Source organism: Taudactylus pleione, unplaced genomic scaffold (genome assembly GCF_031769625.1).
Source record: "Taudactylus pleione unplaced genomic scaffold, aTauple2 ptg000115l, whole genome shotgun sequence".
NCBI classification, from domain to species: Eukaryota; Metazoa; Chordata; class Amphibia; order Anura; family Myobatrachidae; genus Taudactylus; species Taudactylus pleione.
The window spans coordinates 1,256,992-1,401,170 of NW_028284517.1; the positions used below are offsets into that span (position 1 = coordinate 1,256,992).

The following is a 144,179-nucleotide window of genomic DNA, read 5'->3' on the forward strand; positions in this document are numbered from 1 at the left end:
CGCAAGAAAACCGCACTATAGAACCTGGTTACCACACCCCTCTGCATAGGCAAACGCAGGGGGGGGTTCCGTCTGCCTGGAAACCCCCCTCCCCAGCTCACACCATGACCACAATAGAAATAGTAATATAATGGAATTTTACCAGCACTGCATGTTCTTCTCAGTATCATAAATGAAATAAATAGCACCACCTGTGGATCTTTTAACATGTATCGGCCAGTAATAAATACACCTGTGCACCAATTAGGGGATTTGGAAAACATGCACTGTTAGGGATGCACTGCTATAGAGCCCAATATTTACATATATGTCCAGGGCAGTGCTAAGTTCTTCTGCTGCTCCCCCAGACTTTCTGCCATGCCCTGGAATGGTGCTCGCATCTAAAATAAAAACATTCAGCTCAGACAGGATGGCCCTACTGCCGAATTGAATGGCTTACTGTGATCTCTGGTTCTGTATATGCTGGAATTATGACACACAATATACGTTGTATTACGCATATTAAAGCTGGATAAGTGATAATTATGCCCTCTTCATGGACAGGCCACACTCACTCTAAAATCAAGCATTTGGAAACCCCCCTCTAGAAATCCTGTGTTTGCCACTGCTCTGAGTTCATTTAATGCCCACATACTGTAGGAGACAGCTGACATTCAGACAGACATCAATTTAAGGTTCCCTAATCTGCAGCTGGTTCCTGACCGGTCCCTGATCTGCCAGTTACTGTGTGACAGCCGCTTATCAGCACCTCCAGCTGCTCCTCACTCCTTCATACTTCTGCAGAGGGCAAGTTATCCCCAATTTACACATCACATCCTAGGATGCATTTCATCAAGATACACTACAGCCTACTCACTCTGCGCGCTCTACCTGCTATGCCCATTCCTGTCCCATTAACTCCTGCTGGACCTGATTCAGAGGTACACACTAACTGCATGCAATGGGAATGTTCACACAGTTGAATTATTATTTGCTACTGCACATGGGCACAATATTCTGAAAACCCCTACGATGAATGTGTTATCCAGAACAGTAGCGCAGAAACCTCCAGACGGACCAAATTTTTTTTCAGAGACTAAGGCAGTGATTCCCAACCTCAGTCCTCAAGGCACACTAACAGTCCTGGTGTTAGTGATATCCATGCTAAAGCACAGATGGTTTAATAAAAATAACTGAGGTACTAATTAAGTTGCCTATGCTCAAGTATGGCTATCCTTAAAACCTGGACTGAAAGTGTGCCATGAGGACCGTGGTTGGGAACCCCTGGACTAAGGGGTAAATTTACTAAAGTGACAATTTTTACAAGTGAGTTTTAGAAGAGATGTTGCCCATAGCAACCAATCAGATTCTAGCTATTATCTTCTAGAAGGTGCTAGTTAAATGTTAAGTAGAATCTGATTGGTTGCTATGGGCAACATCACTTCTAAAACTCACTTCTAAAACCTCTCACTTTATTAAATTTACCCCTAAGACAGCCTTGTCTCCATATCTGCACCAGCTGTGGGCCACCCACTATAATCGGAGATGCCAGGCCACTGCCTGTTTAGCTGTCAGCGATTACACATCAGTTGACTTTCATACCACCTGATGTGGAAGCTCTGACAGCTGAACCGGCAGGGTCCGCGCAGCGTGCCGCAATTACAGTCCTCAAAGAGGGAGCATGGAAGAGGAAGAATCACGGCTGCCTAGCAGCCTGGGACCTAGGAGAAGATGCGTAGCTAGCACCAGAGCCCACGCGTGTGTGTAAGTATGCTGTGTGTGTGCTATAGTATGTATGTTACAGTACCTGCAATGTTTAAAACACCCATCCCATCCATACAGCCCCCCCCAAAATACCTGACCTAGGACTTTAAATCCATTTTCCTTATTTGTTGTATGCAAGTGATTGTATGGTTTGTTTTTTCGTTCTTTGTCTACCACCCTACTAACATTTGAATAATTCAACTCAATTTACAGTAAATAAATAAATTTGATACATTGTAGATGCCAATTTTAGATGGTACAAGTTGTTTTTATAACTGTTTTCTTTCAAATTACAGATGGTGATTTTTCTTTCAAATTATTAAAGATGGTGTTTTTTCTTTTTTCAAATGTATTAAAGATGGAAGTTTTTCTTTCTTTTAAATTTACATCTGAAGTGACAGAATATAAAATAAGACAACTTAGCAGTCTTCCATATGTCTTTACAGCTTATCACATTTCTTTAACTCAGACAATGAGAAAATTAAAACCTTGGACATCTTTGAAATGCAATTTCAAATTAGGCTTCAGAATTGTACATTTCTCAAACTTTTTCTATAAAATGAAATGGTAGTGTATAACAGCAGATGAGAAGATGGGAGGAATGACGCATGGGAGAGTGCAAAAACATGGACAATATCATGCCAATGTGGCTCAAACTGACAAATCGTCCAATATATCGTCTATTGTGTACTCAGCTTGACTAACCTACATCCTCAAGGCATACTAACAGTCCAGGTTTAGGATAGTCATGCGTTTGAGCACAGGTGACTTAATCAGCACCTCAGTTATTGATTTAACCATCTGTGCTTATGCATGGATATCCTTAAAACATGGACTGTTAGTGTACCATGAGGATCGAGTTTGGGAAACACTGCTTTAACTACAACAATAAAAATACATTATATAGGGTGGGTGGGTGATGGATAGAAGACCATTTTGCCACCTCACAAATGTGAAAATTTGCAATGCCCCTGACTATAGCTGTAATTTTCCCAAAGATTTGTGCATGCATAGTAGAGAAATCACCAGGAATATGGCAGGGACGCCATGCTCATGGGGACCTGTCCATGCATAGTAGCCTTTAGCATAGTGCCAGAGACTACTCCACTGGCAAGAAGGGGCTGTGAGGCACACAGAGACTGCACACAGGCCCTGTCTCTTATAATCTGGGGTAAGCAGGTGTGCCAATAACCACGCCAGGCCGGGGTAAAGTGGGCATGGCCTAATCGTGGGAGGCATGACCATGCTCTCTTGGGAGGAAAGAGACAAAACATTTTTTGCAGAGCCCTAAGGGGGGCTCTGTGAGCCCCTCAGCTCACTGTATAGTCAATGGGGGGCCATACCAGTGTGATTGCTCCCCCCATAGGCATAGGAGACTGCTGTGGCTGCTACTTAGCAGCCGAGAGCAGTCTCCCAGTGCAGCCCAGCACACAGCAGCGTTGATCGGCTGATGTGATTTAAGAGTCTGGGCCCCTGCCAGGCCCTTCCAGCAAGCTTGGGCACAGGTTATTAGTACTCGCTCCCCCCCTTCTCAGCTCCCCTGGGAATAAGTCCCATTTTGTATTTACTACATGTATATGGGGTGTCTGTCATCGAAATGTACAGTATGTATTTGAATATTTTTTATTAAAGAAATATATACTATCTAATGTCAAAAGTAAGTAATTGAGGAGTGTTCTAAGTACTTTCTTGTTTTACTGATAAACTTTGGGGACACAGACCTCATTGCCAAGCTGCCAGCATTCTCCCAATTATATGACTTTTGTATATTTCATAATTAGTATATGCTAAGCTGCATATATATATATATAGTCCTCCCCCCACACACACACTTTTGCTCTTTCTCTCCCTACAGACTCTACAAATCGATACTTTGCAAGAATGAACCCTATTACATTTCCCTCAATACTGTAATATATAATGGATTAGAAAGTATAATTAATTACTTTGCCGACCAGCAGCAGCATAAGGACCGTAGCAACCTTAAAAATTTGTTTGGCTTCTTTCTGCAAAAAAAACCCCAACAACATATGTTAGTGCATGGGGCAGGGTTTTGGTTCTACGCAGATGATATTAAAGTTTTTTTTCTATAGAACAGCAGCATTTTCCTTTGTGTGTAAGTTACTGTGTATGTGTTTCACATATATATATAGTTGATGAAGTTAATAAAGGGGACCCAGATGTGCTTGGCAGAAACTACTGTTCTGCATGTTTTATAATATAGATAACCTGGAATAGGAACATTGTGATCAGAGAAATCCAGCAGTGTAGCCTATGGGGAGGTGAGGGATGTACATAGGGGGCATGTGCAAAGGCTTGTGGGGCATTATTGTGCTATTGTGTGGAGGACTAAGTGGAATGTGGGGAGATCTGAGTTACATGTAGAGGACTAAGTGGAATGTGGGGAGGTTTGAATGGCATGTGGGGGATATGTAGAGGACTAAGTGGAATGTGGGGAGGTCTGAGTGGCATGTGGGGGATATGTAGAGGACTAAGTGGAATGTGGGGAGGTCTGAGTGGTATGTGGGGGATATGTAGAGGACTAAGTGGAATGTGGGGAGGTCAGAGTGGCATGTGGGGGATATGTAGAGGACTAAGTGGAATGCGGAGAGGTCTGAGCTACATGTAGAGGACTAAGAGGAATGTGGGAAGGTCTGAGTGGCATGTGTGGGATATGTAGAGGACTAAGTGGAATGTGGGGAGGTCTGAGTGGCATGTGGGGGATATGTAGAGGACTAAGTGGAAAGTGGGGATGTCTGAATGGCATGTGGGGGATATGTAGAGGACTAAGTGGAATATGGGGAGGTCTGAGTGACATGTGGGGGATATGTAGAGGACTAAGAGGAATGTGGGGAGGTCTGAGTGGCATGTGGGGGATATGTAGAGGACTAAGTGGAATGTGGGGAGGTCTGAGTGGCATGTGGGGGATATGTAGAGGACTAAGTGGAATGTGGGGAGGTTTGAGTGGCATGTGGGGGATATGTAGAGGACTAAGTGGAATGTGGGGAGGTCTGAGTGCTAAGTCAATGGAATGTGGTAGAAGTTTGCACCACCAATCACAACCTAATGTTTGTAGCCTCCCCTCTGGCCCCAGGATTTTCTTTAATTTGAACACAGACATGAAGAACTGGTTTCCCCTCCCTTTCCCAGTTTGTACAGGAATAAGGCTACAGGGTGATATTATCTACAGGAGTGATCAATGGCTACAGGAGTGCTTGGATAATTCCACAGGGGGATAGCTTTGTCCAAAAAAACCCACCCTTAATTCATATAAGGTGGCTGCAGTCTGTTTGGGAGAAAACATGCTGCTGAAACAAAGTGAACTATGCCTGGTAAAAATCCTTGTATTTTTCTTAGTGAGCTAGGACCATTCTGTGTTTAGTTAGTGCTGGATGGCAAGGTGTTTATTTTTGTTCATTTGTTTTTGCCTTATAATAAAATTGGCCAAGGTCAGTTGTACCAGATCAATGGACTTTGTGTGATCGCTCAGCAGCTGCACATTGCCATCTACCCCATGGGATGTTACCAATTTCCCAGCCCTGTTACAATATATATATATATATTGTGTGTAAGATATACATATATGTGTATGTGTGTGTATGTAATTTTATATATATATATATTTTAGAGTTGTGCGGGTCCAGTTTTACTCTATGTTCGCATTTCAAATCCAGCTCTCACGTGTTATGGATAGCCAATAAAATAAATCCAAACTTGCTCTAATTTGGCGATAAGAACCAAATAAAACTGTACCCGCACAGTTTATACACACACACACACACACACACACACACACACACACACACACACACACACACACACACACACACACACACACACACACACACACACACACACACACACACACACACACACACACACACAGAGTCAGGTGCATAAATATTGGGACTTTGTCAGAATTTTCATATTTTGGCCTCTATTCACTACCACAATGGCTTTGAAATTAAACAAACAAGATGTGCTTTAACTGCAGATTTTCAGATTTAATTTGAGGGTAATTACATCCAAATCAGGTGAATGGTGTAGGAATTACAACGGTTTCTATATGTGCCTCCCACTTTTTAAGGGGCCAAAAGTAATGGGACAAACTAAACAATCCTAAATCTAACTTTCACTTTTTAATACTTTGTTGCAAATCCTTTGCAGGCAATTACAGCCTGAAGTCTGGAACGCATAGACATCACCAGACGCTGGGTTTCATCCCTGGTGATGCTCTGCCAGGCCTCTACTACAAATGTCTTCAGTTCCTGCTTGCTCTTGGGGCATTTTCCCTTTAGTTTTGTCTTCATCAAGTGAAATGCATGCTCAATCGGATTCAGGTCAGGGGATTGACTTGGCCATTACATAACATTCCACTTTTTAGCCTTAAAAAAACTCTATGGTTGCTTTTGCAGTATGCTTCGGGTCATTGTCCAACTGCACTATGAAGCGCTGTCCAATGAGTTCTGAAGCATTTGACTGAATATGAGCATATAATATTGCCCAAAACACTTCAGAATTCATTCTGCTGCTTTTGTCAGCAGTCACATCATCAATAGATACAAGGGAACCAGTTCCATTGGCAGCCATACATGACAACACGCCATGACACTACCACCACCATGTTTCACTGATGAGGTGGTATGTTTTGGATCATGAGCAGTTCCTTTCCTTCTCCATACTCTTCTCATCACTCTGGTACAAGTTGATCTTTGTCTCATCTGTCCATAGGATGTTGTTCCAGAACTGTAATGGCTTTTTTAGATGTTGTTTGGCAAACTCTAATCTGGTCTTCCTGTTTTTGAGGATCATCAATGATTTACATCTTGTGGTGAACCCTCTATATTCACTCTTGTGAAGTCTTCTCTTGATTGTTGACTTTGACACATATACACCTACCTCCTGGAGAGTGTTCTTGATTTGGCCAACTGTTGTGAAGGGGTTTTCTTCACCAGGGAAATCATGATTCTGTCATCCACCACAGTTGTTTTCCGTGGTCTTCCGGGTCTCTTGGTGTTGCTGAGCTCTCCGATGCGTTCTTTCTTTTTAAGAATGTTCCAAACAGTTGGTTTGGCCACACCTAATGTTTTTGCTACCTCTCTGATGGGTTTGTTATGATTTTTCAGCCTAATGATGGCTTGCTTCACTGATAGTGACTGCTCTTTGGATCTCATATTGAGAGTCGACAGCAACTGATTCCAAATGCAAATGTCACACCTAGAATCAACTCCAGACCTTTTACCTGCTTAATTGATAATGAAATAATGAGAGAATAGCCCACACCTGTCCATGAAATAGCTTTTGAGTTGATAATCCCATTACTTTTGGCCCCTTAAAAAGTGGGAGGCACATATAGAAACTGTTGTAATTCCTACACCGTTCACCTGATTTGGATGTAATTACCCTCAAATTAAATCTGAAAGTCTGCAGTTAAAGCACATCTTGTTTGTTTCATTTCAAAGCCATTGTGGTGGTGAATAGAGGCCAAAATATGAAAATTCTATCAATGTCCCAATATTTATGCACCTGACTCATATATATATATATATATATATATATATATATATATACACACACACACAGCCTTTTTGATAGAAGGTTGGATGGAAGTGTAATGATTACTATGACTAGAGTCCTATAGTACAAGATGTTATTCAATAACATAATACTTTACAATGATATACATACTTTTTCTTTTCTTCCTCTGCCATCTTCTCCTCTTCTTCTGGTATCTCCTCTTCCTCCTCTGTCACCTCTTCCTTCACCATCTCTTCCTCCACCGCCATCCCTTCCTCCTCTACCATCTCCTCCTCTTCCTCCTCCACCATCTCTTCCTCCTCTGCCATCTCTTCCACCTCTGCCATCTCTTCCACCTCTGTCATCCCTTCCTCCTCCACCATCTCCTCTTCTTCCTTCTCCACCATCTCTGCCATCCCTTCCTCCACCACCATCTCTGCCTCTTCCTCCTCCACCATCCCTTCCTCCTCCGCCATCATCTCCTCTTCCTCCTCCGCCATCTCTTCCTCCATCATCTGCTCTTCCTCTTCTGCCATCTCCTCCTCTTCCTCCTCCAGCATTTCTTCCTCCTCCGCCATTTCCTCCTGAGCCATCTCTTCCTCCTCCATCATCTCCTCCTCCTCTGCCATCTCTTCCTCCTCTGCTATCCCTTCCTCCTCCACCATCTCCACCTCTTCCTCCTCCACCAACCCTTTCTCCTCCACCATCTCTTCCTTCTCCGCCACCTCCTCCTGTTCCTCCTCCACCATCCCTTCCTCCTCCATCTCCTCCATCTCCTCTTCCTCCTCCACCATCATCTCCTCTTCCTCTTCTGCTGTCTCCTCCTCTTCATCCTCCAGCATCTCTTCCTCCTCCGCCATTTCCTCCTCAGCCATCTCTTCCTCCTCCATCATCTCCTCCTCCGCATTCCCTTCCTCCTCCACCATCTCCTCCTCTTCCTCCTCCACCATCCCTTCCTCCTCCATCTCCTCTTCCGCCATCTCCTATTCCTCCTCCGCCATCCCTTCCTCCTCCATCTCCTCTTCCGCCATCCCTTCCTCCACCATCTCCTCTTCCTCCTCCGCCATCCCTTCCTCTTCCGCCATCTCTTCCTCCTCCGCCATCACCTCCTCTTCATCTCCATTACTGTTACACACAGAGTGAAAAAAAATGTTTTTCTAAATTACATTATACCTACAATATCTCTTTGTAATACAGTTATTTTCTGTTACTTTGAGTTCAGTTTTGCTGGCAATGCATGGATTATAAAAGGTTTTAAAATGTAAGACATTCAGGTTGGTTGTAATGTATCTCAGTTGGCTAAATTATTGCTTGTTAATTTTTATTAATCTATATTTAAATAGTGCTAATATATTGCACCTTGGGCCGCCCACAAACAGCAAGCGTTGTGACTGGAATGCCTCCGTTTGGCCGGGCACGCCCCCGGCCCACCCAGCAAACGGGGCGAGCTGTCACTCAACATCGACAGCTCGCCCCATCTGTTACGAGACCCCTAATGACGGAGCGCCCGTCGTTAGCCGGGTCTCGCGCTGCGCACGACGGAGCCGGCTCCGTCGTACGCATGCGCTGTGGGGTAAGATCGAATCGGTTGTGAGCACTGAGCGCTCACAACCGACTCTGAATGAGGTCCAAAGTCTCACTAAAAGAGGCTCTGCGCTACCGAGTCATACGGTGCTCATGCGTTATGTGTAACGCGACTTATAGCACACAGAGGATAAATGAACATGGACACATCTGTACTGTATGTATAATGCTAGGAAATATATATATTCATGGTGCATAATTGAATAGAGCTACAGAATCATATGTGACCGATATGTTACAAAAGTAAAGAAGTAAACATGAATGTAGGTACTTACTAATATTGGACGGTCTGATCACTGTTAGAAACATAAAAAGTTAAACAGAAAATGTAAAGGGTTCTCCACGTTCAGTTTGCTTTAGGTAACTTACATAACTTTCTACATCTTTTACTACATACATCAGGCTTTCCCAACCACGGTCCTCAAGGCACACTAACAGTCCAGGTTTTAAGGATAGCCATAGTTGAGCACAGGTGACTTAATGAATACCTTAGTTATTTTGATTTAACCATCTGTGCTTAAGCATGGATATCACTAAAACCAGGACTGTTAGTGTGCCTTGAGGACCGAGGTTGGGAATCACTGACATACATTGTTTTATTCTTCTTCCTCTATGTTGTACTTTTGAGTCATATCTACTAAATATATAAAAGACGTTTGTTTGTTGGTGAATATCTTATACAGCTCTGAAGGGGTATGGTATGGCATGCCGATGGCTGAAATCCTGGCTGACCAAATACCGACAGATAAAGACAGAAGAGTTAAAATGCCGAACGGGGCTCATAAGTACCCTAACCTTCTCCTCTCCCCATCCTAACCCTCCCTTAGTAGTGCCTAACCCTAAGGCCCCCGGGGTGGTGTCTAACCCTAAGACCTCCGGGGTGGTGCCTAACCCTAAGATTCCCAGGGTGGCGCCTAACCCTAAGACCCCCAGGGTGGTGCCTAACCCTAAGATTCCCAGGGTGGCGCCTAACCCTAAGACCTCCGGGGTGGCGCCTAACCCTAAAACCCTCCGGGGTGGCGCCTAACCCTAAGACCCTCCGGGGTGGTGCCTAACCCTAAGACCCTCCGGGGTGGTGCCTAACCCTAAGACCCTCCGGGGTGGTGCCTAGCCCTAAGACCCTTGGGGTGGCGCCTAACCCTAAGACCCTCCGGGGTGGTGCCTAACCCTAAGACCCTCCGGGGTGGTGCCTAACCCTAAGACCCTCCGGGGTGGTGCCTAGCCCTAAGACCCTTGGGGTGGTGCCTAACCCTAAGACCCCCGGGGTGGTGCCTAACCCTAAGACCCCCGGGGTGGTGCCTAACCCTAAGACTCCCAGGGTGGCGCCTAACCCTAAGACTCCCAGGGTGGCGCCTAATCCTAAGACTCTGGGGATGGTGCCTAACCCTAAGACCCCCGGGGTGGCGCCTAATCCTAAGACTCTGGGGATGGTGCCATCCCTAAGACCCCCGGAGTGGTGCCTAAACCTAGCCCCCCTCCCTCCATGGCTAAGTGCTAGCGTTCCCCGCTAAACTGTGATCGGGATAATGGCTAGTCAGGCTTTCAGCATCTGCATTCTGTTAGGTGTCGGGATTTAGATGTTAGTATCTAGACGTCTTTTGGTCTTTAGCCGTCGGTATTATGTCCGGCGGTATGGTGACTACATCTCCTCTAAAGGTAAAGTTGCCAAATCTTACATATTTATTTAGTATCACAAAAGTAAGCTATTAGACCACATAGCGACAACGCGTCACAGCAACAGATCTTATATATAAAATGAATTGCTCTATCTGTTTGTCTGTCCGGTCATGCTTTCAGACACCCCTGCACCGATTAGGATGAAACAAATGAGAGGTGGAGTTGGATCCTGGCCTGGTTTTTAGGGGGTTAGGGTCTCGACCGGACCTCCTGTGGGTGTATGCTCATGGTGGAGTGTGCCATGCGGACCTTTGACCGACCGAGCCTCTTCTGTGCCTTCCACTGGATGGATTTGGGCGACTTCACATAAAACGTAATACTTCAACTACTAAATTAATTTCATTTAAATTGATATAGAACAAGGACTGTCAAGTTTATGTTGCGTACATAGGTGGGTATGTTCCCTCACACCCTAGTGTTGGCAGCCCCAGGACAGTCTCTTGTTAAACATATGCAAAATTAATTTCCTCTCCAATCCCCAATGGCTGTAATAGTGAGTGGATAATATTACAGTGAGCTATACAGCATTACACATATAGGATCTATAACATAATTGCACTATTTCAGCTAATTGTTATTGTTATATACTGAAATTAATCATAATACTATGAAAGATTTGCAATAAAACTATCTGTTACATGTCATATACTGTTATGTTTGTGTGTCTTTATAGGTATATTTATGTATGCTTGTTACACCATTTTATTGGTAGTCACAATGGAAGTGGGTTAGGTGTTATGAGGATAATTAGCTATGGGTATGTGTAATCCTACAAGGGGTTGTTACCCTGTGCCATTGAAAATAGTATCAGGTGACTGAAACATTGATTAAACTTATTTAATTTCTATCATGATTGGAGCATGCAGGTCTTTTTTACAAGCTACATTGACATTACCTAACTGTATCTTTATTTGGCACCCCCAAATTTGCTAAAAGAAGATGGGGAGCATCCGTCTACATATGAATATACAAATATAGGTGTGTGGAGAGCCCCCCGGGTTATGGGGTAGGGCGCATATCACCAGATGAGGGTTCATCTATACCCTTCTCGCAGTATGTACTCATGACCCATATCCACCACATTCTGGGAGCCCAAAAGGTCCTTGGCACCTGTATGTTGGTGATTATAGTGTGGGCATGGTTCTACAATGATCGCATCATTTGGCCCCACCTCCTCTGCTTAATGCATGATTCATGGCATTTTGCTGAGAAATGAACAGTGAGGACCCTAAAGACCCCACTTCAATCAGGTGCCACCCTGCATCTTTGCCCTGAGCTTCTCCTGGAGATGGGACTATAAGAGTTGGTAAGTATGAGATCAGGTCAAGCAGTGACTGGGGGTAGCCATGAACTAATCTGGACTGAGGGTCATTACTTGATCTTGGGGTATGTGGCGGGATGCTGACTCTGAAAGAATGAGGTCCTTGCAGAGGTTTCAATGGGTGTTGTGAGACCCTGTGGGACACTCACGTGCATGTCCAAAGGGGGCCCCTGGTGGGGGCTTGTCCAGCTTTCTCACAGCCCTGGCCCAGCCCCGTCTCACAGCCCCTGCCCAGCCCCTGCCCAGCCCGTCACACAGCCCCTGCCCAGCCCCGTCACACAGCCCCTGCCCAGCCCCGTCACACAGCCCCTGCCCAGCCCCGTCACACAGCCCCTGCCCAGCCCCGTCACACAGCCCCTGCCCAGCCCCCTCTCACAGCCCCTGCCCAGCCCTGTATCACAGCCGCTGCCCAGCCCCGTCTCACAGCCGTTGCCCAGCCCCGTCTCACAGCCGCGGCCCAGCCCCGTCTCACAGCCGCGGCCCAGCCCCGACTCACAGCCGCGGCCCAGCCCCGTCTCACAGTCCCTGCCCAGCCCCGTCACACAGCCCCTGCCCAGCCCCGTCACACAGCCCCTGCCCAGCCCCGTCACACAGCCCCTGCCCAGCCCCGTCACACAGCCCCTGCCCAGCCCCGTCACACAGCCCCTGCCCAGCCCCGTCACACAGCCCCTGCCCAGCCCCCTCTCACAGCTATTGCCCAGCCCCGTATCACAGCCGCTGCCCAGCCCCGTCTCACAGCCGTTGCCCAACCCATCTCACAGCCACTGCCAAGCCCCGTCTCACAGCCACTGCCCAGCCCTGTATCACATCTGTTGCCCAGCCCTGTATCACAGCTGTTGCCCAGCCCCATCTCACAGCCACTGCCAAGCCCTGTCTCACAGCCACTGCCCAGCCCTGTATCACATCTGTTGCCCAGCCCTGTATCACAGCTGTTGCCCAGCCCCGTCTCACAGCTGCTGCCCAACACTGTGACTGACACACAGCCAGGAGCAGCCCGTGTATCACTGCCAGCTAGTGGCTCCCACGCACCTGCGGCCCGCCTGACAGTGACTCCAGTGCAGGTACAGCAGTTAGTGCAGCTGCGTCTCTCCCCTCACTTCTTTGTTGCTAGCACCACCCTTAAGCCACAGCAGGGGCTGCAGGGACAGTAGTTACGTCACTGGCCTGTATCTGTATCATTCTGTAAGGAGACTTTGGGTCTGATTCAGAGATATACACAATGCTGATTTTTATGCTGACCCAGTGATAGTTTTCCTTTGTGCATGAATGTAAGCCACATTGCACACATGCATCGATTGTTTTGCAATTACACCTGCACAGAGCATCCAATTGCAAAATGAGTGACAGGTAGTTGGCATTTAGGGGAAGTAATAGGGGGGGGGTGGCTCAGCAAACGCAGGCATCTGAACGTTTAAATGCTGTTTCATGGGCGTGCATAAATTAGTCAGATTCCCTGCTTTGCAGCATGAGAGCACACAGCGTGTCAACAGAGTTACTTGGTCAGACTTGCTGCATGGCTGTCCGATCTACATCGATGTTACCGATGTTTATGCTGTTGTACATCATCAGATGGATATCAGAAGCTAGCAGTGGGCGTCCCTTTGCTCGGCTGTGCTTTGGAAAGTCATTAGCATATTTTAGCAGCAGCGATCCGTGAGATAATGCAGTTGCGATTACATTAGCGCACATCTCTGAGTCAGATTCTATATGTGTAATGCTGGGAACTATGTATATACATTGTGCATAAGTGAATAGAGCTATAGGATTATATTTGACTAATCTGTTATAAACATAAATAAGTAAAAAATAATATAGGTACTTACTCGGAACTGAAGAGTCCATTAAAGGTTTTAGTACTGTTAGAAAATGATAGTTAAACAGTAAAAGTTACAATGGTTTGCGTTAGATTACTTGCATTACATTTATGCATCTGTTACTACAAACCTCGTTTTGTTTGTTTTTTTGCATTTATACTGTAGTTTTAAGCCATATCGTTATATTATCCGGCAGTGCTGTGTATATTTGCTGCTCTGTGATACAAGGCAAAGCTATGATTTGAATACAACTGTATCCAATGCACAGTGGCCCTGATTCAGAGCCGGACGCTCTGACAGAGCGCTCGCTCTGAATCAGGCCGGTCTTTTTTTAAAAAAGAAACGGCCTCCTGCCCGCTCGCATAGCTGTGGGTGACCATCCCACAGCTATAGCGAGCGGCCAGGAAGCTGGTCGCGATGGTCAAGACCATCGCGACCATCGGGCTTGCGACGAGACCCTTGTGGTAGGATCTCGTGGCCGCAAGCCCCAGAGAGATTTCGTCTCTAACAGAGCCGAAATATTTCCCACTGACATCACTCGTGATGTCAGTGGGGCCGCCCCCAAACTGAGGCGTTCACATGGGAACGCCTCCGTTTGGCCAGCCACTCCCCTGGCCCTCCCACCAAAGGGAGCGAGCTGTCACTCAACATCGACAGCTCGCCCCCTTTGTTGCGAGACCCGGAGCTTACGGAGTGCCCGTCGCTATCCAGGTCTCGTGCATGTGTACGACGGAGCCGGCTCCGTCGTGCGCATGCGCATTGGCCCACCATCGACCTGGTTGCGAGCGCTCAGTGCTTGTGACCGGGTCTGAATCAGGCACAGAGCACAGCAGAGCAGTATTATATTCTATAGCAACAAAATAAAACAACACTGCCTGGCTATACAGTATAAACACGTCAGTACTGTAATATCCTGTGAGGCACCTGTAAGATTTTATCAATTTAGGGGGAACATACCAGGGGGTATATTTATGAAGTGGTATAATTTGTAGGCTGTAGCTTTTTGGCTGACTTACAGACCATGGGCCTGATTCAGAGCCACTTGCTAGATGCGATCGCTCGCACGATGTGTATGCAAATTGCGTAGGCAGCGCTTCCACACAGCAATGCATTAGCACGCCCAGCATTTGTTTAAGAGCGCTCACATAGTGTATGCAGACGCCCACCAGCCTGTTTTAAGACACCCATTTGTGCACGTCAAGTCCAGAAAGTGTATGCAACCATCGGTACATCGTGTAACATCGGATGCTATCGCAGTGCTTGAGGTTGACCATACCCTGCCGCAAGCACTGCGAGCACTTCAGTGTAAAAACAAGCCAGGTGACGTGTACTATGATGCTGTCCTATAATTATACACACCTCTAAGACGCTGTTGAGATGCTCAGGCACGCCTGCTTTTGCATCCCCGTTTTTAATGTTACCACCTACAAATGGCTTCCCCTGTCACTCACTCTGCTGGGCTGGCTATGCGCAGTGAGCGAATGCATTGTGAACTTTCGCTAAGGTATGCGCACTGCGATGTATACACAGGCGCACAATGCATACACACTGCACACCATCGGCAGCAGCGAAGACAAGGTCCGTGGTGACCTTGAAACGTTGACACATTCAGTGTATTATATTATTATTCTAATACATATTTGAGTATTTTCAATGGATGGCCGCCTGGTTCTTTCTCTATGGGACTTGCTATGCTCCTAAAGGAAATACCTGCTTAATATATCTAAAGGAAGGCACCCACTCTACAACGCCCCACTATCTATTTATAGAACGGGCTCTAGGCCTGACTCAATCTTCATGGATACACACACCCATTGTATAGTGATTGACATGAAGTGCCATTTGTGGGTGGTAACGGGGGTGGTCAGCTGAACGCAGGCGTGCCAGTGCGTTTCAACACTGTTGCAGGGGTGTGCATAAATTATCCCCTGCGATCCCATATACGCAGTGTGAGGTCTCATAGCGTGAGTGGCTGTTAGCAGTTCCTGAGTAAGGTCACGGCTCATACAAGTGTGCACATGGGTCCGATGGTACTCGATTGTAGCGATGGTTTCACTATTCTGCTCAGTATTACGGATGTGTGTATGGTACAGTGGGCGTCCTTATGTGGTGATGAGATTGCATTGCAATCGCAGAGGTTTGGCTTGCTATTGCAGTTGAATTGCGTGCATATGCAGAATTGCGATCCAAGCTATATCAGCCTCTGTTGTTCATTTTTTTTTCTCTCTTACAAATGCTCACATGCCCCCACATGTGGCCACGTCCGCAATCCAGTACAGGTGACGGGGGTGCCACAACATATTCTTGCTCCGGGCACCATGACTCCTAGCTACACCTCTGGTTGGAACATACAATCAGCCTGCAACTTCTATAGGGCGGCTTATTATATGTACAGTATAATGCTAGGAAGTCTCTCTCTCTCTCTATCTAGTAGTAGATAAGTAATCAGAGCTATAGGATCATATGTGACTGATCTGTTATACAAATAAATGAGTAATAAAGCATGTAGGTACTTACTGGTATCGGATGTACCTCATGTAATCATCCATTTCAAGGCTGTTAGAAAAATAAACAGTTAAACAATAAAAATTAAAGGAGTTTTCACCTTCATAATGTGTTAGATTACTTGCTTTTCTTTCTACATATATTACTATAGGTACATACAGTCAGGTGCAAAACTATTGGGACATTGTCAGAATTTTCATATTCTGGCCTCTATTCACCACCACAATGGCTTTAAAATGAAACAAACAAGATGTGCTTTAACTGCAGACTTTCATATTTAATTTGAGGGTAATTACATCCAAATCAGGTGAACGGTGTAGGAATTACAACGGTTTCTATATGTGCCTCCAACTTTTTAAGGGGCCAAAAGTAATGGGACAAACTAAACAATCCTAAATCTAACTTTCACTTTTTAATACTTTGTTGCAAATCCTTTGCAGGCAATTACAGCCTGAAGTCTGGAACGCATAGACATCACCAGACGCTGGGTTTCATCCCTGGTGATGCTCTGCCAGGCCTCTACTGCAAATGTCTTCAGTTCTTGCTTGTTCTTGGGGCATTTTCCCTTCAGTTTTGTCTTCAGCAAGTGAAATGCATGCTCAATCGGATTCAGGTCAGGGGATTGACTTGGCCATTGCATAACATTCCACTTTTTAGCCTTAAAAAACTCTTTGGTTGCTTTTGCAGTATGCTTCGGGTCACTGTCCATCTTTACTGTGAAGTGCCATCCAATGAGTTCTGAAGTACTGAATATGAGCATATAATATTGCCCGAAACACTTCAGAATTCATTCTGCTGCTTTTGTCAGCAGTCACATCATCAATAAATACAAGGGAACCAGTTCCATTGGCAGCCATACATGCCCACGCCATGACACTACCACCACCATGCTTCACTGATGAGGTGGGATGTTTTGGATCATGAGCAGTTCCTTTCCTTCTCCATACTCTTCTCTTCCCATCACTCTGGTACAAGTGATCTTTGTCTCATCTGCTATAGGATGTTGTTCCAGAACTGTAATGGCTTTTTTAGATGTTGTTTGGAAACTCTAATCTGGTCTTCCTGTTTTTGAGGCTCACCAATGGTTTACATCTTGTGGTGAACCCTCTATATTCACTCTTGTGAAGTCTTCTCTTGATTGTTGACTTTGACACATATACACCTACCTCCTGGAGAGTGTTCTTGATTTGGCCAACTGTTGTGAAGGGGTTTTTCTTCACCAGGGAAATAATTCTTCAGTCATCCACCACAGTTGTTTTCCATGGTCTTCCAGGTCTTTTGGTGTTGCTGAGCTCTCCGGTGCGTTCTTTCTTTTTAAGAATGTTCCAAACAGTTGATTTGGCCACACCAAATGTTTTTGCTATCTCTCTGATGGGTTTGTTTGGACTTTTCAGCCTAATGATGACTTGCTTCACTGATAGTGACAGCTCTTTGGATCTCATATTGAGAGTTGACAGCAACTGATTCCAAATGCAAATGTCACAACTAGAATCAACTCCAGACCTTTTACCTGCTTAATTGATAATGAAATAACGAGGGAATAGCCCACACCTGTCCATGAAATAGCTTTTGAGTTGATAGTCCCATTACTTTTGGTCCCTTAAAAAGTGGGAGGCACATATAGAAACCGTTGTAATTCCTACACCGTTCACCTGATTTGGATGTAATTACCCTCAAATTAAATCTGAAAGTCTGTAGTTAAAGCACATCTTGTTTGTTTCATTTCAAATCCATTGTGGTGGTGACTAGAGGCCAAAAACAAGAGATATGGTAAGAACTTACCTTTGTTATCTCTGTTTCTACGAAGTCCATAGGGTCCACAGGGTTGACCTTGGGGTATAGGTTGGGAACCAAATCCGGGCACCATGCAGTTAAAGCTTTTAGCTCCCAGGATGCACTTGAGTCCACTCTCCCTATAACCCCGCCCCCCAGCCAGAGGCACCTCAGTTTGTAAGTAGCCAAAGGCCGGAGGAGGAGAGAAAAAGAGAGAGAAAACTGGAACACTCTAGAACATACTCACAGAAAAGGAGACGGGAAACCGGTGATCAGTAACACAGCCCATATGAAGCCAGGTGCGTCAGGGCGGGCGCCCCGTGGACCCTATGGACTTCGTAGAAACAACAGAGATAACAAAGGTAAGTTCTTACCATATCTCTTGTTTTCTACTTCAGGGTCCATAGGGGGTCCACAGGGTTGACCTTGGGGATGTCCCAAAGCAGTTCAACCAAGGGTGGGGACGCTCCTGTGCTGAGAGGAGAATCCGTCGCCAAAAAGGAAGCATCCTGAGAGGCAAAGGAAACCAATGCCTAGAACCTTAAAAAGGTGTGGACAGAAGACCACGTGGCCACCTAGTAAGGCAAAACAGCCGAGGCGCCACAGCGAGCCGCCCACAAGGGTTACATGGCCCGAGAAAAAAACAAGCATCAACAACAGAAAGGCCTACCCCTGGGTCAGCCCCTGAGGAAGACATACGAGGCCATCCAGCCAACATTTAGTTACAGGCCGGCCATCCTTTCCTGTGAAAACTAGAAATCTCAGACCACCAATAAGGAGTCCGATTTCCGTAAGGAGCTTGAACGGATCACATAAATCCAAAGAGGCCGGACCACAGTCAATGAGGCCACACCAGCCGAGAGGACTGGGGGCTGAATGGCTGTACCATAAGTTCCAGAATAATATGGAACCTAAAAACCACATTAAGAAGAAACACAGGGCGAGAGCAACTCACACCCTGACATGATGCCCTCCAGAAGAGGGAGCCACATGAGAACGCTCACAAGTCAGACACTCTCCTGGTTAATATAAACACCCTGAGAGAAAGAGAGAGAGCCTAAGCAATAGACCATGTAATGGCTATCACAACCAGCGGTTCCATCGACTGTCCCCGGAGGGAACGAAGAACCACTACTAACTCCCAAGGAGTCCCTAGGGAGGACAAATGGAGGCATAAGCCAGAAAACACACCAAAGGATGAACTGGATACCAGAGTGGAGCAATTCCATATCTTAACCATACCGACAGTGTAGAGATCCGCACTGTCAGGAAGGTCAGGCCGAGGGTGAAACCCAAGCCAGCCGGCAGGAATGCCAGAATATCTGGAAATATTGGACACCGGAGGATCATATCGACAGGTACGATACCGTAAGAATTACGTATGCCACAGTCTGTGGCAGATCCCATCAAAGTCTGGCCTGTCTGCTCTAAACATCTCAATGAAGACAGAGCCAGGGAAGCCCTAGGACCACAGCAGGGGCGCAGTCATAGACAAACGATCCAGGTCCAGGGAAAAACAAGGACCCTGAGACAACAGGTCCAGATAGTGAAGCAGTAGGAACGGAGCATCGATGAGGAGACTCCGAAAATCCTAGTACCAGTGACGTCTGGGATGAACTGGAGCCCCCAGAAGGAAAGCCCCTCCGTCTCGAATTAAACTTCCGAAGACCTCGAGGAAGAAGGGAGACCGGAGGACACAGGTACACAAAGTGGAAGGACCACTTCACTGACAGAGTCACTGAAGGTAGCTTCAGTACTCCTAGAGCTGGACTGTAACACCGGTAGTGTGTGATAGAGTCAGAAGGCCATGAGGACCAATCACCTCAGGGAGGCCCCCTCTGCTCACCAGGAGTTGAAACCTCTCTTGGTAGTCCCTGGGATGCACATCGTGACGGCTGAGGAAGCCCGCTTCCCAATGGAGAGCTCCTGGAATGAACGCTGCAGAGTTGGCCAGGAGAAGACCCTTGGACTATGTCAGAATGTATGACATTCCTGTCATTGCCACCGAACTACCAGTGTTGCCTAGATGGAAGCCACTGTTGTGACACTGTTGGACTGAACCTATGCAGGTTTACCGTGACATAAGGGTTAGGCCAGAGTGAAGGCCCAAGACAGCCGAAAGTTCCAACAAGTGGCAGGGCGGAAGCGACAGACGTCCAGCTACCCCGAAATGAATGCGGACCAGACACTGTCTGCAGCAAAGAATACCCTGGACGAGATGGCCATAGCCACCCGGACAGAGACCGACTCGCCTCCGGAGAGAGCATCATCGTCCGAACAGCGATCCGATGGAAAAAACTCGATCCATCTGGAGAAGAGTCAATTATGACAAGGCCTGGAATGGAACTGATCACATTCCCCCCTCCCAAAAGGTAGACACTCTGGGAGACCACGCATCACCAAGAGTAATGACATATGTCGACCGCGTAGACATCCGCACACTCCAAGTTGAAGAGCGGAGAGCTTGTCTTACGCCAGAAAAATTCTCAGATTCCTGAGAATCCAGCAGTGCTCCCAGATGAAGAATACTCTGTGAGGGATGCAGGGAGGACTTTTTCTCCGGTGACTAATTATCTGTGCCGAGAAAAAGCCACGGTTATCCTGACCCGGCGGTAAAGTACCTCGGTGATCCTGCTAAAAGCAGGAGGGCGTCCAGAGAAAGGAGCATTCGGATACACTGAACAGGTGAACCGTCAGAAAATCCGTAAAGCTGGTAAACCCCGGTGGAGTTAAGGACAGTCCCAAAAGGCAGAGCCCGAAACTTGCAAGTTTTGCTGTGGCACAGCAAACCTGAATCCCTGCTGATGAGAGGGCTCTGTATGTACCCGTAGGTACGTATCCTGAATACTCAGATATACCATAAAGTCCCCAGGCTCCAAACGTCGGATGATGGAGCAAGGAGGATTCCACCTGAGTCCAGGCACCCTTGGAATCTGATTCAGGGATTTGAGACAGAGTATAGGCAAATGAAGGACCAGTCAGTCACTGCCCCAGAAAGAAAAAAGAACAACCAGTCCCTCGCTGAGATAGTGAGGCTGGCCGAAATAGCTCTGCTTACCGCAAAGGCTGTATAGCTTTCTGGGTTTGTAAGGCCCTGATCGGAAGAAGGGCCCGTGTAACAACGCCTGTGAGGAGGCCGCCTGAGCAATGAGAGGCCGTTGAGAATCAGTATCTCACTCTGGAATCCCCCAGATGTAGACCTGCCCCATCAGGCTGAAGGTTTATCCTCCGGCGTAGAAGCAGGGCCGTCCAGAAGTCCAGGACAGCTCGGTACTAGATATGGTGGCCCCCGTGGAGGCCAACAGCCTAGGAAAAAACAGGCCTTTAGGCTGACCCTGAGGACAAAAAGACTTAACAGAGTTAGTCCGAATGTAGTGGGAGTAGCTAAAGACAGCATCTCTCCATTAGTGATACTGCCAATGATGCAACAATCTTGTCAAGGCCGGACCAAACAAGATCTTCCCCATGGTAGGAGACTGCACCTATGCTTTCCCATAACGTAGCCATAGGGTATTGCAGCGGATACAGACGCAGCCGAAACCCTGAAAGTTAGAAGACCGGCATCCAATGTAGGTAATCCCACATATGACAACTGCATATTTTATGTGAGCGGCAAAAGACATTTGAATCCCAGACGTGTTGAAGGGGAAAAACGTTACAAATGCATCAGCCCAGTATGCAACAGTATTAACCAACCATGCGATGGCCATGGTAGGACAGGCAACAGGCCCTGAAAACGAGTACATTGATTTCAGGTAAAGTTACTACCTACGGATCCGTAAAATCCGTCCAGGCCGGGATGGGAGGCATATTAATGCCTGTAACCCGACGATTAACATACAAATCCACCCCAGAAGGAGATTTCTATTACTTGTGAGGACCCTCAGGGAATAGGAAACAGGAGGCCTTTGTGACCCCTCGTATCTGGCGACAGCCAGACTCCCGCCATGAGATCCACCCGCTGGGCAGAAACGAGGAATGTATGATACAGGTGCAGGATCGACATTCTCTATATCCAGAATGAACCTGGCTACCAGCCCCAAAGTAGGAATAATAATACTTGAAATCGGCTCCCCCCATGTGAGGGGGAAAGAGCCGAATACACCCTCCAGTTCACGGCAGAGCCACTGGGAAGTAACCACAGGGCGTATATCACGCCATTTAGTATTTCGTAGAAAACGACATCCACCAGGGTGGCCGTTGTGGTAATCCCTGCAAGGGGAATGACAGACCGATGCGGTACCGGAGGTAATTCATGTACTGTGAAAAACCACGGCAGGGAGCGATAGTCTTTGACACAGGGGTAAAGTGCAAGAAATTGCGAGATACCCCGAGTTGAAAAGGGCAGTATGGTAAAGTAACCACAAGCGAGTTACGACAATGGGGCCCACCCGGTGATCCTCAAAGGAGAGAATCCTGAGAAATAAACCGCCCAAAGGGGTCGTGCAAGGGGCCCGGCACCAGATGGCGCCGCATACAAAACATATCTGAGTCAAATCCTCCGCACTAATACCTGCAGCACATGGCTTGCAGGATAGCAATAATGGGTGCAGTATCGTGCGCAATCTCCTGGTCAGATATATTTGACTATCTTGACGGAAATATTAAGCAGTGCCATACCGGTCCTGACTGATGCTAAGATTAGCTGCAGGGACCCATTATCAGCGTATGCAACACACATCCATCTAAAATATGGCAACGTGCAGCACGCAACAGTATGTGACAAACCTCACAAATATTAACAAGTATATATATGTGAGGTCTCAGAACCACCCTAGGTACACCTGTATTAGGGCAGATAAAGAAAAGGGATAGATATACACTGACAGGTGAGAAAAGCAGACAGTCAGCACTAGCATAAGTCACATACAATGCAGAAAAACATATATACATACATTTGCATGACATATAATATACTGCACAATGCCGCTACATTCAACTGCCCAGATTCAGTGTCTGGAAAGGCTATAGCACTGTGTACACTCACCCAAAATGGCCAGGTACGCAGGGGGACTGGGCTCACTGTCCTCCTAGGAGTTCTGCAGCACCACCGAGAGATAATGGCCGCTGGAGACCTCAGAAGAAGCGCGGCCCGCGGAGGAAGCAGCTCAGCGACGCCAGACTGCGTGTTGAAAGGCGCGCTGAGCTGAGGGGAGGAGCCGCTAGACAGGGAAGGCTTCCTCCCCTGGCTAGCAATTAACCCCCCGGGATGCCGGCTCCCGCTGCCGCTATAATCCCTGGTGGGCTAGTGGACACGCGGGGTATGCCTCCATGGAGGGGGAGCCCGCCGCCACCGCTAGCGCCTCCGGTCTGTCCCCAGAGACCGGAGGCATAAGGCTGCATACACACGTGGATCACCGCAAGCGGTGACCTCGCGACTTACCTGTCCCCGTCGATCCGGCAGCAGCCTAGGGATTCCTCCAGAGTCCGGCTAGTACTGACTCTGGGGTCCTGCTGCGATCCCCAGATCTGTACTGGCGTCGCAGCGCCGGCAGGGTGTAGGAGTGGCAGCTTAGACGTACATTGGACAGTCTGATGCTGCCGCTCTGAAGAGTAGTAAAAAATAATAAAACTCTTTTTTAAAATTAATTTTAAGCTTAGGGGCTGCTAATCAGCTCCCCACTGCACTAACGGTGACCCGACTCCGGCCGGGCACCAACTTAAACTGAGGTGCCTCTGGCTGGGGGGCGGGGTTATAGGGAGAGTGGACCCAAGTGCATCCTGGGAGCTAAAAGCTTTAACTGCGTGGTGCCCGGATTTGGTTCCCAACCTATACCCCAAGGTCAACCCTGTGGACCCCCTATGGACCCTGAAATAGACATATGAAAATTCTGACAATGTCCCAATATTTATGCACCTGACTGTACATACATTGCTTTATTTTTCTGCATTTATTCTGTCGTTTTTAGCCATATCATTATATTATCCGGCAGAGCTGTGATTGGGATACAAATGTATCCAATGCACAGAGTATAACAGAGCAGTATTGAGCAATGAAATAAAACGCTGAGGGGGGGAATTCAATTGTTTAGCCGGCAGCTTTTTTTCTAAGACGCCCGACGGAGCAATTCAATTGTTGCTCTATTAGGGCGCTATAGCCGCCGCCGCTGGTATTTCTGCTCGCTCCCTCAGGAGGGGGCAAGCTGAAATGTGTGAGAAATCCCCTGGTTAGGGCGCGCTAACCGCAGTTAGTGCGCCCTAACCAGAACGGGTTTAGCCATTTTACATCGCTAAACCTGGGACAAAGTGGGCGATAATTAATGAGCGCCCAGAACAATTGAATTGCAACACTGGGCACTCATTACTTATCATGCCTTAAAAAAACAATTGAATTGCCCCTGAGTATACAGTATAAACCAGAGGTTCCCAACCATGGTACTTAAGGCACACTAACAGTCCAGGTTTTAAGGATAGCCATAATTGAGCACAAGTATCTTAATTAGTCCCTAAGTTATTTTGATTTAACCATTTGTGCTCAAGCATGGCTATAACTAAAACCTGGACTGTTAGGGGCATATTTACTAAAGTGAGAGGATTTAGAAGTGGCGTTGTTGCCCATAGCAACCAATCTAAAAGATAATAGCTAGAATCTGGTTTGTTGCTATGGGAAACATCTCCACTTCTAAAAACTCTCACTTTAGTAAATATACCCCTTAGTGTGCCTTGGGGATGGAGGTTGGGAAATACTGGTATAAACACATGTCGGTAAATGTAATGGGCACCTATAAGATTTTATCGATTTAGGTAGAAAACACCAGGGGGTATATTTATGAAGTGGTGGATTTTGCAAGCTGCAGCTTTTTGTCTCCTAGGCCCGTATTCAATATTGGAGGGAAAAGCCTGTGCTGGACTTTTTGCTCCACATCGGAGGTTTTGTAGGGATAATGTATCAGGCGCAAGCCCGCTTTATCCCCGGATTCAATTAGAAACAGTGGCGGGCTGGGCCGGGGGGCAGGGTGCCATGTGCCCCCCGGGCCGCAGCGTCATGCGGGCCGTCTGTGTTGCTGTGACACAGACTGCACCACGTGTGTAGCGCTGACCGGATGGAGTTCGGTCAGCGCTACACAAGTGACAAACACACAGCCGCCGGCACCGGCAGCTGTGTGTTTGTTTTGATCAGCAGCCAATGAGAGTCTGACAGACTCTCATTAGCTGCTGCTGCGCCCACTGCGGGAGCCGCTCCAATTTCCGGCTCCCGCAGTGGGCATTGGGAGAGGCGTCATGACGTCATATGATGTCTCTCCCATAATGCACAGCGGCCCGGCCCGGGAAGGACAGACGGAGGAGCGGATGGCGAAGGCGGGAGCGGGGATTCAGGTGTTTTTGGGTTTTTTTTTTACGTGTGTCTACTGGGGGGGGGGGAGGCTGGCACTACAAGGGGGAGACCACTACTGGGGGCACCACAAGGGGGCAACCACTACTGGAGGCACTGCAAAGGGGGGGGACTCCTACTAATGGGGGCAATACAAGGGGGGGGGACTACTGGGGTCACTACAAAGGAGGAACCACTACTGGGGGCACTACAAGAGTGAGGGACTAGTACTGGGGGCACTACAAGAGGGAGGGACTACTGCTGGGTGCACTACAAGAGGGAGACCACTACTGGGGGTACTACAAGGGGGCACTACAAGGGGGGACCACTACTGGGGATTATAACTGGGGGCACTTCAAGTGGGGACTACTACTACTATTGGCACTACAAGGGGAGGGGACAACTACTAGGGGCACTGCATAGGAGGAGAGGACTACTGCCAGGGGCACTACATAGGGAGGAGGGGACTACTACTGGGGGCACTGCATCGAGGGACCACTGCTGGGGGCTCTATAAAAAGGGCAATACTGGGGGTACTGCATAGGGGGGAGACTACAACTGGGGACACTATTTAAGGGGCACTGCATAAGGGTTACCACTATTGGGGGCACTGCATGGGGTGTGGACTGCTACTGGATGCACTATATAAGGAGCACTGTATAGGAGGTACCACTACTGGGGGCACTATATAATGGGCTTACTACTGGGGGTACAAGGAGCACTGCATAGGAGGGATCACTACTGGGGGCACTACTGGAGGCCTGCATAAGGGGGTCCTCTCCTGGGGCACAGGGGGGCACTGCATATGGGCACCACGACGGGGCTGTCCCTAATCTTTATTTTTACTTTATATTAATCCCATATGGACCCGCCTCCTCCCTGGAACACTTGAGGGGGGAGGGCGCCGCAGCATGCATGTTCTGCGGGCACCATGGCTACACGCTACTCCTCTGCCAGGGCCGCCTGCATGCATTTGCCCCCCAGGCTAAAAGTTGCCAGCCACCCCTGATTAGAAAGGAGCGAAAAATGGGACCCAGCAGAAAGGTAATTGTTATTTTTCGGGAAATCATCCAGGGACCGCCGTAATGATGTCCTGACATGGGGGATCACTATGGGTACCCCTGTTTTGGCCTATGGAAGGTAAGTAGAGTTTTAAATAGCCGCAGCAGGTGTTTTTTTCTGCCTGGGAAGAAGGGGTGAAGAAGAGCACTTAGGTTTTTTTTTTACAAACAAAAACTAGGTGCATCAAATTTGGGGTACGTGAAAATGGGTGCAAGCCTATTTTTAAGTCCCTAAAGTGCATCTTTAAAATTCTTCAAAAACGCACCTGCCGCTACTACCCGCATTCTTTAAAACACCTGCCGCATACATGGGGACCCCCCCTGAATTAATTTTGTTAGGTTAAAACTTTGTTCCCCATAATTTCTTTACTCCAAAATTGAACTTTTTTTGGGGTGTCACTATTTTTATTACTTTTTTTGACACAGATAATTTTTAGGGGCCATTCCCAGGGGTGCAGGCTATTTTTTTAAAGCCTGCACCCCTAAACCCCAATACTGCACTTTATTTCGCCCACCTATTCTGTGGTGAAAACTTATCCCCATTTTTTAACAAAGAATTTTCGCACCAGCGAAAAGTCTTTGTAATTGAATACGGGGATAATTAAAATAGGCGAAAATGACCTCATATTCAATTTGAGGCTATTCGCCCTTAGTCTGTATTCTCTTACACACTGCTGTAGGGTCACTAAGTAACCTACCACCATGGGGCCCATTTATTAACAATCGCTTCTGCAAAGTGATTTCGACGCATTACTAGCACCCCGTGATCGCATTGCAAGATGCGATCTTAGCGCCGGGATGTATTAAAGAGCCCCCGCAGGGACAGTGGCTCAGAAAGGGGCCGGTCCCTACAAGATGGTCAGAGTGCAGAGACCATCTCTTCACTCCTGTGCTGGGCTCAGACCATGCACGTGATGTGTAGTCCATAGGTTACAGAAGCACAGCGCCATCTTTAGTTGGCGTTAGCTGCTGGGGCCAAGCTCTGGAATACACTTGGTAAATCTGACAGCATCGCATCCCCCATAGAAACCTAGAGACCGACACAGAAGAGGGACCTTAGAGATATCTGCTGTGGTCCCTCCATAATACATTGCAGGGATACTAATTATTTGGGGATATCCCCAGAAAGCGGGTGTTTTTTAGGGAATATGCCACAAATAGTTCATGATAATTGGGCCCCTATACCTTTTCAATGTGGGGAGAAAAGAAGAGAACCTAGAGGAGTCCCAACGGAGAACAGTGAGATCATACAAACTCCACACATATTGTGTCCAGGTTGGAATCATACCCAAAGACCCAGCAATGTGACACAGCAACGCTGACTACTGTGCCACCCTCTACAAGCAGTCATAAGACTTCATATACTACAGCACAGACCTATAATCACTGACTGTAAGAATAAAGTCATTAGAATTAAATTAAATTTCCATTTGATTTAAAGCTATGAAACCAAATGAAAGTGAATAACACTTAAGGAAAGTGGAGAGTTGTATAAACAGTAACTGATGGGCATTATCTTCCCCACCATTGTCTTTACAATGACAAAATGGCTCCCTCCCTACATGACAAATTTGGACACATTAGGCAATGCCCCCAATCCGTGCAGACATCACCCTAATCTACCTATGACGCTCCCTTTTACATAAGGCCATGGCCTTGTTTGCCCACTGACATTCAGACACAGTTGGGGGATTAGTTCTTGTCTGGCCTGGGCCATGGGGAGACCAAATATACAAATCTGGCTGTGAGAGGTCCCACAGTTTATAATAAGGCCCAAAATGTGGGAACATTGTCACTGAGCTTACAGAGGTTATTCAAGTAAAATAATCACATAATAATATATCAGAAAAATCAGCTAGTATATATGTGCCTTATATTAATGTGGTTTTATCAGACATGGATTATACAAGTTTTACAATAATATAATTACCACATCTCTGGCTCAGCAAACATCGTGCAGTATTCTTGAGACATTTCTACAAGTAGAAAATATAAAATGTTATGAAATACAGATGTTCACATGACATATTACATATAACATATATGGACGCCCTGCATTTTGTGCTATGGCTAGACACGGCTACTTTGGTTTGTATGGACCGGGAGATGTGATGTCATGATTTTCTTTCGCACATGTATTGTAATGTTCAAAGAAGGCTGGGGCTGGCTGCTGACTGGACCCTGCAGCAGCCATTGGAGTCCTGGACCTGAGGAGTCTGCTAACCATGGCAGGCACCGTACCGGGAGCAAAGTAAGTTCTGAGAGTCTAAAAATAAAAATGTGGGTGTGGAGTCTGGTCGATGAGTAGGAAATTGCGTCTGCTAGGGGTTGCGTCCTCACCCAGGCACCCCCCTCGTCCTAACGCCTCAAAAAAAAAATAGGCTAGCTGAGGCAGCATCGTGCCCAATACTTAAATAACTGCGTTCCTCATGGGTCCTGGGCATTGTGTAGCAGGGGTGGGGCCATGCCCCTGCTCTGCCACCAATAGTGGAAGATGACAGCCAGAATGTTGTCAAGTATTGGTCACTTACGGCTATTGTTATTATCTACCACTCAGTTGGTTTATGTGGGGGGTGGGGACAGGTATAAAGAGGTGATACTGTAATCACAGCCATGAACTCCAGTTTTATTATTTCAAGTGAAACCTGATGCTGAGACCAGACCAATATATTATACAGTTGCTGCAGCCTATGCAGCTTGTGGCTTTTTACCTGTCATAAAAATAGATGTCCCAGAATATGATGTGATGCAAAGGAACTTCTTCTAGTTATTAACCTATGATTTGGGTCACAGCTAATGACTGGAAGATGGCATTTTATATACGGTACATATGTTGGTGTTTATATAGCTATGTATTTTTAATGATGGTATTATCATCATTCCTCATTTATTTTGAAAATGATAAAAACAGGGACCGTACAAGCGCTCTGGGAGGTGAAGGCCACATCCTCAGCTCCTCAGACTGGGAGTGTGACGCTGCGCTGTGACATCATAGCTGGGCGCAACACTTACAATGTAACACTGACCTTGTGAATTGGGTGGCCGAGGTATTGCGTGTGCCTGGGTACTTGGGGGGACATGGCTGCCAGAGGTGGTACCTCTAAGCCCCATCATGGGGTATTTCTATGGTGCATGACACTGACAGAGCGGCCAATGTTGCAGCTTTTTGGGTGGGGTAGTAATGCCACCCCTGGGCCCCTAGATATACCTGGGCCCAGGTATTTTGTACCACTGATTGTTGTCTAGCAGATAAGAGCTTAACAGGAAGCTGCCAGCTGTTTCCTCTGATCTCAGCTGCTGGCACCCAATGAGGGGGTACCATGGAGGCATTAGAAACATTGTATGAGAGAGATTATATTGCCTAGGTATCCTCATGGGGGCACTCAAAGCAACATGTGTTATGGCTGGTGAGAGCTGGCTGTAGCTGACATATGGATAGTAACACTAATGACTGACTCTGGCTTTCCAGGGACCCTGCTTATTCTGTCAGTCCCGGGCCCCACAATTTCTGATGGCAGCACTGAGTAAGAAGATTAATGTGTGATAAGACTATTCCTTTATACAATGCTCATAGTGTTACCAGGTCTGATACAGACCCAGCATGACAAATTACCCACCACAATGTAATAATCTAGATATAGAGATTCAGTAAATCCTAAATCCAGTAAATTAATTAAATCTGAATTTCCAAAATATGCTGGTGTATTACAACAACTTGCTATCAGTCTCCTTTAATATAAATGGGATATTTATAAAAAGAACATAAATATAGCATAAAATGTCACTTATCTAAACATTATTTTCCCAGCCACAAATGAGAATATCAGTCATTATTTCCAATCACTTAATCTCATAGTATTTACACATAAACCAGTGAAATGGTTATACAGTATTTATATAAAATATGAGCACAAACAGCTTTTGGCAGAGAAATGGAGATAACAGAACATTTTCCATACTTCCTCCAGCAAGCCATCATTTCAAGATTTTCCTATCTGGGATATATAATGATACAGCCAATTGCTTAATTTACCTATAGTTTTGCTGATAATATTAAGGAATTATAAAAGGGAAATGTGATAATATCTTTAGGAAGAGAAAGTAGATACAGTATAGGCCCAATTGAGGATGAAATTTGGAGTACACAGAAACAAATAATAGACATTATTAGAGCCACAAATAAAACCTACCTCAGGAAAGCAACTCGTATTGAGAAGTGAGGTTACCAAGGCAGCAGCCGTGTATATCACGTGTGTGATGTCATAATGTGTATGCTAACTGACTGTGACATCACCAACTGCCATTACCTGATGCAGAGACTCAGGAGACATTCATATAATGTTATGCTTATTTTCAGTTGGAAGGTGTAGAAAATGGAGTAGGCAAAAGTTAAAGGACATAGGGGGAGATGTATCAAAACTTGGAGAGAGATAAAAGTACCAAACAATCAGCTTCTAACTGCCATTTTATAGGCTGTGTTTGAAAATGATAGTTAGGATCTGATTGGTTAGTACTTTATCTCTCTCCAAGGTTTGATACATATGCACAATAAACATTAAAGTTCAATTTGAAGATCACTATTTATCATAATCTTTGCATTAGAGAAATTGACTTTTAAATCACCAGTTTTCCAAATCAACCAAATTGTGTTGCCAGACATCCCGAACTGATGGAAATCACCAATTTCTCTGGTGAATCTATGAAATCTGTGAAAGATTAATATAGTTTATCTTGGAAATTAGTAATACTATTGCACTGGTCTTAGACATTCACATGTAGTTAGAGTATTTAGCATGTACAAGCAGAGCAATAAATGAGCCCATCCATTAGTATGTTATTTCCTCAGATGTACTTATAACCCTGTTAGGAATCAAAGAGCGCATTAAAATGAATAAAAAAGGCGCCCAAGTAGCTTATCAGAACTAGCCAGACGGACTACTTACTGAGTAACACAACATTTGGAGTTGTTAAGTGAATACTATATGATACATTGGCCAATTTAACAAGGGGTTATGGGTTGGCAGTAGATATTGGAGATATAACCTCTTTACTATTGAAAGAGTAGTCACCATAGGGTTTTTTTTATTTTTTGAGGACTACAAAAAAGCCCATTTTATCAAGCTCACAATTGTTTAGCTTTTTGAACCTTCGTCCTGTGAGATAATGTTACTTTTAACCCATTATAGTCTATGGACTATTGGAACTGAATGAATGAATATAAAAATTCCACTGTACAGAAGAAGTAGGGAATATTTTACGTCTAGTTTTCAAAATGGCTTATTCATAGAAATCTTCAAGCTCCAGTATCACATCCGTTCATATAAAAGAGAGAGTAGGACACCATAGTGCATTATCATTTCATTTATGAGTAAAAGATAAACATCAGATTAAAAACAAATCCACCATGACAATAGTAAAATTAAAGGCATACCAGAGGGTGTGGGTGTAAACAGATTACACCTAAATCGCTTGAAAAAACACTCCCTGGGAACAGGAATCTGTTGAATCTCTGCAACCTTCAGTGTCTCTGAAGAGTCCCCACTTACTGGATCCAAGCCCTGTAGTATAACACCAACGCGTTTCAACTTAAAATTGAGTCTTTTTGAAAAATGGTGGATTTGTTTTTAATCTGCTGCTTATCTTACTCATAAATTAAATGATAATGCACTATGGTGGTCCTAGAAGTAAAATATTCCTTACTTCTGTACAGTGGAATTTTTATATTCATTCATTTTTCTGTGGAATTGGACAGAACTTTCCTAATTTTTTGTGGAATTGGACAGAATTTTATTTATTATTAACTATGGACATTTTGATACAGTTATTACTCTTTCTACTTCAGGGTCCATAGGGGTCCACAGGGTTGACCTTGGGGTATAGCTGGATCTGGATCCACGGGCACCACGCAGTTAAAGCTTTGCTGCTCCCAGGATGCACTTGGGTCCGTCCTCCTCTATACCCCGCCCCCGAGCCACAGGCACCTCAGTTTTAGCTGGTGCCCGGCCGGAGTCGGGTCACCCTGGCGCAGTGGGGCTGCATAAGCAGCCCCTAAGCTTTATTTTAATTTTTTAAAGATTTTATTATTTTATTTTTTACTATCTTCAGAGCGGCAGCATAAGACTGTCCATCTGGACGTCCATGCTGCCGCTCCAACAGCCCCGCTGACGCTGCGACGCCGGTACTGATCCGGGGATAGCAGCGGGACCCCGGAGTCAGTGCTAGCGTGGCTCCGGGACCTCCCACAGACTGCTGCCAGACACAAGGGGCTGTCAGCGCTGCATGCGGGGGAAGTGTAAATGCAGTCTTCATGCCGCCGGTCTCTGGGGACAGACCGGCGGCGCTAGTAGTGGCGGCAGGCTCCCCCTGCAAAGGAATACCCCGCGTGACCGCTGGACCACCAGGGTGTAAGGCCGGCAGGGAACGGCGTCCCTGGGGTTCCATTACTAGCAGGGGAGGCAGCCTTCCCTGCTTGAGCGGCTCCTCCCCTCAGCCCAGCGCGCCTTCTCTCAAGCGTGCTGGCGTCGCTGGGTTGTACTTTCTCGGCCACTCCTCCTCAGAGCTCTCCGGCAGCCATCTTCCCAGGCAGCAACGCAGAGCTCCCAGGCAGGCTTCCAGTGGACCGGTCCCCCTGCGTACCTCTCCCCTGATCAGGACAGTGTACGAAGCGCTATAGCCCTCCCAGACACTGAATCTGGGAGGTTGATTGTAGCTGAAGGTGCAGTGAGTATACTTCTCTGCATGGTATGTGACTATTGCTAGTGCTGCTGTCTGTGCTTTTTCTAATTACTGTCAGCTTTTTACCTATCCCTTTCCTTCTCCTACGGCCCGCAGGTGTGTGGGGGAGGGGTGTTCTTTCTGTGTACCTCACATTTATAGATCAACGTATTTGTGAGGTCCGTCACATACAGCGGTGTGCTACTCAGTACCAGATTGTGGGCTGTGTGTTGCATACTTGGGAGTGCGCAGGTGTTATACGCCTTACCTCGTTTCAGTGATACACGTTTATTGCAAAAAGTTTGTGTCATGTCTGATGAGGAGAATGAGCGCTCCGAGGCTCCTGTGTTGTTTTCCTGCCGTCGCTGTTCGGCAGGGGTCGACGGGGCGGATTTGTCTCAGGATGGTCTGTGCGGGCATTGCCAGCTGGTGCCTGGTCCCTCTAAACCCCCAGTGGCGCAGGATCCTCCGTGGGCGATGTTTACGTAGGTGCTGGTGTCGATCGCGAACCGGCTTGCGGTCCCGACTGCGGCCCCTTGTAGGGCGTTGCCCCAGCCTACCATCCCCCGTTCCCCAGGTGTGACGCCTCTGGTGCAGTCTCCGCGTTTCAGGGGTATCCTCAAACGGTGCCCCCTCCCTGGGTGGGTGTCCTCTCCAGCTCTGTTCAGAGCCTGGCGGCTTCGTCATCGGCATTTCAATGTTGCACAGTGATTTGCCCCCACGGGCGTCAAAGCGACCCGTTCCGGCTTCACTGGCGGCTCAGTTTACGGACACGGATGTGTCTTCAGATGACGGGGAGATCCATGAAGACTCTGACTCAGATGCCGGGGCCCAGGAGGTGGAGGCTAAGTCCTCCATTAATGTGCCGGCATTGGTTAGGGCGGTGCGGGCCATCCTTCATATTGAGGATGTGCAGGCTCCCAGGTCAAAGTACCCTAACTTTAAAAAGGCCAAGGTGACTGACGGTTTTTCCCCTGTCAGACCAGTTAACGGATCATATGGCAGGGGCCTGGCAGTTGCCCAGCAAGAGATTCCAACCGCAGAAACGGTTGGCTTCAAAGTATCAGTTTCCTGAGGCTCATTGCAGGAAGTGGGAAACTCCGCCGTCTATCTCCTCCCTGAAAGATCCCATGGACAGGAAAGTGGAGATTTGTTTAAAGTCCATTTACTCTCTCTCGGGGGTGGTGGCCCGTCCGTCCATGGCCATCTCTTGGGTGGCTAAGGCCATCGAGAGCTGGGCCAACGCTTTGAAGGATACCTTTCCGGAAGATGCTCCGGAGATCCAGAAAGCGTTGATAGGACAAATGAGGGATGCGGCTTCCTACATTGGGGAGGCTTCTTTAGGTGCGAGCCTGCTGACCTCTCGGGTGTCGGCTGCCGCTGTGTCGGCATGTCGGTCCTTGTGGCTGAGGTCTTGGAGAGCTGACGCGGACTCCAAAAAGGGCCTGGAGGCCTTACCTTTTAATGGGGAGTTGCTTTTTGGTCCAGACTTGGACAAAATTGTGGATACGCTGGCTAAGTCTAAGGCAGCCTTCCTCCCTTTGGCTTCTGCACCTACCAAGGCACGGAGCTCTGCCTTTCGGTCTTTTCGGGTTCAGGGCAAGGCAAAAGGTCAGTCCTTCCCGAGGCAGCCGGCGACCAAGGCCGCTTCTAAGCCCAAGAAGCAGGCCTGGAGTGCCAGGCGCCCTTCTTCCAAGCAGGAGGATAAACTCTCTGCCTGATGGGACGGGCCTCCCTCTGGGGGACCCCAGAGTGGGAGACCGACTTCTTCTGTTTGCCCAGTGCTGGCACGATCCACCACAGATGCCTGGGTTCAAGAAGTGGTCTCCCAGGGGTTCGCCCTGTCTTTTCGGCACAGACCGTCCCGCCAGTTTTTCTGCACCAGTCCTTCTCAGGATACGACCAAGACCTTACAGATTCAGGTAGCTATAGAGTCCTTGCTGAAAGCAGGGGTCATTGTTCCCGTTCCTCAATTACAACAAGGGACAGGGTACTATTCTTCTCTGTTTCTGGTGCAGAAACCCAATAGTTCTCATCGCCCTATCCTCAACTTGAAGTCTCTGAACAAATTCCTCAGAGTTCCCAGGTTCAGGATGGAAACGTTACGTTCCATCATTCTGGCGATGGAACCGGGGGATTACATGGTGTCCCTGGATATCCAGGACGCCTACCTCCATGTTCCGATAGCACCTTCGCACCAGAGGTATCTGAGGTTCACTATCCTTCAACACCACTATCAGTTCCGGGCGCTACCCTTTGGTCTCTCCACGGCACCGCGGGTGTTCACGAAGATTATGGTGGTCATGGCCGCACATCTGCGGAACCAGAATGTACGGCTGCTGCCGTATCTGGACGACCTCCTGTTGCTGGCGAGCTCCCCGGGGGTACTGCTTCAACATCTCCACCTGACGATCGCTTGCCTGCAAGAGCACGGGTGGCTGATAAATTGGAAAAAGTCCTCCCTGATTCCATCTCAGCGGATGGTTCATTTGGGGGCTCTGCTGGATTCTCGTCAGCAAAGGATCTTCCTGACTCCGGAGAAGGTCTCCTCCCTCCAGCTGCGGATACACAGTTGCCTGAGCAGTTGCTGCCTGTCGGTTCATTCGGCTATGAGAGTTCTGGGGTCCATGGTGTCGACATTCGACATGGTGGAATTTGCCCATTTCCATTCCCGGACCCTGCAGGGGCTGATTCTATCGGAATGGAACGGGTTACCACACCAGATCTGCGCTCAGTTGCTGGTGTTGTCCCCAGAGGTTCGGCAGTCTTTGGCTTGGTGGCTTCAGACGGCTCATCTGCTCGAGGGGCGCCCCTTTTGGATCCCGGACTGGGTCCTGCTCACGACGGATGCCAGTCTTCGGGGTTGGGGGGCAGTGACCGGGTCGTTGGTCTGTGGAAGAAGCTCTTCTTCCCATCAACATTCTGGAATTGCGGGCAGTATACAGGGCCCTGCAGTCGTCCGGTCCCGTTCTGTACGGAAGGGTGGTTCAGGTGCAGTCCGACAACGCCACCACGGTGGCATATATCAACCACCAAGGAGGAACTCGCAGTTGGGCAGCGATGTTGGAGCTGTCTCGCATCCTTGCTTGGGAGGAGTGTCACATTCCAGCGATCTCGGCAGTCTTCATTCCCGGAGTCCTCAATTGGGAGGCGGACTTCCTCAGCCGTCACGACGTGCATCCCGGGGAATGGTCGCTTCACCCAGAGGTGTTTCAGCTACTCGTGGACAGGTGGGGGCAACCGGAGCTGGATTTCATGGCCTCCCATCACAAGTTGCCCGTTTACGGGTCAAGGACAAGAGACGCAGGCGCCAGTCTGGTAGACGCGCTGTCGGTGACCTGGCGTATCTGTTTCCTCCGATATCCCTACTTCCTCGGGTTCTGCGGAAATTCAAGCAGGACGGCGGCACGCTCGTGCTGGTAGCTCCGGCGTGGCCCAGACGTCCTTGGTACTCCGATCTGAGGTGCCTCTCCATCGACGCTCCGTACCTTCTCCCTCAGCGTCGGGACCTGTTGTCTCAAGGGCCCTGCCTTTACCCGGATCTGGGTCGGCTGTCTTTGACGGCGTGGCTCTTGAGACAGCCGTCTTGAGGTCTAGGGGTTTCTCCAGTTCGGTCATTGGTACCATGCTTACGGCACGCAAGCCTGCTTCCGCACGGATTTACCACAGGGTGTGGCGCACTTATTGTCAGTGGTGTGAATCCAGAAACTATGACCCTCAGGTGTTCCGGTTTCCAGAATCTTGGAGTTCCTTCAATCAGGTTTGGACCTCGGCTTACGCCTGGCCTCTCTGAAGGTTCATGTGTCTGCTTTGTCCGTGTGGTTTCAGCGACGGATTGCTACACTACCGGATGTTCACACCTTTTTCCAGGGTGTTCTCAGGATCCAGCCTCCCTTCGTGTCTCCTGTGGCTCCTTGGGATTTGGCGGTGGTGCTACGGGTCTTGCAGGGTCCTCTTTTTGAGCCTCTTGAGTCGGTGGACCTCAAGTGGCTGACGTTCAAGACCGTTTTTCTCCTGGCAATTGCTTCTGCCAGGAGGGTATCCGAGTGGGGGGCGCTTTCCTGTCGCCCCCCTTTTCTGATTTTTCACCAGGACAGAGCGGTGCTCCGCACTCGTCCTGAATTTTTGCCCAAAGTGGTCTCAAAGTTCCACATTAGTCAGGAGCTTGTTGTGCCAGCTTTTCAGTCACCTGATCTTTCGGCTGGTGAAGCTTCCTTAGATGTAGTCCGGGCACTTAGAATCTACGTGGGCCAGACTGCTTCGGTTAGGAAGTCGGATTCATTGTTTGTCCTCTTCGGTTTTCACAAGAGGGGTAGGCCTGCCAACAAGCAAACGTTAGCCCGTTGGCTTCGTTCAGTTATTTGTGAGGCTTATGCACAGGAGGGTTTGCCTGTGCCAGCCTCTGTTACGGCTCATTACACTCGTTCTGTGGGTCCCTCTTGGGCTGCTAGACGTGGCGCCTCTGCTGTTCAGCTGTGTGGTTCTATGCGTTTGACACCTTCGCCTCTCAGGATGCATCCTTCGGGCACCGGGTGCTCCTTTCAGCACAGGAGCGTCCCCGCCCTTAGTTGAACTGCTTTGGGACATCCCCAAGGTCAACCCTGTGGACCCCCTATGGACCCTGAAGTAGAAAACAAGAGATATGGTAAGAACTTACCTTTGTTATCTCTGTTTCTACGAAGTCCATAGGGTCCACAGGGCGCCCGCCCTGACGCACCTGGCTTCATATGGGCTGTGTGGCTGGTCACCGGTTTTCCGTCTCCCATTCTGTGAGTATGGTTTCTTGTGTGTTCCAGTATTCCTTCTCTCTGTTTAGTCTCCTCCTCCGGCCTTGGCTGCTTACCAACTGAGGTGCCTGTGGCTTGGGGGCGGGGTATAGAGGAGGACGGACCCAAGTGCATCCTGGGAGCAGCAAAGCTTTAACTGCGTGGTGCCCATGGATCCAGATCCAGCTATACCCCAAGGTCAACCCTGTGGACCCTATGGACTTCGTAGAAACAGAGATAACAAAGGTAAGTTCTTACCATATCTCTTGTTTTTACTACTTTTTGATTATCTGTATACTGTACGCTGAGGTAACTACTTAATTTGTTATTTACATGTTCTCTTTGGGTTACATATAGGGATCACCCTCTGACACCTATAGCTGCCATCTGTGAAGCGCGGGTTGTTATTATTTTTGTTTGAATACGGCAATACTTTTCCACCTGGCGAAATGACTTCATCGGCTAAACTATTTTCGCCGATCTCAGCTTTTCGCTTCAATATGGGCCATAGTATTTGCTGGTTTGCAACTCGTCTTTTGTTAAGAAGTAAGTTAGTCATGTGTCCTTGTAACTGGGGTTCCTCCCATAGTTGGAACCACAGTGCAGATGTACATATGCTCCGATCTCCTATCCTTAGTCCCACAGCTGTAAGGACTCAACTGGAGACCAAGATTCACATGGGGATGTGCTGACTCCTCATTTCCTGGTAACGCCATCCGTGTATTCATTCTGAAAGCAAATATAACATACACATAAACATAAACATGCGGGAAGCAGTCGGGAAAACGATGGATGGAATCCCGACCGTCGGCTTCCGACTGTCTAATCCCGGCAAGGTTTAAATGGCAGTCGTCAACGTCCCGACGACTGTAATTTTCCCTACGCCGATAGCCCGACACCCGGCTTACCGATCGAAGGTAAGCCAGGCACGGGGCAAGGACAGCAGTGAGGGGGGTGGTGGATGTTAGTTTTAGGGTTCCTAGGGGGGACTTGGGGTGAGGCACCACCCGGGAGGTTAAGTTTAGGCTAGGTGAAGGGGGGGGGGGGGATTAGGGTTAGGCACCCCTAAGGGAGGATTGGGGGGTAAAATTAGGTTAGTAAATACCAACCTAGGACAATCGGGATTTTCACCCCTGCGGGCTCACGCTGTCGGGATATGAACCGTAAATCATACTGTATCTTAAACATGTACATAAAGAGTCTCATTTACAGTGTAATGCACTTTACAATCTGAACATATACTGCTATGTAAGTCCAAAAGGAAACTTGCATGTACTCTTCTTATGCTTGCCCACCCTCGCTCCACCTGCTCAGGCATATGGGGGTGACACAAATCTAGATACTGTACAGAAGCATCTGGCACAAATCCATAGTCCATAAATGCGTGTTCTAGAAATACAATTATTCCAGATCTATGTAAAATAAACAAACGTTTAATCTCAATGTTTGGTTGCTGTAAAATGTGGTTACAGACTTACAAAGAGAAAATTACATGTGTAACCTGTGTCAGTTACTGTATATCAACACAATCAGGTTTGCTGCATTTTCTGAGACTAAGGGCCATATTCAATTTGGGAGCGAAAAGTCTGTGCTGGACTTTTCGCTCCACATCGCAGGTTTTCCGGGGATAAAGTATCGGGCGTGTGCCTGCTTTATCCCAGTATTCAATTAGAAATCAACGAAAAAGGGAGCCAGAGGAAAGGTATCGCCAAAAAACTGGATTTTTGGGGAAATATTTCAGGGACCCCCTAAAGATGTCTAGACATGGGGGATCACTATGGGTACCCCCATTTTTACCTGCTGAAGGAAGTCGGGGTTTCTAATAGCCGCAGCAGGTGCATATTTGCGGCTATGAAGAATAGCACTTAGCAATAGTTATTTTTACAAAAAAAAAAAATCTATCAAATTTGGGGTACATGAAAATGGGGGTAAGCATTATTTTAAGTCCCTAAAATTATTTTCCAAAATTCTGCAAAAATGCACCTGCCACTACTCCAGCAATGAAGAAAACACCTGCCGCATACTTGGGAACCCCTCTGAATTTAATTTGGCTAGTTTAGAAGTGTGTTCCCTATATTTTTTTTTTTATCCCTATTGATACCCAATAGTCGCTATTTAGTGCTGCTAGTCGCTTAAGAAAGAATTGCATTCCCGTCCAATCGTGTGGTTCCAAAGCACAAAAGTTATTTATGTAAAGAGGGAAAGCTTTAACAATTAGAATAAAAAGCAATGAATATAGTACGGCCGATACATACGCTTTGCGCTACTGCTCCCAGTATGCAGTATATCAATCCTGAACCCTGCGGTCACCGTCACCCAAAGAAATGGAGAAATGACTGCCTACTGCACCCAGCTCACAAGCCTAGGGGTCACTTGTTGGCCAGTTGTACCCAGGACTGGTCTGTAGCTTAGACGTTTGGACTTAGGGACACATGGCATACAGTCAGGTCCATAAATATTGGGACATTGACAGAATTTTCATATTTTGGCCTCTATTCACCACCACAATGGCTTTGAAATGAAACAAACAAGATGTGCTTTAACTGCAGACTTTCAGATTTAATTTCAGGGTAATTACATCCAAATCAGGTGAACGGTGTAGGATTTACAACGGTTTCTATATGTACCTCCCACTTTTTAAAGGGGCCAAAAGTAATGGGACTATAAACTCAAAAGCTATTCATGGACAGGTGTGGGCTATTCCCTCATTATTTCATTATCAATTAAGCAGGTAAAAGGTCTGGAGTTGATTCTAGGTGTGACATTTGCATTTGGAATCAGTTGTTGTCGACTCTCAATATGAGATCCAAAGAGCTGTCACTATCAGTGAAGCCAGCCATCATTAGGCTGAAAAATCAAAACAAACCCATCAGAGAGATAGCAAAAACATTAGGTGTGGCCAAATCAACTGTTTGGAACATTCTTAAAAAGAAAGAATGCACCGGAGAGCTCAGCAACACCAAAAGACCCGGAAGACCATGGATAACAACTGTGGTGGATGACAGAAGAATTATTTCCCTGGTGAAGAAAAACCCCTTCACAACAGTTGGCCAAATCAAGAACACTCTCCAGGAGGTAGGTGTTTATGTGTCAAAGTCCACAATCAAGAGAAGACTTCACAAGAGTGAATATAGAGGGTTCACCACAAGATGTAAACGATTGGTGAGCCTCCAAAACAGGAAGACCAGATTAGAGTTTACCAAACAACATCTAAAAAAGCCATTACAGTTCTCGAACAACATCCTATGGACAGATGAGACAAAGATCAACTTGTACCAGAGTGATGGGAAGAGAAGAGTATGGAGAAGGAAAGGAACTGCTCATGATCCAAAACTACCACCGCCATTCTTCACTGATGAGGTGGTATGTGTCATGGCATGGGCATGTATGGCTGCCAATGGAACTGGTTCCCTTGTATTTATTGATGATGTGACTGCTGACAAAAGCAGCAGAATGAATTCTGAAGTGTTTCGGGCAATATTATATGCTCATATTCAGTCAAATGCTTCAGAACTCATTGGACGGCGCTTCACAGTGCAGATGGACAATGACCCGAAGCATACTGCAAAAGCAACCAAAGAGTTTTTTAAGGCTAAAAAGTGGAATGTTATGCAATGGCCAAGTCAATCCCCTGACCTGAATCCGATTGAGCATGCATTTCACTTGATGAAGACAAAACTGAAGGGAAAATGCCCCAAGAACAAGCAGGAACTGAAGACATTTGCAGTAGAGGCCTGGCAGAGCATCACCAGGAATGAAACCCAGCGTCTGGTGATGTCTATGCGTTCCAGACTTCAGGCTGTAATTGCCTGCAAAGGATTTGCAACAAAGTACTAAAAAATGAAAGTTAGATTTAGGATTGTTTAGTTTGTCCCATTACTTTTGGCCCCTTAAAAAGTGGGAGGCACATATAGAAACCGTTGTAATTCCTACACCGTTCACCTGATTTGGATGTAATTACCCTCAAATAAAATCTGAAAGTCTGCAGTTAAAGCACATCTTGGTTGTTTCATTTCAAAGCCATTGTGGTGGTGAATAGAGGCCAATATATGAAAATTCTGTCAATGTCCCAATATTTATGCACCTGACTGTATATGGTATTAGAGATGGACAGGACATCATTGCTGATAATATACACAGGCAGTGCACCATCTCTTCCATCTACTGGCTTATGGACTAAGGGCCCGATTCAGACCCGTTTGCAAGCAGCCGCTCGATCGTTCCTGGCCGATGTTATGCAATTGCGCATGCATTGCAGTGCGCTAACTAGTCCGAGCGATCGGGAAACGCTTGCTCGCCCAACAAAGACAGCCCAGTGGAATGAGTGACAGGAGAGGCCGTTTGTGGGTGGTAACAGGGGCAGGGCAGTAGTAATGGGGGAGTGGAGGTGCGAACAAGGGTGCCTGAGTGTTTCAACGCCGTTTCAGAGGCGTGCATATTTAACAGGCAGCGTCATAGTACACATCACCTGGTTGAATTATATACTGAAGTGCTTGCGGTAGGGTACAGTCAACCACAAGCGCTGCGGTCAGTTTCAATGGAACCCGATGTACCGATGGTTGTATATACTTCCTGGAGATGACGTACGGTAGGGGCAGCTAAAGACAGGCTGGTGGGCGTCTGCATACACAAAGCGATCGCACGCCAAGATATAGTGGGCGTGCTTATGCCGTGCGATCGCCTGCCTTGACGTCATTTATCTGAATTTGCATATTCTGGGAGCAAGCAGGTCTGAATCAGGCCCTAAATGTGGTGTAGGGTCCTCGGTTGACCTCCCATTGTAGGCTTGCAGGATTACACAGGACCACCTTTAGCATGCTTAGTAAATCACACACACAACATACATATTTGTAGATTTTTTTTGGGGGGGGGGAATTTTAATTTAGGGTTTGGAATTAGAAAACAAAACAGTCTCTGCCGCAGCAATATCAGTATTTTCTCATGCAGAAAATTATGCAAACACTCCAGGGTGTCAGGATATCCTATATTATATTAATAGAACATGTGACCACACTGCAGGAAGCAGGTTACTTAGTGTCCACATTATAACATGAGGCAGCACAGTTATATCCTCCATCATCAATATCTTTAGTATCAGATCACTGAGGAGAATTGGACGTAAACATCTCACACAGCAGCAAATATTCCTGGTAACCCACAAATCAGTCATACAAGCACGGAAATATTTCCACTAGGTGGCAGCTGGAGATTAGCAGCTGGTTTCCTGCCGTCCTGTGTTATCACTTTGTCCTCCCACCTCCAAAGACGGAGATGTTATTTTCTTGTCACGTGGCTCCCTGATCCCTTCTAACAGTTACTGAACAGCTATAGGACCCCCCTCTGTTCTTCATGGGAGCGGTGGTGAAATGTAAACGTAACCGCAGCATCCCAAGCCGCGTTCAGCACCTGGTCCTGTAAGCCGCGCTTATCGGCACAGTGGTTCCACTGAGAGAGATCAGACGTGCAGTCAGTGTTATCAGGGGGAGGGCGGACCTGACGCCCATTCACGCAGCGACGACATCTGAACCTAAAGGGGAAAAGAATGAAAGGGGATCAGATTCAATAAGTCACATCACCAGGCATAAGGGCCTACAATGCCGTGCTCAGACACATTACAGATAAAGGGGGAGATGTATCAACCGTCTAAAGAGGACAGGTGGGAGGTGTTTCCCACAGCAACAAATTCTACCTATCACTTATCAGATATAATCTATAAAATGATAGCTGGAATCTGATTGGTTGCTGTGGGAAACATCTCCACTTCATCATTACAAGGTTTAATACATCTCTCCTAAAATGACAGGAGCCCAATAGGGGGATAGCAGGTATAAATGCTAATGAATGGAGAAGGGGTCAGCTAGTCCCGCGGTGTCGTTAGTAAGGAAGAGGATGTGTGACATTTTGCAGCAAAATCCGTAATGAGGCAAAAATTTCATTAGGGGGTATATTTACTAAAGTGAGTTTTTAGAAGTGGAGATGTTGCCCATAGCAACCAATCAGATTCTAGCCATTATCTTCTAGAAGGTGCTAGTTAAATGTTAACTAGAATCTGATTGGTTGCTATGGGCAACATCTTCATTTCTAAAAAGTAACTTTTGTAAATTTACCCCTAGGTCTAAAAAAAGTAATTTGGTCTATTTCCCAAATGATAAGAGGACCCACTCCAGGGGGCTTTGTTAGACTTGGCACTGCCTAATACAAACTGCTCGTTATAGTCCAGAAACATGGCAACCAACCTAAATTTTGGTAGCGATTACTGTGTTAAGCAGCTGCATTGTGATATTTATAATGAGATATTTTATCGACCAAGAATGAGAGATTGCCTACTACACTGTATATAGTTAGTGTTGGAGAGCAGACTTTTCAATTAACCTGCTAGGGGGCATTTAAGGAATAGTGATCACACCAATGTAACATTCCCTTCAGTTTCAATTAAAGGTTTTGTAAAGGAGCCACACAATCTATGTGTGTTAGATGAAGACAGTTTGATCAGCTCAGAGGAGCAATGAAGCTTGTAGACTGAGAAATAGTATCTTAAGTTAAAGACAAACAGTTAAGTCAAGTCCTAATGGTGAATTGTGGAATCATGGGTGTAGATGTGGCTATAGGAACTAAAGCAATTAATCTGAGCTCTCCCCCTTCTATATCTCCCAGCTGGATCTTGTCAGTTATATTTTCTAACAAAGCTTCAATACACGAGAGATCAAGACATAACTCAAGAGGGCATAGAAGGAGAGACTACAAGGACACGTTACCCTAATGGTGCATACACTCGGTCAGATCTGTCAGATGAACGGTTTTACCAACGATTTTAGACTGTATTAAAATTAATGGAATCGTCCAAATCTGACTGCAAAACACATCAGATGTCAGATATCGTTATCCGACAAGCAGGAATGCGCATCGTTCATTGTTGCAGACTCACATGTCAGATTTTCTTTAAGATATGAACAATTTTTAAAATAGTTTTCATTCAGATCTGACAGAAAATCTGACCGTGTGTATGCACCATAACAGCAGGTAATTTAAGTCAAACAAATCACTAAACCAGAGCAAAAATTAAGGTTTTCAGTGTAACCCAAGAAAGGGATTTAATCAGAGTACAAATATCCCCTTTTCATCTCGCATCCATTGGAAGACACTGTAACCATCGGGAGTTTCCAAAGCACCATATATGGTGAGGAGCACTTTCAAGTTGCTGTGCGCAAAACTTTTCATCCAAAATGATCATCTTTGGACAAAAACACAAGATAGCCAACAGGCACAATTATCCTGCCAAGGCCACATGCCACGCACAGACCTTTGTGGAACGTGCTCTCACAATTTCACTAAACAGGTTTATCTGTCCCTATTTAATGAATCTTACAATCTTTTGTTTGGCTGCAAGGCACCAAGAGAGGACTAGGAGAACCTTTCTCTCCTAAGATCTAGCACCCTGACAACATCTAAAAGGTGCGTACACACTGGGCGATCAGGAAAGACAGTACGATTACGAAATTGTAATCGTACCGTAGTGTCTGATCCCCTGTAGTGCCTACACTGAACGATCAGTCGCTCAGTGTAGACACCCTCCCTCATCCTTGAGCATGCACAATATGTCGTAATCGAAAGATTGTCCATCACCTGAACATGCAGCACAATGTCGGACACGACCAGCGGGAGCGCGCATCGCTGGTTATTTCCATCATTATAGTGCACGATTTGTGCACGATTACTGAGTGATTGCACGATTACGATGTTGTAATCGTGCAATCGCTCAGTAATATCCCCCAGTGTGTACGCACCATTAGAGTAAAAAGGAATAATCTGTATTTGCCAATCCATCCAGAATTAGCTTAGGAATGCTCTATGTCCTGGTTAGGTCACATCTGAAACCCACGTCAGTATTTACTAATGAAAAAAAACAAAAAAAAAACGTCTAAGCCACAAACCTGGCAAGTTTAAAATAAGGGGTTAAGATTCCCTTCTGTTTACATCAAGATATAGAAAGATCCCATGTTCTATGGCAGTTCTATGCCAACAATGGCTTTCGAGTGATCTTTAGTATGGAGTATCATGGCTTTAATAGCCTTGTGGTAAAAACAATTGAGGTAAATCCTGATAAAAAAAACAGATACTTGGCTTAGTAGTTTCCCCTCTTGGTGGAAAATGCCACGATGAACGTGCCAGTATAAGAATTTCTAACTAGCCCAATATTCTTGGCAGGAATTGCCGGAACAGCTTCCCTGTTTTCCTATTGGTTAGAATTCTTGCTGGCACTGCTACAGGAGGGATTAGGATAACAAGATGGAAATTCCAAACAACAGACATTGCGTCTCCTAGAAACACATTCAGGTCTCTTGTCCTTGTGCAATAGCGGGCTATTTGTGGTAAGCGAGATGTTGTCATATTGACATCTGACTGACCTCAATTTGCTACTATTGTTTGAAAAACATCACAGCTAGGTACACACTAGACACCTTGCAAAAGATGCGATGTAGTCAAAGATTTCCCTTGAACTCCCGGGCAAACGATCTTGTGCATACACACTGTGCAATCTAACAAACGACCAAACGGTATATCTTATATTGTTAGGTGGTTAGATCGTTACCGATATAATGTAACCATATCGCCTGGTAGTGTATTCACACTGCACGAACTGGGGGAAATTGTTAACGAGATTGACAGATCTTCCTGCATGTACAAAAGATCTGAAGATGCGACGTACGAAGCCGCGGGAGCGCGCATATTGCGTACACACTTGACTATTTGAACGATTTGTCATTCCGATGCGTCGGAAACAGCCATAACATTAAAAATATTGTCTAGTGTGTAGGGGCCATACCTCTCGATGAAGGCACCATTATCCTGGATGTAGAACATTACTGTTGAGAAAGTCTGACTCAGGTATCCAATGTGAAGACCTCCACTAAGATGGGCGGAACTCTTAGTTGCAACCAGAGCATGATCTCTGAACTTTCTTCATCGCCAGTGAGTTCTATGTGCTTTCCCGGTAGTTGATGTGTGCCAACGTTGTGGCACTGTTGAATTTAATCTTTGTTGGCTTTCCGGTTAGAAAAAAGCTCCACTTTTGCAAAAGGGTTTAAATCCAGAACATTAATTGTATCTTTGACTTTGCCATAATCCCTAAAGAGAACAGACTACCTCTACTGAGGCTGTTGGTCCTCAGCCACCAAAGAAATGACAATTGCATCTTCAAGGACAACCTGATAAAATGGTCTGGATAGCCTAAAGTGTGATTTGTTTTATCTGGAACCTCGTAGAGTCATCATGAACTCATTAAACCGCCTCGAAGACTGATACCATCTGTCCTAGGACTTTTATGCTTAGACGCACAGAGGGCTCGATTCAGACCCGTTCGCTAGATGCGTTTGCACGCAGCGAAAGTATGCAAATCCGTGATCGCGCAGAAGGCATTAGCATGCCCACTAGGTCTTGGAGTACGGTCGCGCTGTGTATGCAGACGCCCACAAGCCTGTCTTAAGATGCCCACTTATGCACGTCATCTCCAGGATGTGTATGCAACCATCGGTAACATCCAGTACCATCGGAAGCGAACGCAGCACTTGTGGTTGAACATACCCTACTGCAAGCACTTCAGTGTAAAACAACCATGTGATGTGTACTATGACGCTGCGTCTTAATTATGCACGCCTCTGAAAAGGCGTTGAGACACTCAGGCACGCCTGCGTTCGCCCCACCACTCCCCCGTTTCCTTCGTCCAACCCGTCACTCATTCTGGCGAGGTGGCTATGCGCAGCAAGCGCTTTGCGATCACATGGACTAGTTCACGCACTGCATATGCATGCGCAAAATGCAAATATCGGCAGGCTGCGTGCGAACGCATCCTAGCAAGTGACTCTGAATCGGGCCCAGAGATTATCTGAAAGCCAACAAAAACCTCATTATTCTCTGTAATTAGAGAATCTTGTCTTTCAGTTAAACTAGGTACACACTATACAATTAATGGGCAGTTTTGCCAATAACTGGGTAATTGCCTGATTTACTGCATAATATATAAACAATCATTTTGGCATTTTGCAGATAAAACTTAAAAAAGCCCACAAACGCATTCTTTCGATTATCCGAACAGACAAGAAAGAAAATATCTCTGCATAAATCTTCCAACAAGTGTGTGTGCATTGACTATAATGTTCCTATATTTCCTTAGATTTCCCTCCAAGCGAGCCAACTATGAGACTGTAAAATCTGGGAAGTCAACTGTATATGGAACCCAGAGAAGAGACAGAGATAAGGGATGACTAACACCTCTGGTTAGAACCACCATCATTTTTCTTAAAGCCCCTTGACATTGCTGCTAGCCTGAAAGGAAGGACATAAAATTGATAATGCTGAGGTTGGGCAGCAAATTGGAGAAGACGCTATTGGCCTTTCCAGATTGGGACATATGAATATGCATTCCTTATATCTATGGGCACCAGAGATCTATTCACTTCCATGCTGTTTATTACTGATCTAAGAGACTATCTTAAAAAGTACTGCCTCGAAGATGAAAGTTCAGGTGTTTGATGTTAAAAATTGGCAGAAAACTTGATTGATCGGTTGAAATAGAATGTGCGTCATGGTAAGTGTTTTTCAGGAGATGTGGCTCCTATTCTTTTATCTGAACAAGCCTGTCATCCCTTTTGATGACCTCCGCAGGGAGTGGAGAAGTAATTAATAAGAGAAACTAATCTGGATTTACTGGAAGGATAAAGTCACCAAAACCTAGGACCTTTCAATTTTGGACCATTAAGTGGCCTGACTGATAATTTTGTCCAGGTCCGGGTCAAAAAGAGGACATTGTCTGTGTACAGAATGTACTTTAGAATTATCTTGGATTGCAGGGCAACCTTCCATGCATTGAGCCAGAGAGTCCATCGGGCTGCTACAATTGATGTGAAAATATTGGCCGCACTAAGGCAAGCATCCAAGGCTGAATTGCCTAAGTACCGGGATGCCTCCATTATCCGCAATGGTCGAATGTTCTGCCCTTGATCTGCCAGAGGGAAGGCGCTCAGAAAGCTATTCTGACCATTTAACAACTTTTTAACCCAGGCCGAAGACAGAATAGGTCTAAGGAGTCCCCAGCAGCCAGAAAAAGAAATTTCAAGATGGGTTCACGTTCTCAGTCTTTATTGCAGTAATCAAAACGGAAACATAAATAGACAGAGGGATCATTATGCAATCAGATGCTAGATAGTACTACTGGTATCATCATTCACATATCTTTACATCAGTTCCCTAGGTACCGGCAAAAGATATTAGCAAAACATACCGCTCCTAGCTGGGTACACATTGTACAAATCTGTCAGATCTGAGAATTGTATGATCTGATAGAGGATTGTATAATGTGTGCACAAGTACAATCTCCATTTATCTCAGATAAATCAGTCTGATCGCATCAGGGACATGGTCAGATTTCATTAGATTGCATAATCAGTCATAGAGCTACACCTGCCTGTACACACCCCTCCTGCTGATAACACTTGCCCCAAGGGGCCACAATTCTAAGAATCTAGCGAGGGATGCATTTAAATTGCATGCGAAATGTGTTTATTCCCAACTTTGAATCCGGCCCTCAGTGTGATATTATTGGGGAACTGGAGATGTGAAATGCAAAAGGAGCATAAAATCCTGGATACATTTAATAGGGAGATAAATGTCTGGGCAAACATAGTATTACTGTTGTGGAAGATACTAGTTATACCCTAAATATGGGGCACAGCTTTGGGCACAGGACTGGAAGAAGCACAAAGAATAAATGAGAAGAAGCTACAAGAATAAAGGTACTGGAAGGAATACATTATAAAAGGGGTTAGAAAACTAGAATTGCTGACTTTGGAGGGGACCTAATGATAACTTATAATTATTTCTGGTTATCAATACAAAGATCTGTATAAATGACATTTTCTGCCAGGGACCATACAGGACTGGTTATCAGCCGTGAGCAGAAGACAGACGGTGTCACCATCAGGAAGGGGGGGCGTTACTCTTCCATCCCCTGGATGAACGGTATGAGAATGTATGAAAGGCTGAATGCAATGCACTGTTCAAAAAGCTGTCTATAGCCCAATGGGCCTAGCACTCACTTGTCGTGTGTGTCACTCGTCGTGTCCTCGTTGAGCGTGAAGAGTTCCTTCAGCTCTCCCACAGAGAAATGTCTCTCCACGTCCTGCTCCTCATCCACCACACAACTGCTCAGTGCCTTTTTGTGTGTCTGGCGCTGGAAGATCTTTTCCTCAATGGTCCCAGTCTGGAAAAGGAAAACCATGGATATATAACCAAAACCTTCATGTTCACTGCAGCTCACTCACACTCAGTAGTACCTGATGTACCTCAATGTGGTTCCCCAGGTCTAGGGAGTGAGGAAGAGGCCTCACTCAGTGCAGTAATGGTAGGTGGTCCTGTCCAATAAGATGGGCTCCCCTTAGACAATGGCTGTTTATGACAATCTCTGTGACAGGTTCCATAGACAGTACAATTTACAGTCTAAGCTCCACTATACTGTATTCACATCAATCATAAACCAAATCATTTCTCAGCCCGTTTTTAGAAGCCGTAATATCTCCCTAAGAGGGAGGGAAAGCTAAAACATGCAGCTGTTTTACCCCACTGTGTCACTAGAGCTCTATAAATACGGACACTGTGCTGCCCTGGTCTAATTTGGCTGTGGACTCAGAGGGTGGCCGACTAATGAGGTCTCGCTGCTTTATTGTACATCTTACACAGCCTCCATCTATGATGAACCCTATCCATATTTACTTAGGACCACTCACCATTACTACACTCTTAAAATTAGCTTTTTCTATATATTAAGTATGAGCACTGGTGCCAAAGCTTATGCTGCCGCCATCCTTAGGAACATGGTGCCACAGCTTATGCCAATCCTACTGTAATGTGGAATCAGAGCTGGATCCAGCACATCAGATTGGGTGACAGACACCCGCAGGGTCCCATATACCACAATAATCATAGTTGTATATTCTTAGACACATCCAGCCTGATGTTGTGACACAAATAAGCTCTGACATGTGGGTCACCTGGTTATTAGTTCCCGGCTTTTACCGTTCTGCATTATTTGTGAATTCACATTTTGCTGACTTTATGGAACAGGCAAATTCATTCCCTTGTATGGTGCATTTATGGTAGGACTCGGAACACTTAAGTCAACTCGGCTGGAGAAATGTGCAAAAATCTTCAGCCCAACGTCAATTAGGCAAATTTTATTCACAAGAGTTTTATTTTAGTATCTAGTTGTCTGAAGGATCGGTGTATAAGCTGTAAATCAGATATAGGAGACAGTGATGTTACCGAGAGCAGCCGGTAGATATAACAGGTCTTTTTCTGCCCATCTCGCCACACCCGCGCCATTGCCTGCTCATCGTTAGCCGGGTTCCAGTCCGGGTCGAACATCACCAGTCTGTTGGCTCCAATCAAATTGAGACCGCAACCCCCGGCCTTACTGCTCAGCATGAAGACAAACTCCGGGCTCTGGCAAAAACAAATCACATAAAGTTATGGGATCGGAGCCGGACTCATTCTCAATTATAGTACATGTACCCTGGCAGACAGGACAAGCTGGCACAATAGATGGATTACAATAAATACCAGTGATAGCATAGGACCTATTCACCACATATTCATACTGTACTTACACTAAGTGACACAGGAGGGGAGAATACCGTACTTACGCTAAGTGACACAGGAGGGGAGAATACAGTGCTTACGCTAAGTGACACAGGAGGGGAGAATACTGCGCTTACACTAAGTGACACAGGAGGGGAGAATACCGTACTTACGCTAAGTGACACAGGAGGGGAGAATACCGTACTTACGCTAAGTGACACAGGAGGGGAGAATACCGTACTTACGCTAAGTGACACAGGAGGGGAGAATACCGTGCTTACGCTAAGTGACACAGGAGGGGAGAATACAGTGCTTACGCTAAGTGACACAGGAGGGGAGAATACCGTACTTACGCTAAGTGACACAGGAGGAGAGAACACGTACTTACGCTAAGTGACACAGGAGGGGAGAACACCGTACTTACGCTAAGTGACACAGGAGGGGAGAATACCGTACTTACGCTAAGTGACACAGGAGGGGAGATTACCGTACTTACGCTAAGTGACACAGGAGGGGAGAATACCGTACTTACACTAAGTGACACAGGAGGGGAGAATACCGTACTTACACTAAGTGACACAGGAGGGGAGAATACCGTACTTACACTAAGTGACACAGGAGGGGAGAATACCGTACTTACACTAAGTGACACAGGAGGGGAGAATACCGTACTTACACTAAGTGACACAGGAGGGGAGAATACCGTACTTACACTAAGTGACACAGGAGGGGAGAATACCGTACTTACACTAAGTGACACAGGAGGGGAGAATACCGTACTTACACTAAGTGACACAGGAGGGGAGAATACCGTGCTTACACTAAGTGACACAGGAGGGGAGAATACCGTGCTTACACTAAGTGACACAGGAGGGGAGAATACCGTGCTTACACTAAGTGACACAGGAGGGGAGAATACCGTGCTTACACTAAGTGACACAGGAGGGGAGAATACCGTACTTACACTAAGTGACACAGGAGGGGAGAACACCGTGCTTACACTAAGTGACACAGGAGGGGAGAACACCGTGCTTACACTAAGTGACACAGGAGGGGAGAATACCGTGCTTACACTAAGTGACACAGGAGGGGAGAATACCGTGCTTACACTAAGTGACACAGGAGGGGAGAATACCGTGCTTACACTAAGTGACACAGGAGGGGAGAATACCGTGCTTACACTAAGTGACACAGGAGGGGAGAATACCATACTTACACTAAGTGACACAGGAGGGGAGAATACCGTGCTTACACTAAGTGACACAGGAGGGGAGAATACCGTGCTTACACTAAGTGACACAGGAGGGGAGAATACCGTGCTTACGCTAAGTGACACAGGAGGGGAGAATACCGTGCTTACGCTAAGTGACACAGGAGGGGAGAATACCGTGCTTACGCTAAGTGACACAGGAGGGGAGAATACCGTACTTACGCTAAGTGACACAGGAGGGGAGAATACCGTACTTACGCTAAGTGACACAGGAGGGGAGAATACCGTACTTACGCTAAGTGACACAGGAGGAGAGAATACCGTACTTACACTAAGTGACACAGGAGGGGAGAATACCGTGCTTACGCTAAGTGATACAGGAGGGGAGAATACCGTACTTACACTAAGTGACACAGGAGGGGAGAATACCGTACTTACGCTAAGTGACACAGGAGGGGAGAATACCGTACTTACACTAAGTGACACAGGAGGGGAGAATACCGTACTTACACTAAGTGACACAGGAGGGGAGAATACCGTACTTACACTAAGTGACACAGGAGGGGAGAATACCGTACTTACACTAAGTGACACAGGAGGGGAGAATACCATACTTACACTAAGTGACACAGGAGGAGAGAACACCGTACTTACACTAAGTGACACAGGAGGGGAGAATACCGTACTTACACTAAGTGACACAGGAGGGGAGAATACTGTACTTACACTAAGTGACACAGGAGGGGAGAATACCGTGCTTACACTAAGTGACACAGGAGGGGAGAATACCGTGCTTACACTAAGTGACACAGGAGGGGAGAATACCGTACTTACACTAAGTGACACAGGAGGGGAGAATACCGTACTTACACTTCGTGACACAGGAGGGGAGTATACTGGATTCAGTGCACCAGATTGGGTGACAGACACCCACAGGGTCCCATATACCACAATAATCACAGTTGTATATTCTGAGACACATCCAGCCTGATATTGTGACCCAAATAAGTCATGACATGTGGGTCACCTGATTATTAGTTCTTACTAGGGAGACCGCCCCCTGTTGACCCACAAGTCACAGAATGTAGCCAGTGCCCATATATTTTACAAACATTTATGAATCAGTCATAAAGGGTTTATATCTAGCACCACATCCCAAACATCACACACAGGACATACCGAGGGGTTGTTAAATTTCTCCACTATCTTTGCTCGCTTCTTAATAGACATTGTTCCATCCAGACGTAAGTACAAATACCTGGACAGAAAAGACATCGCTTAAGGTTAGTTCACAGAAGGATAACTCCAAATATACCAAATAAAACAAGTTCAAACTATTTGGCATGTGTCCCTCAATGTGCTCACGGTTCCACAGATGCGTCACAGATCGTCTGTGCCCACGGACGTCACAGAGCGTCTGTGCCCACGGGCATCACAGAGCGTCTGTGCCCACGGGCGTCACAGAGAGTCTGTGCCCACGGGCGTCACAGAGAGTCTGTGCCCACGGGCGTCACAGAGAGTCTGTGCCCACGGGCGTCACAGAGCATCTGTGCCCACGGGCGTCACAGAGCGTCTGTACACACACACACACACGTTACAAACTACACACACAGGTATCCCAGAGCGACTGAACACACAGGCCCTCCAGACTGTACACGCACTGCACACATACACAGAGTGAGTATACATACATACATACATACACACACCAAGCACAGAGCGATTATGTGACTGTACACACACGGTACAGACAGGCTGTATACACTGTACAGAGACTGTACACACACAGCGACTCACACACATTTTGCATCTCTCCCTTGGAGCAGACAGTTCCTGGGGCAGAGAGTGTGAACTGCAGTGCGCTGGCCGCACAGAGATTAACTGTACACATACCTGGCCCAAGGCGTCTGTACACACACTCACGCACCATAGAGCAACTTTACAAAAACACACGGCACAGAGACTGTACACACATGGTACAGACAGACTGTGCACACATTTTGCATCTTTCCCTTGGAACGGACAATTGTCAGAGGTGCAGTCCACTAACGGATGCTAGCAGGGAAAAGGAGGAGAGTGGGTGGCATTTTATTACCTCCTTGTTCTGCAGAGTTTCTCAAACAAGTCCAGTGTCTGCGTGTAGTTAGAGACCAGGACAACCTTGTCGCTGCTTGTGCTCCGGGTTACAGCCAGGATATAATCCAACACCAGCATTTTACCTGGAAATAAAACTTACCTGAGTTACTGGGTCTGATAATAAGATAATTAGATTTACTCTACCTGCTTCCAGCATGAATGTAGAACCTCTGAGCGGCGCTGCTCACATGGAAGACGGCGGAAGCAAACCTTCAGCTCACCTGATAGCTGAGGCTCCACAGCCTTTGTGCTGTATCCAGGGGGGAAGAAGTTCAGAGCCCCCTGAAAGCCGTCCTCTTCCTCCACACACTTATCATAGATCAGAGCGGGGTCTGCAAAGTAAACACAACGATCATTTGTGGGACAAACCCCCATTGAATATGCTGCTGCTGCAGATGGGGGTAGACCGTTCCTGCACACAGCATCTGACACTAAGGGGCTTAAACAGAGTACTATACCATCGTAGCGTATCTTGCATGGAATCCCTCTGCACGTGCTAATGTGTATGCACCCATGACGTTCATATGCCTGACTCCGGTGGTCTGCTCCTGGATATGCGCTCTAACATAGGCCACGTACTGTAAGGGCGTGCTCACACAAATCTGAACATATGCAGCCTGGAAAAGCCGGATCATTTGCGGGGGGTCAGATGCTAATATGGGATGATGATGGTCATTGGCACTAGCACAACACTCATGATTGGCTGTTAGGAAACACTCCTCTAACACTGATTGGTGCTTTCTTCGTCACTAGAGCATGGAATATGCATATGAGGGCATTTAAGCATATTTGTTTTTTTCTAGATAGGGACTGGTTTCTGCTGTATTAGAGAGATTTCAGCAGTTTCATTGATATCTAATAGTAAGTGTATATGTTCCACATAAAAGAAAAAGGTTTATGACCTGGGCATAAGTGGAACATTTGGTTCTGTGATGTGTTCCTGGCGTAATCCAGACACAAATTCTACTTTTACCGACCTGAACTCATCCTGAACTCTGCACATTCTGGGCACACAGATGAGGAGGTAAAATGGGAGGGTACAATTCCCACGCACACAGCACCCGATACTGCGAGTATTACCTATGTGCAGTACTCACGGGAAGCAGTCGGGCCTGTCATTAGACCTACGCCGGGAGTCCGACACCCGGTTTACCGATCGAAGGTAAGCCGTACTCACATCCTGACACTGCAGATGGGGAAACAGTTCCTGCACTCAGCAGCTTACACTAAGAGGGATATAAGAGAGTCCATGCTGGACTTTTCGCTCCACAACGGAGCTTTTCCTGGGATAAAGTATCGGGGGCGCGTCCGCTTTATCCCCGTATTCAATTAAAAAGCTACGAAAACGGGAGCCGGCGAAATAAGATTGACAAAAAAAAAACAAAACTGGATTTACACGGAATTGTAGGGCCCGCCTAAAGCTGTCAAAACATGGGGGATCACTATGGGTACCCCCGTTTTAGCTTGCAATTGAAAGTCGAGGTATTAAATAGCCACGGCAGGTGTTTTTTTCCCAAAATTGAAGAAGAGATGCAGAAGAGCATGCAGAAAAGAGGTTATTTTTTTCGATTTTTTAAGTGGTCCCATCAAACTTGGGGTACATGAAAATGGCTACTAGCATATTTTTAAGTCCCTAAAAGTGTTTTTTTTTTTTAATTCTGCAAAAATGCACCTGCCGCTAATAGCCTATTCTAGAAAACACACTGCCGCATATTTGCAGAATAGCCCTGAACCTATTTCCCTATTTTTAAACACTTTTTCCCTTTTTTTTTTAACCCCAAATGTTTAAATTAATTTTTTGGGGTGTCCCTATTTTTTTATTTTTTTTTAAACTTTTTTTGACAGTTATTTTTTAAATGTCATTCCCAGGGTTGCAGGCTATTTTTTTTTTTAAGCCTGCACCCCTAAACCCCAATTCTGCACTTTTTTTCACAACCTATTCAGTGGTGAAAAGTTATCCCCGTTTTTTTTCAAAGACTTTTCGAACCTGTGAAAAGGCTTTGAAATTGAATACGGGGATAATTGAATTCAGCGAAAATGATGTTATCGGCTATAATTTATCCCCGATTCCGAAATTTTCGCCCCAAATTGAATACCCCTGTAAGAGGTATAATTACTAAAGTGAGTAGATTGAGAAATGGAGATGTTGCCCATAGTAACCATATTGTACAAAGGGGGGAAAAAAGAAAAATTTTCTGGGGGCACAAACGGTGCATACACACGGTCAGATTTAGCTGGTCGATCTAAAAGATAGCGATATCGTTTATATCGTCCATTTTTTAGCCCCTTACAACCCCCAAATGACGGACAATGCGCGGGCACGGATGGTCGATAGCGATAACGACCATCGCCCGTGCATGCAGTCCAACCTGGGCTATATCGACGCAGGTTCCTATAGTAACCTGCGATCAACCGTTTACGGGCTGGTGCTGTGCTGGATGTTCGATAACGATCAGACAACGATATCTTTATCGTTGTCTGATCTGACCGTGTGTATGCACCATTAGTTTCATCTGTTAAAAACAGTTATTATGTTGTATTATTAAAACAAAACATATATTTTCAAAATGTAAAGCACAGAGTGTATCACAAAAGGAAAATGATAAAGGTCATCAAAAATTGATCATAACAGTTCCCCAGGGCATTCATCCCTGGGATTTTGAAAATATAGGTTTTGTTTTAATAATACAACATAACAAAAACGGTTTTTAACAGATGAAACTAAGTTTGTGCCCCCAGTAAAGAGAGAGTTCTCTTTTCCCCCTTTGTGCCATATTGTTACCAAACTCTAGGGGAGCACCACCAGCTTTATATGTTGCTGGCATTTCACACATTGGACATATAGGACGACTCATTTATCGTTTTTGTGATGAAATATTATATACTCTGGCTATGATTTTATTCAATTGCCTGTTCGGAGACACTCCCTTTGCTTCTGCCGATAGTAACCAATCAGATTCTACTTAACATATAACTATCACCTTCTAGAAGAGAATAGCTAGAATCTGATTGGTTGCTATGGGCAACATCTCCACTTCTAAACTCTCACTTTAGTAAATATACCCATAAGGGGTACATTTACGAAGATGGGAGTTCTATTAAGAAGTGATGTTACCCATAGCAACCAATCAGATTCCAGGTATTATCTTCTAGAAGGTTCTAGATAAATGAGAGGTAGAATCTGAGTGGTTGTTATGGGCAACATCACTTCTTAACAGAACTCTCATTTAGTAAATATACCCCTAAGTGTGTTCTTAATGTGCGATACTCCGGATAGATGTGGCCACACTGCATGCTCAGAAATAAATGTGCGCATTCAGACTTGGCCGCATCGTTCCTATCCATCGGCCTGTGAGAGTCGCCGTCATCACCATCAGCGCAATTGCACCAGTCCTATATCTGTGGCTAGAGAGCCGTCTGATATACGCTTAGTTCTGAAAAGCCTGCAGTTCTGCCTATACACTCACAGCACTCGCTGGAAATAATTTGCCTACATGCGAATGCCCAATTGCTGTCCAGTTTCACCCACAAGTGGAGCTGCGCATGACACTGGCCTGTAGCTGCTCGGCGTTATGTATGCTCAGCTATGGAGCACGCACAGTACGTAGATCCATCACCAAAGCAGATTTATATGCAATTCCAAGCCAGCCCCTGAATGCATTCTCTAAGTGCAGTTCTTATATTCTGGCTTTGTGAATAGGGATATACAGTTCCTGCACACAGCACCTTACACTGAGTGTATCCTCTTTGTGTGGTACTAATTCTGGGGTCCAGTCTAAGTCAGACACAGCTGCGTCCGTGTCTTTTGCTGGTCGCCCGTCTGTGACTATGCAAAGCCCTCCCTAGTGTACATCAGTGTGTACGAACGTGCAAGGACCCACTATCCGCGTCTGTAGATGCTGAATACCGATTGGTGCACACAACCACTTCCGATACGCCCGCGACACTCCCATAACATGCCCATCGGACGGACCATTCCATGTGCGTCTGTATAGCCACCTCCCAGTCACTGTCCAGGAATATACAATACACTTCTGTGTGTATGCATCTGACCGCAACTGTGACTCTTTACGAGCGCAATCGGGACATATGCACGGTGCCACTTAAGACACATGCGCAGCTACGTCCGACATCACCAGTACGTGCAACTCAGAATCAGGCCCTCTGGCTGTGTAGAGTAATACAGTTCCTGCACAAAGCACTTGACATGGAGACTCACTGGATCTGCACATGGAGTATACAGTTCCTGCACGCAGCATTTAACACTGAGTATTTTCTGTGTGTGTTATTCTGGAATTGCACATGGAGTATACATTTCCTGCACACAGCACCTGACAGTGTATTCTTTATGTGCGGTACTTACGATTACAAAGCTTTTTCAGAGAGGTGATGGAGGACAGGGAGGAAACGCTCATTTTGCCTGATGTCAGCTCCTCTGCTGGTTTTGCTTGTTTTAGGAATAATTTGTATAGTTCGGATTGTAGCGGCGTCAACCTGGAACACAACACACAAAGTCGTCAACCCTGTATGTAATAAGGACTACTCTCTGCAGCGGAGGGGTCTACAGCGTACAAGAGCCTTGTCTAATGTGCAGGAACAGACCCCCACTGGGGCCTGTCCCAAGAGATAGATTTATACATGGAAATATTTACCTGCAGCAAACCACTTGTTCTATCTTGACAGGCAGGTACTTGGAGAGGATATCGGATGTTCTTCTTATGAGACACCTAGAACATGCAATAATCTATGTTCCAATCATACAGGATACAACAAATATAACGCAGACAGCAAACACCCCAGACTGTATAAAGATAGAGGCTCAGACACACTAGAGGCGGAGCCAGAAATCGGCATGTTATGTGGCACCTCCCCAGGAATGTCTGGGCATCTCTATGGCTCCATGCTTCCCTGGTCCAGCCATCAGTATCTCTGGAGGTAGTAGCGGCAGTGCCACATAGACTGGAGACCCTGGCACAAGAGACCGCAGCCTAGTCACCAAGTAAGAATTCACATAGTTAATGTTCATTTGCATAGTTACTGTATTGTTCAGCTGTTCATTGTTAAAGTAAGCCATAAACTGTAGCACTACCCCTGTAACTTGTAATCTACACACGTTCTATTTGCATTTTAAAGCTACAATGCTCTTTCATATTTCAGTGATTTGCATGTGCCCTAGGGTTTAATATAGCTTATGGTGTGTGTGTGTATATATATATATATATATATATATATATATATATATATATATATATATATATACACACACACACACACACGGCTTTAGGACGTGCATGAAGCTGTATATAAAACCACAGCTTTTCTTCACAATGCATATTACAGTAATAAAGTGAGGAAGGTAGGGTAGGGAACTAATACTGTCTGGGGGAAATCAAGTAATAGGGAAGCGAGGGTTAGATAAAGAAGGGACCTATCATTTCTGGTGGGAGCCCAGAACCCTCAGATTCCTGATCAGTGCCTTTGGGATACAACCTGGCGCCCTCAGAATATAGACTGTAACGAACCTGTTTACAACACCAATCAGCTCTTTCAGCTTCTCTTCGCCTTTTTCTCGGTCGGCATCGCTGGCGTCAGCATCTCTGCCTTTTAGGATGGGGACTTCAAAACGTTTCTTAAACTCCTGGGCTGTCCCTGTAGACAGGGTATAAATAATGGCATTAGCCAAGAGGGAGGGTGATGCCTCCTGTCCATTTCGTGCCACAGCAAAGCGCATGTGTCATTTCAGTGCCTACCGTGCTTAGTATTAGGACACAATGAAGATGTTGTAGTAAGACTGCGGAATCTCTTACCAAGGATCCCGGCATTGACGAAGTGAACTAAGCTGAAGTATTCCAGTAGGTCGTTCTGAATGGGGGTTCCGGAGATGAGGACTCGCCGAGAGGTCTTGAGGCTGTTTAGGGCTTGATAGGTTTGGTTTTCGGAGTTCTTCAGTCTATGACCCTGCAACAGTCATATTAGGTTCTTCAGCTTCACCAACAACATAGCAAAGGAAAGTTCAGATAGAACGTAACCATGGCACAGGCCTCAGTTCCTTTGTCATTTATAGAATAAATACAGCATAAATGGCAGCTTGAACAGCTGGCAGATAAATGTTTCCTGGAAATAAGCCACATCTCCATTCCTTGGCACTATGCTGAGGTGTTAGGGGATCCCCCAGTGGGTTTGGTAAGTAGAATTGAAGAGATGGAGAAGTTGTGTACAGAATGATCATGAATGCTGGGAGAGACCAGAGAGTCACTGTGAACTTGGTGACAGCCTACAGAGCATGTGACAGGCCAAAAGAGAAGTGTATCCCATGCAATCCGAATCCATCCCCGCGCTGATGGCCCCCCGAAAAATATGAGATATGGTAAGAACTTACCTTTGTTATCTCTATTTCTACGAAGTCCATAGGGTTCCACAGGATACCTTGGGGTATAGGTGTGACGTCAGTCATCGGGCACCATAGAGTTAAGCTTTCAGCCTCCATGGATGCACTAGGGTCCCCCTCCTATACCCCGCCCCCGAGCCAAGGCATCTCAGTTTTGTACCAAGCCATAGGCCGGAGGAGGAGAAGGAAGAGAGAGAAAGAAGATCTGGATACACACAAGAATCACACTCTCACCAGAGCGAGACGGAAAAACCGGTGACCAGAGCAAAGCCCATCTGCAGCACAGGTGCGACAGGGCGGGAGTCCTGTGGAACCCTATGGACTTCGTAGAAATAGAGATAACAAAGGTAAGTTCTTACCAGATCTCATATTTTCTACTTCAGGGTCCATAGGCTATCCACAGGATACCTTGGGGATGTCCCAAAGCAGTATCCTTTAAGGGTGGGGACGCTCCTGTGCTGAAAGGAGAATCCGCCGCCCGAAGGAAGCATCCTGAGAGGCGAAGGTGTCAAACCTGTAATACCTCACGAAGGTATGGACAGAGGACCAAGTAGCAGCCTTGCAGATCTGGACTGCAGAGGCACCACGTCGAGCTGCCCACGAAGGACCCACAGACCTAGTGGAATGAGCCTTCAGAGAAGGAGGAACCGGCAGACCTTCATGAAGATAAGCTTCAGAAATAGCCATACGAATCCAGGCTGCCAAAGTTTGCTTTGAAGCAGGCCAACCCTTTTTATGGAAGCCATAGAGGACAAACAAGGCGTCCGACTTCCTAAACGAAGAAGTGCGGTCAACATAAGTCCTTAAGGCCCGCACAACATCCAAAGTGGCCTCACTCACTGAAAGGCCAGGTGAGTTAAAGGCAGGAACAACTATTTCCTCGTTAACATGAAACTGGGAAACAACTTTGGGAAGAAAATCAGGCAGAGTGCGGAGCACTGCCCTGTTCCCATGAAAAATCAAGAAAGGGGGTCTACAAGAAAGCCCCTAAATCAGAAACACGTCTGGCCGAAGCTATGGCCAGAAGGAAAACAGTCTTAGCTGTTAGCCATTTAAGATCCACTGAGCCCAGTGGTTCAAACGGCGGTCCCTGGAGAGCCCTCAGGACCTCAGCCAAATCCCAAGGCGCCACAGGTGGAACAAAGGGTGGCTGAATGCGGAGAACACCTTGCATAAAGGTGCGCACATCCGGGATTGTAGCAATCCTACGGTGAAACCAGACAGACAGGGCCGAAACCTGTACCTTCAAAGAAGCAAGGCGAAGCCCATGATCTAGTCCCGCTTGTAGGAAGGCGAGTATCCGATACAGACGAAACTCCCGCGGTTCATTATCTCTCGGAAGACACCACTGGAAGAACGTATGCCACACGCGATGGTATATCCTCGCGGAAGACGGTTTCCGAGCTCGTAACATGGTACGCACTACAGAGCTGGAAAACCCCCTGGACCTCAACATGGCTGTCTCAACAGCCACGCCGTCAAAGACAGCCGAGTCAGGTCCGGGTGAAGACAAGGACCCTGCGACAGAAGTTCCGGTCGTAGCGGCAACCGCAGAGGACTGTCCACGGACAGACCCTGAAGGTCTGAGAACCAGTGCCGTCTGGGCCACGCGGGAGCTATCAACAGGAGCGTCCCTCCTTCCTGTTTGAATTTCCAGATTACCCGTGGAAGAAGGGAAACCGGAGGAAAAAGGTAAGCGAACCGGAACGTCCACCGATCGGACAGAGCATCCACCAGAGACGCCTTTTCGTCTCTTGTGCGAGACCCATACACCGGCAACTTGTTGTTGCGCCGGGATGCCATGAGGTCGATCTCTGGAAGACCCCACTTGTCCACCAGCAGTTGAAAAACGTCCGGGTGCAGGGACCATTCCACCGGATGAACGTCCTGGCGACTGAGAAAGTCCGCCTCCCAATTTAGCACTCCCGGGATGAAGACAGCTGATATGGCCGGAAGATTGCGCTCCGCCCATACCAGGATCCGAGACACCTCTACGAGAGCCGCCCGACTTCGGGTTCCTCCTTGCCGGTTTATGTAGGCCACGGTGGTAGCGTTGTCCGACTGGACCTGCACTGGGCGACCCTGGAGAACCCGATGTGCCTGCTGGAGGGCATTGAAGACCGCTCGGAGTTCCAAGATATTTATTGGAAGCTCCGCTTCTGTCGGAGTCCACCTGCCCTGGAACAAGTGTGGACCCGAAACTGCTCCCCAGCCCCGAAGACTGGCGTCCGTTGTCAACAGGACCCAATTTGGTACCCAGAACGGACGTCCCTTGTTGAGATGGGTCGTCTGCAACCACCAGGCAAGGGACAGGCGAACCTCCGGGGTGAGCACTATCGTCTGGGATTTTAGAGACTGAGGCAGCCCGTTCCACTTGGACAGGATCAGGTGCTGCAGAGGTCTGGAGTGAAACTGGGCATATTCCACAATGTCGAACACCGACACCATGGAGCCCAGTAACCTCATCGCCGAGTGTAGAGACACACGGCGGCTGTGCAGACAACTGCGCACCCTCGACTGTAAAGCAGAGATCTTTTCCCCCGTCACAAAGATCCTCTGCTGTCCCGAGTCCAATAAGGCAGAATCCGCCGAGACGGGATTAGAGTGGACTTCTGCCAGTTTATTAACCAGCCGTGCCGTTGCAGTAGCGCAATGGTCAGGTCCAAGTGGCGCAGAAGGAGCTCCGGAGATCCTGCAACTAATAAAAGGTCGTCCAAGTACGGCAACATGCGGACTCCCTGCAGCCGCAGAGAAGCCGCCATGACCGCCATCACCTTGGTGAACACACGCGGTGCTGTCGCCAGGCCAAAAGGCAACGCCCGAAACTGAAAGTGGTCGCTGCGGATTGCAAACCTGAGGAACTGTTGATGGCGCAAAAGAATAGGGACATGCAGGTAAGCGTCCTGTATGTCCAATGACACCATGTAGTCCCCAGGTTCCAGCGCCAGAATGATGGACCGTAGAGTCTCCATCCGAAACTTCGGCACCCCCAAAAACTTGTTGAGAGCTTTGAGGTTGAGAATCGGACGATACGACCCATTGGGTTTCTGCACCAAAAAGAGATTGGAATAGAAACCCTGGCCCCTCTGGGAGAATGGAACAGGCACTATAACTCCAGCCTGGAGCATAGTGTGCAAGACCTTCCGCAGCTCCGTGGCCTTGTTCCGGTCTGATGGTAGACCCGTGGTGAAAAATCGAGCCGGGGGTCTGTGCCGGAAAGAGAGGGTATACCCGTGGGAGACCACCTCGAGAACCCAAGTGTCTGTCGTGGTGACCGACCAACACCGGGCGAACTGCAGCAGGCGGCCTCCCACTTTGGGATCCCCCAAAGGGAGGCCCGGACCGTCAGGCCGCAGGCTTGTCATCTGGCTTAGGGGCCGGACGTCTAGTACTCCAGGCCTGCTTCCGGGGCTTGGCCGATTTCTTGGGACCAGCCTGTCGGGGAAAAGACTGTGGGGTTTGGGCCTGCCCTGGGCCCTATAAGACCGAAAGGACGATAGTCCTGAACCAGAAGGAACAGCGGCCGACGGGAGACATGCCGATTTGGCTGCCGCCAGTGTGGTTACAATCTTGTCCAGATCTGGACCGAAGAGAACTTCTCCGTTAAAGGGCAACGCCTCCAAACCCTTTTTGGAATCAGCATCCGCCTTCCAGGATCGCAACCACAAGGTGCGACGAGCAGCCACCGCTGCTGAAGAAATTCGAGACACCAGGGTACTAATGTCGAAGGCCGCCTCGTTGATATAAGTGGCCGAATCACGGAGATTACCAATCAACTCCGCCTGTTCAGCCGGACAGTCGGAATTGAAGGACGCCTCCATCGAATCCGCCCAGCGCTCCGGCAACCCAGCAAATGGCCATAGCCGGCCGCGCTGCCCCCCCCCCCGCAAGGGAATAAGCGGACTTCAGGCAGATCTCTACCTTGCGGTCCGTAGCATCCTTAAGGGAGGACAAGGATGGCATTGGTAATGTGGCACTACGGACAAGACGTGTCACATGAGAATCCACCTGTGGAGGGGATTCCCACTTAGCAAAATAATTATCCGCGAACGGATAAGCCACCGACAGGCGCCACTGCGGCTGGTATCGCTTGCCGGCTGTTTACACGCCTCCTCTAAATGGTCCCCCAACTGACCCGAAAGAGGAAAGACTGTGGCGTCACCCTTCACATCCTTAAAAAAGGCATACTTGGATTTAGCCGGTGGGGGAACTCTGTCCTCAATCACCAAGGCTGTGCGGACTGGCCGAATAAGTCCAGGAATATACACCTTGGACCTAGCGTCTGCGTCCTTAGTATGGAGAGGTTCCTGATCGTAAGGATCCAGAATCTCCCCATCATCAGACGTCCCTTCGTCATCCTCATAAGGAGCCGACAGAGACGCCACCGGCCGTTTATGTGGCCGCACCACAGCCTCCCCTTGCAACACATCCGACAAGTGCTGTACAGAACTCGTCAGGGAGTTAACCCACGCCGGCTCCTGAGAAACCGGGAGAGGGGAAATAGGGAGACTGCGGGGTACCACCAATTGTCTTGGGAAACCCTGCATGGGTGACGACACCACTGATTGCTGGGACAAACCCATCTGCGTAAACGCGGGCTGCGGAGCTAACTGGCCCACTAAGGTTGTAAGCGCCTGAGCGAAACAAGCCCAGGGCGGCTCCTGTACCGGTGCTGTAACCATAATAGACCGCGCCATTGACAAACACTGCCGGCAGGGGCCCTCCGCGCTACCCTCCCCCTCCGCTAAAGGTACTTTACACGTAGTACACTGTAGCCGGAGAGGAAAGTCACTTTCAGACATGATGGTAGAAAGTATGTGACCCCTCTCACCAATTGATTTAAAAAGGCGAGAGACCACCCTGCAGCACTGCACCGCAAGGGCTTTAGCAGAAAGAACAGGGACAGTAACAAGGCTGACAGTCAGAAAAGGAAAGTACAGGCAGCAGCGCTAGCACAGTCACATACAATGCAAAGAAACTCAATTCCTGCACTAATCAGCGCTGATAAATCAACTACACAGAGTCTGGTAGGACACAGCGCTGCATACACAGACCTGACCACAGCGGAGGAGAGGTAAGCGGGGGGACCCAGACCACGATGCCTCCGTCCAGACTTGCAGCAGCGTTCACCATGCGTTCTCGAAGATGGCCGCCGAGGAGCAGAGAGGAGGCTGGCCTGGGGGAGAAGCACTGCTTCGGCGTGTTGCAGAGAGGGCTGTGTGCAGCGGGGGAGGCACCGGCTGTGAGACAGGGAAGGCGCGCTCCCCTGGCATGCATTTAACCCCCAGGACGCCACAGCGCTACCGCTCTGCTGCGGTCCGCTGTCCAAGGGGGGTAGTGGAAGCGCAGGTTATAAACCTGGCTCCACGCTGCAGCCAGTCCCCAGGGAGCCCCCTGCCTGGGGACTCTGGACCATGTAACAGCGGGGACCCACCGCGGGACCCCGCTGCTTACCTTGCTGTCCACCTTGATTCCGGCCATGGTCCGGAACATCTGGGGTCACCGCTAGCTGTGACCCCAGATGCTCACCAGCATCCCCGGATCGGCACCGGCGTTCTGGTACCGGCGGGGGTGTAGGGAAGACAGCATGGACGTCAGGACTGACTGTCCATGCTGTACTTCCAAACGTGCAGCCACAGCTGCATGTAGAAAACTTCAGGGGCTCTTCTTAGCCCCCACTCCAACAGGTGCACCCGACTCCGGCCGGGCACCAAACTAAACTGAGATGCCTTGGCTCGGGGGCGGGGTATAGGAGGGGGACCCTAGTGCATCCTGGGAGGCTGAAAGCTTAACTCTATGGTGCCCGATGACTGACGTCACACCTATACCCCAAGGTATCCTGTGGATACCCTATGGACCCTGAAGTAGAAATACAGATGTGTCCTCATACACCAAGAGTCTATACGCTAAATTGTGCTTCATATTCGTATCACATATGCAGGGAAACACCTAAGTGTACTAGTGACGCTGGCTGCGACTTTATCCGCACAGGAATTAGTTTTAAAATACAAAGGGCCGTATTCAATTTGAGGTAAAAAGCCGTTTCCGCGTGTTTTTGACGAGAACTTTTCGCCGATGACGTAATTTTCACCTGTTTTGGTTTTACCCCGTATTCAATTTGGAAGACTTTCGGCCTAGGCGGAAAATCAATGCAATAGGCGAAAAAGTTTCGCCTATGAATAGCAGGCGGAAAAAAGTGCAGAATTGGGGTTTTGGGGTGCAACGTTGCGGGAAGCCCCGTGCAGCCTTCAGACAGTCCCCCAAAGGTAATCTGTGACAAAAAAAAAAAAAAAACTCAAGCACACCCCCAAAAAAATCACTGAATTTAAGGGCGAAATAAAAAATGTTGTGGTACAAAGTTAAAAACTAGTGAACTTGACTCTGGGGGGGGTCCACAAGTATGCCCCAGGTGTTTTTTCATTGCAGGGGCTTGCAGCAGGTGGATTTTTCACTAATTCTTCAACTTCACTTTAGCAACTATTAAATATGCTGACCCCCATTTTCAAGTACCAAAAATTTGCTGGGATAAGTTATTTTCAGCAAAAAATACTCCTGAATACTATTCTGCATCACTTATACAAAAACGCTATTTAGCAGCTGTTGAACCCGTTTAAAAACATCAAATACCTTCAGCAAGTAAAAATCGGGGGGTACCATAGCTAACCCCCATGTCAGAGCATCTTTTGGGGGGTGTCAGGCTCATTTCCCCAAATCTGACAGTACTTTCCGCCTGTTCAAGTTTTGCCGGGTCCCATTTTCGTCTACTTTCAAATTGAATACGGCGATACGCGAACAATACTTTTCCGCCTGCTAAACAGGCGAAAAAGTATTGCGGCTTAGCTCAAATTGAATACGGCTCAAAGTGGCAGATGAAGCAGAACAGGACTCGGCGTGAGAATAAGTTGCGGCCGCTGCATCGTAGCACTTTGTACAGAGATTCAGACTCAGCCGCACACAGACGTACAAATGTCGCACATCACACTGATCAGTACAAGCTAGCAAAGTGCTTTTGTTGCTACCAGTTGCTTCATTTGTACGAATAAAAACGCACATTTTGAGTGAGAGAGGGGGGCTATTTGCCGCGATTTGAGCGACAGTGTATGAGGATACATCTGTAGGGATATGTTCATAGTAGGGATGCGTTCATATAAACACCCTTCGGTACTCCATTACTTTGTATACTGACGGTAATGTTCAGACTTCAGTGCCTACTGTACCACTAGGGGTGTCAGGGGTACCGTCCATTACTACAGAAGAATAAATCAGCTATATGTAAAAAGGTCCACTTGAAAGTATTTGTGGGGCAACACTGTCAGTTATTTTCTGGAATTAATTTAAATCTTTATCCATTTTTGCAAGTATGTTATAGTTAGACACTTTTACAATTGCACTGTGTGACCCCTTTATCTCTTTTTAATGTTGTTTATGGACTTATTTATACTGTTAATGTGAACCTAAAGTTTTACGCCACTGGCAATATACACCTTTTCTTTCTCTCTTTTTAGAGATGTGCAATCTGATATACTTCAGGGGCCATCTCACCATAAAGAGGACTGTACTTTATAATCTCAGTAATAATTTAGAACAATATCTACAGAATCTGTAATAACTTATCAGTAGGAATGTTAAACAGGTTACTAGCAACAACCATATATTACAACTAAGCAGAGACAAGCTTAGGCCGCATGTAAAGGCTCAGTAGACCCTAAGCAGCCATAGAGCTGACAGTTGCCCGTCACGTCCTTTATCCAGAGCACAATAAGTAACCACTGCTGGTTACTTATTTATATACACATTAGGAACCTCTGTATAGAGGATTTCCATGACCCTTTTCTTTATCAAATGCACACGGGAGAATACGAAGACCTGGGACCCCAATATCTGTAACATATCAATATTTTTCCCACTGTCACTCCCGTTATCACTCATTATGGGAAAAGTGGGACTTTTAGGAGACATAAAACAGCAAAAGACTATACATGCATGTGCTCACCTCATCACATATGACCAATCCCACGCTACCCTTATGTAGAACCTCCATGTGAAGGCGGAACGTCTCATAGGAGATTATAAGGATCGGTGAGGAGACCCGTGTCCCGTGCTGGTTCATAAAGCCAGCTAAAAGGGAAAGGGAAAAACATTCCTTACTATTATTACATGTAAAGTCTATTCAGGGAAATAAGGTTCTGCAGTCCGAGGAGGAGACCTAGCTTAGTGGCAGTAACAGCGATTGTGATGAGGTAATTCTTGGGGGTGGAGATTGTATATGAAGAGAGGGCACAATGCATATGGTGTTACAGACCGCTTAGCTTGGACGGGCACATAGAGTAACTATTATGGGAAAGGCAGACTTCGCACATACCTAGTTTCTGGTCAATCTCATTCTTAGAACCCCCATCGATGGCCAAGGGCTGAATCCTCCCCTCCAGCCATTTGCCTACTTCATTATACCAGTTCTTGACCAGGCTGGAGGGACACACCACTACGACCTTGTCAATTTCAGGCTTGAAGTCTGGGCTCTGTCTGAGAAGGGTCCACATGAGAGTAATACACTGCAGGGTCTTCCCCAATCCCATCTCATCTGCCATGATACAGCCGTGACTGCCGGTAATGCCTCTGCCGGTCACACACTCCCAAAGGAATTTCACGCCCTACAAGTTGGAGATCACATAGAAACTACATGCGTCAGAGCATCTCTGCAAGTCATATAAAAGGTTGGTTAGTAAATTTACAAAACAGCAAGTAATATTTTTGCCACTCTGCCAGTTAAAATAGCAAAAGGCTATCATACAGATACCAGTAATTTATAAATAATAGCTCATCACCCTCGAGCAAACCCTACCAGCAGGATAGGCATAGCCAAATTATTACTGTTAGTTTCCTTTCCTTATAATACTCCATGCATGAATGGGTTAATACCTTAGTCAGCTGAGTAGAAACGGGAAAAAGAAAATCCTGGAGGATAATAGTGTGACTCCTCCCACACCCCCGGAAAGTGTATAGTGTGACTCCTCCCATACCCCCGGAAGGTGTATAGTGTGACTCCTCCCACACCCTCGGAAGGTGTATAGTGTGACTCCTCCCACACCCCCGGAAGGTGTATAGTGTGACTCCTCCCACACCCCCAGAAAGTGTATAGTGTGACTCCTCCAACACCCCCGGAAGGTGTATAGTGTGACTCCTCCCACACCCCCGGAAAGTGTATAGTGTGACTCCTTCAACACCCCCGGAAGGTGTATAGTGTGACTCCTCCCACACCCCCAGAAAGTGTATAGTGTGACTCCTGCCACAACCCTGGAAGGTGTATAGTGTTATTCCTCCTACACCCCCAGAAGGTGTATAGTGCGACTCCTCCTACACCCCGAGAGGGTATATAGTGCGACTCCTCCTACACCCCCGGAAGGTGTATAGTGCGACTGCTCCTACAACCCTGGAAGATGTACAGTGCGACTCCTCCTACACCCCCAGAGTATATATATAGTGATTCCTCCTACAACCCTGGAAGGTATATAGTGTGACTCCTGCACTGATTGCATGTGGAAACGTCTTGCATAAATCATTTGATTGAACCACATTAGATCGAGAACTATTCTAAACCTCCCCGACGCTCTACCTACTGGGGAGATACTGGAAACATACTACAATCCATCTGTGAGATCCGGAATTGGACTTAGAACTGAACATTTAATACCCAGGAAGTGGTGAGCAACTTGACATCTTATGATCAGATTGTCATATTTTCATTTACCACCGGTATATACTGTAAAAGAGGTACATTTACCTGCTATGCATCTAATATGCAAATGAACACTGATAAGAGAGGAGCTCCTGTGTGGTTGGAGAAAAGAGTATCATCTGTGCAGTTACAGAGATTTGTATCACTTTTATTACAATGTTTTGTAGGGGATTTAGGTTTAATTACGTAAAGCAACTTTTAAATGATATACAACGCTGGTATTATATACTGTTATTTTATTTAATTAGTTCTGATTATTTATGTTAAGCGCCATAGCAAAATCCCTTTTTCTCACGTATTTTGTGTAGGACGGCAATCCGTTGGCTTCTTAAAGTGATTTACCAGCTAATTGGTGCTCTTAGGAATCACTTATATTTGGTGTATATAGTCACTTTGTAGGCTTTGGTCCTAGCAGGTCTTCCCTATTCCTGAATGACTGAAAAAGGCTGTTTGGATGTTGTCCCACCAATCGGCGAAAATGCCCAAGGACGCTGAAGTCTTGCGTCTCTGAAACATTAATGTGAAGATGATGAAGGAAAAATTTTATTTCTCCTCTCTTGTAGCAAATTATGGGATTCGCCTCTGGTGACGTGTAGAATGATTGTGAGGTTTCTCTACAACAAAAAGTCTTCAACAAATTGAAGTGCGATTATACGATTCTTTCATTGCGGGTCAGTCGATAATGGTGGTAACCAGACTAGAAATTCTGTCCTGAGAAGCTTCACACAGAAAATAAATTCCTTTTTGCATCATCTCAATTTATTTATTACATTTATTTTTTTTCTCTTGCATATCCCTATAAAGAGCTTGAAGTGCACTAGTTATTGGGAACCACAGCCATACTGGGCTCAAGTACTGTCCAGAAGAAACAAAGTTTCTTAAAGCAGCGTTAATTTTTTATTCTTTAGATCTCTATCTTCTAATGGAATAGTTATTCTTGTAGACAGGCTGGATACAGCTGCATTAATTATTGGCCCCGAGCACCACTTATAAGCTTCTTCACCCACAAATGGAAACATCCAGTTAATTCTCTCATAGCTGTCTGTGTGTCCCCATTCTTCATTAATACCCCTTTCAGACATACCGAGAATCCCGGGAATTTGGCCTGCCTCAGCCAAATTCCCAGGTTGCCGCGTATGTCTGACAGGTACCTACCCGGGAACACGTTACCGGGTAGCCGACCTTTCAATCGACCAGGGAATTTCCCGTGACTTAAGTCCCAGGAAATTACCCTGCTTATGTCTGAATGGTGCTACCCGGGAGCTCAGTGCTGCTGCTTGGAGTTGCCAGCGTGGACGTTCAGCGCTGCTGCTTTCAGTTGGCAGCGCAGAGCGCCTTATAGGACGCTCAGCGCTGCTGCTCACCACTCCCCCGCGTCGGGGCTGTGTCGCTGTAGATCGCGACACAGAGGACTCCAGCCGGACGTCAGGGACACCCGCCAGCGCTGGAGACCGCCGACAGGTCTCTGGCACAGCGGGCCGCCCACACTCCCGCTGGACCACCAGGGCAGTACATTAACGGAAGGGGTTTTATCTCTTCCCCATTGAGGAAGGGGGGGGGGGGAGGGGGGGTATGGCAAATAGGGGATAAAACAAATAATTTCTTAATAAAATAAAAAAAAAGAAAATAGCTGGATTGGGAGGCTGCCTGATGCATTTTGATGACCTCATCAGCGGCAGCCGGAGAGGGGATAGGCTAGGAGGGGCAGACGGCAGAGGAGAGGCAGGTAATCTAAAAAAAACCTGCTCTTGTCTGAAAGGGGTCTTCCTGGGAATTTCCTGGGTAGACGCTTTAGTGTGAAAGTGGGGTCTTGACCAAATACCCGGGAATTTGCCCAGGATAAAATTCCCGGGTCTGAGCAGGAAATTTTCTGGGTCGTATGTCTGAAAGGGGTATAAGTCTGTACTATAAACAATCTGCATTTTCTCTACTGATCACTAAAGGGTTGAACTTAGAAGCCAGGATTGGGGGCATCATGTATCCCTGTGGTTTTATTAATCTGTTTAAGAAAAACATTTACAACTTCAGGATTAAATTCATGTATTGATCTGGGTATCTTCTGCCCTTGTATAGTATATAAATCCTCCTTAGTGACAAATGTATCCCACATTGATGTCACTACCTAGGAAATCATGTCATTTGTTCAGGAGGGTGGGTTGGAGTTTCTTTGGGCTGAGGGATACAATCACACATAATGACCCCCATATACTGTAACCATCACATGCTGCACAAACCCGGCAATGAGTTTTCCTCCCTTCAACAGGTTCTGCAAGAGTACAGGGAAGGAAAATATTACTAACTAACCAACATCATTCTTAATGAAACAAACCTCAGAAGGGTCTCATCTAGGAATTCTACTCCAAGGGTGGGCTCAGGCTCCATGGTACAAGAATCCTTCTGGTGCGGTATTTCTAGGCAAGTTTACAAAGGGTACACAAGCTTTCTTGAGGTGCAATGTCATATAGGTATCGCTAAACAGGAAGAACAACAGCACGAATCCCCAGAGCCAAGTTTGTTACTTAAAGTATCAGGTAGCAGTCGGGAAGCCGACGGATGTAATCCCGACCGCCGGCTTCCCGACGGTCTAATCCCTGCAGTCATTAGAGCTACGCCGGGAGCCCGGCACCCGGCTTACCGATCGAAAATAAGCCGGGCGCGGACAGCCGAGGGGGGTGGGGGGGGGGGGGGGAAATTTAGGTTAGGGGCTCCCGGTGGGGATTTAGGGTTAGGCACCCCCCCCCCGGGAGGTTCGGGTTAGGCAGCCCCCCCAGGGGACATAGGTTCAAGCACACCTAAGGGAAGGTTAGGGTTAGGAGTACAATAGGGTTAGTAAATACTTACCTTTGGACGATCTGGATTTTCACCCCTGCCGGGCTGCCGCTGTCGGTATTTGAACCATGCGACCAGCGGTAAATCATACTGGTTCAAAAGTATCAGCTACCACCCCAGAGCGTCACACATTTCCCTGCTTGTACTGCCTGAGCTACCCCACCAGGACTCACTACGAATAGGTTGCATTACACTTAAGGTGCGTCATTCATCGTATCATCCCATTTGCTGTGCATGCAGGGCAGATCAGAAGATCCGAACGCCGACATACCTGTGGATGCAGTAGGGGGGAACGATATATCGGGCAGTCGCACACCAGATCGTGCAGTGTGTACGGGCCGTCCGATGTATCATGCTGTCGCATCTGCCGTCGATGGGTACACACATCGCCTAGGGTGTACCCAGCATTACACATGCCTTACTCAGCTAGAGAGGGAGATAAGGACAGTGGTGAAGGCGGAGGTGCTTCCTTTATCCTTTTTGTAATCAGCTGACCAAGGTGATCACACATTTGTGAATGGCGGCCATGGAGTTGAAAATGAAATACATGTTACTATGACTGGTTCTTAGGGAGCTTGAAGGAACCTCAGGAGGGCTCTTTTGGGACACAATATGATCGCAGTTATAGTTTTCTAAATGCTCGACATGCCATTAAAGCTTCAAATAATATGAGATATGGTAAGAACTTACCCTTGTTATCTCTATTTCTACGAAGTCCATAGGGTTCCACAGGATACCTTGGGGTATAGGTGTGACGTCAGTCGCAGGGCACCAAAGAGTTAAGCTTTCAGCCTCCCAGGATGCACTAGGTCCCCCTCCTATACCCCGCCCCCGGGCCAAGGCACCTCAGTTAGTTACCAAGCCATAGGCCGGAGGAGGAGAAGGAAGAGAGAGAACAAAGATCTGGACACATACAAGAATCACATTCTCACCAGAGGGAGACGGAAAACCGGTGACCAGAGCAAAGCCCATCTGCAGCACAGGTGCGACAGGGCGGGAGTCCTGTGGAACCCTATGGACTTCGTAGAAATAGAGATAACAAGGGTAAGTTCTTACCATATCTCATATTTTCTACTTCAGGGTCCATAGGGTATCCACAGGATACCTTGGGGATGTCCCAAAGCAGTATCCTTTAAGGGTGGGGACGCTCCTGTGCAGAAAGGAGAATCCGCCGCCCGAAGGAAGCATCCTGAGAGGCGAAGGTGTCAAACCTGTAATACCTCACGAAGGTATGGACAGAAGACCACGTAGCAGCCTTGCAGATCTGAACTGCCGAGGCACCACGTCGAGCTGCCCACGAAGGACCCACAGACCTAGTGGAATGAGCCTTCAGAGAAGGAGGGACCGGTAGGCCTTCATGAAGATAAGCTTCAGAAATAGCCATACGGATCCAGGCTGCCAAAGTTTGCTTTGAAGCAGGCCAACCCTTTTTACGGAAGCCAAAGAGGACAAACAAAGCGTCCGACTTCCTAAACGAAGAAGTGCGGTCAACATAAGTCCTTAAGGCCCGCACAACATCCAAAGAGGCCTCACCCACGGAAAGACCCGGTGAGTTAAAGGCCGGAACAACTATTTCCTCGTTAATATGAAACTGGGAAACAACTTTGGGAAGAAACTCGGGCCGAGTGCGGAGCACTGCCCTGTTCCCATAAAAAACCAAGAAAGGGGGTCTACAAGAAAGAGCCCCTAACTCAGAAACACGTCTGGCCGAAGCAATGGCCAGAAGGAAAACAGTCTTAGCTGTTAGCCATTTAAGATCCACTGAGCCCAGTGGTTCAAACGGCGGTCCTTGGAGAGCCCTCAGGACCACAGCCAAATCCCAAGGCGCCACAGGTGGAACAAAGGGCGGCTGAATGCGGAGAACACCCTGCATAAAGGTGCGCACATCCGGGATTGTAGCAATCCTACGGTGAAACCAGACAGATAGGGCCGAAACCTGTACCTTCAAAGAAGCAAGGCGAAGCCCATGATCTAGTCCCGCTTGCAGGAAGGCGAGAATCCGAGACAGACGAAACTCCCGCGGTGCATAACCTCTCGGTCGACACCACTGGAAGAACGTATGCCACACGCGATGGTATATCCTCGCGGAAGACGGTTTCCGAGCTCGTAACATGGTACGCACCACAGAGCTGGAAAACCCCCGGGACCTCAGCATGGCCGTCTCAACAGCCACGCCGTCAAAGACAGCCGAGTCAGGTCCGGGTGAAGGCAAGGACCCTGAGACAGAAGGTCCGGTCGTAGCGGCAACCGCAGAGGAATGTCCACGGACAGACCCTGAAGGTCTGAGAACCAGTGCCGTCTGGGCCACGCGGGAGCTATCAACAGGAGCGTCCCTCCTTCCTGTTTGAATTTCCGGATTACCCGTGGAAGAAGGGAGACCGGAGGGAACAGGTATGCGAACCGGAACGTCCACCGGACGGACAGAGCATCCACCAGAGACGCCCCTTCGTCTCTTGTGCGAGACCCGTACACCGGCAACTTGTTGTTGTGCCGGGACGCCATGAGGTCGATTTCTGGAAGACCCCACCTGTCCACCAGTAGTTGAAAAACGTCCGGGTGCAGGGACCATTCCCCCGGATGAACGTCCTGGCGACTTAGAAAGTCCGCCTCCCAATTGAGCACTCCCGGGATGAAGACCGCTGATATGGCCGGAAGATTGCGCTCCGCCCAAACCAGGATCCGAGAGACCTCTACGAGAGCCGCCCGACTGCGAGTTCCTCCTTGCCTGTTTATGTAGGCCACGGTGGTAGCATTGTCCGACTGGACCTGCACCGGGCGACCCTGGAGAAACCGCTGTGCCTGCTGGAGAGCATTGAAGACCGCACGGAGTTCCAAGATATTTATTGGAAGCTCAGCTTCTGTCGGCGTCCACCTGCCCTGGAACCAGTGTGGACCCGAAACTGCTCCCCAGCCCCGAAGACTGGCGTCCGTTGTCAACAGGACCCAATTTGGAACCCAGAACGGACGTCCCTTGTTGAGGTGGGTCGTCTGTAACCACCACGTAAGGGACAGGCGAACCTCCTGAGTGAGCACAATCGTCTGGGACTTCAGAGACTGAGTCAGCCCGTTCCACTTGGACAGGATCAGGTGCTGCAGAGGTCTGGAGTGAAACTGGGCGTATTCCACCATGTTGAACACCGACACCATGGAGCCCAGTAACCTCATCGCCGAGTGTAAGGACACCCGGCGGCTGTGCAGACAACTGCGCACCCTTGACTGTAAAGCAGAGATCTTGTCCTCCGTCACGAAGATCCTTTGCTGTCCCGAGTCCAATAAGGCTCCAAGATGCAGAATCCTCCGAGACGGGATTAGAGTGGACTTCTGCCAGTTGATTAGCCAGCCGTGCCGTTGCAGCAGTGCAATGGTCAGGTCCAAGTGGCGTAACAGGAGCTCTGGAGATCCTGCCACCAATAACAGGTCGTCCAAATACGGCAACATGCGGACTCCCTGCAGCCGCAGAGAAGCCGCCATGACCGCCATCACCTTGGTGAAAACACGTGGTGCTGTTGCCAGGCCAAAAGGTAACGCCCGAAACTGGAAGTGGTCGCTGCTGATTGCAAACCTGAGGAACTGTTGATGGCGCCAAAGAATAGGGACATGCAGGTAAGCGTCCTGTATGTCCAATGACACCAAGTAGTCCCCAGGTTCCAGCGCCAGAATGATGGACCGTAGGGTCTCCATCCGAAACTTCGGGACCCGCAAAGACTTGTTGAGTGCTTTGAGGTTGAGAATCGGACGATATGACCCATTGGGTTTCTGTACCAAAAATAGATTTGAATAGAAACCCTGGCCCCTCTGGGAGAATGGAACCGCCACTATAACTCCAGCCTGGAGCATAGTGTGCAATACCTTCCGCAGCTCCGTAGCCTTGTTCCGGTCTGATGGGAGACCCGTGGTGAAGAAGCGAGCCGGGGGTCTGTGCCGGAAGGAGAGGGCGTATCCGTGGGAAACCACCTCCAGAACCCAAGTGTCTGTCGTAGTGGTCGACCAACACTGGGCGAACTGTAGCAGGCGGCCTCCCACCCTGGGATCCCCCAAAGGGAGGCCCGGACCGTCAGGCCGCAGGCTTGTCATCTGGCTTGGGGGCCGGACGTCTGGTACTCCATGCCTGCTTCCGGGGCTTGACCGATTTCTTAGGGCCAGCCTGTCGAGGAAACGACTGTGGTTTGGGCCTGCCCTGGGCCCTAGATGACCGAAAGGACGATGGTCCCGAACCAGAAGGAGCAGCGGCCGACGGGAGACAGGCAGATTTGGCTGCCGCCAGCGTGGCCACAATCTTATCCAGATCCGGACCGAAGAGAACTTCTCCGGTAAACGGCAACGCTTCCAGACCTTTCTTGGAATCTGCGTCCGCCTTCCAGGATCGCAGCCACAAGGTGCGACGAGCAGCTACCGCTGCTGAAGAAATTCTAGACACCAGAGTACTAATGTCTAGAGCCGCCTCGTTGATGTAGGTGGCCGAATCACGGAGATTGCCAATCAACTCCGCCTGATCGGCCGGACAGTCGGATTCAAAAGAAGCCTCTAATGAATCCGCCCAGCGCTCCATCGCTCTGGCAACCCAGCAAATGGCCATAGCCGGCCGTGCTGCCCCCCCTGCAAGGGAATAAGCGGACTTCAGGCAGATTTCTACCTTGCGGTCCGTAGCATCCTTAAGGGAGGACATGGATGGCATCGGCAATGTGGCACTACGGACAAGACGGGTCACGTGAGAATCCACCTGTGGAGGGGATTCCCACTTCGCAAAATAATTATCCGCGAACGGATAAGCCACCGCCAGGCGTCTGTGCGGCTGGTATCTTTTGCCAGGTTGTTTCCACGCCTCCTCTAAATGGTCCACCAACTGACCCGAAAGAGGAAAGACTGTGGCATCGCCCTTCACATCTTTGAAAAAGGCATACTTAGATTTAGCCGCTGGGGGAACTTCGTCCTCAATCACCAAGGCTGTGCGGACCGCCCGAATAAGTCCAGGAATATATACTTTGGACTTAGCATCAGCGTCCTTAGTATGGAGAGGTTCCTGATCGTAAGGATCTAGAATCTCCCCATCATCAGACGTCCCTTCGTCATCCTCATAAGGAGCGGACAGAGACGCCACCGGCCTTTTATGAGACCGCATCACAGACTCCCCTTGCAACACATCCGACAAGTGCTGTACAGAACTCGTCAGGGAGTTAACCCACGCTGGCTCCTGAGAACCCGGGAGCGGGGAAATAGGGAGACTGTGGGGTACCACCAATTGTCGTGGGAACCCCTGCATGGGTGACGACACCACAGACTGCTGGGACAAACCCATCGGAGTAAACGCGGGCTGCGGAGCTAACTGGCCCACTAAAGCTGTTAACGCCTGAGCGAAACAAGCCCAGGGCGGCTCCTGTACCGGTGCTGTAACCGTAATAGGCCGCGCCATGGACAAACACTGCCGGCAAAGGCCCTCCGCGCTACCCTCCCCCTCCGCTAACGGTACTTTGCACGTGGTACACTGTAGCCGGAGGGGAAAATCACTTTCAGACATGATGGCACCACGTATGTGACCTCTCTCACCAATTAAGTATTAAATAGGCGAGAGACCACCCTGCAGCACCGCACCGCAAGGGCTTTAGCAGAAAGAACAGGGACAGTAATAAAGCTGACAGTTTAGAGAAGAAAAGATTACAGGCAGCAGCGCTAGCACAGTCACATACAATGCAGAAAAATAACAATTCCTGCACTAACAGCGCTGATCACTCAACTACACAGACACAGGGCCTGGTAGGACACAGCGCTGCATACACAGACCTGACCACAGCGGAGGAGAGGTATGCGGGGGGACCCAGACCACGATGCTTCCGTCCAGCGCTTCCAGCAGCGTTCACCATGCGTTCTGGAGAAGATGGCCGCCGAGGAGCAGAGAGGAGGCTGGCCTGGGGGAGGAGCGCTGCCACAGGACCAGTCGGCAGCATGCAGAGAGGGCTGTGTGCAGCGGGGGAGGCGCCGGCTGTGAGACAGGGAAGGCGCGCTCCCCTGGCATGCATTTAACCCCTGGGACGCCGCAGCGCTACCGCTCTGCTGCGGTCCGCTGTCCCAGGGGGTAGTGGAAGCGCAGGTTGGTCGCCTGGCTCCACGCTGCAGCCAGTCCCCAGGGAGCCCCCTGCCTGGGGACTTAGGACCATGTGATCAGCGGGGACCCACCGCGGGACCCCGCTGCTTACCTCTGTCCCCCTTGAATCCGGCCATGGTCCGGAGCATCTGGGGTCACCGCTAGCTGTGACCCCAGACGCCCACCAGCATCCCCGGATCAGTACCGGCGTTCTGGTACCGGCGGGGTGTAGGGAAGACAGCATGGACGTCAGGACTGACTGTCCATGCTGTTCATCCAGTTGTGCAGCCACAGCTGCATGAAGAATAAGCTTCAGGGGCTCTTCTAGCCCCCACTCCAACAGGTGCACCCGACTCCGGCCGGGCACCAAACTAAACTGAGGTGCCTTGGCCCGGGGGCGGGGTATAGGAGGGGGACCTAGTGCATCCTGGGAGGCTGAAAGCTTAACTCTTTGGTGCCCTGCGACTGACGTCACACCTATACCCCAAGGTATCCTGTGGATACCCTATGGACCCTGAAGTAGAAATTAATATATATATATTCATTATATCACTTGGTAAAATGTCACAGTATGAAGGCAGCACATCTACTATAGAGAACAATAATGGGAATTACATTTTAGGAATGTGGGGTATGGGGTGGTGGACATGTGACACTGACTGTCGGGCTCAGTGGGTCCAGCAGCTGAATAGTGATGGCAGTATATTGGATGCTAGGAACAGCCTTGTATTTGGTGTGGAAAAAGTGTGTGATAAAGAATATATATTATTTGGTATATATTGAAACATATAGTATGATCCAGCATAGGATTATAGTACATCAAATAAGCATATATACAATACCAAATAATTGCTTGTAAAAGACTAATTAATAATCTGAATTACATGCTTAAATTAGCAGCGCTGCCAGGAATAAAGTAGAACTACTCAAAATTATTTTAGCAAGAGCTAAAAAGGGCAAGATATTCCTTTTTGGGGAGTACTCTTATGAAAATTGTTTCCAATCACAAAAAAAAATAAAATATGATACAAGTTAAAACATACTTTTTTATTACTGTTTTATCTAAGATAGTACGGACTCTTTAAAGATATTGATTCCACCCAAAAAGCAAAGTATCCTTAATCACTGGAGATAGATATATTCAATTGCATCATATTACTCATCGGTGAAATGTATTTCAATACTGTATATAAGCATCATATGCACTCACATTAGGTAGCAATGGAGACTTTTTTTTAGTGTAATCTATAGCGGAGGTAGATAAATCTCCTAGACACCTAATATTGTGTGTGTATATATATAAATACACTGAATGTGTACAAACATCTACGTCTGCACATGTTGATGCAGTGTGAAGTACGGTGGATACACCGGTTGGGTACTATGGCCCCCAGAGGTCTAAATGAACAACTTGGACTCGGCTCATTTCTGTAGTATGTTATACACGATTGCTCTAATGTTGATGTTCTGTTTTTTACCATCATGTGTCAAAGTCTTTTAACATTAATAGGAAAGGTATGCTGCCATTTATATTATCTTATTAGATTGCTGTCATCATTGCAGGCATGCATGAGTTGTGGTCTTCTATCTGCCGGTACCATCTATTTGTGTTGTGTTTTGCTTATTATATCTACATGTGCAGACGTAGATGTTTGTACACATTCAGTGTATTTATAGTCCCATTATTCGTGTATGATCCGCCTTGTTTTGTGTATGTTTTGTCATTGTCTATATCTGTCGCCATGGTGATGGTGCACGAACGTCTTGACGTAATGACGTCATTAGAACGCGCCGGCGGTCAGACGTGCAGTCCCGCTCTGACCGTCCCGCGCATTGGCACTGGGTGACACTTGTTCATGTATATAAGGTGAGTGTGTTTATCATTGTTCATCGTCCTGATGAAAATGCTATTTTATTGGCATTGAAACGTTGACACCTTAAGCTGTGTGTTTGATTTATTTCCATAAGCGTGGAGTGCCACACCGGATGGACTTCATATCATTGGATTTTGTGGGGGCAACCAGCTTAGTAACCATTGCTACATTGAGTGCCTGGCCTAAGAGCTGTATGTATTAGATATCCAGACTGGCTTACTGGATATTTTGTGTCAAGGCACCATTATGGATTATACAACTTTCATTTAGTGACTTCAGTTTGTTCTTTTTTATGCACTTAACACTTTAATCATATTGGCTGCTACATTTTGCATTTTTGCACAGGCGGACATTATACTTGGGCATATTTTTGTTCACGCTTTATATTGTGATATATGACCTTTTCAACATATTCACCTATTATAGGTAAAAACACATAATTGGTGTCTGTACTGCAATAGTATTTGTACAACTCAGCATTTTAAGCATTAACCCTGTCAGATCCGTTTTGAATTATCTTGTTTCCATACGACTGTTTGTATGTGTCCTGATCAATTACATAAACAACACCAAACGTAAGGTGTGATATTACATCAGTCCCACCATGGCTGATGAGCTTATGGAGGATAATGCCAGTGGGTACAGTCACAATATATACCCAATAGGGGATGTCCACTCATACTCTGAATCAGAAGCAGAGGCTATTTTATTCAAAAGTATGTCAATTGATCAATTAGAGACCACTCCAGAGGAGGATTTATACCATGAAATTTTGAAATATAAAAAACGTGAGATTGATTATTTTTACCACGGATCCACTCTAAGTGATTACTATAGGGTTAAAAAGATACCCAGAGGACTTAGAGTAAAGAATTGCCCCACTATAGGCAAACATGATCCAGCCTTTTGCAGACGTTGGGTGGGCATTTTAAATAAGTGTTCGTTTGATCTTATGCTGTTTATTATCGAACAATCTACTAAAGAATTAAATGCTGTTAAAGAAAAAATAGGTGCTTTTGAAAATCTGCACAAATCTACCTTAGAAAATGATCCAGATACCAAATGGCTTGATAAACTTAATGCACAAATACAAATATATAAGCGGGATCTGGTTAAATATAAAAAAGAGAAGCGCATTAAAGTTGACACAGACTATGAACTTCATACAGTGTACAGATGGATCGATCGAGGCAATGATGGCAGAAAAACCTTTTTCAGGAGAAATCGATTTAAAAGATATGACTCAGATTCGCCTTTTGATTACAAGTCATCTGAAAGTGACCAAGACCGTTCTGATACCAGAGGAAGAGGGAAACGCCAATTACACCCTTTAGGGGTGACCACCAGGTCACAAGAAGTAGGCGGTGGAGGCAATACACCAGAAGGGGCGGTCAAAATAAAAGGCAGAGGACGTGGAACAAAACCGCCACTACCACGCAAAACTTAGTAGTCAACTTATCTAGCCACTTACTTTCAGAAACAGAAACAGCTGGTTTAAGCAAAGGGTTATCTTTTGTGCCTACAGTTAATTTGAATCCTCTGCAGTGGCAAATTGAGCAATTTTCGTTGCACAGGCAACTTAAGCTTAAAGAGTATTTTGCTAAATCTCCTGAGTCCACGCATTGCAATAAAAATGCGCCATTGACACCTGAATTACAAAGACTTCAGCCCAGGTCTAATTTTGACCCATTGTCTACGAATGCGTCCATCAAAACTTTTATGAGACTGTTACACACCGAGGTAGAATCTAATCTAGCTGAGTTGCCCCCTACGCGGCATAATATGTCCAGAGATGAAGCTACAGCCCTAAAAATTCTGTCCCAAAATACTCAGTTGGTTTTTCGACCTGCGGATAAGGGTGGAGCATTAGTTATCCAAGACCTCTGCAAATACAAGCAGCAGGTAAATTTACATCTCGATGACATATGCACCTATCGATTATTGCCCTCGGATCCCACAAATGAAATAAAAAATTCACTAATTAATATCCTGGATAACGCAGTTAATCAGGGATGGATGACAACTGTTGTACGAGACGCTTTGATTCCAGCATACCCGGTGGTACCAGCTTTGTACTGTATACCAAAGATACATAAGTCTTTAGTGGACCCTCCAGGTCGCCCCATAATTACAGCCAGGGGCTCATTATTACAGCCTACAGCCATTTACCTGGACTCCATCATGCAACCATGCATAAGAAGTCATCCTTGCCAACTTTTGGACACATCTACTCTACTTAGAAAATTAGCCGATTTACCCATATTTCAAGATGAAATTTGGCTTTGCAGTTTGGACGTCGGCAGTTTGTACACCATTATCCCACACGAGGAGGGATTAGCTGCTGTCAAACATTTTTTGAACAATCATGAGTTTTATGAAGGACCAAACATCGATTTAATTATTGAGTTGTTACATCTTATCCTTACACGGAATTTTTTTATGTATGATAACAAATTCTTTCTCCAGCTTATTGGATGTGTAATGGGGTCCAGTGTGGCCCCATCCTATGCAAATATTTACATGTTTGCTGTAGAGAAGCTTTTGTTTTTTGACAATCCATCTATTTCAGGCAGAATAGCATTCTATTCGCGCTATATTGATGATCTACTTTTGTTTTGGTTAGGTCCCAAGCAAGACCTTGTTGACCTTGTTAACCAACATAATTCTAGTGACAGCCCGGTCAAGCTTACGTGCAGCATAAGTAAAGAAAGCGTTAGCTTTCTAGATGTGAATATATCTGTAAATCAGGGCAAAATTTCTACCACCCTATTGCACAAAGAAACAGACAGGAATAATCTTCTTAGGGCAGACAGTTGCCATCCCAAACCTCTAATCAGAGGTTTGCCCTATTCCCAACTATTAAGGGTTAAACGCATTAATTCTGACCCCTTAGAGGCCGAAATGCAAATGGATGAAATGATCCTTAAATTTCTAGACAGAGGCTATGATCCAAGATTGTTGAAAGAAACCAAGGCTAGAGTATTGGCGTTAGATAGGAGTACCATTCTGTCACAGAGTCACACTAAAAATAAACCGTCGTTTCTACCGTGGGTTAATCATTTTAATCAGCATAGCCATTATATCAATAGAACATCAAAGAAATTATGGCCCATTGTTTGCTCTGATCCCGACCTAAAATTACAAGGCACCAACTTAACGTCATGCTATAAACTGAGTCGTAGCATTAGGGATATCATAGTTAAAACCGATATATCGAGCCCTGGTCCCAAGGCAGATAACAAGGATAGTGGTAAGTTGGGCTGCATCAGGTGCACGTGCACTACTTGTAGGTACTTGATACCTGGTGACAGCTTCTTTCACCCCCTTTCAGGATACAAATTTCAAATACGTCATAAACTAACTTGCAATACGCATTTTGTTGTGTACAAAATTATTTGCCCCTGCGGTCTTTCCTATATTGGGAAGACCGAAAGGGCATTTAAAGAACGCATGGCTGCCCATAGGAGTGCCATTAGAGCAGCCATTAGCAGTGGCAGAAGTGAGCAGCCTGTTGCCAGGCATTTTGCCAATGCCCGGCATCCTTTATCATCTATTAAATATTGCATGATTGACCATATTCCACCACTGATAAGAGGGGGCAATAGACCCCGAATGTTGATGCAGTGTGAAGTACGGTGGATACACCGGTTGGGTACTATGGCCCCCAGAGGTCTAAATGAACAACTTGGACTCGGCTCATTTCTGTAGTATGTTATACACGATTGCTCTAATGTTGATGTTCTGTTTTTTACCATCATGTGTCAAAGTCTTTTAACATTAATAGGAAAGGTATGCTGCCATTTATATTATCTTATTCGATTGCTGTCATCATTGCAGGCATGCATGAGTTGTGGTCTTCTATCTGCCGGTACCATCTATTTGTGTTGTGTTTTGTTTATTATATCTACATGTGCAGACGTAGAGGTTTGTAAACATTCAGTGTATTTATAGTCCCATTATTCGTGTATGATCCGCCTTGTTTTGTGTATGTTTTGTCATTGTCTATATCTGTCGCCATGGTGATGGTGCACGAACGTCTTGACGTAATGACGTCATTAGAACGCGCCGGCGGTCAGACGTGCAGTCCCGCTCTGACCGTCCCGCGCATTGGCACTGGGTGACACTTGTTCATGTATATAAGGTGAGTGTGTTTATCATTGTTCATCGTCCTGATGAAAATGCTATTTTATTGGCATTGAAACGTTGACACCTTAAGCTGTGTGTTTGATTTTTTTCCATAAACGTGGAGTGCCACACCGGATGGACTTATATATATATATATATAATATGAGATATGGTAAGAACTTACCTTTGTTATCTCTATTTCTACGAAGTCCATAGGGTTCCACAGGATACCTTGGGGTATAGGTGATGACGTCAGGCATCGGGCACCATACAGTTAAAGTTTTCAGCCTCCCAGGATGCACTAGGGTCCCCCTCCTATACCCCGCCCCCGAGCCAAGGCATCTCAGTTACGTACCAAGCCATAGGCCGGAGGAGGAGAAGGAAGAGAGGGAAAAAAGATCTGGACACACAAGAATCACATTCTCACCAGAGGGAGACGGAAAAACCGGTGACCAGAGTAAAGCCCATCTGCAGCACAGGTGCGACAGGGCGGGAGTCCTGTGGAACCCTATGGACTTCGTAGAAATAGAGATCACAAAGGTAAGTTCTTACCATATCTCATATTTTCTACATCAGGGTCCATAGGGTATCCACAGGATACCTTGGGGATGTCCCAAAGCAGTATCCTTTGAGGGTGGGGATGCTCCTGTGCTGAAAGGAGAATCCGCCGCCCGAAGTAAGCATCCCGAGAGGCAAAGGTGTCAAACGCATAATAGCTCACAAAGGTATGGACAGAGGACCACGTGGCAGCCTTGCAGATCTGGACTGCAGAGGCACCACGTCGAGCTGCCCACGAAGGACCCACAGACCTAGTGGAATGAGCCCTCACAGAGGAATGAACCGGAAGGGCTTCATGAAGATACGCTTCTGAAATGGCCATACGAATCCAGCCTGCCAAAATCTGCTTTGAAGCAGGCCAACCCTTTTTACGGAAGCCATAGAGGACAAACAAGGCGTCCGACTTCCTAAACGAAGAAGTGCGGTCAACATAAATCCTTAAGGCCCGCACAACATCCAAAGTGGCCTCACCCACTGAAAGGTCAGGTGAGTTGAAAGCCGGCACAACGATTTCCTCGTTGATGTGGAAACTTGAAACAACTTTAGGTAGGATACCAGGACGAGTGCGCAGCACCGCCCTGTTCCTATGAAAAATCAGAAAAGGGGGTCTACAGGAGAGAGCCCCTAAGTCAGAAACACGTCTGGCCGAAGCAATGGCCAGAAGGAAAATTGTTTTAGCTGTCAGCCATTTGAGGTCCACTGAGCCCAGTGGTTGAAACGGCGGTCCCTGGAGAGCCCTCAGGACCACAGCTAAATCCCAAGGCGCCACCGGTGGAACAAAAGGTGGCTGAATTCAGAGAACACCTTGCATAAAGGTGCGGACATCAGGGATTGCAGCAATCCTACGATGGAACCAGACGGACAGGGCAGACACCTGCACCTTCAGAGACGCAAGGCGAAGCCCATGGTCCAGTCCCGCCTGTAGGAAAGCTAACACCCTAGACAGACGGAACTCCCGAGGAGCATAACCTCTCGGTCGACACCACAGGAAGAACGTATGCCACACACGATGGTATATCCTTGCAGAAGACGGTTTCCGAGCCCTCAGCATAGTTTGCACTACAGAGCTGGAAAACCCCCTGGACCTGAACATGGCCGTCTCAACAGCCACGCCGTCAAAGACAGCCGAGTCAGGTCCGGGTGAAGACAAGGACCCTGTGACAGGAGGTCCGGTCGTAACGGCAACCGCAGAGGAATGTCCACGGACAGCCCCTGGAGGTCTGAGAACCAGTGCCGCCGGGGCCACGCGGGAGCTATCAACAGGAGCGTCCCTCCTTCCTGTTTGAATTTCCGGATTACCCGTGAAAGAAGGGAAAACTGAGGAAATAGATAAGCAAACCGGCACGTCCACTGGACGGACAGAGCATCCACCAGAGACGCCTCTTCGTCTCTTGTGCGAGACCCGTACACCGGCAACTTCTTGTTGTGCTGTGACGACAGGAGGTCGATCTCTGGAAGACCCCATCTGTCCACCAGAAGTTGAAAGACGTCCTGGTGCAGAGACCATTCCCCCGGATGAATGTCCTGGCGACTGAGAAAGTCCGCCTCCCTGTTTAGGACTCCTGGGATGAATACTGCTGATATGGCTGGGAGATTGCACTCCGCCCAAACCAGGATTCGGGACACCTCTACGAGAGCCGCCCGACTTCGGGTTCCTCCTTGCCGATTTATGTAGGCCACGGTGGTGGCGTTGTCCGACTGGACCTGCATGGGATGACCTTGGAGAACCCGATGTGCCTGCTGGAGAGCATTGAAAACCGCGCGGAGCTCCAAGATGTTTATTGGAAGCTCTGTTTCCGCCCGAGTCCACCTGCCCTGGAACAAGTGTGGACCCGTGACTGCTCCCCAGCCCCGAAGGCTGGCGTCCGTTGTCAACAGGACCCAATTCACCACCCAGAATGGACGACCCTTGTTGAGATGGGTCGCTTGCAACCACCAGGCTAGGGACAGGAGAACCTCCGGAGTGAGCACCATCGTCTGGGATTTTAGACTCTGAGGCAGTCCATTCCATTTGGACAGGATCAATTGCTGCAGAGGTCTGGAGTGAAACTGGGCATATTCCACCATGTCGAATACCGACACCATGGAGCCCAGTAACCTCATCGTCGAGTGTAGAGACACACGGCGACTCTGCAGACAACTGCGCACCCTCAACTGCAAGGCAGAGATCTTTTCCCCCGTCACAAAGATCCTCTGCTGTCTGGAGTCCAATAAGGCTCCGAGGTGTAGAATCCTCTGAGACGGGATCAGGGTGGACTTCTGCCATTTTATTAACCAGCCGTGCCGTTGCAGTACCGCAATTGTCAGATCCAAATGACGTAAAAGGAGCTCTGGAGGTCCTGCTACCAACAGAAGGTCGTCTAGGTACGGCAACATGCGGACTCCCTGCAGCCGCAGAGAAGCCGCCATGACCGCCATAACCTTGGTGAACACACGTGGTGCTGTCGCCAGGCCAAAAGGTAAGTTCCGGAACTGGTAGCGATCGTTGCGGATTGCAAACCTGAGGAACTGTTGATGGCATAAAAGAATAGGGACATGCAGGTAAGCGTCCTGTATGTCCAACGACACCATGTAATCCCCAGGTTCCAGCGCCAGAATGATGGACCGTAGGGTCTCCATCCGAAACCTCGGCACCCGCAAGGACTTGTTGAGTGCTTTGAGGTTGAGGATCGGACGGTACGACCCATTGGGTTTCTGCACCAAAAACAGATTGGAATAGAAACCCTGGCCCCTCTGGGAGAATGGAACAGGCACTATAACTCCAGCCTGGAGCATAGTGTGCAAAACCTTCCGCAGTTCCGTGGCTTTGTTCCGGTCTGATGGAAGACCCGTGGTGAAGAATCGGGATGGGGGCCTGTGCCGAAAGCAGAGGGCATACCCGTGAGAAACCACCTCGTGAACCCAATTGTCTGTCGTAGTCACCGACCAACACTGGGCGAACTGCAGCAGGCGGCCTCCAACTCTGGGATCCCCCAACGGGAGTCCCGGACCGTCAGGCCGCAGCTTGTCATCCGACTTAGGGGCCGGACGTCTGGTACTCCAGGCCTGTTTCCGGGGCTTTGACAATTTTTTGGGGCCAGCCTGTCGGGGAAAAGACTGTGCTTTAGGCCTACCCTGGGTCCTGTAAGGCCGAAAGGACGCCGTACCTGAACTGGAAGGAACTGCAGCAGACGGGAGACAGGCAGATTTGGCTGCCGCCAGCGTGGCTACAATTTTGTCCAGATCCGGACCAAATAGGACTTCTCCATTAAAAGGCAAAGCTTCTAAGCCCTTTTTGGAATCAGTGTCCGCCTTCCAAGATCGCAACCGTAAGGTGCGACGAGCAGCTACAGCTGCCGAAGAAATCCGAGAAGTTAGGGTACTGATATCCAAGGCCGCTTCATTGATGTAAGTGGCCGAGTCCCGAAGATTGCCTACCAACTCGGTCTGTTCAGTCGAACAGTCGGAATCTAAAGACGCCTCCAAATTATTCGCCCAGCGCTCCATAGCTCTAGCTACCCAACAAATGGCCATAGCCGGCCTTGCTGCCCCCCCGCGAGGGAGTAAACGGACTTTAGGCAGATCTCCACCTTACGATCCGTAGCATCCTTCAAGGAGGACATAGAGGGCATGGGCAACGTGGCACTTCGGACCAGGTGTGTCACATGAGAATCCACCTGTGGAGGGGATTCCCACTTTGAAAAATAATTGTCCGCAAACGGGTAAGTCACCGCCAAGCGTCTCTGAGGCTGATACCATTTACCGGGGTGTTTCCACGCCTCCTCTAAATGGTCTAGTAACTGACCCGAAAGAGGAAACACAGTGGCGTCACCCTTAATATCCTTAAAAAAGGCATATTTAGACTTGGACACCGGAGGATCTTCATCCTCAATCACTAAAGCTGTGCGGACAGCCCGAATAAGTCCAGGAATATAAACCTTGGACCTAGCGTCCGACTCTTTAGTACGGAGAGGTTCTTGGTCAGAAAGATCCAGAATCTCCCCATCATCAGACGTCCCGTCGTCATCCTCATAAGGAGCTGACAAAGACGCCACTGGCCGCAACACAGACTCCCCTTGTAACAAGTCCCACAATGCTGTACAGAACTTGTCAGTAAATTAACCCACGCAGTCTCCTGAGAGACCTGGGGAGGAGAAATAGGGAGACTGTGGGGTACCATCAATTGTCTCGGGAAACCCTGCATGGGTGACGACACCACTGACTGCTGGGACAATCCCATCTGTGAAAACGCAAGCTGCGGAGCTAACTGGCCCACTAGGGTTGTAAGCGCTGTGGCGAAACAAGCCCAGGGCGGTTCCTGTACAAGCCCCGGGCGAGTAATAGGACTCGCCAATAAATAACACTGTCGACATAGCCCCTCCGCGCTACCCTCCCCCTCCGCTATAGGTACCTTGCACGTAGTACACATAAGCTGGAGAGGAAAGTCACTCTCAGACATGATGGTAAGTATGTGACCCCTCTCACTGATACTTGTTAGTATAGTGGGAGAACCACCCTGCAATCATCGCACCGCAAGGTCTTTAGCAGAAGAAGAACAGGTACAGTGAAATGGCTGACAGTAGAAAGTGAAAGTACAGGCAGCAGACGCTAGCAGAAGTCACATACAATGCAAAGAAATCAATTCCTGCACTATCAGCGCTGATTCTCAACTACGCAGACACAGAACCTGGTAGGACACAGCGCTGCATACACAGACCTGAACCAATGGAGGAGAGGTATGCCGGGGACCCAGACCGAGATGCCACCGATCTTCAGCGTCCAGCAGCGCTCACCATGCTTCCAGCAAAAGATGGCCACCGAGGAGCAGAGAGGAGGCCGGCCTGGGGGAGGAGCGCTGCCACAGGGCCAGTCAGCAGGGCAGAGAGGACTGTGTGCAGCGGGGGAGGCGCCGGCTGTGTTACAGGGAAAGCGCTCCCCTGGCATGCAATTAACCCCTGGGACGCCGCAGCGCTACCGCTCAGCCGCGGTCCGCTGTCCCAGGGGGGTAGTGGAAGCGCAGGTTAGTTACCTGGCTCCACGCTGCAGCCAGTCCCCAGGGAGCCCCCTGCCTGGGGACTCTGGACCATGTTTTCAGCAGGGACCCCGCTGCTTACCTGCTGCCCCCTTGAATCCGGCCATGGTCCCAAACATCTGGGATCACCGCTAGCTGTGACCCAAGATGCTTACCAGCATCTCCGGATCAGTACCGGCGTTCTGGTACCGGCGGGGGTGTAGGGAAGACAGCATGGACGTCAGGACTGACTGTCCATGCTGTACATCCAGATGAGCAGCCACAGCTGCTTGTGAAGAAAACTTCAGGGGCCATCTTAGCCCCCCTCTAAACAGGTGCATCCGACTCCGGCCAGGCACCAAACGAAACTGGGATGCCTTGGCTCGGGGGCGGGGTATGGGAGGGGGACCCTAGTGCATCCTGGGAGGCTGAAAACTTTAACTCTATGGTGCCCGATGTCATCACCTATACCCCAAGGTATCCTGTGGATACCCTATGGACCCTGATGCAGAAATTGTTATAATTTATATATATATATATATATATATATATATATATATATATATATATATATATATATATAAAACAATTAGGTGTCTAGGAGATTTATCTACCTCCGCTAAAGATTACACTACAAAAATCTCCATTGCTACCTAATGTGAAAGTATATTATGCTTATATACAGTGTTGAGTTACATTTCACTGATGATTAATATGATGCAATTGAATATATCTATCTCCAGTGATTAAGGATACTTTGCTTTTTGGGTGGACTCTCTATCTTTAAAGAGTCCGTACGCACTACTATTTTAGATGAAACAGCAATAAAAAAAATGTATGTTTTAATTTGCATATTTAAATTTTTTTGTCATTGAATACAATTTTGGTAAAAGAGTGCTCCCCAAAAAGAATTTTGAATATATTATTTGGTGTTAGTAATGATGCAGAGACTGCCAAGTGTACTGTAATGTATCACACGGACCTCAGAACAGGAGCTAGTACTAGACAATTACTGGCTGTAAGCTCTCCGGAGCAGAGCAGGGACCTCTCTATCTTCTAATGTCTGCAGCCGGGTTTTCTGCCACCATACATACAAAATATGAGGATTCTTAGGAAGACTAATGATTATTACCTCTCTCTGATGCGGTCGGAGAACCTTCCCCAAGATAGGATCCACCACAACATGGACTGGCAACTTCTCTCTACATAAAAACAGTTACCAGCAACATCAAAACACCTGACACTGCATAACAAATACATATAGCAGCACTGGCAGCCGGATGCCAACACCACAATGTTCTGCAGATGGGCAGAGGTAGAGAGACAAGACGTTTCTTAATACTCAGCATAAAAGGGTTGTTTCATTTTACATAAGACTCACATTGGAAATTTCATCAAGGCAGGCTGATATTGAGCAGGGAGAGATTGATCTCTATGGCTGGCCACATATGGGCCAGTCCAGACACTCACTGTTCCTGTGACTATAGTCACATAAGGGCCAGTCCAGACACTCACTGTTCCTGTGACTATAGTCACATATGGGTCAGTCCAGGCACTCACTGTTCCTGTGACTATAGTCACATAAGGGCCAGCCCAGCCACTCACTGTTCCTGTGACTATAGTCACATATGGGCGAATCCAGCCACTCACTGTTCCTGTGACTATAGTCACATATGGGCCAGTCCAGACACTCACTGTTCCTGTGACTATAGTCACATAAGGGCCAGTCCAGACACTCACTGTTCCTGTGACTATAGTCACATATGGGCCAGTCCAGACACTCACTGTTCCTGTGACTATAGTCACATATGGGCCAGTCCAGGCACTCACTGTTCCTGTGACTATAGTCACATATGGGCCAGTCCAGACACTCACTGTTCCTGTGACTATAGTCACATATGGGCCAGTCCAGACACTCACTGTTCCTGTGACTATAGTCACATGACAGGCTGACAACTGCTAGATAATTAAAATACAGATGATAATGACTGTGGTCATCCTGGTTTTTTATAGGCAACAAACCCGGTTATGTCAGGTATAGTTTTGTAGCGTGTGGTTGACATAGAACACAACACAGGACCTTACTTGTCTAGTTTGAGTTGGTCATGTGCACTCAGGATTGGGGGCTCATAGAGTACAAGTGCGCCATCCTCATAGGGATCATGGAGTGCTCTGCGTACCCCAGCTTTCTTAATACCCAGCATCCGCAGGCCCATTCCTCCTGAAACAGAAACACAAGAGAACCCAACTCTCTGTAAGAACAAATTATTACATGTACCACAAAATCCTGCAGCGGGAAAACAGAACACAGGCCCGATTCAGCAATGCTTGCTAGTGCACTGCTGAGCATGGATTCCCGTTGTTTGGGAATCTGCGCAGGCATCACACACGTTCTGCGCATGTGCACGCAGATTCCTGATGTTTGGGAAACTGCGCAGGCGTCAGAACCGGTCTGCGCATGTGCAGAACAGGTCTGCGAGTCCGCTTGCAAACTGGCAGCAGACTGTCAGTGATTGACAGTCTGCTGCCGTTTGGGAGCAGGGAGGGGGCGGCTACAGCCTCAGTTACACAAAACGGAGGAGTCTCGCCGCCGTTGGGGAGGGGAGGGAAGAGGCGGATCTCCATCGGGTGACGGATGATTTCCTGTAAACTGCGGCGGACCCTATGGGTCACCGCAGCCGGCCGATGGTATGCAAATTAACAGATTCAGCTGAACGCAGCCCGGTTAAGTAATGCACAAGGGGCGTGATGCCTCCTGTGCATTACCATATCTGCAAAGGATCACAATAGCAAAGCTGCACTCAATTACGATCCTTACATAATCAGGGCCACAGTACGTAAATCGCAAAGATTTAACACCACAAATACAGAACATTCAAGGAGCGTCAACCCACTAATACTGAAATATTAATAAGGCAAAGTGAAGGAATGAAAGAGACCTAAAGCAAGGATACAGCTGGATAGCGTTCCCCCTAGGCTGCTTTAGCGGGGCGCCGCACCCTGCCAGATTTCAAAATGGCAGAATGCGCCCTGCCCCCCCTTGGCGGCGCCCTGCTAAAACAGCCTGCGGGTGCCGTCCCCATCCGCGGGCTGCAGTGTCCCACTGGTGGGGAAAATTGCGGTATAGCGATTACCGCCGGGCCTATGCGCCCGGCATCTATTCACAGAAACATGAGCGCTTGAGGGCAGCCCGGTAGGGATGGCCATCGACCATTGATGATTTATAATCATCGATGGTTTATGGCCAATATCGAATTCTTTAGCCATCGATGGGGGAGAACCAGATCGTTTCCCTCCATTGATGTCTAAACATAACCAAATGTTTATTGTTTTTTTTTTACAAGGTGTCGGGACTCGAGCATAGCTCCGCCCCCGACACCCATGCCTCCAGGCTCTGATCGGCCCACGGACCAGTCAGTCACAAAACAGGGATGACCATCAGTTGGTGAAACAATTGATGGCTACAAGCTATTCAATGGATGACCATCGATGGCTACTTGCTATTTTACCATCGATGGTAACACCACCAACGGCTATCCCTACAGCCAGGTATGTCCATAAGTGCCGGGCATGCCCCCAAAGAGTGGTGAACAGGGGGCCGTCTTAAAGAAACGCCCCCATTTTCCGTTGGAACGTCCCTTTTCGTGCGCGCCAGAGTGCTCTTTCTCTAGGTCAGACGCCCTGCCTGGCGCTGGACCTAGAGTGAACACTAGCTAGACCTGGTGTCAAGGACAAAAACACAGGAGATGAGAGATCCCCGCTCCTGAGAGCGCATCAAACTCTTAGAAAATCTAGGATGTAGCGCTAAATGTTGATCCTCACATAGGCCGTGCACATGGAGTTGAAAGGGTTCTCAAATACAGAAAATGTATTTTCTAGAAGGGGTTAAGTCGACCTGTGCCAATGACTACGTTAAGTCTTACCTGCTGCCCGGTAAGCAAAATCACGCACGTAGTTGCCATTACTCCCTCGAGTCTGCAATAGTCGCCTTCCACATACTTTTGGCATATTAGCCTATTGCCTGATTTCCAAGTTTTCCCCCTGCTCTAAACTCCTCAAATAATCAGCATAGAGAAGCGGAAGGAAACGCAATAATATGCCGACATCTACACCGCTGCCCGTCTCAGGATCAATACAAGAACTGTACAATTGCGTTGACTCACCTTTGTAATTAGGAATTGGCACCTTGAACGGCCTTGATAATATACTACGTATAAACGCCTCCTAAACAAAAGACAGTAAAGAAATGTAGCAACATAAGAGAATTTATATGGTAAATCTATAGCGTAAGTTGTAATGAAACAGTCACTTGGGAATGGGCCGATAGGAGGACTTTACTTCTCTAAACTGATTATAAAACAATTATATAAGTGTGACTACATCCCACTGGGACAAAGCATCGCAGTACTGAGTATTACACTCCACATCTTTAATAAAACCTAGCGCTTGATGACCACACAAACATACATGTTGTCTGCTGTCGAGGCACACCGGTCTGTTCATCAGCTCAACCAGAGGCTTCCGAAATGGTGAGATCCAGCTGTCCCGACCCTCCTTATCAATGCTGCATCGCTTTCTTTTCCGATTCTATAAGAGATTTCAAATGGTTACCAGCACGTAGATTATTTGTATTGCTTCAATATATATTGATTCATTTGTATGACCACCAGTGAAGAACCTGTAAGTGTAATACAATCTCCATTACACCAAAATACACAGTAGCCAATTACTCACAGTATCTTCATGCCAGTCTTCATCTTCAGACGAGCTGCCCGGTTTCCTCTTCGCCAGCTGACTGGGAGCCAAACTCCTCCTCTGTAAAGAGAGAATGGCTATTGGAAGTGCTTGAACAGCATCTGACTGCAGTATGGAGAACTATGTACTAATGACCTCTCCATGATGCGTTGGTAACACTTGTCAGAGAGCGTGTGTAAAGGTCCATTCATTACCAGTATTAGCTTTTGAAAAGTGTGTTAAATATTCAACACCTGTGTGTATGAAAGCTTAGGTTTAACGTAAACTCGGATTACCCCATTTTAACACATAACAAAAACCCACACAGGTGATAACAATAACAGTAAAATGCAGTGCTCCTGCTTTATAACACTCCATTTATAATGCCAAGTATTAACTTGTAGGGGGAGGGCACAAAACTGTATTAAAGTGCATTAACCCCATTATACAACACCCTCTTTATATCATCAATAACTTAAAGTTGGAACAATGTAAGAAGAAGGTACATTTCTATTTAAAAAGGTGTATTTTCAGTTTAAACACGAAATAAAATATACGGGAACAAGTTATTTAACACAATAAGCAAATATGTCATTAAAGGGGTTCTCCAACCCATGTAACAACATCTTGTGTGCATACAGTGCAACTCAATATATGAAAACACAGAAGATATATATTTAGCTTCATGCATCTGCCCCTTGCAGCACCCGACTGTCACATTGTGTTACCCCATATGCAGTTTGTGCACACCAGTGGGTATCTGCAATTAGAATTAGTTTTTTGTGGGGCTCCTCACAGTAACTAGTCTGTCAGCCATGGCCAGCTCATTGCAGTGAGAAGGAGTCAGGATGCAGAATGGGAATTTAAAATAGCTGCACACGTTCTGATTAGTAATAATACATCCGGGGCGGAGATAACGCTTTAATCTTTATTACATATTAACAATCCATAAAGAGAGAACAGCTGGTGTTCTAGCAGTGTAAATATAAATGTCCCCTCCTCAAATAACTCTCAAGCACACATCCCGCCTTACTGGTAATTCTCACGCATGAGTCCCCTCTTCCCCAACTGGCCACTCCCACGCACACATCCCCCTTCCCAACTGGCACGCACATGTCCCCCCTCCCAACTGGCACGCACATGTCCCCCCTCCCAACTGGCACGCACACATCCCCCCTCCCAACTGGCCACTCTCACGCACACATCCCCCCTCCCAACTGGCCACTCTCGCGCACACATCCCCCCTCCCAACTGGCCACTCTCGCACACACATCCCCCCTCCCAACTGGCAACTTGCATGCACATGTCCCCCCCTCCCAACTGGCCACTCTCGCGCTCACACCCCCCTCCCAACTGGCAACTCTCATGCACATGTCCCCCTTCCCACTGGCAACTCTCACGCACATGTCCCTCCCTACTGGCAACTTACATGCACACGTCCCCCCTAACTGGCCACTCTCACACACATGTCCCCTCTTCCCCAACTTGGCACTCTCGCGCACATGCCCCCTCTTCCCCAAATGGCCACTCTCGCACACATACCCCCTCTTCCCCAACTGGCCACTCTCGCGCACATACCCCCTCTTCCCCAACTGGCCACCCTGGCGCACATACCCCCTCTTCCCCAACTGGCCACTCTGGTGCACATGCCCCCTCTTCCCCAACTGGTCACTCTCGCGCACGTATCCTCTCTTTCCCAACTGGCCACTCTCGCGCACGTATCCTCTCTTCCCCAACTGGCCACTCTCGCGCACATGCCCCCTCTTCCCCAACTGGCCACTCTCGCGCACATGCCCCCTCTTCCCCAACTGGCCACTCTCGCGCACATTCCCCCTCTTCCCCAACTAGCCACTCTCTAGCAGTGTAAATATAAATGTCCCCTCCTCAAATAACTCTCAAGCACACATCCCGCCTTACTGGTAATTCTCACGCATGAGTCCCCTCTTCCCCAACTGGCCACTCCCACGCACACATCCCCCTTCCCAACTGGCACGCACACATCCCCCCTCCCAACTGGCCACTCTCACGCACACATCCCCCCTCCCAACTGACCACTCTCGCGCACACATCCCCCCTCCCAACTGGCAACTTGCATGCACATGTCCCCCCTCCCAACTGGCACGCACATGTCCCCCCTCCCAACTGGCATGCACACATCCCCCCTCCCAACTGGCCACTCTCACGCACACATCCCCCCTCCCAACTGGCCACTCTCGCGCACACATCCCCCCTCCCAACTGGCCACTCTCGCACACACATCCCCCCTCCCAACTGGCAACTTGCATGCACATGTCCCCCCCTCCCAACTGGCCACTCTCGCGCTCACACCCCCCTCCCAACTGGCAACTCTCATGCACATGTCCCCCCTCCCACTGGCAACTCTCACGCACATGTCCCTCCCTACTGGCAACTTACATGCACACGTCCCCCCTAACTGGCCACTCTCACACACATGTCCCCTCTTCCCCAACTTGGCACTCTCGCGCACATGCCCCCTCTTCCCCAAATGGCCACTCTCGCACACATACCCCCTCTTCCCCAACTGGCCACTCTCGCGCACATACCCCCTCTTCCCCAACTGGCCACCCTGGCGCACATACCCCCTCTTCCCCAACTGGCCACTCTGGTGCACATGCCCCCTCTTCCCCAACTGGTCACTCTCGCGCACGTATCCTCTCTTTCCCAACTGGCCACTCTCGCGCACGTATCCTCTCTTCCCCAACTGGCCACTCTCGCGCACATGCCCCCTCTTCCCCAACTGGCCACTCTCGCGCACATGCCCCCTCTTCCCCAACTGGCCACTCTCGCGCACATGCCCCCTCTTCCCCAACTAGCCACTCTCTAGCAGTGTAAATATAAATGTCCCCTCCTCAAATAACTCTCAAGCACACATCCCGCCTTACTGGTAATTCTCACGCATGAGTCCCCTCTTCCCCAACTGGCCACTCCCACGCACACATCCCCCTTCCCAACTGGCACGCACACATCCCCCCTCCCAACTGGCCACTCTCACGCACACATCCCCCCTCCCAACTGGCCACTCTCGCGCACACATCCCCCCTCCCAACTGGCAACTTGCATGTACATGTCCCCCCCTCCCAACTGGCCACTCTCGCGCTCACACCCCCCTCCCAACTGGCAACTTGCATGCACATGTCCCCCCCTCCCAACTGGCCACTCTCGCGCTCACACCCCCCTCCCAACTGGCAACTCTCATGCACATGTCCCCCCTCCCACTGGCCACTCTCGCGCACATACCCCCTCTTCCCCAACTGGCCACTCTGGTGCACATGCCCCCTCTTCCCCAACTGGCCACTCTGGTGCACATGCCCCCTCTTCCCCAACTGGCCACTCTCGCGCACATGCCCCCTCTTCCCCAACTGGCCACTCTCGCGCACGTATCCTCTCTTTCCCAACTGGCCACTCTCGCGCACGTATCCTCTCTTCCCCAACTGGCCACTCTCGCGCACATGCCCCCTCTTCCCCAACTGGCCACTCTCGCGCACATGCCCCCTCTTCCCCAACTAGCCACTCTCGCGCACATGCCCCCTCTTCCCCAACTGGCCACTCTCGCGCACATGCCCCCTCTTCCCCAACTGGCCACTCTCACGCACATGCCCCCTCTTCCCCAACTGGCCACTCTCACGCACATGCCCCCTCTTCCCCAACTGGCCACTCTCACGCACATGCCCCCCTTCCCCAACTGGCCACTCTCGCGCACATGCCCCCTCTTCCCCAACTGGCCACTCTCGCGCACATGCCCCCTCTTCCCCAACTGGCCACTCTCGCGCACATGCCCCCTCTTCCCCAACTGGCCACTCTCGCGCACATGCCCCCTCTTCCCCAACTGGCCACTCTCGCGCACATGCCCCCTCTTCCCCAACTGGCCACTCTCGCGCACATGCCCCCTCTTCCCCAACTGGCCACTCTCGCGCACGTATCCTCTCTTCCCCAACTGGCCACTCTCACGCACATGCCCCCCTTCCCCAACTGGCCACTCTCACGCACATGCTCCCCTTCCCCAACTGGCCACTCTCACGCACATGCCCCCTCTTCCCCAACTGGCCACTCTCGCGCACATGCCCCCTCTTCCCCAACTGGCCACTCTCGCGCACATGCCCCCTCTTCCCCAACTGGCCACTCTCGCGCACATGCCCCCTCTTCCCCAACCGGCCACTCTCGCGCACGTATCCTCTCTTTTCCAAATGGCCACTCTCGCGCACGTGTCCTCTCTTCCCCAACTGGCCACTCTCACGCACACATCCCCCCTCCAACCTGGCAACTCATGCACGTGTCGGTGTCCCCAACTGGCAATTCTCATGCACACGTTTCGTCACACGTGGTGGCATAACACCATCAATGTTCTTCTTTTGATCATAGTGTTTTTGTAGGCACCATCAAAATGGTGTGGAAGCCATGGCCATCTGATGTTAAAATACATCTGAATTCAGCCATTTAACATTGAGAATGGCCATGGGGTGCTATTGTGTATGCACAAACATGGTTTTTTGTGCATGCGTGAATCAAAATAGATATTTTTTTTATTGCAATGGTTCGTTTTCATCGCATTGAAAGTTTTGATGGCAGAATCACAGTCATAATTTGTTGGTGGGTTTTTCATGTCCATCCCTAACTTGTCCCCCCAAAAGTGGCAACTCACAGGCAGATGCGTCCTACCCAACTGGCAACTTTGATGCACATATCCACTCCCCAATTGACAATTGAACCCCCTTCCACTGACAACTCCCCCCCCTGAACCTCCCTCCACTGACAACTCTCCCCCCCTCAACCCTCCTTCACTGACAACTCTCCCCCCCTCAACCCTCCTTCACTGACAACTCTCCCCCCCTCAACCCTCCTTCACTGACAACTCTCCCCCCCTCAACCCTCCTTCACTGACAACTCTCCCCCCCTCAACCCTCCTTCACTGACAACTCTCCCCCCCTCCACTGACAACTCACCACCTGAACCCCCACCCACTGACAGCTGTCCCCCCCAGAACCACCCACCACTGACAACTCTCACCCACCTGAACCCCCCTCCACTGACAACGCTCACCCACACGACCCCCCCTCCACTGACAACTCTGGTTGATGCCTAACCGACAACTATTACGCACGTCCCTCTCTTCCACTACCCGGAGCTGACACTCGCCATGTGCTCACCATGGTGTCTCAGCAGATGACGAGCTCCATATCCAGCTCGCCTCTCAACATCGAAATTCAACTCTCCCGGGCTCGACCGGATCATACATATGGCAGTCACCCACTAGCCGCGGTGGTCGCCGGGAATTGTTGTTCGGTCTTCCGGACGCTGCTAGATTACTTAGAGGAGTCTGGACTACAACTTCCAGAGACGCTGTGCGGCGGCCGCATCTAGTGACGCCGCGTTCACCGCGCTCCCGTTACCTTGGAGATCGTCCCGCCGCCGGCGCCGGGATGGTGAAAAAAGATGTTCCGGTAACCCCCGAGCCCCTCACACGCATTTACCGCACAGGCTCCTGGCGGCTGATTCATCTTTCATTCAGCATGAATCTGGGGCCCCATCATTTATATCTCATAGCAGACCCTCCAACATGACCCGTTTCATTAGGTACAAAATGCTCTGGTCCTGGACTTGCCACCTAATGTATGTTTGCAGTCACTTGTGTTGAAAAGCCTTTCTCATCAATTACCTAGTTCAGTACAGGTGGCTGCAATCATACATTAGGTGGGAAGTCCAGGAGCACAGCATTTTGTACCTGATGGAATGGGTCATGTTGGAGGGTAGGCAATAGCGATAACGCACACAGTCTCACTGCAATAGTATGCTAATCCATTGCGATCACTGCCGGCTGCACCACATAAGGACGCCCACATTACCTTACACACATCCGTAATGTTTAGCAAGACTGCGAAACCACCGAGTACCATCGCAGCCTCACGCACACTTCCACAAGGTCTAACCTTACTCAGAAATTGCTAACCTCGTTGCATGCAGTGAGTACACAAGCCGCGTACGGCTTCGCAGTGGATAATTTATGCGCGCTCATGCAACGGCCTTCAAACGCACTTGCACGTCTGCGTTTTGCCGATCACCTCCCCGTCACCTGCCCCAAATGGCACTTCTTGTCAATCACTCTGCGATCGCAGTGGCTGGTTCACGCACTGTGATGTATGCAACAATCGGCCGATTGTGTGCGTAATCGCAGTTGCGATCAGTAATGAATCAGGCCAAATGTCCGGTCCCAGCTCTGCGCCCATCATGACCCCTCCCCATTACCTGATGCCATCTTCTTGCATATTTAATAAATTGTCATATTTTAAAAACATTTTGCTGTATTACTTTAAAAAAACATATGGCTTATAAACACTTATCACCTATGCATTCAGACAATCGGGGTGATTCTGAGTTGCATGCATGTAAAAAAACGAATCAATCTCTTGGAATTCAGTTTAATGCGCAAAGGAAATCGGCGACTGCACCTGCGCCGGATCAGACTTACACAAACTGACGGAGATCGCTACTGCGAATGGATTGATCTGTCTGTTGACCAACCCCAGTTTCCATGTGTGGGAGTGGCATGGGCGGGTGAATCCAGTTTCTAGCATCGGACTGGTGGAATGACAATGGCTGCGTCTGTGGTGGGATAACCAGTGGGCAGGATAGGCTTATTAGCATATGAAAATAAGTAGAATGCTGCAGGCGCACGGAAAAGCGATCGCACATACATCTGACTCAGAATCAGGCCCAATGTAGTATACCATCAAATTGCGTTTGATGTTGAAACCGTTACTATTTCTTTAAGAAAAGCCATATTCTCAACTCTGTGCCCTCTTAAGAAGGACCACTACACGCTACACTTACATTAGAGAAATCCAACATAAGGATGAAACGCGTTGGGTATTTTCCCTTCACTTGGCCCGCAAACATTCCCCTATTCACAAACCAGCCTTAGCACCGATGATGCAGGGACATGTACAAGCCACACTCAGCACCACCCCAAAACACCTCAGCTGTTCAGTGGATCATATAAGTTCCATTACCATGGAATATGCAAAGCAGGATGTTCGGCAATGGTTAATAATCTACAGAATGCATAGAGGACTCTGTAGCTGATGTGGGGGTGTACATACGCCTCTTTTATTTTTCGGGCATTTTCATACTGCACATGTGCACAAAATAAAGTCTGCTTAAATCCGTATGCAGATTTGATTGCATTTTGCAATAGAAAACTGATGGAAGGGACATGCATACGTAGGCCGTCAGACTGTGGGTGTTCTCATTAAAGCAAGTTAGCTAGACCAGTACACAGATGCATATACACCTTTCAGGAAATCTACATCATGCAGGTGCTGGACCCTTGGTGCAAAGTACACACTGATGATGACGATCGGCAGCTACAATTGAGTGCGCCTCCGTCCCTCCCTCTGATACTATTACTGGTGTGGCTGCTGCAATCTGTTCGCATTATTTGATATTTGTATTTGGTCAGCAGCAGGAAAAATTATTGCCATTTCATTTATTTCTAAACAATCTTCTAGTGAAGCAAAACACATCAAACAATTGCTTAACATGATGTATTACATAAATACAGTTCAGTTAAACATAAATGAAGTCGAAACAATATAACAGTAAATATGTTCAGTCATACACTGAGATAACAGAGTGACTTTCACAAAGAATCAAAGTTCCATAAAAAGATGTTAGTGCTGAAGGTACTGTGCACGGGTTGGTTATGAGATCCCTGCGGTCAGGATGCCGCTGGTCAGAATACCGACACCCATAAGGAAAGAAGGTAAGACTAACTTCCCGATGCCTAACCCCCCCCCCAGTGCCTAAACCTAACTTCCCCCTCCCCGCACCCTATACCTAACACTGCCTTCCCAGTGCCTAAACCTAACCTCCCCACACCCTAAACCTACCCCCCCCTAGTGCCTAACCCTAGCCCTCCCCCTAATGCCTAACCCCGCACCCTAACCTTCCCCTAATGCCCGATACCTTCAGGATGCCGCTGGTCAGAATACCGACACCCATAAGGAAAGAAGGTAAGACTAACTTCCCGATGCCTAACCTCCCCCCCCCCAGTGCCTAAACCTAACTTCCCCCTCCCCGCGCCCTATACCTAACACTGCCTTCCCAGTGCCTAAACCTAACCTCCCCACACCCTAACCCTCCCCCTTAGTGCCTAACCATAGCCCTCCCCCTAATGACTAACCCCGCACCCTAACCTTCCCCTAATGCCCGATACCTTCAGAATACCAGCGGTCGGGATTCTGGTGCCGGGATCGGTATTTCACCCGTCGGTATCCCGCACGCTGGGATGCTGACTACATCCCCTGTGCTCAGATTCGGGATGCTTCAACAAAGCTAGTGTTTATCTGGGAATCAACTATACATTATATGCAGGGGGGGGGGAGCGGGAACAGATTACCCGGGCCCTGGCTTCCTGAGGGGCCCGGCGGGAACCCGGGTCCTGCGCCGCTCCCCCCTCACGGCAGCCCAGCACACAGCGTGTGCTGAGCTGCAGTTGGAGACTGCTCGTGGCTGCTGAGCAGCAGCCATAGCAGTCTCCTATGCCTGTGCGGGGGAGCGATCACACTGATCGCGCCCCCCCTGGCTTTGCGCCGGGCTGAGGGGGCTCAGAGCGCTCCCTCCCCAGCGCGCAGCGGCGCCGCGAAAAAAAATGTTGCGGCAAGGGGGCGTGGCCACGCCTCTCGCGATTAGGCCATGCCCCCTATTACCGGGGCCCGCCACGGCTCTTGGCGGGCCTGATTATATAAGCACAGTTCTGAATAATAGATTTCTTAGCAGCTGAGCTGATATACCCGAAATTAGCTTTTTACAGCAATTTGTAACTTTGAGGTATGGAAAGACACCTAATATTGCCCTATATGGGGTGAAAGGAACAAAATGAACTGAGTGTGCTTTGCAGCTCACTTCACCTGTCAATAACGCATTTCAAAGTCATCAGTCTTGTCAACTAAAGGTGCATACACACATAACAGTTTTTTTAATGATTTGTCGTTAATGACGTCATTATCGATAAGTTGTTCAAAAAATCGTTCAGTATTTGCCCCAAAATGATGAACGATGACTACCAATACGCGCTTCCGTTTGCAGTTGTTAGTTGCTGTTCATCACCCGAACTTCCTGTCCAACCTGACGATATTGTCAGGTTGAACATGTTCGGGGATGAGGGAGGGAGCCAGGCACTGAACAAAAATCGTTCTTGATTTCGTCCAGTGCGTGTGCTCAGTGTCGTTAACAACACTGAGCACACCCCTGCCGGGGACACACAGGACGATGTTCGTTCAGGGCGCACATCGTCCCGTGTGTACGCAGAATAAGACCTAAATAATGGCAGTTTGTGAGCTACATAATTGAATACTGTATTACGCTGATCCTTCACATCACTTGTTCTGTGCTCTAGAGTAGAGAATAAGAGACTATGGGCCTGATTCAGACCCACTCGCAAGCGGCTGTCCGCTCGCAAGTGGGTCAATGTTGTGCACTGCGCATGCGCACGACGGCGGGAGCTCCGTCGTGCGCATGCGCCAGACGCGACGAGCGAAGGAAAGTCCTTCGCTCGTTGTGTCTGATCAAAGGGGGCGTGCTGTCGATGTTGATTAACAGCACGCCCCCTTTGGTGGGCGTGCCGGGGGCGTGCCTCCCTGACGGGGGCGTTCCCAAGGGAACGCCTACCGTCAGAAGCCGGCCCACTGACATCACTAGTGATGTCAGTGGGAGTGATTTTGGCTCTGATAGAGCCAAAATCACTCCGGGCCTTGCGGTTGAAAACCTCAACCGCAGGCTCCGGCTCGCAGTTTCGATGGTCGCGATGGTCACGACCATCGCGGCCATCAAACTGCACGCTGGTATAGGCTGTGGGTGGTGACCCACAGCTATACGAGCGTCCAGGAGGACGCTCCAGAATTATGGAGGCCGGCCCTCATTCAGAGCGTACGGCTCTGAATGAGGGCCTATTTTAGCAAAAGCTGCATCATATCTTGTTTGCAGACCTTTGACCTTTTTATCATTCTGGGGCATAAGTATTCTGGAAATAGCCTGTGTCATTTCATTGATAGGTATTGATAGGGATGATATCAAATGCATACAGATATGCATTCAGGCATACCTGGACAGTCTGTCAACTCTTGAGTGGCTCTCGGGGAGAAGCAGAAGTTGATTTGCTTGAGACAGGTTTAGCTGTATCTATTTGGTGCTTGTAGATAGGTCTATCTAGGTATTTATCCGTACCATGAAGCTCACGAGTCGGCAATGAGTAATAATTGAGGTTGCCTGTCTACAAGAAGCACTATGTTTAACAACAGACAATAAATAAAGTGGACCCTTAGCACCCTTCTGAAAATAGCTCAAAATAACATTCTTATGTCAATGAACAAGGTAAGGACAGAGGGGATCACCTTAATTAGGTTACCTTTAGTTGCTATCACTTGTAGATGTAGTGATACTAAGGCCCGTGTTCAATTAGAGGCGAAAAGCCGTGCTCGCCGAAAAACATTCGCCTATGTGATGTTTTCGTCACTTTCCAAAGTATCGCCCTATTCAATTCCAGGACGTTTTCGCATGTACGAAAACTCCATAGGCAAAAACAGGCGAAAAAGTTTCTCCACCCAAAGGCAGGAGAAAAGATGTGCGAAATCCCTATTTTTGAGTCAAAATGTTGGGACTTGGGGTCTCATTCAGACCCGCTCGCGAGCACTGTACGCTTGCAAGCGGGTCGATGGTGCCCAAGTGTGCATGCGCACGACGGAGGGAGCTCCGTCGTGCGCATGCGCCAGACCCGGCGAGCGACGGGGAAGCCGTCGCTCGGGGTCTCACACCAAAGGGGGCGTGCTGTCGATGGTGATTGACAGCACGCCCCCTTTGGTGGGCGTGCCGGGGCGTGGCTGCCCAGACGGAGGCGTTCCCATGGGAACGCCTTCCGCCTGGGTCCGGCCCCACTGACATCACTAGTGATGTCAGTGGGAGTGATTTTGGCTCTGATAGAGCCAAAATCACTCCAGGGCTTGCGGCAGCGAGACCCTACCGCAGAGTCTCGTCGCAAGCCCGATGGTCGCGATGGTAACCCACAGCTATGCGAGCGTCCAAGAGGCCGCTCCAATTTTAGGTAGGCCGGCCCTGATTCAGAGCGAGCGCTCTGGTCAGAGCGTCCGGCTCTGAATCAGGCCCTTGGTTCAGAACCCTTTGGGCACACCCCCCCCCTCCCCCCAATGACTAATTAGGCAAAAAAAAAAATCTTACTACCCCCCTAAAAAAGGCATGTCACTTTTGGGGCGAAAATGTAAAAATGTTTGAAAATGGGTTGTAAGTAGGGGTGAGCGGGTTCGGATTTCTGAAATCCGAACCCCCCCGAGTCCCCCCGATCCGAGTCCGATCCGCGTCAGGCTCGACTTTTCCCGCCTGACTCGGATCTGAAATCGAGGCAAAACGTCATCATCCCGCCTTCCGAGTCTCGCAGGTTTTGGATCCTATATAAGGTACCCGCGTCGGCGCCATTTTCTCACTCGGCTGTGGACAGTGAAGGGTGGGAGTTAGGGCTGTGTAGTGTAGTGTAGTGTAGTGCTGCTGTTGTCCATTACTTCAAAGTCCATAGGGGCTGGCTGTGTTGTGCTGTGCTGCTGTTAAATAGGGGCTGTGTCCACTACTTCAAAGTCCATAGGGGCTGGCTGGACTGTGTTGTGCAGTCAGTTCTCCATAGGGGCTGTGTCCACTCCAAAGTCCTGTGCAGTGTCCCAGTCCTAAAGGGGTGCTGTAGTGTTGTCCAGGGGGTGCTCTGTCCATCAGGGGTGCTCCCCCCAAGTGCTAAAAAAATAATATATTTTCTGTGTTTGTGAATTGTGTGCGCAGTAGCCGCACGTGCATCAACAAAGTATTGCCAAGCGTGCGCCTGTGTCATAAGTAAAGGGCCGGCTGGCTTGACCGTTAAAGGGTGCTGTAACCCCCAAAGTACACTCCAGTCCAAACTAAAAAAAAAATATTTTCTGTGTTTGTGAATTGTGTGCGCAGTAGCCGCACGTGCATCAACAAAGTAGTGCCAAGCGTGCGCCTGTGTCATAAGTAAAGGGCCGGCTGGCTTGACCGTTAAAGGGTGCTGTAACCCCCAAAGTACACTCCAGTCCAAACCAAAAAAAAATTATTTTCTGTGTTTGTGAATTGTGTGCGCAGTAGCCGCACGTGCATCAACAAAGTAGTGCCAAGCGTGCGCCTGTGTCATAAGTAAAGGGCCGGCTGGCTTGATCGTTAAAGGGTGCTGTAACCCCCGAAAGTACACTCCAGTCCAAACCAAAAAAAAAATTATTTTCTGTGTTTGTGAATTGTGTGCGCAGTAGCCGCACGTGCATCAACAAAGTAGTGCCAAGCGTGCGCCTGTGTCATAAGTAAAGGGCCGGCTGGCTTGACCGTTAAAGGGTGCTGTAACCCCCGAAAGTACACTCCAGTCCAAACCAAAAAAAAAATTATTTTCTGTGTTTGTGAATTGTGTGCGCAGTAGCCGCACGTGCATCAACAAAGTAGTGCCAAGCGTGCGCCTGTGTCATAAGTAAAAGGCCAGCTGGATTGACCGTTAAAGGGTGCTGTAACCCCCAAAGTACACTCCAGTTCAAACCAAAAAAATAATATTTTTTGTGTTTGTGAATTGTGTGCGCAGTAGCTGCACGTGCATCAACAAAGTAGTGCCAAGCGTGCGCCTGTGTCATAAGTAAAGGGCCGGCTGGCTTGACCGTTAAAGGGTGCTGTAACCCCCAAAGTACACTCCAGTCCAAACCAAAAAAAAAATTATATTCTGTGTTTGTGAATTGTGTGCGCAGTAACCGCACGTGCATCAACAAAGTAGTGCCAAGCGTGCGCCTGTGTCATAAGTAAAGGGCCGGCTGGCTTGACCGTTAAAGGGTGCTGTAACCCCCAAAGTACACTCCAGTCCAAACCAAAAAAAAAATTATTTTCTGTGTTTGTGAATTGTGTGCGCAGTAGCCGCACGTGCATCAACAAAGTAGTGCCAAGCGTGCGCCTGTGTCATAAGTAAAGGGCCGGCTGGCTTGACCGTTAAAGGGTGCTGTAACCCCCGAAAGTACACTCCAGTCCAAACCAAAAAAAAAATTATTTTCTGTGTTTGTGAATTGTGTGCGCAGTAGCCGCACGTGCATCAACAAAGTAGTGCCAAGCGTGCGCCTGTGTCATAAGTAAAGGGCCAGCTGGCTTGACCGATAAAGGGTGCTGTAACCCCCAAAGTACACTCCAAACCAAAAAAAAAATTATTTTCTGTGTTTGTGAATTGTGTGCGCAGTAGCCGCACGTGAATCAACAAAGTAGTGCCAAGCGTGCGCCTGTGTCATAAGTAAAGGGCCGGCTGTCTTGACCGTTAAAGGGTGCTGTAACCCCCAAAGTACACTCCAGTCCAAACCAAAAAAATATATATTTTCTGTGTTTGTGAATTGTGTGCGCTGTGGCTGCACGTGCATCAACAAAGGAGCAGCGCCAAGCGTGCGCCTGTGTCCCATAAGTAAAGAGCCGGCTGGCTCATTTCTTAAAGGGTGGTGTAACCCACAAAGTGCACTACTCTCCAGCAAAAATAAAAAAATATTTTCTGTGTTTGTGTGCGCTTTAGCCGCACGTATATATCAATATAAAATAAATGGAGGACCAAACTTTCTCCGATAAAAATAAAATAGGGAAAGATCAAGAACCACTTCCTCATAGTGCTGTTGCTGCTGCTGGGAGTTGTTCATCATCCCAGAGAGGAACATCACTACTTTTACTAAACAATTGACCCTCCAACAGTCCCTAGCGATGAGGATGAAGTACGACAGCAGTCATCCTGAAGCAAAACGTATAACTGAGGCCTTGACTGCTATGTTGGTGTTAGACGTGCGTCCGGTATCCGCCATTAGTGCAGTGGGATTTAGACAATTGATGGAGGTAGTGTGTCCCCGGTTCCAAATCCCGTCTAGATTCCACCTGCATCCTCAAAGCAGCAGCGACAAGCGTGCGTCTGTCTGTTAAAGGATGGTGTAACCCTCAAAGTGCGCTCCACAAACAATAAAAATATTCTTTTTTCTGTCTTTGTGAATTGTGTGGGCTGTAGCCGCACTTGCATCCTCAAAGCAGCAGCGACAAGCGTGCGTCTGTCTGTTAAAGGGTGGTGTAACCCTCAAAGTGTGCTCCACAAACAATAAAAATATTCTTTTTTTTTCTGTCTTTGTGAAATGTGTGGGCTGTAGCCGCACCTGCATCCTTAAAGCAGCAGCGACAAGCGTGCGTCTGTCTGTTAAAGGGTGGTGACACCCTCAAAGTGTGCTACACAATAAAAATATTGTTCTTTTTTTTTCTGTCTTTGTGAAATGTGTGGGCTGTAGCCGCACCTGCATCCTTAAAGCAGCAGCGACAAGCGTGCGTCTGTCTGTTAAAGGATGGTGACACCCTCAAAGTGTGCTACACAAACAATAAAAATATTCTTCTTCTTTTTTCTGTCTTTGTGAATTGTGTGGGCTGTAGCCGCACCTGCATCCTTAAAGCAGCAGCGACAAGCGTGCGTCTGTCTGTTAAAGGGTGGTGACACCCTCAAAGTGTGCTACACAAACAATAAAAATATTCTTTTTTTTTCTGTCTTTGTGAATTGTGTGGGCTGTAGCCGCACTTGCATCCTCAAAGCAGCAGCGACAAGCGTGCGTCTGTCTGTTAAAGGGTGGTGACACCCTCAAAGTGTGCTACACAAACAATAAAAATATTCTTCTTTTTTCTGTCTTTGTGAATTGTGTGGGCTGTAGCCGCACTTGCATCCTCAAAGCAGCAGCGACAAGCGTGCGTCTGTCTGTTAAAGGGTGGTGACACCCTCAAAGTGTGCTACACAAACAATAAAAATATTCTTCTTTTTTCTGTCTTTGTGAATTGTGTGGGCTGTAGCCGCACTTGCATCCTCAAAGCAGCAGCGACAAGCGTGCGTCTGTCTGTTAAAGGGTGGTGACACCCTCAAAGTGTGCTACACAAACAATAAAAATATTCTTCTTTTTTCTGTCTTTGTGAATTGTGTGGGCTGTAGCCGCACTTGCATCCTCAAAGCAGCAGCGACAAGCGTGCGTCTGTCTGTTAAAGGGTGGTGACACCCTCAAAGTGTGCTACACAAACAATAAAAATATTCTTCTTTTTTCTGTCTTTGTGAATTGTGTGGGCTGTAGCCGCACTTGCATCCTCAAAGCAGCAGCGACAAGCGTGCGTCTGTCTGTTAAAGGATTACATCGGTGACAGCATCCAAGTAGGCATGTCAGACAGTCCGTACCTGTACTGGCAGGAAAAAGAAGCAATTTGGATTTCCCTGTACAAACTGGCTCTATTTTACCTGAGTTGTCCCCCCTCCAGTGTGTACTCCGAAAGAGTGTTTAGTGCAGCCGGGAACCTTGTCAGCGAAAGGCGTAGGAGGTTGCTTCCACAAAATGTGGAGAAGATGATGTTCATAAAATGAATTATCAACTCTTCCAGGGAGACCAGCCTCCAGAACGTACAGAGGGACCTGTGGATGTGGATTCCAGCGGGGACTAATTAATACTCTGTGAGTTTGAGGATGTACACAACACTGAAGAGGGTGAGGATGAGGAGGATGAGGACGACATCTTGCCTCCGTAGAGCCAGTTTGTGCAGGGACAGATTAATTGCCAGCTTGTTTTGTGGGGGCCCAAACGAACCAATCATTTCAGCCACAGTCGTGTGGCAGACCCTGGCGCTGAAATGTTTGGTTTGTTAAAGTGTGCATGTCCTGTTTATACAACATAAGGGTGGGTGGGAGGGCACAAGGACAATTCCATCTTGCATCTCTTTTTTTTCTTTGCATTATGTATAGTTTGGGGCCTAGTTTTTCAAACTGCCATCCTGTCTGCCACTGCAGTGCCACTCCTAGATGGACCACGTGTTTGTGCCGCCCACTCGTATCTCTTAGCATAGTCATCCAGCTACCTCGGTGCAACCTTTTGGACATAAAAACACTATTGTGAGGTGTGAGGTGTTCAGAATAGACTGGAAATTAGTGGAAATTAAGGTTATTGAGGTTAATAATAGCATAGGAGCAGAAAAACCCACAAATTCTGTGATTTTAGCTGTTTTTATGCTTTTTTTCAAAAAAATACAGATCCAAAACACAAAACACGGAAGGGTGGTTTTGGCAAAACCAATCCAGATCCAAAACACGAAGAAAGATCCAGATCCAAAACCAAAACACAAAAAGTGGCCGGTGCACACCCCTAGTTGTAAGTAACAAGTACTGGGCCGGGTATTTTGGGGTGCTGTATGGAACGAAAACATTGCGCTTATCGCCGATCTCGGCTTTTCGCCGCTAATTGAATCCGGCCCTTAGAGCTAGTGGTCCTATCTTTCATTTTGTGCAATATGACAGTTAGTTGTGAGGATTGGGAATGAGGGAAATTGGGAAGAGGAATAGTTAGTTTACACAGGTAAGGAAAATGACTAGAATGAATAAAGGGACGGGAGGAACAAATAAATAGATAGTAACATATTCAATAGTTATTGTGTGAGGTATACAAAAATTGTTCCATTTGTCTTTTAAAGGGGAAGGCAGCAGATTTTTTGTATTTGAATTTAATTGGTACTTTTTTATTTTGCATTTGCATTGTATTTAATTGTATTTTACATGTTAAAGCGGTGACTAATATTTATTAATAGCACTGTTCAGAAATATACTGACACTTTCATTTATATATGATGCATCATTATAGTTCTATATTGTGTAGAAACTGTGTACTGTAAAGGTGCGATTTGTGTCAGATCCGATCTCGTATACGATTCCCTTGAAAACTCTTCCCTTGACATTCTGGGACAGATTCAGAGCCTCTCGCTGTTGGCAAGCGCTCACTCTGAATCAGGGCGTGATTTTTGTATATATTTTTTTTACTCCAGGCCGCACGCAAAGCTGTGGGTGACCACCCACATCTTGTGCGAGTGGCCTGGAGTCCGTTGCGATTATCGCGACCATCGGCTTGCGACGAGACCCTGTAGTAGGGTCTTGGCTCCTGCAAGCCTGAGTGGACTTCCTGCTCTGATAGAGCAGGAAGTCCACTACTGACATCCTTTGGGAATACCTGCGTTTGCCCAACCCCCCCCCCCCCTCCCCGCCTACAAAACAGGGGCGAGCTGTCACTCACTATCGACAGCCACCCCGTCTTGTAGCGAGCCCCGCAGCGGCTGAAGCTCAGTCGCTCGTTGGGGCTCGTGCATGCGCACGCCGGACGCAGCGCATGCACAGACCATAAACATCGAGCCGCTTGCGAGCGGCTCTAAATGAGGCCCTCTGTACGATGTGTATTTAGAAAAGGTACGATTGTAGAAACGACCATACGATTCGATGTATTAAGATGTGTCACATCGTACTGATCTGTCGAAACCTTTCTGCAAAACCATCTGATCTACGATGCCGATACACGACGCTGAGGACGCGCATCGCATCATAACCGTGTATGAAAACACTTCTTTTCACACGATTGGTCGTTACGATCAGTCGAAAACGGCCATATCGTGTGAAAAATCGCCCCGTGTATGGGGGCCTTAACTGTAGCATCTACTACTGGCACTGCCACCATCATCTCCTGGGGTAAACCTGACAGGCATACTATTGTTTTCTCCTGGTATAAACCAAGCACATAAAGTACTGTTTTATGCTGGGGTAAAACTGGCACATATGCCACCATTACAGAGGTGGACCTATATAAAGATGTTGTATATGTTAGGAGATTTACCTTTGTGTGGCAGATGATTTGTAAAAAATAAAATTATAAATGATATATATATTCGTGTGTTTCCCCCCAACCTCCTGGATGACACAGATCCGCCTATTGTTTTACACTGACTAAAGAAAGAAAGAACTTGTTATTTCTGCATTATCTTTTGGACAATGAATAATAAAGGCTTATGCAATGGTTCTTCAATGAAAAAGAAAAATGCACAGAGAGCTACAGCGATTAGCAATATCTCCATTTCTCTGCCACCTTACTCAGAAAGCACCAGGTGATTCTCTCCTTTCTGGCAATTTTCCTTTTCAGAATGCAGATGTTCCTGTGAAACAGAAGTAATCAGCGGTGATTTCCTGAGTCTGATGTTATTGTGCAGTAATACTGAGAACGTTCCCTTCTCGGGGAGGACGAGGCACTTTTTAGACTCTTATCTTGATGGAAAATTAGAGCCGTGATTTCCTTCTCCTGCTGACTGTAGAACGCCTCATATTCTGCATAAACAGATGGTGTCTGTCACTGTGTATAATAAACGTAGCCTGATACAGACACGGGGATGGGTATGAAATCCTTGCTTTCGGGATGCCGCTGGTCAGAATATCGACAGCGACGTCCTGACAGCCAGAATCCCGACACCTATAGGAACGCACGTAAGTATTTTCCCATTCCCTAATCTAACCCTCCCCGGTGCCTGACCCTAACATTCCACTCCAGTGCTTAAATCTAATCTCCCTGTCCCTGTACCTTAAACCTAAGACCCCCTCCCTGGTGCCTAAACCTAACCTTCCCCCTAGTGCCTAAACCTAACCTCCCCACACCCTAATCCTAACACTTCCCCCCCGGTGCCTAACCCTCCCCCTAATACCTGACCCTAAGACCCCAATACTTACCTTTTGGATGCCGGCGGTCAGGATCCTGGTGTCAGGATTCCGACCTGTCGGGATTTCGTCGCCGGTATATAGACCGTCGGCATCCCGACATAGGTATATACATGTATGAGTGTGTAAAAGCATTACATTGCTTATCTATGTGTATTGTAAATGTATTATATTGTATCGTGTGTGTATTATATTGATGCATGTAAAACTCCACAGATTTCATTGCCATCCACATTAAATAAACCTAGGCCTGAATCCATCGCAATCGTAGCTGCTTCTTTTGCTGCTGCATCTACATATTTATGCTAACGCCACAACCAATTTGATGTCGACAATTCCATTGAGTCATTCATGTCACCACATAGTCCCGTACCTCTTGCCTCACTTCCATTCAGTGATTCCTGTCAGACTTATTCAGTGCCTAGCACCACTCTACCTGTGACTTGTGCCTCGCTACCATCAGTCAGACAAGTCATCGCGCTTCATGAACCATTAGTTATTCTAGACTCCAGTACCCGTGTCTCTTCACCATTTACCCATTCCTGCTGGTCACGTCTGGAGCTCACTCGGAGTGTTGCCACCTGTGTGGTGTCAGCAGCAAAGCCCATGCATCCTTGCTTGGGAGCCAGAATGCCAGCATAGCAATGGACTACACCACCATACTGGATCCGTAACGTCCGTTTGGATCCTGACATTTTCGGCCTGGCAACGTCACCAATAACCTTAACAAATTGTTTAAGTGACATTAATAGCAGAATTAAGAAAACAAGGTGTCGAGTTGTGACCATATTATAGAAGAGAAAGTAAAAGTCAGCACATCTTATCTTATAAAAATAGTTATGGGTTTCGCGCTATAGAGTAGTACCTCTAGCTGCTGAACACCAAGAAGGTAACCCCACCTTCTTAAATAGATTAATGCTAATAATACGATATGGTGTCTGCGCTCTGAGGTGCTTATTGTGTCATGTGTTGTTACTAAACTACGGGGTGTTTGTGGGATATATCTGTTGTAAAACGTGAGTGGGTTGTACGTGTTTTTTAATGTCTATGTTTGATTTGAGGGCTCCCCAAATTTTGGGACTTTATTTGGAATGTCCTGGTGTAATCCACCTCAAGGAAGCTGTTGGATGGTAGTTCTTAAAAACAGCAGTCCTGGTGGTGTTTACTGGTGGGCAAAAACTTTGGGCGGAATTTTCATCTGTGTATATAAAAAAGTTACTGTGAAATTGTTGTGGTGGTTATTTTTGAAGTTCTTAGAATAATGGTGGGCGTGTGCGCGGTAGATATAACCTCCCCTTCTCCAAATGGTCTCTGTCCTGGATAACAGTCACTCCACCTCAGAAATTCACCAAAAAAACAAACGCAGTATCAGGTGCTGGTGGACACTATGTTGCAGTGGTAAGTGAATATAGGGACTTACCTGGGTCCCGACGTACTTCTGCTGGTCCACCAGGTGTACCTCCTTCCGCGTAGTGAGAGGTGATGGGTGTAAAGGGCAAGAAGTGCTAGCCAATGTGTGCGGACAGATCACTGGATATATGGATGAGGGGTAAAAAACTAATTTATTAATCTGCACCTAGCCCAATAGGGCAACAATCGGTGTCAGATAGTAAAATAACATTACACTGAGGTAATCAGAACATGTACTGCATATAGTCTGGAATAAAAGTCAATAGCATATCAATCAGTATTGTCCCAACGCGTTTCTTCCCATGTGGGGACTTTTTCAAGGGTAGGTGAACTTGTTCTGTCCAGAAGCAGGGTTTAAATACCTTGTGTGTTAAGTCCATTTGCTGATCGCTCCGTTACTTCCGGTTTCCAGTGTGCTCGCGCCTTCTGCGTCATCCACTAGAGCACGATTTGCTCCTTAACAGTGTGATGTGTTCTGTGTCATGCGCATGCTCTGTGGGCAGTGCGCAGACACCAATTGACCTGGCAAGGTGTTCCTAGGTATAACTATACATCTTATCTTATGACTATCTTGCACAGACATGGATGCAATGTGAATCAAGAATTCAACTCATACCTTCACAGCAAGTTACATTTCTACCAGTAATCATAAATTCCATACAAAACAAGGTAACGTCTTAAAATACCGGTCTTGGCATATTAAGTGCAGACTCATGAATGGATAAAAGGAAGAGCCACAAACTGCTATCTTCCACTATCGGAGCACGACCCTGGGTAAGATGGCACATGTACAGCCTCTAGCTAGAACAATGCTGTAGAATTGCATGCTCACTTCTCTCCATCACAACATTAGGTTATCAAGAAATACCAAGAACTCTCTAATCTGTTGGCAAAGACCAAATCCTAGAGCACAGGTTCTCAAACTCGGTCCTCAGGACCCCAAACAGTGCATGTTTTCCAGGTCTCCTCACAGAATTACTAAACTAATTAGCTCCACCGATGTAACTTTTAAAATGTGTCAGTGACTAATGACTACACCTGTGCACCTGCTGGGTGACCTGGAAAACATGAACTGTGTGGGGTCCTGAGGATTGGGTTTGAGAACCACTGTCCTAGAGACATAAGACATGTGCTGTTACATTAATACTAAGCACTGACTCCTGTGCTTTACAATAGGTGTCTCACGTCCTTTCAAGGATAGCACAAGGGACATGGTCAAGCAAAGAAAGCAAACCACAATTACTGGGAATTTGACTTATATGTAAATCAATTCACAGTTTAGTCGACAATTGATGGAGAAGCATGTCAGAATATTCTGGAAAACAGGACAGTGGTGGCCTTCATTATTCATCGAGGAGGCCAGTAGTGCACCGGAGGGGGGTGTTCCTGATTACCCAGAAGCCCTCCCTGAGAGACTGATTGTGGCTACTACAGATGTGTCCTCATACATCTAGCCTCCTTGCACTTTAAACAGCCCTTCTAGTCGCGCCATGCCGTGGCGTGACTTGGTAGCGCCAAACGTCTTTTCATGTGACTTTTTACCTTCAAATGCGTCTTATTCGCAAAGCAATGTGAATACACATAATCAGCTTCTGCTGATTAAAATGATATGCGGCATACCTATATTCTGTGTGCAAGTGCGAAGCGCTACGTTACAGCGTCAGCGCGGGTGTATCTGCATGCGAAACACTACGTACGCGGCTAATTGAATACCCCCATTAAATGTATTAAAGGGCTTTTGGAGCAGTTTTTGTAAAAATTACTCAACCCCTTACAAACCATTAAATCACCTAAAGATGGCATTATTAGGACATTTCCAGGGGTATACGTGGTCACACTCTCAGGGTTTTTTTTTTTGTGAAAAATACCCTGAGAAGTGCGCGGGAGAGGTTTTGCAGAGGCAGAACATTCTCACAAGCGCTGTCCCTGCATGCCATATCTGATACATCCTTGCCATGTATTCAAATATCGCATTGCAATTTTGGACGAAATTATCACATCCCTTCCACATTTGTTGGCGCAAAAACTACTCAACCGATTTTCATGAAAACTGCATTATTGTGTAGTGGAAACGCCTAGTAATAATTTATTGACATCATGAATGCAAGAGATAGGTGTGGCACCAAGCACGCTGATGGTAAATTGTGGCGGGAGAGGTGCTTTGGGTCCGTGGTCACTTGCATAGGATAAGCTACATAGCAGTCTGTGCACAGGCCCCAAAGTGACATTGGTGTATAGCTCTGCTGGTCATGTGGGCCACTCCCGCGACAGGGCCCCTATGCAAAGTAATACAACTAGAACACCTCAAATTAAAAAAAAAATGTTGGCAGAAGTGATTTCATCGTGGGCGATATATATACGCTATATGGGCAAGAGTATTTTGCCACACCTGTTCATTATTAAATTGAGGTGTTTCAATCAGACCCATTGCCACAGGTGTATAAAATAAAGCACCTGGCCATGCAGTCTCCATGTGCAAACATTTGTGATACAAAAAAAAGAGCTCAGTTACTTCAAGCGTGGTACTGTGATAGGAAGCGCGGTACTGTGATAGAATGCGTGGTACTGTGATAGGATTCGTGGTACTGTGATAGGATGCCACCTTTGCAATAAGACAGTTCATGAAATTTCACCCCTGCTGGATATTCCACGGTCAACTGTAAGTAAAATTATTAGAAAGTGGAAGCGTTTAGGAACAACAGCAACTCAGTCTCCAAGCGGAAGACCATGTAAAATCACAGAGCGGGGTCAATGACTGCTAAGGCACATGGTGCGGAAAAGTTGCCAACGGTTTGCTGATTCCATAGCTGAAGAGTTCCAAACTTCCACTGGCATTAACGTAAGCACAAAACCTGTGCGGCAGCAGCTTATTGGAATGGGTTTCCATGGCCGAGCAGCTGCATGCAAGCCTCACATCACCAAGTCCAATGCCAAACGTTGGATGGAGTGGTGTAAAGCACACCGACACTGGACTGTGGAGCAGTGGAAACATGTTATGTGGAGTGACGAATCACTCTACTATGGCAGTCAGATGGGCGTGTCTGGGTTTGGCAGATGCCAGGAGAACTTTACCTGTCTGACTGCATTGTGCCATCTGTGAAGTTTGGTGGAGGAGGGGTAATGGTATGGGGCTGTTTTTCAGGGTTTGGGCTAGGCTCTTTATCTCCAGTGAGGGGCAATCTTAATGCTTCAGCATACCAAGACATTTTGGACAATGCTGTGTTTCCAACAGTTTGGGGAAGGCCCTTTTCTATTCCAACATGACTCTGCCCCAGTGCACAAAGCAAGGACTATAAAGACATGGCTTGATAAGTTTGGTGTGGAGGAACTTGACTGGCCTGCACAGAGCCCTGACTTCAACCCCATTGAGCACCTTTGGGATGAACTGGAATGGAGATTGCGAGCCAGGTTTTCTCGTCCAACATCAGTGTCTGACTTCATAAATGCTCTACAGAATGAATGGGCACATATTCCCACAGAAATCCTCCAAAATCTTGTGGAAAGCCTTCCTAGAAGAGTGGATGCTGTTATAGCTGCAAAAGGGAGACCAACTCTATATTAAAGTATATGTATTTAAATACAATGTCATTACAGTCCCTGTAGGTGCAATGATCAGGCATCCGAATATTTTTGTCCATGCAGTATATATATATATATATATATATATATATATCCAATTAAGAGGACCTATAGAAGACAGAATATTAGAACATATGTTACAAAAAGACTTTTGTCACAGCCGCTACTGCACCTGTGTGGTTATTTCACGGCAGATGGGCATTCCATTAAGACACTGTCCTGCGGCACGAATTCGCAGATGTATGTAAAAAGACACACTATTGGTGGATCCATCAGCCGCACCATTGAACATTGCACCTGTGCTGCTGTGATCGAGACACACTGTATTAGAAATGTATTGGAAGAGTGCTGGGCGTTCATGGGCGGGGACTGAGAGGCTTGCACATTTGGATGCATGGATGTAGCAACATTTGCATGAAGTCTTAGACAGGCGACCGCCAATAGACATGTCCGCCTCTGTGTCCACCTCTGTATCAGCCTTATCCTTTTCACCTGTTGCAATTTATATTGGCTAAAAAGTTATTTCAAAACTTGGTGGTTTTTATTACAATCAAGATACAAAATCTTTTTAAATCAATTTACCCCCACCATAAAGATGACCAAACTATTAGATGACTGGAAATAAAGGCCCTCATTCAGAGGCGGTCGGAGGATGCAAGCGGTCGCTCAGAAACTGGGCGGCCACTTGCATCCTGACCGGCCGCCTCTGTTTCGGTCATTAGGCTGTGTGTTTACACCCACAGCTCTAACGACCGCTAGGGTGATGGTCGCGATGGTCATAGACCATCGCGACCATCGGGGCTTACGACGAGACCCTAGGGTAGGGTCTCCCTTGTCGTAAGCCCCGGAGAGCTTCTGGCTCTGTCAGGTGTTCCCATGGGAACACCTCCGTTTGGGCTGCCACCCCCCGGCGCGCCTTCCAACGGGGCGAGCTGTCAATCAACATCGACAGCTCGCCCCCTTTGGAAAGAGACCCGCTACGACCGGCGCTGTCGGTCGTAGCGGGTCTCACGCATGCGCACGAAGGAGACGGCTCCCTCGTGCGCATGCGCACTGGACAAACATCGAGGCGGCCGTGCGGTCGTAGACCGTACGGCCGCCTCTGAGTGAAGCACTAAGAGTGGCCATAAAAACACTGTATTTCCCCACATTAGCATATTCTGTATTTTTAATGAAAGCAGATACATAACTGTACTAAACTATTTTCTCATTTTATGTGGGAAAACAAAAAGCCAAGGACAGCACAATCAAAGCTATAATGAAGGACACAACGGAGGAGTAGGCACACAGGACTTGTCGCCTTTAGGGTACATAACAGATTGGTTACTGAACAAGGAAACGCCACTAACAGGCAATTAGAGACTGAGCTATTTGCACCTTACTGAATGGCAGCACAACTGCACCTCCCTAGGAACCTCATCCCTGTACAAATAGTATCAAACATCATATGTTAAGAGACACAACTACTGTAGCATAAATAAAAACATATAAAAGGAACCATACGAATACTGAACATGTCACCGTTTGCGGCTCCTTCACTAGTTTAGACAAAAGATTTCCTGTAATGGAGAGAAAACGGAATTAAGGCAGTTAAAAATGTATTTAATCCAGGAGGGACACTATGGCCTTCATTCAGTGTTTGTCCAGTGTGCATGCGCACGAGGTAGCCGGCTCCTTCGTGCGCATGCGTGAGACCCGCTACGACCGACAGCGCCGGTCGTTGCGGGTCTCTTTCCAAAGGGGGCGAGCTGTCGATGTTGATTGACAGCTCGCCCCGTTTGGAAGGTGGGCCGGGGGGGTGGCAGCCCAAACAGAGGCGTTCCCATGGAAACGCCTACCGTTTGGGGGAGGCCCCACTGACATCACTAGTGATGTCAGTGGAGAGCTTCCGGCTCTGACAGAGCCAGAAGCTCTCCGGGGCTTACGACAAGTGAGACCCTACCCTAGGGTCTCGTCGTAAGCCCCGATGGTCGCGATGGTCTCTGACCATCGCGACCATCACCCTAGCGGTCGTTAGAGCTGTGGGTGTAAACCCACAGCCTAACGACCGAAACAGAGGTGGCCGGTCAGGATGCAAGGGCCGCCCAGTTTCTGAGCGACCGCTTGCATCCTCCGACCGCCTCTGAATGAGGGCCTATATAACTTACAACAATTAAGAAACAAATGTTAATGACCAAACTAACAGTTTTATATATAAACTTTTGTATCCCAGTGGCGTAACTACAGCCCCCGCAGACCCCGCGGGTGGCTTGGGGGCGCGGGGGCTTGTGGGGCGAGGTGGCTGCAGATTCCATGCGGACTAGCCGTCCGCATGGAATCTGCAGATAACGGCCCTACAAAAATGGCCGCCACCTAGGAGGAGACGGATGCTAGAGGTCCTACTGGACCTCTAGCATCTGTTAGTCACGCAGGCAGGGCGGTAGTGCGGACCACACATAAGTGCCGTCCGCACTACACTAGTATAACAAACACACAGCCGCCAGCACCGGCAGCTGTGTGTTTGTTTTAGCAGCCGATGAGAGTCAGACAGACTCTCATCGGCTGCTTGTCTTGAGCCCACTGCCGGAGCCGGGCTCTTCCGGCTCCTGCAGTGGGTGATGATGGGGAGAGATGTCATAACGTCTCTCCCATCATGCAGAGCAGGCCTGCCCGGAAGGACGCCGGATGAAGGAGCCGCAGCCGGAGCGTTGATCAAGGTAAGTGGATTTTGTGTCTGTCTGGCTGGCGGGGGTGGGGGGGGATGTTTACTACTACTACTGAGGGCAATGCTGGGGGGGTTGTTTACTACTACTACTGGGGGCATTGCTGGGGAGGTTGTTTACTATTACTACTGGTGGCATTGCTGGGAGGGGGGACTACTACTGGGGGCATTGCTGGGGGGGTTGTATACTACTACTGGGGGCATTGCTGGGAGGGAGGACTACTACTGGGGGCATTGCTGGGGGGGACTACTACTGGGGGCATTGCTGGGGGGACTACTACTGGGGGCATTGCTGGGGGGGACTACTACTGGGGGCATTGCTGGGATGGAACTACTACTGGGGACATTGCTGGTGGGGGGACTACTACTGGGGACATTGCTGGTGGGGGCACTACTACTGGGGGCATTGCTGGGGGGGACTACTACTGGAGGCACTGGTGGAACCACTACTGGAGGCACTGGTGGGACCACTACTGGGAGCACTGCACTGGTGGGACCACTACTACTGGGGGCATTGCTGGGGGAGGACTACTACTACTGGGGTCACTAAGGGGGTCTACTACTGAGGGCATTATATAAGGGGCACTGCATAGGGGGATGACTACCTGGGGCACTGCATAGGGGGACCACTTCTGGGGGCACTGTATAAGGGGCACTACTATAAACTGTCTAGGGGGGGTGGGAGCACATTTTTTACTTTTGCACTGGGGGCCAAATTGCGTATAAATGGCCCTGTAATTATTTTACCAAAATGCCGGGGGGGGTCCAAAATTTATAGTTACGCCACTGATAAACTCCTTGCCAAATGTCCCGAATCCGAGCAGAACAACCTACAAGAGCAATAAGTATAAGATTAACTATGTGTATAACGATTTTTTGCAAACTGATGCACCCACATTTTGGACAAAAAATACTGTAGGATGGCAGGGAGACACCCTAGAGCAGAGATGGTGGACCTCAGGCCCAATCATTTGGTCTGGCCCTCAGAGCTTTTTTCTGCTAGCCTCATCTGGCTAGCATGGTGCCTAGAATGGCACCCTGCAGCCAGAATCTATGCAGCAGTGCAGCCTGGAGCGTACTTAGGACTTTTCAGATGGTCACACTGCTGCCCTTACAGCTCCTCGGGCATTGCTGTAATCGCTGTCGATCGTGGCCCCGCCCCATGTGATGTCACACAGAGGGGTCGTGTCTTGCACTTGACCTGCAAATAATGTTATATATATCAAAATGGCCCTCAGCAGAAAAAAGGTTCCCCACCCCTGCCCTAGAGCTTGAAAAGCCAGAAGAGATAATAGTGCACAATGTAGGAATAAAGGAATTCCTAGGATCTGATATGCAACAGTAGGTCCATAGGTTCTGCTATACTACAGAAGGTCCATGGGGTTTACTATGTTACAGGAGGTCTATAGGATCTGCTATGCTACAAGAGGCCCATAGGTCCTGCTATGCTACAGTAAGTCCATAGATTCTGCTATGTTACAGTAAGTTCATATGTTCTGCTATGCCACAGTAAGTCTATATGTTCTGCTATGCCACAGGAGGTCCATGGGTTCTGCTATGCTACAGTAAGTCCATAGGTCCTGCTATACTACTGGAGGTCCATAGGTTCAGCTATGGGACAGGAGCATCCTAGGTTCTGCTATGCTACAGAAGCTCCCAAGGTTCTGCTATGCTACAAGAGGTCCATGGGTTCTGCTATGCTAGAGGAGGTCATAGGTTCTGTTATGCTACAGAAGGTCCATAGGTTCTGCTATGCTAGAGGAGGTCATAGGCTCTGCTATGCTACAGAAGGTCCATCGGTTCTGCTATGCTACAGAGGGTTTGTAGGTTGTGCAATGCTACAGGAGGTCCATAGGTTCTGATACGAGGTGTGGCTATTTAATAACAAGACTGTACTTGTAAAAAATGGTATGCAGTTGGGATGCCGACAGTCTAAATACCGACCGTCGGCATCCCGACTGTCTAATCCCGGCAAGGGTCTAAGAGACTTAGGTTTGGGCAATGGGGAAGGGGGGTTTAGGTTTAGGCACTTACAAGGGGGTTAGGGTTAGGCACTTGGAGGGGGAGATTAGGGTTAGGCACCCCAAAGGGAGGGTTAGGGAAGGGGGGGTTAGGTTAGTTTATGCTTACCTTTAGCGCAGTCGGGATCTTCACCTCTGCCGGGCTGCCGCTGTTAGGATTTGAACCGCCGGCCATGCCGATCCCGTAAAAAATAAACCATACTGCATGAGTTAAAAGGGAGTGTGGGATCATTGACCTTCGACTATCCCAAAACGGTTTTGCAAGTTTCATCCCTCTCGCACAGATAGTTTGCTGTCACACAGTGTTCAAAGATGTTGTGTTTTGAACCGTGCTTTGTAAAACTGCTTAGTTGAAAAGTAGAGTAACGTGTGTTATGTTCTGGGTTGTTTGTGGACCCGGGGTGGTAGCAGGTGCGATCACAGAAGCTGGTTTGAATATAAAATTAGGTTTTTTAATACGTGCTTGAGTAGACATAAAATATGGCAGTAATTAAAAGTTCAGGTATATATAAACGTGCACTAGAGTTCTGTGGTGGGAGTAATGGGTTAATGTCCAAGTAGAAACAATTAGAACTGTCCAGGTGTGCAGGTAGTGAGACTGGAATAATCAACCAGGTATGCAGGTAGTGATGCAGGAAAATAATAAGCCAGGTATGCAGGTAGTGAACTAAGGCAAATGAGCAGGATGTCAGCAGGCTCAGGCACTCAGGTATGGGTAAGGGTGGTGGAGGAAGTGGGGTAGTCCAGCGGAAGCTAGGAGCTGACAGGCAGACTGTCAGACAGCAAATTTCACAGGAACAGGATAAGCACAGAGAACTCCCTCTCAGCTATGCTGAGATACACGTGCACTGGCAACTGACCCTTCCTAAATACCCCATGCCGTGCTGTCACTGGCCAGAGGGAACATGTGACTCACCAGGATTGGCCAGAAGATAAAATGGCGGCGCCCATGCCAAACGGAATGGAGACGCCGCCAGGCCTTACCAGTGCAGAGTGACAACAGGCCCGCACAACAACGCGCGCAGCCAAAGTCCCCCGCCAGACACCAGCTCTGCCACCAGACAGCCCATGCCACAACGACCTCACAGGTAACACCCGCCTAGCACCATGCTGAAATACCCTGGCCGTGACAGTACCCCCCTTTTGGGGTGGCCTCAGGACACTCACCAGGCTTCTCTGGATGGGCAGAATGAAATCTCCTGATGAGCGTGGGAGCGTGGACATCACGAGCATCGGTCCAGCAACGTTCCTCTGGACCGTAACCTTTCCTTTCCAGCAAATACTGTAAATGACCTCTGCGTAGACGAGAGTCCAAGACCTGGGCGACCTCAAACTCAACTCCTCTCTCCGTCTGGACTCGAGGAGAAGCAAATAGAGCATTATGGAACCTATTCAGAAAACCAGGGGCTTTAATAAGGAAACATGGAAGAAATTAGGAATTTTTAGGTATGGGGGTAACTGTAAGCGATAGGCCACTGGATTAATGACTTCTGTTATGATGAAGGAACTCTTAGACGAAGATTCCGGGTGGACAACCAAACTTGGTTTCCAACTTGCATGCGTGGAACTATTCTACGCTTCTTATCAGCCTGGGTCTTATAGGATGCATTCAGCAAATCAGACCGTACTTGAGTCCAAATGGCAGCAAAATTCCGCACCGTGTTCTCCATGGCCGGAACATCAAAAACAGGCAGGCTTCGGAATTCAGGAACACGAGGATGAAGGCCATAAACAACCTGAAATGGCGTTTGGTTAGTTGACGAGTGGTAGGAAGAAATATGTGCAAACTCGGCCCACGGCAGCAAGGCAGCCCAATTGTCCTGGAAAGATGTCATAAAGATTCTTAAGAAAGTCTCTAGATCTTGATTAACTCTCTCGGTGGAGCCATTGCTTTGCGGATGGTAGGCCGTGGAAAAGTTTAACTTCACTTGAAGAACAGAACACAAAGCCCTCCAGAATTTTGCAGTAAACTGCACACCACGGTCAGAGACAATTTCAGCAGGAAGGCCATGAAGACCAAATATGTGTTGAACGAACAACTGTGCCAGGTCAGGAGCAGAAGGTAACTTCTTCAAAGGTATATAGTGGACCATCTTAGAGAATCGATCTATTACAACCCAGATAGTATTGAAACCTTGAGAGACTGGCAGGTCTGTGACGAAATCCATGGAGAGATACGTCCATGGACGTGATGGAGTAGGTAGTGGAAGCAATTTCCCAGCTGGAGCTTGTCGTGATGATTTATGCAGGGTACAGGAGGAGCAGGAAGAGATGAACTCCATTATATCTGCCTTCATAGAAGGCCACCAATAGTGTATTTTCAGGAACTCCAAGGTCTTCCGAGTGCCTGAGTGCCCTGCGAACAGAGAGGAATGTGCCCAAGTGAGAAGCCACTTCCTTAATTCCGGGGCCACAAACGATTTTCCTGTAGGAGGCTGAACCTGTAATGCGGCAAAAACTCTTGATTCCAAGACAGGGGTATTGCTTTGATTTTCAGATTGATCATCACAGAGGAGAGATCTCGATAGGGCAGCCTTCTGATTAAGTGCTCCAGACCGGAAGGTCAGGGTGAACTGAAACCTGGCAAAGAATATTGCCCAGCGGGCCAAACGAGGACTCACACATTGAAGGTTTTTGAGAAATAGGAGATTTCTATGGTCCATAAATATAGTAAATGGAAACTTAGCACCTTCTAGCAAATATCTCCATTCCTTCAAAGCCAACTTTACAGCTAGTAGTTCTTGCTCACCTATGGCGTAGTTCCTTTCGGCAGGTGAGAATTGTTTAGAAAAGAACCCACAAGGATGGACTCGATTGTCCTCATACGTTGAGACAGGACTGCTCCCACAGCTTCAGATGATGCGTCCACTTCCAACAAAAAAGGCCTGTCCAGATCTGGTTGTCGAAGAACAGGTGCTGAGATAAAGGCCTGTTTTAGAAGATGAAAAGCAGACTCTGCCTCAGGTGACCATTTGGCAGGATTAGCACCTTTGCGGGTCAAGGCTGTAATGGGAGCCAGCAATGTAGAAAATCCCTTAATGAAGCATCTATAATAATTGGTGAAGCCCAACAATCTCTGAATGGCTTTCAGTGTCTGAGGTCGGGTCCAATCCAGAATTGCTTGTACCTTCTTGGGGTCCATTTCCAAACTGGAGCCAGAATTATTTGCAGTAAAGGTGGTTCTCTCTCAAACGGGTCAAAACTTCTTTAACATGTTAATGATGTTTAGCTACAGAGGATGAAAAAATCAGTATATCGTCCAGATAGACAACAACTGAAACATATAACAGGTCCCGGAAATCTCATTAACGAAACTCTGAAAGACAGCGGGGGCGTTGCACAATCCAAAAGGCATTACTAAATATTCGAAATGTCCATCTCTGGTATTAAAAGCAGTCTTCCATTCATCGCCAGCTCGAATACAAATGAGATTGTAAGCCCCTCTCAGATCTAATTTAGAAAAAATGACAGAGCCCTTGACCCTATCAAACAACTCAGTAATCAGGGGAAGAGGGTATCGATTCTTTACAGTAATGTCATTAAGGCCTCGATAATCGATACATGGTCTTAAACCACCGTCCTTCTTGCCAACGAAGAAAAACTCAGCTCCGGCAGGTGAAGTAGAGGGGCGAATGAACCCCTTTGCCAGGTTGTCCCGGATGTACTCGGTCATGGCTTGAGTCTCAGGTAAGGACAGCGGATAGGTACGACCACGAGGTGGTATCTTATCAGGTATCAAATCAATTAGACAGTCCCATTCCCTATGAGGAGGTAAGATATTTGCTTGCTGCTCAGAGAACACGTCGGCGAACATCTGATATTCCTTGGGAATGGCAGAAGAAACTAACGGAACTGTCTTTCTTACAGGTCGAATATTTGGAAGACAGGATTTCTGACAGTCCATACCCCATGACAGAATCTGCATAGAACTCCAATCTATCCTGGGATTATGTTGATGTAACCAGGGTAGACCAAACAGTTTCTTGAGAGGCCTCTGATATCACCAGGAATTTTAAGGACTCAGAATGAAGTGCCCCAATTCGGACCAATACTGGTTGAGTCTCCATGGTGACTATCCCGTTAGTTAGAGGGCGTCCGTCTACAGAGGTCAGAGAGATGGCATGGTTGAGAGACAAACAAGGAATCTGAAATTTATCTATGAAACTAGAAGCTATGAAATTTCCGGCTGCTCCCGAGTCAAGTAGAGCAGTAGCAAAGACAGGTTTGGGTTTAAGATCCAAGGCTAGGGTAATCGTGAAATCTTTAATTTTTGGAGATGGGCTCATAACTCCTAACTTGATGTCTCCAGGGTCAGTTATTATTTGGCATTTCCCGGTTTACGGGGGCAGGAGATCAGCAGGTGACCGAACTCTCCGCAGTACAGACAGAGTTTCTTTTGCATTCTTCTCTGACGTTCTTCTTTGGAGAGGTGTGTATGATTCACCTACATAGGCTCCTCTTCAGTAGGAGAAGGAATGGGATGGGTAGAAATGGAGGGGGCAAATGACCTTTGCCGGTCAGTTCTGTGTTTTTCAGCCTGACGTTCCCTGAAGCGTAGGTCAACTTTGATACACAACAAAATCATGTCGTTCAGATTAGTAGGAAGCTCTTGAGTGACTAGATCATCCTTTAGTCGGTCTGACAACCCATGCCAGGTGAGGGCTTCCTCATTCCATTTGAGCTCTGATGCTAAAATTTTAAATTGCACGGCATATTGACTGACAGGACGGACCCCTTGTCTCAGTGTCATGATGTTTGATGATGCTGATACAGTACGCCCAGGTTCATCGAAAATCCTCCTGAAGGATGACAGTTGGAAAGTTGTCAGGCTGCAAAGTACAATGTATGTCACATTGATTTAGGAATCCTCGGCAGAGTTTAGGGTTGCCGTCAAATTTACTTGGTAAAGGAAGATGTAAGCGGGGAGATGATCTGCCTCCTGTATTCCCAGATGCTGATGCGGATGTAGTTGCTGGTACTCCAGGGGTAGAAAAGGAAGTTTATAAACTATCCTGTCGCTTAGACATCTCTTGCAGGAATTGAGCCATCTGATGCTGCATGTTTTCCAGATTTTCTAAACGACCAGAAATGCACAGGAACAAATCCACTCCTGACTCCTGATCCGTGGCCGGCTCCATGTGGCCAGTGCAAACTGTTATGTTCTGGGTTGTTTGTGGACCCGGGGTGGTAGCTGGAGCGATCACAGAAGCGGGTTTGAATATAAAATTAGGTTTTTTAATACGTGCTTGAGCAGACATAAAATATGGCAGTAAATAAAAGTCCAGGTATATATAAACATGCACTAGAGTTCTGTGGTGGGAGTAATGGGTTAATGTCCAAGTAGAAACAATTAGAACTGTCCAGGTGTGCAGGTAGTGAGACTGGAATAATCAACCAGGTATGCAGGTAGTGATGCAGGAAAATAATAAGCCAGGTATGCAGGTAGTGAACTAAGGGCCTGATTCAGAGCCGCTCGTAAGCGGCAGTACGCTCGTTCCGAGTGATGTTCGCACATCTGCGCATGCGTACAGTTTTTAATACGCATGCGCGAACCAGTCAGTGCGGCCGAAAATCGTTTGTTCGCTATATAGCGAATGGCTGCTATTTTGAGTGACAGGAGGAGGCGTAAGGTAAAAACTGGCGTTTTATGGGTGTGCATAATTAATACAGCAGCGTCATTGACCACGTCACTTGGTTGTTTTATAGTCAGAACTGCTCGCAATATAGTGGTAGGAAAAACCAACCACAAGAATAGCGAGCAGTTCATACGCTGTTCGATGTACTCGATTAATCTAATAAATAGCGGAGATGACGTATGATGCGAGCGGCCAGGGGGCGTGTTTTTCAAATAAACGTCCGCATGTTTTGTTCGCTTGTTCAGACATGGAGGCGGCAACAGACCGCAAGGAGCGAATGGTTCATTTGAATAGCCACTCCCTTTTTCTGAACGAGCGAGCGCTAATAGCGTCCGGCTCTGAATCAGGCCCTAAGGCAAATGAGCAGGATGTCAGCAGGCTCAGGCACTCAGGTATGGGCAAGGGTGGTGGAGGAAGCGGGGTAGTCCAGCGGAAGCTAGGAGCTGACAGGCAGACTGGCAGACAGCGAATTTCACAGGAACAGGATAAGCACAGAGAACTCCCTCTCAGCTAGGCTGAGATACACGTTGCACTGGCAAAGAAGGAAGGCACTGAACCTTCCTAAATACCCCATGCCGTGCTGTTACTGGCCGGAGGGAACATGTGACTCACCAGGATTGGCCAGCCGCATCACATGGCCAGAAGGCAAAATGGCGGCGCCCATGCCAAATGGAACGGAGACGCCGCCAGGCCTTACCAGCGCAGAGTGACAACAGGCCCGCACAACAACGCGTGCAGCCAAAGCCCCCCACCAGACACCAGCTCCACCACCAGACAACCCCCGCCACAACGACCTCACAGGTAACACCCGCCTAGCGCCATGCTGAAATACCCTGGCCATGACAACGTGTTAACTTAAAATTTGTAGTTAAATTTAACAAAACGCCCACAAATCTTTCCATATGTTAACCGAGGCTTACGGGGCAGATGTATGTTTTGTGCACGCGTGTTTGAGTGGCACTAACTATTTAGTGATGGTCGTAAGGATGACGAAGAAGATGAACGTCCCAGAAGGCCTTGCACACCAAAAACAAATGATAATGTGGAAAAAATTTAGAAAAATGTTCGAAGTGATCGTCGACTCAGCATTCGAATGCTAGCAGAAATGATAAACATTGACAAAGAAACTGTTAGGCACATTTTGCATCACAATCTTGACAAAAGTTGTGCTAAGATGGCTCCAAGGCTTCTCACTGTCGAGCAGAAAGAACAAATTCAAGCAGATCGCATTTTTTAGATAAAGTTATTACCTGTTATGAAGCATTGTTCTTCCAGTACAATCCTGAGACAAAACGCCAGTCCGTGCACTGGAAAACACCATCATCACCAAGAATAAAGAAAGCACATCAAAGCAAATCCAAATTCAAAACCATGTTAATTGTTTTCTTTGATATCAATGGTGTTATTTTGGAAGTCTGGGTAGCAGAAGGCGCAACAGTGAATCAACATTACTACAAAAATGTTCTAGCAATTTGTGGGAATGAATCAGAAGAGGCCAGAGTTGCAGAAAAATGGTTTCATCCACCATCAGGACAGCGCACCAGCCCACACAGCTCTTTGTGAAGCAGTTTTTGGCCGAAAAACAGATTGCAGTGCTAGAACACCCTCCATACTCGCCAGACCTAGCACCGTGTGACTTATTTATTTTCCCTAAAGACAAATCTGTAGTCAAAGGAACCCTCTCTTGCATCAGTTACTGAGGTAAAAAAGAAAACGACAGAGCTGTTGAGTCAGCTGACAGATAATGATCTACAGCATGGATTTTACCAATGGAAAATAAGAATGCAGCAGTGTATGGATGCAGATGGGGAGTGCATGGAAGGGGAACAGAGTTAAAATGTACTTAATATAATTAAACATGAATGATATCATCAGTCTTGTTATTTAATAGCCACACCTCATAAGCTACAGGAGGTCCTAGGATCTGCTATGCTACAGGGGGTCCATGGTATCTGCTACGCTACAAGAGGTCCGTGGGTTCTGCTAAGCTACAGGAGGTCCATAGGATCTGCTGTGCTATAGAAGGTACGTCCATGGGTTCTGCTATGCTAAAGGAGGTCCATAGGTTCTGCTATGCTACAGAAGGTCCCCAGGTTCTGCTATGCTACAGGAGGTCCATGGGTTCTGCTATGCTACAGGAGATCCAAAGGTTGTGTTATGCTACTGGAGGCCTATGGGTTCTGCTATGCTACAGGAGGTCCATAGGTTGTGTTATGCTACAGGAGTTCCATGGGTTCTGTGCTTTGCTACCGGAGTTCTACAAGTTCTGGTATGATACAGGATATCTTTAGACGTTCCATCGAAACTTGCTCTAGCCCTATGGCAAGTGCAGATTCTCCGTCTAAGTATGGCCTCCTAAGTGCAAAATGGGGATGTACTGTATGTGCACTGCAACTGAGACGCATGTGCAGATGAAAAACATTGCTCTGCTGCATCCGACGCAGATTAAGGCACTTTACCTCCCAGAGTCAGAGAAATAATATGTTATGCTGGGCATACACTGGCAGATAAATTGCCTGTCAGACCGACATACATTTTTTCTGGCATCCTGACACCCAGCAGATATTGTAGTCATACACTGTGAGATATTTCACAGTGAATTGGCCACAATATTTGTGCTTCTCCCCTGGGGAGGAAGTACCAGGGGATATGCCCGTCAGTTGGCAGTGGCGATGAATACCTTGTCCAGAATATGTGGGAATGCAAGAAAATTTGAAAATTTGGGGACAAAATCATGATGTTCAGCAGATCTACATTTGAAACGATATTGCAAAAAAAGGCCAATGGTTATATATGTAATGCTCCAGTATTGGTGCATGGGCACCAGGCTTACAAGGAAAGGCCATCAGTTAGCGTAACTGTAGCTAAAATGTTCATTCTGAAGAACTGGACCTGAGCAACCCCCATGTCCTCAGAACAGTAAGAAGCATGAGAAGCTAGAAGAGAACCAACAGTGAGACAAGTAATTTCATTTCATTTCCGATTCAGCAATCATATCATTAAAGTGATTGCAACCTAGTTCTAAGAATTGGGAGACAGGGACCAGTGCTCTTTCCTTTCTTCTTATTCTCCTGCATCTTGTTAGATTTCTTATAGTTACACGAATATATAGAGATATAGTTCTTGCGCCACTAGAAAAAGTCACCAAATATTCCTCTGTAAAATATAAGGAATAGGTCCGATGATATCAGTCACCAACGTTTCTTGCACAATATTACTGTCTCAAATCTTCTTGTGGCCCAGGATAACACTTTAATGAATATTCCAAAGATCATGTAAACGAGAAGAAAATAAAAATTTCTGTATGGTGAAGTACGTTTAGACAAACTTTATTTCCACATCAACATATAAAAACACAATCCAAGGATAGGGTAAAGATTAGCCGTGTACCGTATTATAGGGGTGTAGTCTCCTAGCACCCAAGCAAGCATAAGATGGTAAAACTCCACTACGTCTCCTGGGAATGACTCGTGGCCTTGCTTCAGTCTTGGAGATATCCCCCCACGGTTCCAGTCACACACCAACGCGTTTCGACTCACCAATAATCAGAGTCTTCCTCAGGGTATGTGTGTCCTGTATGCCACTCACTTATATCCCCCTTACTGGTTTCTCATTGGGTAGGACAATAACCTTTCAATTTTGTCTTAGTCCTAATCTGTCAGATCAATCACTATCCTTAATCCACTAGGTACTTTTTCAGTTAACCTGTATATATTCATTTCTATAAATAAAATCAAATATTAAATATATAATCCACAAATATACTTAATTGCGTTCCACAGCCGGAACGCATAGTGCTTCCTGTTTCCTGATTCCCCATTATCCATTTACTTCCGGTCCGGAGTGCATATCGTTCCATATCCTGCTGTCAATCTAAAGTCACCATGGTGACAGCCTCAACATCCTGATGCTGCCATACCTCCATGGTCCTTACCTACTACTGTAGCTATCGGGAATGTACAACCGATAACGCTAGTCGCGCCTACCACATGACGCTAGTCACGCCCTCCATGTGACGGAAATACGTCACGTTCAGCATCCCAGATGTGCTTGTTGTTCCCAACCTCCTTGGAACGCAAACACAGAAAATTGCGTTCCACATACGGAGTGGGTAACCGGATCAGTATACTAATAGTCACCATAAATGTGCAAAAAGCAAAATAAATAGTGATACAGGCTGGTTACAAATACATATAAAGCTGCTACAGCTAAACTTAATACCGATTTTAAGGGACAATGTAAAGGTACTGCCATGGGCACTCGGTTTGCCCCGTCTTACGCAAATTTTTTCATGGGGTACTGGGAGAACCAGAAAATTTGGAATAATAATAGTCTTGCCCCCAACATTGTGAGATGGTATCGTTATATAGACGATATTTTATTTATATGGAGAGGTAGTGAGTCAGAATTGGAGGTCTTTTTTAACTATCTTAATGATAATATTTTTAATATTGTTCTTACTTTTAACAGTAGTGTTTTCGAGTGTCAATTTTTTAGATTTAGTATTATATGTAGAAGATAAAGTCCTTAAAACAAAAACTTTTAATAAACCAACGGATAGTAATTCCTATATTGACTGGAGTAGTAATCATCACCCGTTATGGTTGAAGAACATTCCGAAAGGACAAATAAGAAGGGTCCGTCGGAATTGCACAGATATACAAGTGTTTAAAGAACAATCGGAAACCTTAAAAAATTAATTTCTCTCTAAAGGCTACAAAAGTGCCGATATAGAAGGCCCTATCAAGGAGATGATAGAGGTTAATAGAGATGATTTATTACCGATCAGGGGAGGAGAGAAAAAGTTGGGAAATAACAGTGATTTGTCATTTATTACCACATTCAGTAGTCAATATAAGGAAGTGGAAAAAATAATTAAGAGACATTGGCATCTTTTGGGGAAGGATGTTTTGTTAAAATACATCATATCAGAGAAGCCAAAGTTCGTGTATAGGAGGGCACCCAATATAAGAAATAAGTTGGTTAAGAGTGCGGTGCCACACAAGAGAGAGGGCAGAATTAAAACGACAGGGTTCCACAGATGTGGACTTTGTCTGATGTGCAGAAACCACAGGGGACAATCAAGTAAAGTTGAAACCTTTATTTCCAATGTGACCAAGGTTAGGTATAAGATTAAAGATTTTATTACCTGTAACAGCAAAAACTGTATATACCTTTTGGAATGCCAGTGCGGACTCCAATATGTTGGTCGCACTTCAAGACCTTTAAGGGAATGCTGGGCAGAACATTTAAGAAATATAAAAAAAGGGTTTGAGAAACACTCGGTCTCCAACCACTTTAAAGAATTGCATGAATGTTCCGTTAAAAGTCTTAAATTTGTTATGGGCATTAGTCAGGTCACCAATCATTGGCGAAAGAAAAATATAGGTGATGATCTGGCCAAGGTTGAAATGAAATGGATTTATGACCTATGCACCTTGTCCCCTAATGGATTGAATATGGACTTTGAGCTCAAGTGGTTTCTTTAATGGTTATGTATCGTTTATGGACTTTTTTATCTGTTTTTATTAGTATATATTATTCATGTATTTTACTATATATTATATTTATTCTGTGCTGCACGTTGAGGCTACCCATTTGGGTATGGTTTTAGTGTCCCTTAAAATCGGTATTAAGTTTAGCTGTAGCAGCTTTATATGTATTTGTAACCAGCCTGTATCACTATTTATTTTGCTTTTTGCACATTTATGGTGACTATTAGTATACTGATCCGGTTACCCACTCCGTATGTGGAACGCAATTTTCTGTGTTTGCGTTCCAAGGAGGTTGGGAACAACAAGCTCATCCAGGATGCTGGACGTGACGTATTTCCGTCACGTGGAGGGCGTGACTAGCATCATGTGGTAGGCGCGACTAGCGTTATCGGTTGTACATTCCCGATAGCTACAGTAGTAGGTAAGGACCATGGAGGTATGGCAGCGTCAGGATGTTGAGGCTGTCACCATGGTGACTTTAGATTGACAGCAGGATATGGAACGATATGCACTCCAGACCGGAAGTAAATGGATAATGGGGAATCAGGAAACAGGAAGCACTATGCGTTCCAGCTGTGGAACGCAATTAAGTATATTTGTGGATTATATATTTAATATTTGATTTTATTTATAGAAATGAATATATACAGGTTAACTGAAAAAGTACCTAGTGGATTAAGGATAGTGATTGATCTGACAGATTAAGACTGACAAAATTGAAAGGTTATTGTCCTACCCAATGAGAAACCAGTAAGGGGGATATAAGTGAGTGGCATACAGGACACACATACCCTGAGGAAGACTCTGATTATTGGTGAGTCGAAACGCGTTGGTGTGTGACTGGTACCGTGGGGGGATATCTGCAAGACTGAAGCAAGGCCACGAGTCATTCCCGGGAGACGTAGTGGAGTTTTACCATCTTATGCTTGCTTGGGTGCTAGGAGACTACACCCCTATAATACGGTACACGGCTAATCTTTACCCTATCCTTGGATTGTGTTTTTATATGTTGATGTGGAAATAAAGTTTGTCTAAACGTACTTCACCATACAGAAATTTTTATTTTCTTCTCGTTTACATGATCTTTGGAATATTCATTAAAGTGTTATCCTGGGCCATAAGAAGATTTGAGACAGTAATATTGTGCAAGAAACGTTGGTGACTGATATCATCGGACCTATTCCTTATATTTTACAGAGGAATATTTGGTGACTTTTTCTAGTGGCGCAAGAACTATATCTCTATATATTCGTGTGACTTTTATTTGGAGGAATAGAGACTTCTCCTATGTAGTTTTTTTGCAGCCTTAATAGTGTATGTGAAGCGCTGGTGCATTTTCTACTGTGTTTTAAGATTTCTTATAGTTGTCTGGAGTACCAAGTATACCTTGACCTATTATTTCCTTATTTTTTGCATAATGGGGCTGATTCTGATTTGTGCTCTGCTGCGATCGCTTTAGCGCCTTTTGCCGTAGTCACGTCTGTGACGTTATATTAAGGCTAGTAACAGCCCTTCACCTGGTGTACAAGCGTGCGTCTGACTGTGCGAGGACTGACACGTTCACTTTGTGCATGTTTAGTTGTCAACAATCCTGCTTGGTGCGTCTTTAGTGACAACAATCCTGCTTGGTGCGTCTTTAGTGACAACAATCCTGCTTGGTGTGTCTTTAGTGACAACAATCCTGCTTGGTGTGTCTTTAGTAAAAACAATCCTGCTTGGTGTGTCTTTAGTGACAACAATCCTTCTTGGTACGTCTTTAGTGAAAACAATCCTGCTTGGTGTGTCTTTAGTGACAACAATCCTGCTTGGTGTGTCTTTAGTGAAAACAATCCTGCTTGGTGTGTCTTTAGTGACAACAATCCTGCTTGGTGCGTCTTTAGTGACAACAATCCTGCTTGGTGCGTCTTTAGTGACAACAATACTGCTTGGTGCGTCTTTAGTGACAACAATCCTGCTTGGTATGTCTTTAGTGAAAACAATCCTGCTTGGTGTGTCTTTATTGACAACAATCCTGCTTGGTGCATCTTTAGTGACAACAATCCTGCTTGGAGCGTCTTTAGTGGCAACAATCCTGCTTGGTGCGTCTTTAGTGACAACAATCCTGCTTGGAGCGTCTTTAGTGGCAACAATCCTGCTTGGTGCATCTTTAGTGGCAACAATCCTGCTTGGTGCATTTTTAGCGATAACAATCCTGCTTGGAGCATCTTTAGTGGCAACAATCCTGCTTGGTACGTCTTTAGTAACAACAATCCTGCTTGGTGCGTCTTTAGTGACAACAATACTGCTTGGAGCGTCTTTAGTGGCAACAATCCTGCTTGGTGCATCTTTAGTGGCAACAATCCTGCTTGGTGCATTTTTAGCGATAACAATCCTGCTTGGAGCATCTTTAGTGGCAACAATCCTGCTTGGTACGTCTTTAGTAACAACAATCCTGCTTGGTATGTCTTTAGTGACAACAATCCTGCTTGGCAGGGGCGTATCAACCCATTGGCCAGGATGGCACTCGCCAGGGATGCCGACCAAAGGGGGGGTGCCACCCGGCAGTGCCACCAGTAGCCAAGGGGTGGACAAGTCCCTCGGCCCCACAAGTGTAGGGCAGACCGCAGTGAGAGCGGTCTGCCCTACACAGTTTAAAAACACGCAGCCGCCAGCAGCGGCTGTGTGTTTGTAATAGCAGCCAGCTAATGAGAGTCTGCCTGACTCTCAATAGCTGCTGCGTCGTCCATGGAGGGAGCCGGCTGGAGCTCACTAATGAGCTCCATCTTCCGGCTCCCTCTGCAGGCATGTGATGGGAGAGACGTCATGACGTATGATGTCTCTCCCATGCAGGAGAAGAGTGGGCGGGACTGAGCGGACAGCGGCGGTCGCGTCAGGAGCGAGGATCAGGTAAGTTTTTTTTATTTTCTTTGTGTGTGTGTGTGTGTGTGTAGGGGGGGGCACTGAAATAGGGGGTGGCCGCTACTGGGGGCAATTTATGGGGGGGTGCCCACTACAGGGGGCTCTGTATAGGGGTGGCCACTACTGGGGGCACTCTATAGGGGAGGCCACTACTGGGGGCACTCTATAGGGGTGGCCACTACTGGGGGCACTGAAATAAGGGGTGGCCGCTACTGGGGGCACTTTATGGGGAGGGTGCCTGCCTGCTACTGGGGGCTCTGTATATGGGTGGCCACTACTGGGGACAATTTAGAGAGGTGGCCACTATTGGGGGTAATTTAGAGGGGTGGCCACTACTGGGGGTAATTTAGGGGGGTGGCCACTACTGGTGGCACTGTATAGGGGGGACTACTACTGGGGGCACTGTATAGGGAGGGCAACTAATGCGGGCAATGCAGCATAGGGGGATTCCTACTGGAGGGTTACTACTGGGGGCACTGCATAGGGGGGGCGCCAGTCCATTACATTGCCAGGGGTGCTTGGATCCCTAGATACACCCCTGCTGCTTGGTGTGTCTTTAGTGACAACAATCCTGCTTGGGGCGTCTTTAGTGACAGCAATCCTGCTTGGTACATCTTTAGTGACAACAATCCTGCTTGGGGCATCTTTAGTGACAACAATCCTGCCTGGTGTGTCTTTAGTGACAACAATCCTGCTTGGTACGTCTTTAGTGACAGCAATCCTGCTTGGTACGACTTTAGTGACAGCAATCCTGCTTGGAGGGTCTTTAGTGACAGCAATCCTGCTTGGAGGGTCTTTAGTGACAACAATCCTGCTTGGTACATCTTTAGTGACAGCAATCCTGCTTGGTACATCTTTAGTGACAGCAATCCTGCTTGGAGGGTCTTTAGTGACAGCAATCCTGCTTGGTACATCTTTAGTGACAGCAATCCTGCTTGGTACATCTTTAGTGACAGCAATCCTGCTTGGAGGGTCTTTAGTGACAACAATCCTGCTTGGTACATCTTTAGTGACAGCAATCCTGCTTGGTACATCTTTAGTGACAGCAATCCTGCTTGGTACATCTTTAGTGACAGCAATCCTGCTTGGAGGGTCTTTAGTGACAACAATCCTGCTTGGTACATCTTTAGATGTAAGTTGTGAGATTGTCACTTGTCTATGACAGATTGGATGAGTAGTTTGATCATGAAACCTGGATACGTGCAGACCAATTGTATATATACTATATTCATTGGGGAGGTACCCACAAATATTAAGGATCCTCAGGATTTAACAAGGAGGAATCCTGGCATATTTGCCGATATCTGGTGCTGTCCCTCCATTTCTGACCACAAAGCATCCCCCATAGCTGCTATGGTGTCACATTAACCAAGCTTACCACGCTTCACGTGGCGAGATTGGCCTCCACAGCTAGCGCTATCTTTAGATGGCTTTAGCCATTGTAGCCTATGGGCTACATTGCACAAAAAGTACCTTGCACCTCGTACATGTGCGGTCAGCAGACCACACATGCGCAGTAGCGCGTAACAGTCCCAAAACTGAAAGTAAAGTGATGGCATCAGCAATCACTTTACTTTTACACATTGCAGGGACGGTATATTTTCAGTTATTAGTTAGTTATTACCGCAATGAGTGTCAATAAGAAATTATAATTATTGGGTCTAAAAGCCGATAATTAATAAATATGGCCCAATGGGGTCTATTTAGCAATGATCTTTTTTACATAAAAAATGCGGAAACTATGATTTCCACATTTTTTATGTAAATCCTCTATTCAGCAATGGGATAATGGAGAAGATAACGCAATTATCTCTCCATTAATTCCCATCTCGCAGAGTACCGATCAGCCATTGATCTCTACAGTGCATTAACGCTGTTTGCATTTCATCATAGCAAAAAGTGTTAAATTACAATACAAATCATTACTTTATATAACGCCATGTCAGAATGGCGTTATATGAAGAAAATGCATTAAATTACCCGAAAACTGCAGGGACAAAGGGAAATTTTTTCCATAAGTCCCTGCTGCATCCTGTAACACCGCCCCGGTCTCCGTCCCTGCTTCCCGGTGACCGCCAGCAGGTAAGACCAATTAGACAGTGGTGTAACTAGGGTAGGGCCACGGGGGCTTGTGCCCTTGGCGCTGTGGGACTAGCGGCGCGGGGGGCGCCGCCGGCCATGGTACCGGCCCGTCCTAGTTAGCCAGTGTAGTGCCGACCGCAGTGAGTCCCTGCGCCCAGTGCCGTCCTGTGCTGCACAGCCAAACCCCTACCCTCCCCCTGAGCACTTACCCAAAACCGCCAGGCGGTGGGTGGGAGGCATGCTCAGTCTAGTGCGATGTTTGTGTTAATCAGTAGCCAATGAGAGTCAGACAGACTCATTGGCTGCTGCTGCTGCGCCCACTGCAAGAGCCGGGCTGGAGCTCACTAATGAGCTCAGCCTTTCGGCTCCTGCAGTGGGTAATTGGAGAGACACCATGACGTCATAATGCAGAGCGCGCCAGCCCAGGAGGACTGACATGCGGACGGTGGCGGGAGCAGTGGACTACTACTGGGGGCACTACAGGGGGGGACCTCTACTGGGGGCACTATGGGGGGCATTGCATCGGGGGACAAATTACTGGGGGCACTCCATGGGGGGGGCTACTACTAGGGGCACTATATAAAGGGCACTGCATAGGGAGGGACTACTACTGGGGGCACTATATAAGGGGCTTACTACTGGGGACACAAAGGACACTGCACTGGGGGGACCACTATTGGGGGCACTATATAAGGGGCACTGGATAGGGGGGACCACTACTGGGGGCCTGCATAAGGGGGACCACTACTGGGGGCAATGTATAATGGACCCTACTGGGGGCACTACATAGGGGGATCACTACTTGGGGCCTGCATATGTGGGACAGCTACTGGGGGCCTTCATAAGGGGGACCACTACTTGGAGCACTGCATAGAGGGGTCCACTATATGGGGCACTGCATAAGGGGGACCATTACTGGGGGTACTGTATAAGGGGCACCACTGGGGGCCTGCATAAGAGGGACCACTACTGGGGACATTACATACTAGGGATACTGTATAAGGGGCACTACTGGGGGCCTGCATAAGGGGGACCACTACTGGTGGCACTACTGCATAGGGGGGACTGTATAAGGGGCACTGCATTAAGGTGCATATGGAATGGAACAGAATGTTCAGAGTGACGAGAAAGGGGTGTGTGTCATGTTGACACATCCCATTTTTAAGTGACCACGCCCATTTTTCGGTGTGCGCACCCTAGGCGCGCGCACATAGGGTTGGGGGGCTCCATTTATAGATTTGCCCTGGGCTCCAAATTCCCTAGTTACGCCACTGCAATTAGAGCCTGTTAAACCTACTGAAAGTGATTGACATGTGTATACAGGCTTTATATTAGCCTGTATACATTTATATTTATTTGCTTTTATATTTAAAATGTATATATACATAAATATACATGTATACAGACGAATATAAAGCCTGTATACACATGTCAATTTATTTGGACAAGCTGGAGTTGTACTTACCCGTGAGCGGTCACCGCAAAGCAGGGATGGAGACAGTTCCCGAGCGCATGACTGAACATGTGCAGGAGCAGAAACAGAAGGATTGTTTTTGGAAACTGAAAACGATGCCTTCTGTAACATCGCAGGGACAGCTTGTTACCATAACCTCTGTCTCTGCAAAAAATATTGCTAAATAGGGGCCATAAATATTTATAATTGATAAAAAATCGTGACGATGTTGCCTGATAATATTGTGGGCAACATGGTCACTCTTGCTGAATAGACCCCAATGTGAGATAGACAGCTGTAAGTAATTCCGACAAGATCTGGCATACGCACAGGTAACAAAGCTCTGGTGCCACTGACAGGGTTAAACCTCGCTAGCGGTGGGAGAAAGGAGGCGACAATCTTTAATCTTTTCTTTTTCAGCAAGCAGCCTCCAACCTCTGCAAAAGAAAACAGTTCAACTAGTAGGGCTTGTATCGGGAAACCGGCTTTGCTCCAAAAAAGCATGAGAGACGCTTTCTCCTTTCTGCGAGAGATGCTGTAATTGGCGCCGCGGTGCAGGCGGCTGCCCGTAGCCTCTGGAAAGGTCGCGGCTACAGAGACAAGGGAGGGGGACAGCCATAATGAGACATTAAAACATTTTCTGGAACAAGAGAGAACTGAAGAAATTATTTCCCATGAGCAATTCATCTATTCCAGCCGGGGTCTCTCACGAAATCCCATGTGTACGTTAGTTCTATTTATGTGCAAAAACTCATTCTTCAATGCATTTCTCAATAATTCTCTGCTTAATTACGGGAACTTATACTAATGAGTAGCAATAAATCCATCAGGAAAACTGAGGTCATTTACATCATATGTTTGTGTCATTTACTCCTGTAATCCGCATCACAAACTGCAATTGTTAAGCCGGGGTACATTTGTTAACAATTAATATAGTGGCAATACAATGAGACTGGATTGCTAATTCTGAGTTGGGTAAAAGTCCGTTTTGCGGGTGAATCTTGCGATCTTTAGCAACTACGCGACTGCATCCGAGCCAAGCGTGTGCAACAAGCAGGAGACGTACGGATCTCAGTTAAATCCCACTTGTGGCTGAGTGGGTGTAACAGGACAGCAACAGGGTGCTCGCATGCAGTATAAGTGTCCCGTGGCCGTATCAACCGAATTGTGGGCTCTTGCATCAGTGATGATGGCTGCTGTCACAGGTGGTTGGATGGGGGGTGTTATGGCCGCATAGATACATGCTACTCTGAATGCAGGCGAAGATCTGCATTTATTTCTGAGCATGCAATGCGGCCACATTTATGGCCGACCTGCGCGTGACTCGGAAGCATCCCATGAGTACTACAGGCAGTCAAGATGGTAAGAGGGCGATTCCTGTAAGCTTACAATATATCAGATAATAGACTTTTGATACATGAGGGTATGTGCCACTTATTGCTTTTTCATCCAGCCAGATTGTAATAGGAAAAATTGTTTTTCTAGGCATAGGCGTATTTACAATGGGTGCAGGGCATGTAGTGTTTATGGGCCCCTGAGACCAGAAGGCACCGCACCACACACCCTGCATCCAGAGTTATAATTCCCTTGTGCCGGCAAGTGGCTCCCTTTTTACTCTACGGCGCCATCTTCCGAGTGACATCTTTGGGAAGATGAAGCTGTGTAGTGAAAGATGGCGCCACGGAGGAGGATGGACCTGCTACTGGCGCAGGGAAAGTATATGCGGGAACCGCTGCTCTGAGCAGGGGCCCCTCAGGCGTTAATATGACCGTGTTTGTAGTGCTATGAGGTCACAAAGCAATGCTGAGGGTTGTTTGAAACTAGAAAAAGAATAAATGTATGAGGTGAAGTGAGTGGTTCAGGAATTTGATAAGGTATGTGAAGAGATGACTTTTCAGGGAACGCTTGAAGGATTGGAGGTGAGAGGAAAGGTTCTTGTGCGAGTGAGAGCAGCCTGAAAAGATCTTCAGTTACCCGATATGAGAGCAGACATTGAGGGCCTGATTCTGAGACGCGCGCTATGAGCACAGTCGGACCATGTTTGAAGTACTGTGCGTGCATCACGATTTTTACTGCACTGAGACGCAGAACGAGCGTGGTTATTAGTGAGCGTTCCTGGGAGGTGACGGGGTGGCGGGCATGATGCTGACAGCGGCTGCATCTACATACGGCATTCACACAGGATGCGATGTTCAGACGAGTTCCATACAAAAGGTCGA

At 47.5% G+C, this 144,179-nt stretch overlaps 1 protein-coding gene across 1 annotated transcript; it reads right to left on the bottom strand.

The window, feature by feature from the left end:
• Positions 1-42,634: 42,634 nt before the first annotated feature.
• Positions 42,635-101,652, bottom strand: RAD54L (RAD54 like). Its single transcript, XM_088471627.1, has 18 exons — positions 101,241-101,652; positions 96,076-96,156; positions 95,809-95,928; positions 95,505-95,565; positions 93,427-93,562; positions 92,474-92,543; positions 69,513-69,801; positions 69,144-69,268; positions 60,570-60,720; positions 60,285-60,411; positions 59,415-59,489; positions 59,126-59,256; positions 54,984-55,094; positions 54,722-54,845; positions 53,806-53,884; positions 51,102-51,281; positions 49,880-50,043; positions 42,635-43,314 (listed from the first exon to the last, which is right to left on the bottom strand). The coding sequence occupies exons 1-18, from the start codon at positions 101,241-101,243 to the stop codon at positions 43,113-43,115; spliced, it is 2,229 nt and encodes a 742-aa protein (XP_088327753.1). The 5' UTR covers positions 101,244-101,652; the 3' UTR covers positions 42,635-43,112.
• Positions 101,653-144,179: the final 42,527 nt, after the last annotated feature.

What these genes read in the sequence shown, in the direction of transcription:
- RAD54L (XM_088471627.1), bottom strand. An exon ending in GCCAATTCCTAATTACAAAG is followed by an intron (nt 93,563 to 95,504) that starts GTGAGTCAACGC and finishes TTTCTGTTTCAG; the next exon opens with GAGGAATGGGCCTGCGGATG. An exon ending in AGAAATTTAACAACCCCTCG is followed by an intron (nt 51,282 to 53,805) that starts GTATGTCCTGTG and finishes TGTTTTTGCCAG; the next exon opens with AGCCCGGAGTTTGTCTTCAT.